The sequence below is a fragment of the Bos indicus genome, chromosome 11 (genome assembly GCF_029378745.1).
Source record: "Bos indicus isolate NIAB-ARS_2022 breed Sahiwal x Tharparkar chromosome 11, NIAB-ARS_B.indTharparkar_mat_pri_1.0, whole genome shotgun sequence".
In the NCBI taxonomy this organism is placed as follows: Eukaryota; Metazoa; Chordata; class Mammalia; order Artiodactyla; family Bovidae; genus Bos; species Bos indicus.
The window spans coordinates 6,184,830-6,329,008 of NC_091770.1; the positions used below are offsets into that span (position 1 = coordinate 6,184,830).

Consider the following 144,179-nt stretch of genomic DNA (forward strand, 5'->3'; position numbering starts at 1 on the left):
ACATTTTACAGTTGTAGCATGATCTTGGGAGAAATGTTGCCAGTTAAGTTTGCAACTGACTCTACATCTAGTGTGCCAGCCAGCTTCAGGGCAAGGACAGGGCAGTTTTCCTTTCTCAGTATAGTGTCTGGAGAGAGAATTGAGTCTTTATTCAAAAATTTCAAAATCACCAGCTACATTCCAGAAGGATACCATGAGTACAATTTTTATTTAAAAATAACTTCTAGGGACTTCCCTGGTGATCCAGGGCTTAAGGCCACCTTTTAATGCAGGAGGTGCAGGTTCAATAGCTGCTCTGGGAGCTGAGATCCCACATGCCTCATGGCCCATAAACTGAAACATAAAAACAAAAACAATTTTTGTAACAAATTCAACAAAAGATTTTTAAAATGATCCACTTCCCTGGTGGCTCAGACGGTAAAGGGTCTGTCTACAATGTGGGAGACCTGGGTTCGATCTCTGGGTCGGGAAGATTCCCTGGAGAAGGAAGTGGCAACCCGCTCCAGTACTCTTGCCTAGAAAATCCCATGGACAGAGGAGCTTGGTGCAGGCTACTGTCCATGGGGTCTCAAAGAGTCGAGCATGACTGAGCGACTTCACTTCACTTCACATTAAAAAAAAAATCGAAAAAAAGAAATTTGTTGTTGAGTGGCTAAACAGTGTTTGACTCTCTGCAACACCATGAATGCAGCATGCCAGGCTTCCCTGTCCTTTGCCATCTAAGAAATTACAAACATTTAAAAAATAAACAAACAAAAGACAAAAACCCTGCTGTGTTTAAAAACAAATAAACAAAAATCCCTGTTTTATTATTTCCAGACACTTTCGGGAACTTTTTTTAGGTCAACTACAAAATCCTTTTAAACTGCCTATAAACAGTGGCATTCATATAAGTTCAGAACAAAGGTTTATTAAAATATTATATGATAAATTAGGAAACGTCAGACACAGTCATGACAGAACAAAGGCTTTTTTCTTGCATGAGAAACTCAGAGATCAATGCCACAAACGTTTCTTTTATGTTGAAAGGCAAGTCAGGCAGCATTCAATCACTCCAGGTATTTCAAGTAAAGTGGGGTTTAATGCAGGCACTTGGTCAAGAGAAGCTAGAAGATCTGAGGAAGTGGGAGGTTGGGAAGGTGGGGTTGGGGGCCGGGAAGATGGCAAAAGCTCCTACTGCCTGGCTGGAGGCTGTGAGTCCACACTTTAGTTACTGTTCTTGGAAGTATTATTGAATCAAAATTAAAATGTGAATCACAATTTGATACTGAAAAAGACTCAAAGAAGCCTGAGGAAGCCTCTTGGGTGGTGGTTCAGAGCATGGACTTGAAGGTCTGGGCTCACATGGGTGCCACTGCTGACCTAAACAAAGGTCAGCTATTTTTCCAGCAAAAAAAAAAAAAAGGGGATTAAGTGGCAACTCACTCCAGTAGTCTTGCCTGGGAAATCCCATGGACACCGGAGTCTGTCTGGCTACAGTCCATGGAGTCCCAGAGTCGGACACGACTGAGCACACACAGGGATCAGCAGGAAACATACTTTGGGGTCTTCGACCCTGGGGGGCAAGTGCAAGTCCCTGCACAGCAAAGGAAGAACTCTTTTGGAGTGGAGAAAGGAAGACCAGAGGGCTAAACAAAGAGCCCGTGGATTTCCATTGGCTCAACTGTACTCAGAGAAGAATCTTCTAGCCTGTAGGGCAGCTTCCTCCCACAGCGTGAGAGCGCCCCCTTCTGGTCACCTGGCTCCATATAATTGAGGTTTGTGTTCCAGTTCAGTGGCTCAGTGGGGTCTGACTGTTGGCGACCCCCATGGACTGCAGTACACCAGGCTTCCCTGTCCATCAACAACTCCTGGAGCTAACTCAAACTTACGTCCATCAAGTCGGTGATGCCATCCAACCATCTCATCTTCTGTTGTCCCCTTCTCCTCCTGCCTTCAATCTTTCCCAGCATCAGGGTCTTTTCCAAAGAATCAGTTCTTCGAATCAGGTGGTCAAAATATTGGAGTTTCAGCTTAAGCGTCAGTCCTTCCAATGAATGTTCAGGGTTCATTTCCTTTAGGATTGACTGGTTTGATCTTGCAGTCCAAGGGACTCTCAAGAGTCTTCTCCAACACCACAGTTCAAAAGCAATTCTTTGCTGCTCAGCTTTCTTTATGGTCCAACTCTCACATCCATACATGACTACTGGAAAAACCATAGCTTTGACTAGATGGACCTTTGTTGCCAAAGTAATGTCTCTGCTTTTAAACATGCTGTCTAGGTTGCTCATAGCGTTTCTTCCAAGGAGCAAGCATCTTTTAATTTCATGGCTGCAGTCACCATCTGCAGTGATTTTGGAGCCCCCCAAATAAAGTCTGTCACTGTTTCTATTCTTTCCCCATCTATTTCCCATCAAGTGATGGGACCAGATGCCATGATCTTAGTTTTCTGAACTTTGAGTTTTAAGCCAACTTTTTCACTCTCCTCTTTCACTTTCATCAAGAGGGTCTTTACTTTTTCGCTTTTTGCCATAAGAGTTTCTGTTTAGGCATTTCTTATTATAATGTTTTTTTGGTTTCTCTGTTTTTGTATTATTTTTTTGGCTGTGCTGGGTCTTTGCTTTGCTCGGGCTGTTCCTAGCTTTGGAGAGCAGAGGGCTACTCTTTGCTGTGGTGTGAGACCTTCTCACTGTGCTGGCTTCTCCTGTTGTGGAGCACAGGCTCTTGGTGCTCGGGCTTCAGCAGCTGCACCTCCTAGGCTCGGGAGTTGTGGCATACAGGTTTAGTTGCTCCGTGACATGTAGAATCTTCCTGGCTGCTGCTGCTGCTAAGTCGCTTCAGTCGTGTCCGACTCTGTGTGACCCGATAGACGGCAGCCCACCAGGCTCCCCCGTCCCTGGGATACTCCAGGCAGGAACACTGGAGTGGGTTTCCATTTCCTTCTCCAATGCGTGAAAGTGAAAAGTAAAAGGGAAGTCGCTCAGTCGTGTCCCACTCTTAGCGACCCCATGGACTGCAGCCCACCGGGCTTCTCGGTCCATAGGATTTTCCAGGCAAGAGTACTGGAGTGGCTTGCCATTGCCTTCTCTGGAATCTTCCTGGATTGGGGATCAAATCCGGGTCCCCTGCACTGGCAGGTGGATTCTTAACCACTGGGCCACCAGGAAAGTCCTGTTAATGATTTTTTTTTTCATCACTGTTTACTAGTTGGGGACTCTGTTCAGGTTTTCTCACTTGGCAATTAGAATTCTCTACATCCTGTGGCTGGTAGGATAACTAAACCAGGTCCAGCTTGTGAAGAGCTAACAGAGCACTTAGTAACTTCTCCACCGTCTTTGCACCTGCCCCTCCCTGAGCCTGAGGGCACACCGGGGACAGCCACTCACCTGGGGCCTCGGAAAGAAGGCGGAGAAGAAAAACCAGAGATCCACCCGGCTTTCCTCCAGTCCCCTCCCCACCCACCGAGCATTGAGAAGAGGGAGGGGAGGCTGGTGTCAGTCCTCAGACGGTCCTGGGTTTAGTACCCACTGGGCCTCTGGGGCCGCGGAAAGAAGGCAGAGAAGAAAAACTAGAGATCCACCGGGCTCTCCTCCAGTCCCCTCCCCACCCACCAAGCACTGAGAAGAAGGAGAGGAGGCTGGTGTCAGTCCTCAGACAGTCCGGGGTTTAGTACCCACTGGGCCTCTTGGGCCTCCTACCTGGTCCTAGTTCCCAGGAACGCCGGTCTGAGAACTGCTTACTGAGCAGATTTCCCACATAGAAAACGGAAGTTCCTTCCTTCCTTGCAGGGCGGATGTAGAAACTAAAAGAGATTTCTTAAAAAGTATATAAAATACCTAGCTCACAGGATGAGTTAAATGACAGTAACTGCTGCAATTAGCTAATTATTTATACATAACTAAAATATAAATAAATAATTTAAAAGTGAAAGTGTTAGTCACTCAGTCAGGTCCGCCTCTTTGGGACCCCAAGGACTATAGACCACCAGGCTCCTCCGTCCATGGGATTCTCCAGGCCAGAATACTGGAGTGGGTTGCCATTTCCTTCTCCAGGGGATCTTCCCAAACCAGGGATCGAACCCAGGTCTATTGCCTTGCAGGTGGATTCTTTACCTTCTGAGCCACCAGGTTATTAATAATTATCAATGAAAATATCACTATCCAAATGTCAGAGTATTTGTGTTTGTCCTGCCATCACATGCAGGAAAACACTGTATTTTCCAAGTGAGTGCAGAGCACTCGGTGAGCACGGCTGGTGCCTCTGGGAACTGGCCTGGACTGTATACATTCTAGGTTCTTCCTCCGCCAGGAGTCTGGTCTAAACAAGGGGAAGTTTCCAGATCTAGCCACCAGGGGGAGCGACGGTTCTTTGCCGCGGCTGTTAGGACTAACTGCCTTGTCAGAGGCTCTGGTCAGGATGGACGGCCTCCGTGAGGACACGCAGGCTAGGCGGAGGGCCAGAGCTAGAGGAGGAGGAAAGAATACGTGTGACTGAAGGTAGGGGCTCTGGCCCACAGCCCACAGATCATTTGTCCACTTGCCAAGCACTTAACCATGAGCCACAAATGGCTGGCGTGTTAATCGGCCCCTCGAGTGGCTCACAGCCTTACTGAGGAGGCTGACCCGTGGGCAGACGACCAACATGCACAGGAGAATAATGAGACATATGACGCCTTCATCTCTAACCCTGAGTCCCCTGCACTAGCGGATTCGTTACCACGGAGCCGCCAGGGAAGCCCCTCAGTTGACACCTTTAAGCCCCTACTCTTAAAGACACGCTATATTCCCCCTTGTCTGACCCTCCTCCATGGCACTTGCTGTTGCTGCTACTGCTAAGTCGCTTCAGTCGTGTCTGACTCTGTGTGACCCCATAGACGGGGTCGTCCCTGGGATTCTCCAGGCAAGAACACTGGAGTGGGTTGCCATTTCCTTCTCCAATGCATGAAAGTGAAAAGTGAAAGTGAAGTCGCTCAGTCGTGCCTGACTCTTAGCGACCCCATGGACTGCAGCCTACCAAGCTCCTCCGTCCATGGGATTTTCCAGGCAAGAGTACTAGAGTGGGTTGCCGTTGCCTTCTCCGGGCCTTGCTCACACTTGCATCCAGAAAACTAACCCAGCCGCAGAGTGTTCAGAGAAGGGGAGCAACAGAGGAGGAGACAATTCTGTGATGGAGGTTGTGTTTATTTGACAGTTCTCCGGGAAGCACTTTTTTCTTTTTTGGCTGGAGAGTGAGGAGGTTGAGGGGATGGGCTCCCAGGGGCTGACGACTGTGGATGGCCCTGGAGACCACTGGGTATGAGAGCCGGAAAGAGCTTCAGGGAGAACCATGTCGGGGTCCCCGGGCAGCCGGAGGGCTGGTCAAGGATGAGGAGCCCTGATTTAAGGTGAGACCGCTCCTGGTAGCTGTGGCTTTTCTCTGTTACAAGTGAAGCTGCAGAGATGGTCACGGAATTTATCCAGGACAGGGTCTGCTGTACAGTGGGGATGCTGAGGATCCGGGCTAACGTGATGGAGCCGAGTCCGCAGACATTACCGTATCACCTGGTTTCAAAACCTGCTTGGTCACCTATTGTTTACAGAACACAAGCCTCCTGGGGGCTGCGCCTTCTTCTCCACTGTAATCCCACCACGTTGTCAGACGCCTGCTTGGGCACGTGAGTCAGACGGTGTCAGAGAAAAGGCTCGGGGCTCCAGAGCAGGAAGAGAGGGATGGGAGGAGGGTGGAGAGGTTGGAGGACATGCCTGGATGTCCGAATGCATTTTCCGAGGTGGGCCGGTTCTGGAGATGACCCGCTCAGGACCGGGAGTGTGAGATGGAGTCGAAGTACGGTGACCAATCCATCTTGGTTTGCCCTGAGCTTTCTGACTTTACCACTGAAAGTCCTGTGTCCCGGGCACCCCTCAGTCCTGGGTCACTTGGGCTGCTGGTCGCGCTCTGCTTTGTCTCCAAGACAAGAGCATCTCTGAGAAGCCCGAGTGTCAGAGGCTGGTCTGCAAAAGCTGCAGGGTCACTCATGCTTGCAGGCATGCGTCATCTTTTGACCTACGCTTAAGTGTGTGTGGTATATTTTCTCATCAGCAAAAGGGAGCTTTTTTTTTGGTAGCCCTGAATTCTAGGAATAACAACTATGCTAAAAATGGCAAAGATGTCTAAGAGTGGGAACACTGAAATGTGGTTATATCAGCATTTCCAGTCTGCAAATTAACTGCATTGTACTCAGAGCTTTAAAAAAATCATATCAAGGGACTTCCCTGGTGGCCCAGCGGTTAAGACTCAGTGCTCTTAATGCAGGGGGTCTGAATTTGATCCCTGGTCAGGGAAGGAGATCCCACACGCCAATCCCACACGTGACAAAGATGTGTGCTGCAGCCAAATTAAAAAAAAAAAAGCCATATCAACAGTAGTCACCCAGCTAGTTCTTTTCTTTCTGTTGGAAATGTAACTGCTGATTTATTATAATAGCATCTATTTTCTTATTAATCTAATAATGTCAATTGGTAATATTCCATGAAAGGGCTGTGTAGAAATATTATACATTTATTTAATTGAGCATGGAAGTCATATCCGGAATGAAATAGTGTTTAATTAGATAGACATATCCAGTTGCAAAAATATATTTTACACTCCACATGCATTACATAGCGCAAACCATAGCTTCATTATAATTCAAATTTTTTTTTTAGCAATTGACTTGGTATAAGCAATCAAGCATCAAGAAATTATTCTAGAGAAGTTTTATTTTCAGAACAGTATTTGATGGTTAAATTATTAAAAACGAAATACAGCCTTTCTGGAAAAATCGTAGAAATACATTTTAACCGCAGACAACTCTCTTAGAATGAGTTGACATATACAAGACTGTATATGTCATGTATGTATATGTATACAAATATATACGTATATGTTGACATATAAAAGGCATATTGAAACAAGTCACATCAGAATTACACTGTCTACATCAACATCATAGATTGTACAATCATGGAAAATAACAATGTGTGGGGCAGGATATAGCTTATTCATAGAAACAAAAAGAATTTTTAGTGGAAGATAACTGTAAATACAGCTCTTTGCTATGAACACCAGTGGAGAGTCACTGTGCCCAGACTTGGAGGCCCATATACGCCTATACCTTAATGTGTTTCTGCCAGAAACTGGAAGATTTCCTCCTCTTCTAAGTGGCCCACATAAAATCCATACAGCAGATTTGTTGAATTCTTATTAAGTTGTATTCAGTATTAAGTTGAATGCCTCTCGAAAACTTTGAAAGAAACATTCTCCCTCTTCCAAAAAGTGCATATATTAATGGCTAAAGAAAACAAACTGTCGTCTGTTTTGCTAGGCTTTGGCACAAGATCAGTCCTTAACTTGATTAGAAACCATTAAGAGGACATAAATGTCTTATTTAAGCTAAGCCTTAAATTTTGTTTGTTAAACTTTTTACTCTGAGAGAATTGTAGATTCTGAAGAATTGCCGATAACTGTAGATTCAAGGGAGTTGAAAGATTGAATAGGGAGACTCTGTGTGCCTTTTATCTATTTTGCCCCCAGTCTTGCAAAATGATACAGTATCACAGCCAGGATTTTGACATTGATACAAACAAGCTAGAGAACATTTCCATCACAGCAAGTACCCCTTTATGGTCACACTCACCTCTCTCCTTCTCCACCCTCCTCCCTGGTGACCCTGATCTAGTCTCAGTTTCTAGAAGTTTACATTTCAAAATGTTCTATAAATGGAGTTACATGGTATGTAACCTTTGGGGATGGGCTTTTTCACTCAGCATAATTCTCTGAAGACTCATCCAAGTGGTTGCTTGTATCGGAAATTGTTTTTTATTGCTGCATGGTATTCCACGGCTTGACTGTATCACAACTTGTTTCACCAGTCACCCATTAAAGGACGTCGGGTTGTTTAGAGATTTGGAATATTATGAATAAAAATGCTTTGAACATTCATGTACAAGTTTCTGTGTGAACATAAGTTTGCACCTCTCTGGGATAAATGCCCAGGAGTGCGTTGCTGAATGGTATGACAGTCACTGGTTTAGCTTTGTAAAAGACTGTGAGTTGGTTCTCCAGAGTGGCAGTTCTGTTTGATTTTCCCACCAGCTATAGACTGATCCCATTGCTCTGCATCTTTGCTAACATTTGATGTTGTCACTATAATTTAGCAATTTTGGTAGGTGCCCCATGGTATTTATTGGCGTTTTAATTTGCAATTCCCTAATGACTGATGATGTTGAATATCTTTTCATGTGCTCATCTGCCATATCATCTTCAGAGGAAGTTTGTTCATGTTCTCCATCATCTAATTGGATTTTTTAAAAACTGTTGAGTTTTATGCATTCTCCCTCTATTCCAGATGGTAGGCTTTTTTGAATATGCCATTGGCAGGTTTTTCCTCCCAGTAGGTAGCCCGTCTTTTCATTTTCTTAACATGATGATCTTTTGCAGAATGAAAGTTTAAAATTTTGATGAAGTCCAATTTCTCAAACTTCCCTTTTATGGACTTTAGGCCTTTGGTGTCAAGTCTAAGAAGGCTTAGCTTAGTTCAGCCCTGGGTCTCATAGATTTTCTATCTTTTAAAAACAGTTTTATGGCTTTATATTTCATGTTTAGGCTTATGATCTATTTTTTAAATGGATTTTTATTGAAATACAGTTGCTTTACAATGTGGTATTATTTTCTGCTGTGCAGCAGAGTGAATCAGTTATACTTTTACATGTATTCCCTCTTCTTTGGGTTTCTTTCCCAATCAGGTCACTACAGAGCATTGAGTAGAGTTCCTTGTGCTACACAGGAGGTCCTCATTGGTCATCTATTTTATACATAGTAACGCATATATGTCAATCCCAATCTCCCCGTTCATTCCATCCCCTCCCAGTATCCATACATCTGTTCTCTATGTCTATATCTCTATTTCTGCCCTGCAAATAAGTTCATCTGTATCATTTTTTTTCTAGATTCCACATATAAGTGACATTGTACGTTATTTGTTTTTCTCTGACTTACTTCATTCTGTATAAGTCTCTAGTCAAATTGCACAGTTTTGTTTATTTTTATGGCTGATTAATATTCTGTTGTATATATGTACCACACCTTCTTTATCCATTTATCTGTTGATGGACATTTAGGCTGCTTCCATGTCCTGACTATTGTAAACAGTGCTGCTATGAACATCAGGGTGTGTGTGTCTTTTTGAATTATGTTTTTTTCTCTCCTCTTGCCCAGCAGTGGGATTGCTGGGTCATATGGTAGCTCTATTTTTACCCTCAAATTTACTTTATTCTTCTATATTAAACATTGCTATTGTTAAAGAATGCTTTTGTGACTTGACTTTTGATAAATAAAGAATTCTGTGCATTTGACTATGCTTTTATGAATAGGCACTTAAAAATATTTTGACAACTCAAACTCTCTTTATGTCTTAATTTTTTAAACAAAAATGTAACAATTAATAACACTATTATTTATTAAGTGAATACTTCCTATATTTTGCAGGCTGTGTTTTTAATGTTTATACAACCTACCTAAGCCACCAAAGAGGGTTTAGAGTCATAAAAAGGCAGAAAACTGGGTCTTGCTAGATCCCTTATAAATGTCAAATATAAGTGGTCTCCAATGTGTACTCATAGGTCCTTGAAGGCCTTAGGTGTATACAAAGGTATGATGTAGGTGCTCCTGTGTATAATTTGTAGAAAATTTAAAATCTAAAGTAAGAATCAAATTTCAGAGACTTTTTTTCTTTTTTTCGTAGAAAATGGTAGCTGATCATCCACAGGTAGGTTAGTCATCGCTTTACCGATTTTGCTGATTCAGTGACTACCTGTGTATTTCAGTAACTCTTTGTCTTGTTCTCAGAACTGGAAGTTGTCTGGGCACCACTCTGTCCATGGCGTGCAGTGCATGCTGGGAGAACCGGAGGCCATCTGGGTGCCCGTCTGTCCACTGTGAGCAGCGCGTGCTGGAGTCAGACCCTGGGATGCTGACCTCAGCGCTCTGAGCCTCAGTGTTCTTGTCTGAAAGCGGCAACGATGATGCGTCTCCTTGGTTGTCAGACTCCAGTGAGACGATCCTGTCGAGGGCCTGGCCCAAGGATGGGCAGGAAGCATGCCTTCAGCTACTGACTTCCTTCCTCCCTTTTCCTGTATGTGGCCTCTTCTTCCTTTCCAGCCCCTCCCTCTCTCCTCTTCTCTCTACACCACAGACTGAGTACCACTCCCTGTGTCTAAGAGAAGGGGGTGCTTTGTCACAGCACCAGGAGAGGGGGTCTGGGGAGCCTGATGGTGAAGCTGCCCCTCCCCTAACGCACTATCATGACCTAGAACAGGGCTGCGCACCAAACTCAGGGTTCTCACGTGGTTTCTCACATTACAGTGGGGAAAGAAGCTTCATGAGTGACCAGTACATTTTAGCAGATGAGACTCAAGAATGCATCCACCATTCAGCAGAGGGATGGTAGGGGAAAAGTGAAAGTGTTAGTCGCTCAGTCACGTCCACCTCTTTATGATCCCATGGACTGTAGCCCGCCAGGCTCCTCTGTCCATGGAATTTTCCAGGCAACAATACTGGAGTGGGTTGCCATTTCTTTCTCCAGGGGATCTTCTCGACCCAGGGATTGAACCTGGGTCTCCTGCATTGCAGGTGGGATTCTTTACCACTGAGCCACCAGGGAAGCCCAGCAGGATAGTAACCCATAGACAAAGATTCCTGCACCCTCAGCCTGAACACAAGATGACAGCTATATGATGCGTATTTAGTTCTTCTGTGGTTGCAATGAGCTTAGAACCAAGATACGGCTTTGGGCACAACAAGCAACAAACATATTCTTATAATACAAAACAATCACGTTGTACATACAGGCATACTTTTTGTTTGAATGGAACAGCAGCTGTCTCAACATGTCACTATGACAACCAACAATGCTCCCACGCAGGTGAGTCTGGTTTGAAAGCATGTGAACAGACTCTCCAGGTGGAGTCCCTGTGTGATCTGGGTATTTGCAAAGGGCCACTTCACTCTCCTGCCAGCACAGGGGTCCCTGGTGACCTGCTCTCGTCCTGCTTTCTGTCAGGGAGACAGGCCTGCTGTGAACCCTTCCAAAAAGAGACAGCAGTCAACCACTGTCTGGCAGCGCTGTATAAAAGGTTTCCATTTCACGCAAGCATCACGGACTTTCTTCTCCCTCCATCAGGCCTTTCTTGGAACGGCTCTGAAGTACTCCTCCCTGGAGATGTCGGCTACTCCTCCATACCATTTCTGAAGCCAGATGTGTTCTACCTTCATCTTCATGAAGAACCATTCATATGGCCGAGGCCACTTTCTCATCACTGGGTGTCTGCAGAAATAAAGAAGTCTCCATAGAGCAGTTTTCATTAGAGGCTGTGCCTCTGGAGCACAGGGCCAGATGTAGCCTTGGCCAGGTCACAGGGCCAGAAGCCAGGTCTCTTGGGCTTGTGCTCAGTTGCTCAGTCGTGTCTGACTCTTTGCGACCCCATGGACTAGACCCTGCCAGGCTCCTCTGTCCCTGGGATTCTCCAGGCAAGAGTACTAGAGTGGGGTGCCACTCCCTTCTCCAGGGGATCTTCCTGACCCGGGGATGGAAACTGCATCTCCTGCATTGCATTCTTTACTCACTGGGCTACCTGGGAAGCCCCCAGGTCTCTGTGAAACCTGCTCAAACCAGCCAGAGGCCAAAGCCAGGGAGCCAGGGCTGGGGTCTGGGACCCCAAAAGGAGGGCAGGACACTGTCGTCCCCAGAGGGTGGTGGACAGCTCAAGTCTGGAGCCATGCAATGTGGTCTGAACCACAGTTTGGCTGCTGATAAACCGGGAAGCCTCACATGCTATTTGCCCTCTCCTTGCTGGTCATGGGGGGTGATAGGGACGCTGCTGGGATCACAGGGCTGTGTGGGGAACAGACAGTGAGGCTCATAAGGAACCTGCATGGAGGAAGTGTTCAGGGGACGTGGGTCATTGCTATCAAGTGCATCCCATCCGTGGGAAGCATCAAGAAAGGCTTAAAATATCTCTGTGCTATGCTATGCTATGCTAAGTCACTTCAGTCGTGTCCGACTCTGTGTGACCCCATAGACGGCAGCCCACCAGGCTCCCCCGTCCCTGGGATTCTCCAGGCAAGAACACTGGAGTGGGTTGCCATTTCCTTCTCCAATGCAGGAAAGTGAAAAGTGAAAGTAAAGTCGCTCAGTCGTGTCCGATTCTTATCGACCCCATGGACTGCAGCCCACCAGGCTCCTCCATCCATGGGATTTTCCAGGCAAAAGTACTGGAGTGGGTTGCCACTGCCTTCTCCGAATTAAGGATATAAAGAGTGGTTAAATCTCTGTATGAAATGTTAAAAGAATTTTGAGCCCTCTCTCTTTTTATTTTGTTGTTTAAAAGCTGAGTATTTATTTATTTTCTAAATATTTATTGGGCTGTCCAGTGGTTAAGAATCCACCTTCCAATACAGGGGACTCAGGTTTGATTCCTGGTCTGGGAACTAAGATCCCACATGCCTTGGAGCAACTAAGCCCATGAGCTACAACTAGCAAGAAGCCCCAGTGCAGCCAAAATAAATACAAATAAATGTTGTTCAGTTGCTAAGTCATGTTCAGTTCTTTGCGACCCCATGGACTGCAGTACGGCAGGCTCCACCGTCCTTCACTATCTCCCAGAGTTTGTTCAGACTCATGTCTGTTGAGTCCGTGATGCTATCTAACCATCTCATCCTCTATTGTCTCCTTCTCCTTTTGCCTTCAGTCTTTCCCAGCATCAGGGTCTTTTTCCGTGAGTCAGCTCTTTGTATCAGGTGGCCAAAGTATTGGGGCTTCAGCTTCAGCATTCGTCCTTCCAATGAACATTCAGGGTTGATCTCTCTTAGGACTGACTGATTTGATCTCCTTGCTGTCCAAGGGACTCTCAAGAGTCCTCTCTACCACTACAATTCGAAAGCATCAATTCTTCAGCATTCAGCCTTCTTTATGGTCCAACTCTCACATTCATACATGACTGCTGGAAAAACCATAGATTTGACTAGGTGGACCTTTTTCGGCAAAGTGCTGTCTCTGCTTTTTTATTTTTTGGCGTAGTTGGCAGGACGTCTCTGCTTTTTAGAATGCTGTTTGTTTATTTGGCTGCACCAGGTCTTAGTCCTGGTGTGCAGGCTCAGTAGTTGAGCTGCTTGGGTTCAGCTGCCGCACAGCATGTGCGATCTTACTTCCTGGACCAAAGATCGAACCCGCATCTCCAGCATTGCATGCAGATTCTTTAAGACTAAGCCACAGGGGGAAGCCCCTTAAACCGTATGTGTATATGTGTGTGTGTGTGTGTGTGTGTTAGTCGCTCAGTTGTGTCTGACTCTTTGAGACCCCATGGACTGTAGCCCACCAGGCTCCTTTGTCCATGGGATTCTCCAGGCAAGAATACTGGAGTGGGTTGCCATTTCCTTCTCCAAAAAGGCTGTTAGGGCGGGTCAATAACTCCACAAATACTTACACATGAAGGAAGACACTATTGATGTCAGTGTCACAGTAACTTTTAAGGGTTTGGTAAGAACAAACACTTGAACCATATACCAACCTTGAAAACATGGCTTGCTTGGCAAATTCGATTTCTTCTGGAGACACTGCGACCATCCGACCAGTGAGCGTTAACCGGGCACAGCGAGGATCTTCTGGGTCCACGATGTTTTTTCTGCATTTGAAGGACAGTTTCCAGATATTAAAATGATGATAGAACATCAGCTGGAAATATGAAGGATTTTACTAAAAAGAGAAAATAATGGTTACATTGATAGTTATATCATTCAGGCTTTTACATTTTTCTGGAATTACTTGAAAATACTTTGACACATCTGATCCAGAAATCCCACTGCTAAGCATATATCCAGAGAAAACCATAATCCAAAAAGATGCACACACCCCACTGTCTACTGCAGCACTACACACAATAGCCAAGACAAGCGAACAACCTCGGTGTCCATCGACAGATGGTCGGATGAAGATAGGGTCAGGTGAGTGGCGCCCCCAGAGCTGTACAGAGCAGCGAGCTGACTGAACAGGGGCTCCCACTGAGGGTCTTGCAGAGCCCTGGCCTGGCCTGGGTGCTCTTGCCTAGCACTTCCCAAGTTGTCTCCTGCCCCAAGGGTGCAGACTGACAGCTAGTGTACACACAAACACACCTGTCACACCGCCTGTGTGAAAATAGTTTAACTTTTTAATTTTATTGGAACACAGTTGATGTACTGTGTTCCAACAAAATTAAGGGAAGGTTGTGTTAATTCCTGCTGTGCCGCAAAGTGCTTCAGTTTTATACATATATATATATATAAAATACTAAAATATTTAATATATTTTATTATTTATTCTTTTACATGATGGTTTATCATAGGATAGTGAATACAGTTCCCTGTGATACAGTAGGGCCTTGTTGTTTATCCATTCTAAATGTGATAGTTCACATCTACCAACCCCAGGCTCCCAGCCCATCCCTCCCCTAATACCCTCCCCTTTGGCAATCACAAGTCTGTTCTCTATGTATGTGAGTCTATTTCTGTTTTGTAGGTAAGTTCATTGTGTCATAGTTTAGATTCCACATATCAGATCAGATCAGATCAGTCGCTCAGTCATGTCTGACTCTTTGAGACCCCATGAATCGCAGCACGCCAGGCCTCCCTGTCCCTTACCAGCTCCCGGAGTTCACTCAGACTCACGTCCATCGAGTCAGTGATGCCATCCAGCCATCTCATCCTCTGTCGTCCCCTTCTCCTCCTGCCCCCAATCCCTCCCAGCATCAGAGTCTTTTCCAATGAGTCAACTCTTCGCATGAGGTGGCCAGAGTACTGGAGTTTCAGCTTTAGCATCATTCCTTCCAAAGAAATCCCAGGGCTGATCTCCTTCAGAATGGACTGGTTGGATCTCCTTGCAGTCCAAGGGACTCTCAAGAGTCTTCTCCAACACCACAGTTCAAAAGCATCAATTCTTCGGCACTCAGCTTTCTTCACAGTCCATCTCTCACATCCATACATGAGCACAGGAAAAACCATAGCCTTGACTAGACGAACCTTTGTTGGCAAAGTAATGTCTCTGCTTTTGAATATGCTATCTAGGTTGGTCATAACTTTCCTTCCAAGGAGTAAGCGTCTTTTAATTTCATGGCTGCAGTTACCATCTGTAGTGATCTACATATAAGTGATATTATATGATATTTGTCTTTTTCTTTCTGACGGATGTGGTACATATATACAATGGAATATTACTCAGCCATAAAAAAAGAGTGAAATAATGCCATTTGTAGCAACATGGATAGACAGACCTAGAAATGATCACACTGAGTGAAGTCAGAAAGAGATTTCAGGGGCTTGAGGTGTTGGGGAAACGTTCTTTTTATTTTATATATTTCTATATTCTTTGAATATTACAATTATGTAATGCAGAAAAGTGGTTTCCAGGGGCTAGGGGGGCAGATAGGGAGTTTGGTAAAAGGGTATGAACTTGCAGCTACAAGATGAAGAAAATCTGAGAATCTAATTTATAACATGGCAACTCTTGTTAACAATGCTATGCTGTATAGTTGAAATTTTCTGAGAACTTGAATGTTCTCACAAAAAAGATAAACAGGAGGTGACAGATATGTTAGTTAGCTACATGGTGGGATTTTTAAAAACTTTTTATTTTGTATTGGCACACAGCCAATTAACAATGTTGTGATAGTTTCAGGTGGACAGCAAAGGGGCTCAGCTACACAGATACATGTATCCCTTCTCCCCAAACTCCCCTCCCGTCAGGCTTCCCTGGAACATTGAGCATGTAACCTTGTGTATCCTTGTGGTACACAGTACATCCTTGTTGGTGATCCATTTTAAATATAGTGTACATATCCATCCCAAATTCCCTATCTCTTCTCCCCTTCCTTCCTCCCACTCCCCACAACCATAAGTTCATTCTCTAAATCTGTGAGTCATTTTTTGTTTTGTAAGTAAGTTCATTTGTATCATTTTTTCTTAGATACTACATATAAGGGATATCATATGATATTATTCCTTCTCCGACTTACTTCACTCGATGACAAACTCTAGGTCCATCCATATTGCAGCAAATGGCATTATTTCATTCTTTTTAATGACTGAATAACGTTCCATTGTGTATATATATACACACACACACACACACCACATTTTCTTTCACATCTGTATCCATCCTTCGGTTGAGGGCCATTTAGCTTGCTTCTGTGTCCTGGCTATTGTAAATAGTGCTATAATGAACACTGAGGTGCATGTATCCTTTTGGATCATGTTTTTCTCCAGATATATGCCCTGATTGCAGGGTCATATGGTAGCTCTAGTTTTATTTTTTTAAGGACTCTCTCTACTCTTCTCCTTACTGGCTGTAAGGTGGTGGGAATTTTTGCACAATGTGTAAGTATATCAAATCATCAGGGTGTGTACTTTAAATATCTTATAATTTTGTCAATTATACCCCAATAAAGCTGGAAAAAGACCAAAAAAAAATAATAACAGTCACATACCGTTGTCTCCTGGTGGGCTGTGAAGGGGTAACTCGGCAGACCTGGGTTCTGAAAGGCTTGTCTTCAGGAGGACCAACTCCCTACTGGCTCCTCAAAGATGCCTCTGAGCCCTTGAGATCTCCCACTTCATAAGCATGTTTTCGTGCCTGCGGCCCTGGGCCATGCTGGGTCAGCTTGACCTCCTGGGCCCTGAGTCTGAGTAGCTAAGACCAATCATGCAGATGTTGAAACTGCCAAGTGACTGGATTCCAATAAAAACCCTGGACACCAAGGCTCAGGTGAGCGTCCTGGGTTGGCAATGTCTTGCATCTGTCATCACACATCATTTGTGGGAGGATTAAGTGCATCCCCGTGTTGAAATTTTAGTGGGAAGGAGCCCTCGGAAGCTCAGGCCTGGTTTTTCCCGGACTTCATTTCATGCACCTTTTGCCCTTGATGACCTTGATCTGTATCCTCTCACTGGAATAAACCACGAGCTGTTGAGTCCTGTGAGTTCTTCCAAGGAACTTGAGGGTGGTCTTGGGACCCCAGGTACAGATGACCAAGGAGACTCTGAGGATGCTCTTTTCAAAGATGGTATATATCACAAAACGGCGGCTTTGAGGCTTGACTCGTCAGAACTCATTCCTGTCCATTATAACATTAACTTGAGAAAGGTACATTTGTTAAGCAAAACACATGTTTTGCTTATACTTAGGGAACTTGTTTTCACCTGCCTTCAAGTTTTTCTTTATTACACACCCTGTTGAATCATAACAGAAGAAAGAGTGGCCACGCCCACATAAATTGCTTCATGTGAGAACATTGTGTACCATTTGAAAGTGTTACCATTCATGGTGGTTTTGACATTGCAAAACTGTTGTTGCTGAATTGTGAATTTTTCTAAGATGAAAGAAGGATGGAAGGCAATCTACATAATAGCTGTAAACACTGAATTGACATTGAAGTTTGTATAAAAACCTGAGATGGATAGGAGAAAGTAAAAATAGTAAATAGGAACTAAATTTACATATACCCGACAAGACTGTCATCAGTTGTACTGAATATGTTTGCTATTAAAGCCATTTTTTCCCCACAAAGTTGCTCCTTCGTGAAAGCAACGAAATGAGGATTCATAAGTAAGTCATAATAGAAGAACACACTGCATTTAAGAAGGGAGCATTTTGCATCTCCACTGGTGGTGATTACACCAGCTAGAAAAAACATGTGTGTGTGTGTTAGTTGATTAGTTGTGTCTGACTCTTTGCAACCCCATGGACTGTAGCCCACCAGGCCCCTCTGTCCTTGGGATTCTCCAGGCAAGAACACTGGAGTGGGTTGCCATATCCTTCTCCAAAAGGAACTATAGAAAGAAAGAAAGTGAAGCCGCTCAGTCGTGTCCGACTCTTTGCGACCCCCTGGACTGTAGCCTACCAGGCTCCTCCATCCATGGAATTCTCCAGGCAAGAGAACTGGAGTGGGTTGCTATTTCCTTCTCCAAGAAAGAAGACAATGTGTTTAAATAGGTAAATTGAAAGCTTTTCATTTACACAGTAGGTAACCCCTCTAAACATCATATAACTTCCTTCCCACCTACGATAGGCAGGATAATGGCCCCTGAAAAAGTCCACATACTAATCTTTGAAACGTGTGACTGTGTTACCTTTTTAACTTTTAGTTTTATATTGGCGTATAACCAATTAACAATGTTGTGATGGTTTCAGGGGCACAGCAGAGCAACTCAGCTATACAAATACATGTGTCCATTCTCCCCCAAACTCCCCTCCCCGCTCAGGCTGCCACATAACACTGAGCAGAGTTCTCTGTGCTATACAGTGGGTCCTTGTTGGTTATCCATTTTAAACATGGCAGTGTGTACTGCTGCTGCTGCTAAGTTGCTTCAGTCGTGTCTGACTCTGTGCGACCCCATAGATGGCAGCCCACCAGGCTCCCCCCTTCCCTGGGATTCTCCAGGCAAGAACACTGGAGTGGGTTGCCATTTCCTTCTCCAATGCAGGAAAGTGAAAAGTGAAAGTGAAGTTCCTTAGTCGTGTCCGACTCTTCGTGACCCCATGGACTGCAGCCTAGCAGGCTCCTCCGTCCATGGGATTTTCCAGGCAAGAGTACTGGAGTGGGGTACCATTGCCATGTCCACCCCAAACTCTCTAATGTGTCACCTTTCATGGCCAAGGGGAGTTAATCAGCTGACCTGGATTATCAACCTGGGATCAGTGTGATCACAAAGGTCCTTAAAAGTGGAAGAGGGAGGCAAAAGAGAAGGTTGGAGTGATGTGATGGGAAAAAGATTCTCCTGGCCATGGCTGGCTGTGAATATGGGAGCGGGGGCTGAACCCAGGAGAGGAGAGAGCCTCTAGAAGCTGGAAAAGGCAAGAGAATGAATTTTCCCTGAAGCTTGTTATCTGTTCTTTAGACAAAATATTACATCTTACAAGGGTTATAGAGCAAAATAATGGAAGAGATGTTGCTGGTACTGTTTGGAATCCTTGAATGGCCTTGTTCTGTCTGGACCAGTCCAGGGTTTTTAGGGGCCCACTCCCCTATCTGGGGGTGTTAGCAGGCACAAAGGAACCGCCTGCTCTGCCTCCCTGAACCTCCAGAGGCCTCCATACCCCTCCTGTTTCCTGCTTAGCATGTACACAGGCTCCCTAGTCTGAGACACCATCTGCTACTCCTTGACCTCTGACTCTAGCTGAACTTCATTCCTTGGCTCCTAATGGAGCAAGAAAACATCACTATTAAAGATTTTTAATAGCGACTGCTGCCGATTTTGCATTTGTGCATCTCTGTGTGACTGAAGTTGAGGTGGTGGTGATAATGGAGGGGAGCACATTCATTTCAGGAAGAGTCACTTTTTCTTTTCAAATAGTCTTTTTTTAAATATTTGGCCCAATATATATATTTATATTGATTTATTTTTACTTTTTGTCATGTGGCATGTGGGATCTTAGTTCCCTGACCAGGGAACCCACGCTTCCTGCCTTGGGAGCACAGAGCCTTAACCACTGGACCACCAGGGAGTCCAACACTATTTTTTTTAAAACAGTCTGTTCTGGAATAACTGAAAGTTATTTGGGTTCATCTGCAGGCCCTTCTGGAGAAGGCAATGGCACCCCACTCCAGTACTCTTGCCTGGAAAATCCCATGGATGGAGGAGCCTGGTGGGCTACAGTCCATGGGGTCGCTAAGAATTGGACATGACTGAGCGACTTCACTTTCACTTTTCACTTTCATGCATTGGCGAAGGAAATGGCAACCCATTCCTGTGTCCCTGCCTTGAGAAACCCAGGGACAGGGGAGCCTGGTGGGCTGCCATCTATGGGGTCGCACAGTTGGACAAGACTGAAGCAACTTAGCAGCAGCAGCAGCAGCAGCAGCAGCAGCAGCAGGCCCTTCCAGCCTCTATTTTTTGAGACTCTGAACAAGTTGGTCCATTTTCATGCTGTTGATGCCATTTCCACTCCGCAGTTTGATGTTCCTATCCATGGCTTCTCTGAGTTTCTTGGGTTGAAATTGTTGTCATTTGGAAGCCTTGGCCATGTGTCTTTGTAGGACAGGCTGCTACATTTCTGTGTGTGTCTTGGGCTAGGATTTTCTCTGATCTAGCATCAAGTCTTGTGATTCAATAGACTCCAGAGGGACACGTGCAGAGGTACAAGACATGCAAAAGGAGGAGCTAGGTCCACTTCCAGGCAGGAGAGCAGCAGGGACGCTAAAAACAGTTCACTCTAAAGGGCAAATTACGATTTCACAGGACCATTCAATTTACAACCCATTTGTCTGCAGTTTTTACCTTTCTCTAGCATTTTGCCATGCTAAGAATATATTAAAGTTTATATGAATTGATTGCATATCACGTGTGAGTCATTTTAATATCTATATTTAAAAACCATGTATATTATAAATAGGAACAATCGTGACTCCCTCAAAATACCAATGAGAGCCTTAGCATGAATCAGAATGAATTACCATGTTTCTCTCCACACTTGCAAATGCACTGAAACTGCACATCCATCCGTGGTGGGCTGAGTAAAGCCTCCCCGCAAAGATGTCCACGTCTGAGTCCCCAGAACGTATGACTGTTATTTATATGGCAGTAAGGACTTCATCGGAGAAGGCGATGGCACCCTACTCCAGTACTCTTGCCTGGAGAATCCCATGGATGGAGGAGCCTGGTAGGCTGCAGTCCATGGGGTCGCTGAGAGTCAGACATGACTGAGCAACTTCACTTTCACTTTTCACTTTCACGCATTGGAGAAGGAAATGGCAACCCACTCCAGTGTTCTTGCCTGGAGAATCCCAGGGACGGGGGAGCCTAGTGGGCTGCCGTCTATGGGGTCGCACAGAGTCAGACACGACTGAATCGACTTAGCAGCAGCAGCAGCAGCAAGGACTTCATAGATATGATTAGGTTAATGACTGTGAGATGGGCAGTTTATCCTGGATTATCTGGATGGGACAGTGTAAACACAAGGCCCCTTAGAGAGGGAGGCAGAAGATCAGATTAGAGGACATGTGCTCAGTCACTCAGTGTCTGACTCTTTGTGACCCTATCACCACAGCCTGCCAGGCTCCTCTGTCCATGGGATTCTCCAGGCAAGAATACTGGAGTGGGTTGCCATGCCCTCCTCCAGGGGATCTTCCTGGTCCAGGGATCAAACACACATCTCTGCAATTCCTGCATTGCAGACGGATTCTTTACCCACTGAGCCACCTAGGAAGCCCAAGAGAATACAGTGCAGGATAATAGCATTCAATTCAATATGGCCTGAGATGGGAGTCGAGAGAACTGTACCGGCAAAAACATACATGTATTAATAGATGAATGGGACAGAATAGAGCCCGGAAATAAACCTATACACCTATGGTCAACTCATCTTTGACAAAGGAGGCAAAAATATACAATGGAGAAAAGACAGTCTCACATAAATCAGTGAAGTTAGAACACTCTCTCACACTACACAGAAAAATTCAGAGTGTTTTAAAGACCTAAATAGAAGACATGACGCCATAAAATTCCTAGAAGAAAACATAGCCAAAGCATTCTCAGATATAAATTGCAGCAATTTTTCTTAGCTCAGTCTCCCTGGGCAAAAAAAAACAAAAACAAAAATAAACAAATGAGACCTGCTGCTGCTGCTGTTAAGTCGCTTCAGTCGTGTCTGACTCCGAGCGATCCCATAGGCGGCAGCCAACCAGGCTGTGTCGTCCCTGGGATTCTCCAGGCAAGAGCACTGGAGTGGGTTGCCATTGCCTTCTCCGAAATGAGACCTAATCAAACGTAAAAGTCTTTTACACAGCAAAGGAAACCATCAACAAAATAAAAAGACAACCTGTGGACTGGGAGAAAATATTTTAAATGATATGACTGACAAGGGGTTAATCTCCAAAAGATACAAACAACTCATAAAATTCAATGTCAAAAAGACAAACAACCCAGTCAAAAAATGGGCAGAAGACCTAAATAGACATTTCTCCAAAGGAGACATACAGATGGCTAACAGGCACATGAAAAGATGCTCAGTATCACTGATTATCAGAGAAACACAAGTCAAAATCTCGGTGAGCTATCACCTCACACTGGTCAGAATGGCCACCATCAAAAAATCTACAAATAATAAATGCTGGAGAGGGCTTGGAGAAAAGGGAACCCTCCTGCACGGGTGGTGGGAATGTAATTGGTGCAACCACTACAGAGAACAATATGCAGGTTCCTTAAAAAACTAAAAATAGAGTTATGACATGATCCAGCAACCCCACTGCTGGGCTTATATCTGGAAAAGACAAAAGCTCTAATTCAAAAAGATACATGTATCCTGAAGTTGTGTCTGTTGACAGATGAATGGATAAAGATATAGCACATATGTACAATGGACTATTATGCAGCCATCAAAAGAGTGAAATAATGCCATTTGCAGCGACATGCATGGACCTCGAGGGCATTACACTAAGTCAGATAAAGACAAATGCTGCATGATATCCTTATATGTGGAAGCTACAAAAGCCGAACACACTGAAACAGATTCAGTGGTGGTTATGAGAGTCTAGGGGCTTGGAAACTGGGGAGATGTTGCTCAAAGAGCACAAATTTGCAGTCAGAAGATGACTAAGTCCTGGAAATCTAAAGTCAGCACAGTGATCATACTCAACGTTGTTGCTCAGTCATTCCATCGTGTCTGACTCTTTGTGACCCCATGGACCACAGCACGCCAGGCTTCCCTGTCCTTCACCATCTCCCTGAGCTTGCTCTAACTCATGTCCAGTGAGTCATTGATGCCATCCAACAATCTCATCCTCTGTCGCCCCTTCTCCTCCTGCCCTCCATCTTTCCCAGCATCAGAGTCTTTTCCAGTGAGTCGGCTCTTTGCATCAGGTGACCAAAGTACTAGAGCTTTAGCATCAGTCCTTCCAATGAATATTCAACATTACTGTGTTATAAATGTCAAAGTTGCTAGGAGACTGTTCTCACCACAAAAAAGAAATGATAATTATGTGATGTGATCAAGTTGTTAGCTAGGACTACAGGGGTAACATATTGTAATACATAAATGTATCAAATCAACATGTCAATTATCACAAATTTTAAAAAAGGACTTCTGAGCTACTTGCCAAACACATACATCAGTTTAGATGATAAGTTTTCAGGTTAAAACTCTCACTTAATAGAGTTAGTCACTCAGTCTTGTCTGATTCTTTGTGACCCCATGGACAGTAGCCCACCAGGCTCCTCTATTCATGGAATTCTCCAGGCAAGAATACTGGAGTAGGTTGCCATTCCCTTCTCCAGGGGATCTTTTCAACCCAGAGATCGAATCTGTGTCTTCTGCATTGAAGGAGGGCCTAAATCACATATTAAGTCAATTATTAATTATTAGGGGTCATTAACTTAATTATTAGGGATCATATTAACTATTAGGGATCAGGCATTATTTTTATTCTGAGAGGTAGGTGGAGCTCCCAGGCAGGGTCTCCTAGGCAATATTCAGGGTTTTGTTATCTTTTCCTAATGAAAGAGTTTAGGCAGGTGAATCTTAGGATCTTGTGGATCTTGTCTGGGTTTTGAAAGATGCCCAGGTAGAGCACTGGGTCAGCTGAACTGCCTCCGGCTGGATGGATGGATCTCCACTGTCAGCTCCAGTGCAGGGAGCGGGGTGGGGGCAGGGAGCAGGGCGGGGGTGGTGGTGAAGGGTGGGGGTGGGGTGTAAGCAACAGGGCCTTATCCAGGCTGCATTTTATGGCGCATTGTTGCTCTGATTATTACCACCTCCCTCGCCCAAAGAAGTGCTTCCCTGGTGGCTCAGCAATAAAGAATCCTCCTGCAATGAAGGTGACTCGGGTTCCATCCCTGGGTCAGGAATATCCTCTGGAGAAGGACATGGCAACCCATTCCAGTATTCTTGCCTGGAGAATCCCATGGACAGAGGAGCCTGGTGGGCTACAGTCCATGAGGTCCCAAAGAGTCAGACATGAGTGAAGCGACTGAGCATGCCCCCGAAGAACTGACATCTGTTCACTTAGTATGTTTTTCATGCTTTGCATAAAGAAGTACAGCATTTTGGAGCTGGGAGGAATTTTACCTGAGTTCCCAAAGCATCACTACATTACAGGTGAAGACAAGTGAGGCTCTGGGGGCAAAGGGACTCTCCCGAGGTCTCCCGCCACCTCTGCTCCTCCTGCGGGGGTGTCCCTTCCATGCACCACCCTCCAGAAGCTAGCTGGGTGCAGACATCTCCCTAGCAGCACCACATTTTTAGTTCAGACAAAGGTGTTAAGTGTTCCATTTCTGCCTAACTGTCCTTTCTTTTAGAGAGTTGTCTTTTAAAAAAGAAGTGTTTATTTATTTTAAAACATTTATTTATTTATTCCGCTGTGCTAAGTCTTTTCGTTTTAGCATGTGGGGTCTAGTTCCCTGAGCAGGGATCAGACACGGGCCCCCTGCACTGGGAGTGTAGAGCCTTAGCCACTGGGCCACCAGGGAAGTCCCTAGAAAGTTTTTGAGAAAGTGATTTTAGGGACTCTGGGTCTTCATCGCGCATACCTCATGGGGGCAGGTAGAAAAACACGAAATAGACTTCAGGCAGGCTGTTCCTGGGGGACAAACCACTGGCTCTTCCTTCCCCACCCTCTCCTCCCCACCTCCACCTTTGCCATCACAACAAGAGCTATCATTTACTCAGCCGTGGTGTGCAAGACACTCAAATCTTTCCAACCCTCCCCATCACCCTAGGAGGTAGAAATTGCTATTTCCATTTCACAGATGAGGAAATGGAGGCTCCCAAAGTTCAATAACTTTGTGCCCCAAATCACACACCTCATGAATGGCAGAATTCTATCCATCTGATTCCACGGCTTATAATACGTTCTTACAACATATGTTGCCAATGTATCTGGAACACACTGGCACTGGACTTTTATAGGTTTTTTTGGCCGTGCACCTTGGCATGGTGGGATCTTAGTTCCCTAACTGGGGATCAAACTGTACCCCCTGTGTTAGAAGCACAGAGTCTTAACCGCTGAACCACGAGGGAAGTCCCTGGCATTAGACTTTAAAAATATATATTTTAAAATATTTTATTTATTTGTTTATTTATTTGCCTGCGCTGGGTCTTAGCTGTGGCATGCGGGATGTAGTTCCCCGACCAGGGATCAAACCCAGGCCCCCTGCATTGGGAATTCAGAGTCTTAGCCTGTGGACCACCAGGGAAATCCCCCCAGCACTAGACGTTTAATTGCTTGAAATGATCTGTATTTTAAACCAAGATCAGCTTCACATTTCAGTTTCATGTCTTCCAAAGGTGTGTCTTAGGGACATAAAACAGAAACATGAAAAACCATTTGGGAGCTGCCTAAGTGGTTACAATAATTGCCATCCTCGGAATAAAGCTGTTGCTTTGATAATTTTTTTCAAAACAAAAAAGAACCTTCAAAACTACCTAGTTCATCGCTTAATTCCGTAGATGATGAAAGCAGCATGGAGACCCCAGGGCCTCGGCCAGTCTTGGAACCTGGTGAGACCCAGAGCCGGGACCAGGAACAGCCCTGGCCGAGTGGTGAGGAATGGCTTTGCATCTCAGGGCCCCATGAACGCCACAACCTCCCTGCCTTGTGTAGAGGAGCTGGGTGACGGAGGCCAGGCCCTTGCCTACCTGCAGAACTCTCCTTCAGATTCTGGCAGCAGGAGCGAGGCCATGGGGTTCTTCATCAGATCGGCCACCAGGAGGTCCTTGGGTGTCACATAGAAGAAAGGAATCCCAGTACTGTTGTCGAAGGGGCCATCACTGATGGGCAGGCAGGTCCCAAATGGCAGGCCTGGGATCTAACAAACATCAAGGGGAAAAAAAGGGCCTTTTCAATACAGGGCTGTGGACTGACTTGAGCTGGGAGCTAAGTCTGTGTCTCTGACCAGAAAACAGAGCATTGGGGATGCAACAGCAGCATGACATCACCACGGTTTTGACAGGTCATAAACCCAGGCAGAGTGGTTCCCAATCTATCCCCTTTACCCGTTGATGGCTTCATGATTTCTACAGAGGAGCTTAGCAGTGGCGCCTGTGGATGGGGAGTGGTGAGGGAATTATTCTTGAAGCTTCAGAAAAACAGCAAACACACTGTATTGTGACTTCCCTCGTGGTCTAGTGGTTAGGACTCCATGCTTCCACATGGGGGCCCAGGTTCGATCCCTGGTCCGGGAACTAAGAGCTCACATGCCATGTGGTGTGGCCCAAAACAAACCAAAAAATTAAGGGACAAAATAAAAAACTAATTAAAAAACCACTCTATTAAATTGAAAGTTATTTGGGGGAAAGGCATTGAAATTCATGGAGGGTTGGAGGGTTACTAAAGACCTTTCTCACAAGCTGCCCTGGGAATCCCACTGCCTTCACCACCTGCCCCAAATTTTTGGCAACTCTGGGGATAGAATTTAAACCTCACATCTTACCTGGTCTGTGGAATTCAGGAACTTTCTGTTATAGTTTCCTTTAGGGTTCTACTACTTCCTCACTTATCACTCATATATTTTATTGTAGTAAGTAATATTTCAGTCATATAATTCAGTAACTTAAGGGAATTTGTTTCTTACCCTATTAGCTTCAAGGAAGACACAGAAGCATGCAAAAGCAATTTCTGTTCACGATCATTCAGTACAGCAGGTGAGATTCTCAGACATACACACAAATATTTCTCAGGTTTTTCCCAAGCCCTGCTGGGTCCAGCATCACGACCTTTACCCTTTATAGAGTGTGATTCTCATCGTTACTTAGCTCAGCACTCGGGGGCTGTCTTTGAAGTATCACTTAACAACAGTATGTAGAATTATGATAAGGGGTGGCTTTAACCTTTGAAGAAATCCTACAAAATGGTAACATGTCATTACCAGATCCTGTTTTCAGCTGGTCATTCACAAACCTTGTGATGGGGTTGCAAAGAGTCGGGTACGCCTGAGCGACTGAACTGAACTGATTCACACACTGGCTGGTCATGCTGGGCACACATGCCAGGCATGCAGTGAAAGTTCTCTGAATTTATTGGACTTGCTGTAAATGTCAATAGTGGAAAAGGGAACTACTAACAAGGCTAAGAAAAGGGATGTTGAAAGTCATAATATCTTTGAATACTTTGGCATTAGACTTTTAATTGTTGGGAGGGATCTATGTTTTAAACCAAGATCAGCTTCATATCCTCTGAAGGTGTGTCTTAGGAGCATAAGATATTGCTGTGGAAAACTATTTGAAGGCAGCGAGAGATGTTAAGATCATCTCCATCATCAGAATAAAGTTGTCATTTAGATTCTTTTTTTTTCCCAAAGCATAAAAGGACCTTCAGAACTACCTAGTCCAACACACTTTCATAGATGAGAAAATCGAAGAGAAGGACCCAGTGACTTAGTCACAGTTTCAGAGCTGGTGAGACCCGGATCTGGGCCCAGAACCTTCCCCCGCTGCCCTACCCCATGACCTACAAATGTCATAATAAAATAAATTTTTTTGCATTAAATAAATAGGGTTCAAATTACTGCCCTGTAATAAAACCCTTACAACTATCTCTTTTTAAAATTGTATTAATTTATTTTAATTGGAGGATAATTACAATATTGTGATCGTTTTTGCCATAGGTCTCTTTAAGTTTTTTTTTTTTTTTAAAGTGGACCGTTTTTACTTACTGAATTTGTTACAATATTACTTCGGTTTTTTGTCTTTTTGGGCGCAAGGCAGGTGGGATCTTAGCTGCCCATCAGGGATGGAACCACACCCCTTGCAGGGGAAGGCCAAGTCCCAACCACTGGACCACCACTGGACTCCTTACATCTATCTCAACAGCCCTAAAAGCTTTATGGAGGGTGCTCATGCAGGAATGCTACATCCTCATCAACTATCCATGTTATTTCAGCTTCAGGTGGAGTCATGTCTAACAGGTGAATAAAATAGCCTGTGAACTGAAGGAGGAGAGCTGCAGCTGGTGACAGCGCTGTCGCTCCGGCACTCACAGCTTCGGCACAGGAAGCCTCCTTTCCAGAACGGTTCTCGAATGCCATTGTTTTAAATGTAAATTTCCACCGAAACCACTGTTCTGGCGTCAGCAGGGGACAGGGCAATTCCGGTCGGTGGGCGGGAATGGGGCTGGATGCGGGGAGGGGCTGGCTGTGCGGCTTGGTGATGCCAAAGGCGGCTCCGGCGTCTTTTGTCCAGGTCTCTGGTCAGGCGTGGTGATTTGCACCCCCTCTTTGGCCATTTCAAGACCGCGCTTCGGTCCTCATCCACCTGGCAGGAAGCCTGCTTGTCGTCCTTCCTCTCGCACCCCCCCCCCCAGCCCCCGCCCCCGGTTTGCCCGGGTAACCGAAGCAAAATCTGCTTTCATTAATTACACGCTGTCCACCCCGATCCAGACCCCCGCTGGCGTCTGCTAGACCTGGATCGGAGCACGGGAGTGGCCCCAGGCTCTCCGGGTCCCCTGGGCGCGCCAGGCACTCCTCTGCACGCGGCTCCGGCGGGGGCGGCTTACCTTCTCATGGGCGGACACGGTGGCCAGACAGCCCCAGGCACTGGCGTGGGCCAGGAAGCGGGCGATGCCCGGGCGCAGCCTCGCGCCGCCCTCGCGCGGGTAGGAGAACATCCCGGGCGGCGCGGGGGGCGGCCTGGCGCGGGCGGCGCCCTCCGGGGGAGGCAGGTGCGCGTCCTCCTTGTGCGCTGAGGCCGGGAAGCTCCGCTGCCAGAGGCTGCCCGAGTCCCCCAGCAGCGCGGGCAGCGTCTCCTCCGTGGAGGCTCCGTCCAGCTCCTCGTCCACCTCGTTGGTGACGGCCCAGGACACGGAGCTCACGATCACGTAGCCCGCGGCCGGGGACAGCAGGGCGCCACACCACAGCAGCCAGGACAGGCGGGGCCCGGGCCGCCGGCCGCGGCGCCGCGACATCTTGCGGAGCGCGCGGGGCCCCGGGGACCCCGAGAGGGACGCGCCGCCCCCGCCGCAGGTGCCCGGGTGGGGCCCCGGGCGGTCCTCGCAGCCGCGCGCTGCGCTGGGAGGTGGGGCTCCCGCACGCACTGCAGCCGCGGTGCGCAGTCCTCCCTGCGCGCCTGGCCTGGGCTGCGCTTCTTTTCCGGGTGGATGGCCCAGCGTTCTCCAGCCAGACGCGGGGCCGTTGAGGTCCCGGCTCAGCGCACTCCTCCACTCACCAACTGTGCGGCCCTACCGAGTCACGTAACCTCTCTGTGCCCGGTTCCTTCATTAGGAAACACAGAAAACAGTATTTACCATCGCGGGGGTGAGGGATGGGAGGATGAAAGCGGTTAATGTTTGGAGAGGTTTAGGCCAGTGTGTGGCGTGAAGCAAGCGCTACGTGCTGTGAAATAGACAAGAGGCAGGGGTGGTTGTCGTTTGGTCCAGGAGGAAGCTGAGCGAAGGGGGATGGTAAGATTAGTCTTACCAAGTCTTCTGAGGCCAAGGCCCTGTCCTCTTGCTCTGTAAGCACCGTGGTCGTCTTACACTTGGCTGTGACAGGAGAGCATTGCCACCAGTTCATCTAAAACTCCAAGAAGTAAAGAACCCACCTGCAGGAGCCTGCAAGTTCCATCCCTGGATGAGGAAGATCCCCCGGAGGAGGGCACTGGCAACCCATTCCAGTATTCTTGCCTGGAGAATTTCATGGACAGAGGAGCCTGGCGGGCTACAGTCCATGGGGTCGAAAAGAATGAGACACGACTGAGCACAGGGCAGGGCATCTAAAATCATAATCAAATTGCTCACTACTTATATGTTGTGTCCAGCTCAGCAGATAGGGATCGCAAGTGGTCGACGGCACAGTTTGGGGAAAAGAAACTAGAGACAGAATTAAAGTTTTAAAGATGGGACCAGGGGACTCAAGACCTCTTGGGTCCAGAGCCCTGTTCCTCGGGCCCACATCATTTTTATTTAGTGTCTTGGCAAGCAGGAAGTATCTGTTGTGTTACGAAGTCAGCTTCCTGTGTCCCTGGTCACATCTCCCATTTTATTGATTACTTTAAACTATCTTTGTTATTTTCTTGTACAACGGCTCTCACCTAGCTGGAGGTCATAAACCTGCATATGCCTTGGGAAAACATCTTAGTGTGCGCACAAGCAATGTTCTGAACTTACGCTGACCCGGCGTTCCAAGGTCCACACTATTTTTTTCCTTAGCCTAGCAGGGTATGCCGACCCCAACTGATCAACCCGATGTACTTTTATTTGGGTTATGCTGTATTGCTATATTTTGCTTTTATTCTTTTCCCATGGTGATTTTCTCAAGGCTTAGCCAGAGCAATGGAGAAGGCAATGGCACCTCACTCCAGTACTCTTGCCTGGAAAATCCCATGGACGGAGGGGCCTGGTGGGCTGCAGTCCATGGGGTCGCTAGGAGTCGGACACGACTGAGCGACTTCACTGTATTTTTTCACTTTCATGCATTGGAGAAGGCAATGGCAACCCACTCCAGTGTTCTTGCCTGGAGAATCCCAGGGACGGGGGAGCCTGGTAGGCTGCCGTCTGTGGGGTCGCACAGAGTCGGACATGACTGAAGCGACTTAGCAGTAGCAGCAGCAGCCAGAGCAACAGGCGGCTGACTATTAACCCCTGCACTTATACACTAAAATGAAGGTGAGGGACTTTCCTGGAGGTCTGGTGGTTGGGACTTCCAGCTCCCACGCAGGGGGCCCTAGTTTGGTCCCTGGTTGAGGAACTGGATCACACATGTCTCAACTGTAAGTTCATATGCTTCACCGAGCATGCGAACTCTCGATTATCCCTCGTGGGTCAACTGAGACCCTGGCGCAGTCCGATAGAGAGAAGGAGAATAAATGCCTGCAGCCGGAGAGAATGTGGCCAGGATGGTGTGACAGAGGACTGTATGAGAGGACCACTATGCAACAACATTCTCTGACTGATGGGTGGCATCACTGACCCGATGGACATGTGTCTGAGCAAACTCCAGGGGATAGGAAAGCACAGGGAAGCCTGGTGGGCTGCGGTCTGTGGGGTCACAACGAGTCAGACACGACTGAGCGACTGCATAACAACTGGTGGATGGGAATTTGACTTGTTTCCACCAATAGAGTTCTATGAACAGTCATGTATGCCGGTGTGTCGGCTTCTTCCACGCCCTTTCTCACTTCCTTCAGCCCCTTTGTTTTCTCCGGTTGTTGCTGTGGTGACTGTTTAATGGGGTACAGACAGCATCAGGTCGCCTCAGCGGTCCATGTCCCTTGCTTTCTGTCTCAGGGCCTCTGTGCCAACTGCCACATGGAACATCAGTAGGGCTCGGCTGAGCAATGTGGAGACACATAGTTGCAGAACGTTAATCCCCACTGGGACAACCTTTGACCAGTGGGTTTAGGAACCAGAGGATGAACGCGCCCCACTTCCAAGTTGCAAGTGGATGATTCTGAAGGTCACGCTACAGAGTTTCCTGGAGGGTCTCCAACAGGGCCGAGCCCCGGTTCCGCACAGTGGTAAGCGGCTCAGTGATGCTCGCCTGGAGTGGCTCTCCTTCCGCCATATCCCCGTAATTCTGGCCAGTGCCCTCCACTGCGGTTCTGCAGGACCACATCCCAAAGCGAGCACCTACGTCAAGTCCGCTTCTTAGACTCAGTTCTTGGGAGGAAGCCAAGCTCAGGCCCAGGTGCGCATACACAAGCGTTCTCTAGAGAACGTATCTTGCGGTGGAGTTGCAGTCTAGGCGAGTGTGTTTCACTTTATTATATAACGTCACACTGATTTCCTGAACGGTTGTATCAGTTTATCACTACCATTAGTGTGTGGTGGTTTCTGCTGCTCCATATTCTCATCGGCATATATACTGTTAGGTTCTCAACCGCCCCCTGCAATTTATGGATGAGTAATGATAATTCTTTTTTTTTTTTTAATGTTTGATTTTTGGTTTTTGGCTGTGCCACACAGCATGTGGGATCTTCCTTCCTCAACCAGACATTGAACTTGTGCTCCTTGCATTGGAAGGGTGGAGTCTTAATCCTGGGACCACCAGAGAAGTCCCTGATAACTCATTTCTATTTTAATGGCTTATGTGGCTCATTGCCTTCTCATACATGTGTTGGTCAGTTGGATACTCTCATTTTTTGAAACGCCTGTCAATACCTCCTATCTGTTTTTATTGGGTTGTCTGTGTTTTCTTGTATTGATTCATAAGAATTCGTTTTATTTCCTATGTATGTTCCCGCTTTTGGGTGTTGTGTTACAAATTGTCTTTGGCCTGTGGTGATGGTTAATTTCATGAGTCAGCTCCGCTGGAGAAAGAGATGCCCAGATAGCTGGTAAAACGTTACTTCTGGCTGTGTCGGTATTACTGGGAGAGATTAGCATTTGAATCAGATTGGATAAAGAGCATCGCGCTCACTGATGCATGGGCATCATCCACTGAGGACCTGGACAGGACAGAAAGCAGGGGGAGGACCGATCTGCTCTCGGCCTGATCGGGATGTGCATTTGCCCTTGGACACGGACACTCGTGGTTCTGGAGCCTTTGGACTCGGGCTGGGACCCACTGTATTGCTTCCTCTGGTTCTCCAGCCTTTGAGTTGTCAGCTGTCAGTTTTGAGAGCCCACAAGCCTCACAGACCAGCTGGTACCTGGTCTGGTGCTTGCCAGGCTCTAGAACTATGAGAAAATAAACTTCCGTTGTTTAAGCCGTCAGTCTGGTATATTAGATGAATACCATAAATACACGGAAGCTGGCGTATCCACTCTCCAATGGATGGGTATTAGTATTGTTTTCAGGTGTTATCTATTATGACTAAAGTTGCTATAAGCCCTCTTTACAAGTCTTTTTGTGAATATGTGTTTTCTTTCCTTTGGGTAAGTACTTAGGAGTGAAATCATTGGGTCCTAGAATAGATATATGTTTAATTGTATACAGAATTTTCTGTTCTGGTCTGAATATTTGTGTCCACCTTCATATGTTGAAGTTCTAACCCGTAATGGGATGGTATCTGGAAGTGGGGCTTTTAGCAGCAGCAGCAGGGTTAGATTAGGTCGTGATGGGTTTAATGGCCTTCTAAGAAAAGGAAGAGACAGAGTGCCCGTACCCCTGCCTCACTCTATGTTCCGGGGAAGCCCATGAACAGACACAGCCAGAGGCAGATATTTGCAAACAGGAGGAGAGCCTTCATGAGAAACCTGACTCCTCAATCTCTGAACTTCCAGCCTCCACAGGAGGGACAGATATTTCTTTTCTAAGTCACTCAGTTTATGACATTTTGTTATGACAGCCCAAGCAGAAAGAAACACTTTCAAACCATTTTCCAAAGTGATTTTGTGTGTGTGTGTGCCATGTTATAGTCCTACTGGGAATATATGACTCCATGAGGTCGCTAAATGATGCAAAGGAGCTACATGGAATTGGAGCTCAGTTACGTGGTTTAGTAACATTTCCCACAGGTTTCAGATTTGTGTATTGTAAACAATCCTGAACCATCATGTATGTGTAGTTATAGAAAAGTATTCCCCTACTAGCAAATAATGTGAGGTTTGGTTGCCGGAAACTGGTCCTTGGTATATTTACAAGCAGATTTGACTAGTAATAGGAGAAATTAGATTGTAGGTCTGCTGCTTACCCATCACTTGCCATTAATGAATACTTTGTTAAGGACAATAAGAGGCACACAGTCAAAGGTAACAAAGCACAATTTAAAGTTTGGGGCTGGAGATTTACAAGAGGAGCCTGGGATGTTTTCTTGAGTCAAAAAAAAAAAAACAACAAAAAACCAGAAAGAAAGAAAGAAAAGAAACAGCAGCTAGAAAAGACCAATTGAACACGTCAAAGAGGCAACTTGAAAGATATTCCACTGGGAAAAGATGGAATAATATAAGTATCAAAACGAAAAACGATGGCAGTTTTAAAAAAAAAGTCTAAACTTACATTTATCAATTTACCATACTTCCCAGCAATTGCACTCCTGGGCATTTATCCCAGAGAAATAGAAAAATGTTCCCCACAAAACCCTATATACACCACTGTTCACAGCAGCTTTATTCACGATAACCCCAAACTGGAAACAATCCAAATATCCCTCAATAAGTGAATGAACAGCAGTGTATCCATACCATGGGATACCCCTCAGCATTAAAAAGAAACTATTAATACATGCAACCACTTGGGTGGATCTTAAAAGCATCCTGCCGAGAACAGAAGCTAGTCTCAAAGGTTACGTATTGTGTGATTTCATTTCCGTAACATTCTCAAAAGGACAAAATGGTGGGATTGGGAAACAGCGGGCTGCTCAGGGTTGGTGACGGTGTGCGGCTGTAAACAGCTGTAGCATGAGGGAGCTCTGCGGAATCACAGTTCTGTGTCTTGACTGTGGGGTTTGTTGCCCACAGGCGAGAGGAAGTCCCAGAGCTATACACACAGACTGCACCATTGCAAATTCTGGCTTTTGATGTTATAATCTAATTATGTAAATTAGTATGGGGGAAACTGGGTGGAGAGTGCACACGTCTCTGAGTTAATAATGATTAGAAACAACTGAAAACAAACCCTCATTAGTCATCTGTGGAAACTGTTAGGACATCCAACTTAATCTGAAAAAACTTTTTCTTTTTCCAGATAATTCTAAACAATTAAAAAGTTTATTTTATATTGGAGTTCAATTGATTAACAACATTGTGTTAGTTTCAGGTGTACGGCAAAGTGATTTGGTTATACACACACATCTATCTATGCTTTTTCAAGTTCTTTTCCCATTTAGGTTATTACAGAATATTGAAAACAGTTTTCTGTGCTACGCAGTAGGTCCTTGTTGGTTCCCTATTTTATGTACACTAGTGTGAATATGTCAATCCCAAATTCCCAATTTATCCCTCCCCCACTTTTATTTTTTTTTTTAAGCAAAAATAACTCAAGCATTGATCCTGCCTTCCCTCTATGAATTATATTTCAAGGTAACCAAATTGTTCTGGAGAAGACTCCTGAGAGTCCCTTGTACAGCAAGATCAAACCAGTCAATCCTAAAGGAAATCAACCCTGAATATTCATTGGAAGGACTGATGCTGAAGCTGAAGTTCCAGTATTTTGGTCGCTGATTCAAATAGCAGACTCATTGGGAAAGTCTCTGATGCTGGGAAAGATTGAATGCAGGAAGAGAAGAGGGCATCAGAGGATGAGATGGCTGGATGGCATCACTGATGCAGTGGACATGAACCTGGGCAAACTTCCTGAGATGGTGAGGGGCAGGGAGGCCTGGCGTGTGCAATGCACGGGGTCACAAAGAGTCAGGTATGACTAGGGGACTGAACAACAACAACAACCAAATTGTTGATGAGGAAAAAATTTGCTTTCTATGTGAACTCCAGCTAATACGTTAGAAACAATTATAAAATTGAAAAAGTCATCATTTTGCACCATCCATTGGATCATAGAAAAAGCAAGAGAATTCCAGAAAAACATCTGCTTCATTGACTACGGCAAAGCCTTTAACTTTGTGGATCACAACAAACTGTGGAAAATTCTTAAAGAGATGGGAATACCAGACCACTTTACCTGCCTCCTGAGAAATCTGTATGCAGGTCAAGAAGCAACAATTAGAACTGGTCATGGAACAGACTGGTTCCAAATAGGAAAAGGAGTACATCAAGGCTGAATATTGTCACCCTGCTTATTTAACTTAAGCATCATGAGAAATGCTGGGCTGGAAGAAGCACAAGCTGGAATCAAGATTGCTAGGAGCAATATCAATCACCTCAGATATGCAGATGACACCACCCTTATGGCAGAAAGCAAAGAGGAACTAAAGAGCCTCTTGATGAAAGTGAAAGAGGAGAGTGAAAAACCTGGCTTAAAACTCAATATTCAGGAAACTAAGATCATGGCATCTGGTCCCATCACTTCATGGCAAATAGATGGGGAAACAGTAGAAACAAGTGACAGACTTTCTTTTCTGGGCTCCAAAATCACTGCAGATGGTGACGCAGCCATGGAATTAAAACACACTGCTTCCTTCGAAGAAAAGCTATGACCAATCTAGACAGCATATTAAAAAACCAACAAAGGTCCGTCTACTCAAAGCTATGGTTTTTCCAGTAGTCATGTACAGATGTGAGAGTTGGACCATAAAGAAAGCTGAAAGTCGAAGAGTTGATGCTTTTGAACTGTGGTGTTGGAGAAGACTCATGAGAATCCCTTAGACTGCAAGGAGATCCAAGCAGTCCATCCTGAAGGAAATCAGTCCTGAATATTCATTGTGGCTCAGAACATGAACTCCTTATTGCCAAATTCAGGCTTAAATTGAAGAAAGTAGGGAAAACCACTAGACCATTCAGGTATGACCTAAATCAAATCCCTTATGACTATACAGTGGAAGTGAGAAATAGATTTAAGGGCCTAGATCTGATAGATTGAGTGCCTGATGAACTACGGAATGAGGTTCGTGACATTGTACAGGAGACAGGGATCAAGACCATCCCCATGGAAAAGAAATGCAAAAAAGCAAAATGGCTGTCTGGGGAGGCCTTACAAATAGCTGTGAAAAGAAGAGAAGTGAAAAGCAAAGGAGAAAAGGAAAGATATAAGCATCTGAATGCAGAGTTCCAAAGAATAGCAAGAAGAGATAAGAAAGCCTTCCTCAGTGATCAATGCAAAGAAATAGAGGAAAACAACAGAATGGGAAAGACTAGAGATCTCTTCAAGAAAATTAGAGATACCAAGGGACCATTTCATGCAAAGATGGGCTCAATAAAGGACAGAAATGGTATGGACCTAACAGAAGCAGAAGATATTAAGAAAAGGTGGCAAGAATACACAGAAGAACTGTACAAAAAAGATCTTCACGACCCAGATAATCACGATGATGTGATCACTGACCTAGAGCCAGACATCCTGGAATGTGAAGTCAAGTGGGCCTTAGAAAGCATCACTACGAACAAAGCTAGTGGAGGGGATGGAATTCCACTTGAGCTATTTCAAATCCTGAAAGACGATGCTGTGAAAGTGCTACACTCAATATGCCAGCAAATTTGGAAAACTCAGCAGTGGCCACAGGACTGGAAAAGGTCAGTTTTCATTCCAATCCCAAAGAAAGGTAATGCCAAAGAATGCTCAAACTACCACACAATTGCACTCATCTCACATGCTAGTAAAATAATGCTCAAAATTCTCCAAGCCAGGCTTCAGCAATACATGAACCGTGAACTTCCTGATGTTCAAGCTGGTTTTAGAAAAGGCAGAGGAACCAGAGATAAAATTGCCAACATCCACTGGAACATGGAAAAAGCAAGAGAGTACCAGAAAAAACATCTATTTCTGCATTATTGACTATGCCAAAGCCTTTGACTGTGTGGATCACAAGAAACTGTAGAAAATTCTGAAAGAGATGGGAATACCAGACCACCTGACCTGCCTCTTGAGAAATCTGTATGCAGGTCAGGAAGCAAAAGTTAGAACTGGACATGGAACACGGACTGGTTCCAAATAGGAAAAGGAATACATCAAGGCTGTATATTGTCACCTTGCTTATTTAACTTATATGCAGAGTACATCATGAGAAACGCTGGACTGGAAGAAGCACAGGCTGGAATCAAGATTGCCAGAAGAAATACCAATAACCTCAGATATGCAGATGACACCACCCTTATGGCAGAAAGTGAAGAGGAACTCAAAAGCCTCTTGATGAAAGTGAAAGTGGAGAGTGAAAAAGTTGGCTTAAAGCTCAACATTCAGAAAACTAAGATCATGGCATCCGGTCCCATCACTTCATGGCAAATAGATGGGGAAACAGTGGAAACAGTGTCAGACTTTATTTTTTGGGGCTCCAAAATCACTGCAGATGGTGACTGCAGCTATGAAATTAAAAGACGCTTACTCCTTGGAAGGGAAGTTATGACCAACCTAGATAGCAGATTCAAAAGCAGAGACATTACTTTGCCAACAAAGGTCCGTCTAGTCAAGGCTATGGTTTTTCCTGTGGTCATGTATGGATGTGAGAGTTGGACTGTGAAGAAGGCTGAGCACCGAAGAATTGATGCTTTTGAACTGTGGTGTTGGAGAAGACTCTTGAGAGTCCCTTGGACTGCAAGGAGATCCAACCAGTCCATTCTGAAGGAGATCAGCCCTGGGATTTCTTTGGAAGGAATGATGCTAAAGCTGAAACTCCAGTACTCTGGCCACCTCATGCGAAGAGTTGACTCATTGGAAAAGACTCTGATGCTGGGAGGGATTGGGGGCAGGAGGAGAAGGGGACGACAGAGGATGAGATGGCTGGATGGCATCACTGACTCGATGAACTCCGGGAGTTGGTGATGAACAGGGAGGCCTGGTGTGCTGCGATTCATGGGGTCACAAAGAGTCGGACATGACTGAGCGACTGAACTGAACTGATTCATGGAAGGACTGATGCCGAAGCTAAAACTCCAATACTTTGGCCACATGATGCGAAGAACTGACTCATTGGAAAAGACCCTGATGCTGGGAAAGATTGAAGGTGAAAAGAGAAGGGGACGACAGAGGCTGAGATGGTTGGATGGCATCCCCAACTGGATGGACATGAGTCCGAGCAAGCTCCAGGGGTTGGTGATGGACAGGGAAGCCTGGCGTGCTGCAGTCCGTGGGGGTCACAAAGAGTTGGACGTGACTGAGCGGCTGAACAGAACTGAATGGATCAGTCAGTATAGGCAGCAATAATCTATGTAAAAATTATTAAATGAAATATTGATGTGGAATCCTGTAATGGAAGGATCAGCCTGGTCCACATCACCCTGAGTCCACTGACCAATCTCAGTTCTTAATGTCACTCAAAGTGGGACAAAGGGCTATCTTAGTCTGTTTGGGCTGCTATAACAAAATACCATAGGCTAGGTGGTTCAAAAAAGGACATTTATTTTTCATGGTTCTGAAAGCTGGGAAGTTCAGGATAAAGGGGCCAGCAGATATCTGGTGAGGACTCTCTTCTTGGCTTTAAATTCTTTTAGGTCGTCAAAGTTGTTGTTATTCAGTTGCAAAGTGTCTGACTCTTTGCAACCCCTTGGACTGCAGCACACCAGGTTTCTCTGCCCTTCACTATCTCCCAGAGTTTGCTCAAACTCATGTCCATTGAGTCGGTGATGCCATCCAACCATCTCATCCTCTGCCACCCACTTCTCCTTTTGCCTTCAATCTTTCCCAGTGTCAGGGTCTTTTCCAGTGAATTGGCTGTTTGCATCAGGTGGCCCAAGTATAAGAGTCAAGTATAGATAGTCATGGGAGGGAATATATTTCTTTGAAGCCTGCAGGATCCCCATGCCAAAGTGGAACATTCTGGGGAGGCTTGTTCTGAACTTCTTCATCCTCTAAGAGCAGGGAGATGCCTCTTTTGTTCTTTGATGATCCCCCATATTTAAAAAGGACCTGGTAAATGAGTGCATGACAGTTTTGGGACACATCACTGTACATTTTAGATCAAATTTCTGGTTTCGGAAAAATCCACTGACAGTGTTAGTGGGCCTCCAACTCACCATCATCATGAGTGAAAATTCATGTTCCAAGATCTACGTGGGTGTAGTTATGATTATTATGTGAAGAAAATTCAATGTGCTGCTCTCGCTGTAGGCACCACACTGACAATCAGTGATGTGCCCTGGGGAGATTTCCATCTGCACAAGTTCTCATTGTTATTCCTACTTAAAGTGACTGTTTCGGAAACTACTGTGGGCTCTTCGCAGCACTAGGGAGCTAATGTCTGTTTCTTATCAGGTTATGTTGCCTGAAGGCAGTGCTGTCAAAATGTCACAGTGGTCGATGCCATGGGGTGACTGTGGACCCTGTTCTGATGATCAGGTTCTCACTGTTGTCCAAATGACGTTGAGCAGGTCATTCTCCTGCAAAACTGTCTCCCTATTCGAACATCTGGGATAATGATTTGGGTAGCGGGTAGCAGTTAGCATTGACCTTGATATGGGAGATTGGAAAAATCCACCCATTCGACATCCCGTCTGTGTGCACACCCTTTCCTAGAACCGTCTCCACTTTGCTTTGGAACATGGGGCAGGCACTGATGCAAACAGAAGCATGAAAACCTGTTTCTATTTCTGCTTCCTTGGCCCCCAGCTCTGCTGTGAGAACATGCCCGGGCTGGGCTGCTGGAGGCATGTGGGAGAGGAGCCTAGGGATCCCAGGGGAGACCACCCTAGACCTGCCGGCCCCCGCGAGCCTGTCAGGGACAGCAGCTGGCTGAGTGGGCCCAGCCCAGGTTCACCAAGTCCAGATTAGCAGAACCATCCGAGCACCTGCCGATGATGGAGAATGAGAAATAGAGGGCCCTCGTTGCTTTCCAAACCCTCCTGTGTGCTTCTAAGCCTCATTCTCTCCTACAATGTGCGCACTGATTTTTTTTTTTAATGTAAACTTTTTATTGAAGTACAGTTGATCTGTGATGTCATGCCAATCTCTGCTGTACAGCAAAGTGACTCAGCCATACATATATAGACTTTCTTTTTTAAAATACTCTTTTCCATGATGGTTTATCACAGGATATTGAATATAGTTCCCTATCCTATTTAGTAGGACTTTGTTGTTTATTGATCCTATATATAACAGTAGTATAACATATCTATGTGTATTTTGTAGTAGTTTATGGGCTTCCCTGGTGGCTCAGCAGTAAAAAATCCACCTGCAATGCAGGAGCCTTAAGAGACCCAGGTTCGATCCCTGGGTTGGGAAGATTCCTTGGAGAAGGAAATGGCAACCCACTCCAGTATTCTTGCCTAGAGAATCCCATGGACAGAGGAGCTTGACAGGCTACAGTCCATAGGGTCACAAATAGTCAGACACGACTGAAGTGACTGAGCACTCAGCCCTCACTGTAGTAGTTTATAAGAGTTCACTAACCCCAAAACTCCCTGTCCTTCTCTCCCCCACCCCCTCCCTACATGCACAGACTTCTGTTTTAAAAAGTACGTTGTCATATAGAACATAAACAGAAAAGCAATCAAAGCAAATGTGAAGCTTTGAAACACATTTTTACAAGGCGAACATGCCGTAGGGCCACCCCCAGACCAAGAGCTGGAGCAGATGAGGGCCCCAGAAGCCCCTTCCTCTCCTCTCTGTTACTCACCCCCCCCCCACCCCCTATCCTAACTTCAAACCCTGCAGATAAACAGATAAGTGGAATTTTCTTTGATTGCCTGGATGGTCTTTTCAAGGATGAATGCCCTCTGCCAGCTCTCAGCTAATCAGTTTACCCCAAAGTATGCAAACACAATTAGCTGTTCCCGGACCCATACAGCTTATCGTTGCCTTTGTTCCCTGACTCAGCCCATTACCTGTCCGCTTAGATGTGAGCAAAGGATACGCGAAGTCACTGAACAGTAAGCCAAAGGATGCAGGCCTCTGAGTGTGTGTGTGTTTTTTTTTTCTTTTGACAAATAACTGCTCCCAGATGGCTTAAGAAATTAGATCACATATTCAATGTAGTAGTAAAGGCTCTAAAACATGATTACTTTTTAAACCATAATGATGAATAATTCTTAATGAATCTAGTGATCTAGAGTTCTGATGTTTCTTTAAAATTCCCAAGCATTTCAAGAAATTTAATTCATTTCTTATGTAATAGGAGATCAATAAAACATTCCCTTATTTCCACTGCTACCAGACATTGTTAAGCATGAATTGTTAAATTCCTTTCAAGTATCATAATCGGTTACATAAAAATGGTCTGGTTTAACAGGGATCTACCTCAGTGTCAGGGTTTTTTGGGATCGTGCTAGAGAGGAACAGAGCATCAGCAGGACATCCACATTTGTGGCAGTCACCGTTGGGTTCATAGTTCTGTATCACTTGAAGAAAAGAGCCATGTGAACGAAGCCAAGGTGGGATCCTTAGCAGGGGTCCCCAAACTTTTTGGCACCAGGGACCAGTTTCTTGGAAGACCATTTTTTCACGCACTGGGGGCCTGGGGATGACTGAAGTGCATTACATCCCTCGTGCACTTCATTTCCATTGTTATTGCATCAGCTCCACCTCAGAGCATCAGGCATTAGATCCCGGGGGATGGGGACCCCTGCTATATTGGAGCAGTGAGTAACTCTAACAGCACTATCAAATAATTGAGTTTTTCCCTCTTCCTCAAGGCCTGAAGGGATCTTTCTACAAACTCTATGTTGATTAGGGTACTCCTGAGGGGACGAAAAATATTATGAGGGGCCTTTGACTGCTTGTACTACTTGCTCTTCTACAAACTTCATCTTTCACTGGAGAATGATCCATGTTTTTATTACCAACAGGATTTCTCAAATTTCTCTCAAGTCCCCACAGAAATACTGCAAAAGCCCTGAATAAAGGCAACAGAGGCAAAAATTATTCTCCAAATCAATTTATATGATTCATCAAAACCAATACCTTGAAATACATATAAACAGAAACATTGCTACCTCTATCATTTACACAGAATCTTCTTTCTCACCAATACGAAAGTGTTACCATTTACTCTATCCTTAATGAAAAAAATGTATGCTTTCTCAGGTCCTAGTCCAATAAATAATCTCCCGTGTCAGCATTACTTTCCGTAAGATAAACATCCTCAGAGCTTTGGGATACATCCGATATGTGGATCACAAATTTCTGTCCATCTGTCAGGGTTATGAGGGTCTCTTGTCCCAGAGGAAGGGTGAGTTTGATGGTGCTTTCTGTGGCTTTATCCTCCAACAATACCTGGATGAGCTGTTGTGGGGTGGGTGGGGCAGGGAGGCGGTGTTTAGAAGAAAAGATGAAAAGAGAAAGTTACGCTTTTCCATTTCAGGACCCACCATTTGAATTCTGCTAGCACACGCTCATCTCACCCTGGACCTAGTGCAGGGGACCCCGACTTCCCAGGGGAGCACTCAGGGGCTGCTGAAGACTTTGTGGAAGGAATCTCAAACCCAGGATGGCACAAGAGAGGGTGTTGGGGGTTGGCGCAAGAGTGGGAGTGGGTGGCTCCCTTGAGGAAAAGGACGGGGGCACTGCAGGTGTTTGTGAGGCCAGAGAGGGACGACACTGCCATTAAAGGCACAGGGGAGGGCTTCCCTGGCAGTCCAGGGGTGAAGATCCTGTGTGTCCAATGCAGGAGGTGTGCGTGCGATCCCTGCTTGGGGAACTAGGATCCTTCATGCCATGAAGCTCGGCCAAAAAATTAAAACTTAAAACAGACGCAGAGAGCCTGGATCAGTTGTGAAAGTCAGGAGGGAGCCTGTGAAGTGCCCATGGGTCACCTCGCAGCTGTAACGCTCGTCACCTTGGCTGCTTTCCAGATGGATACTGACCCTATGAGCCGACACAGTTGGCTCAAGTTCCCACGCAGACCCTCCCTCCACCACTGGTCAAATAGACCAGTATATAAAGGAGGAAGTCTGTGAAGACTCTCATGGGTTACATTAATACTCTGCTGCTAAGCTGCTTCAGTCGTGTCCGACTCTGTGTGACCCCATGGACTGCAGCCTACGAGGCTCCTCCATCCATGGGATATTCCAGGCAAGAGTACTGGAGTGGGGTGCCATTGCCTTCTCCGTACATTAACACTCTATAGGGTAGTAATTGACATGAGACATTCACAGACTCTGATGTTGGCTCTCAGATAGTCATCAAGTTGCCTGAGCAAACCTTCCTATCAGAGAAACAAGGATAATACGCCACCCTCAGCTCCAAGGGTATTCGAAAGATGGGCAAATCCTCGGATATGATTACTTTCAAACTGACAGAGATGTATTTTCTTGGTCTGATTTCTTCAACAGTGCCCCCTCCATCCCCATAAGCAAGCATATTTTGACAAAGATGTGCAAAAGGTGACTTTGAACGCAAGGTTAATGAAAGTACATATCTCACCCATTCTCCATAAATTCAATGATAACCATCACCAACCAAGGAAAAGATGTTTTTCTTCTCTCAAAACAAAAAAACAAACAAACAAAAAAACAAATACCATCTGTCTTCATCTTTACCTTTTGGCTGAAGTCACTTATTTTTAAATATTTTTGCCTTGCTTTCCTGCTTGAGTATATGACCTAAACTGAAAACTGTGTGTGTGTGTGTGTGCACGTGTGCATGCTCAGCTGTGTCTGACTTTGCAACTCCACGGACTGGAGCCCACCAGACTCCTCTGTCCATGGGTTTCCCAGGCAAGAATACTGGAACTGGTTGCCAGGTTAAGGAGAATGGCCTTTATTTAATATCAGTATAATTTTCCCTTTATTCTTAAGACATGCCTTGGCATCTTACTATTTTGAGCATCGGGAGAATGGACAAGAGCGACAGATGGAAGTGGCGGTGGGGATTGCTGACTTGAGTTGCTGCTGTAGATGCAGGGACTGAGCTGAACTGTCCAGAGGAGTCAGCCCCAGGGGTGCAGCTGAACAGGTGTTAGCTCGTGGCAGATGAAAGCAGATCGGACCCCGAGCGTGTGCTTTTTTGTTGAGGACAAGTGCACAGGCTGACTAGTGAGGGCAATGGAAATTAGGCGAGCCTAACTTTTCAGTGTTGGAGTGTCTAAGTCATTATAGCTAAATTGGCAGGCTCACGCACGCACAAGCAGGCTTAATTAATCTCTAATGCATATTACCTTGGGTTATCTGACATTTATCTGCTTGTATTGCTTTATTATGTTGTTCAATTATTTAATGTCCTCTCTACTGTTGCCACCAATTAAATATAGGTGGAATACACCCACTGCAATAAACTTCAGAGTGACTAGTGGATTGGGTAGAGAATGTTCTGTAAAGGTGTTCAGATTAGGAGGTTTTGTTGGAGAAATAATAACAATGACTAGGATTATGGGTACTTTTTATGCTTCTAGGAATTTTACAAATAATTAACATATTTATACCTCATTTAGCCTATGGAATTAGACGTCTTTATTTCCATTTTGTAGAAGAGGAAGCTGAGCAGACAAATAAAGCAACTTGCCCAACGTTCTCAGCTCCTCTGTCCATGGGATTTCCCAGACAAGGGTACTGGAGTGGGTTGCCATCTCCTTCTCCAGGGCATCTTCCCGACCCAGGGATCAAACCCATGTCTCCTGCACTGGCAGGGGGACACTGGCAGGGCTCAGTTTACCACTGAGCCACCTAGGAAACCCGCTTAAGTGGAAGACGTGGGATTTGAACCCAAGAAGTTATGTACCAGAACTGCTCACAGTAGGCTACAGATATTTTCCCAAATCATCAGACTTGAACATCCAGCTCAGACACGCATCCTGTTGGGGCTCCCAAGTGACTAGGGTAAGCCCCCCGGACGGGTCCTGTCACCCAGGACAGGATGTGTTCTCCAGAGGGTCAGGAGCCAGGAGAGGGTTCTCTAGGGCACAGTCTGGCCAACCTGTCCCTTCTCCAGACTGAGCTGGGCCTTCTCTCTGCCCACGGCCCTGAATCACCAGCTCAGTGAGTGCAGCCTGAACCGCCTCCATCTGCTCCTTCTCTCAGTGGCCCAGCACCCCTCCCCCCTCACCAGTCCTGATTGGGGGCCAGTCTTTTCCTGTTTCCCGGTCTCCTCTGTCTTGTTGGCTTCATATACACACTCCCAGGGGAGATGAGTTTCTTCTTTACAGACTCACATTAGAGTCTCTAGCACCGAGAGCACGGAAGTACCGGGTGTTGAATTTACCGTCTCGAGGTCAGCAAATGAACGCCTGATGGAGACAGAGGGCTGGTGACTGTGAGAACTGGCTCTTTGGCTCCTGTTTCATTTGTCCAGGCCAGTGGGTGTCTCGTCCAGTCCAGCTCAGTAACAGTCTGCCGAGGTTCTGTGTGCTTGGAATGGGGAAGGGCTGCGGGGCATGGACGGGCATCCCAGATGGCGGGAGCGGTAAAGAACGCACCTGCCAATGCAGGAGACACGAGTTTGATCCCTGGGTCAGGAAGATCCCCTGGAGAAGGAAATGGCAATGGACTCCAGTGTTCTTGCTGGAGAATCCCACGACAGAGGAGCCTGGCAGGCTACAGTCTATGGGGTCACAAAGAGCTGGACACGACCGAAGTGACTTAGCATGCACGCAGGGCACAGACAGTTCCAGCTGTGACTCAGCCACGTGGCTTTGACCACGTTTCATCCAGGTTGAGGTCACACTCCTGCCTTCAGTGGTCTCCTAAGTAGACTCCTCATCTACTCAGAAGGGGAACTTGTGGATGTGAAAAGAACGCCAGGTAAAAAGGCCAAGCTTCCAAACGTGTGCAGGAGTTTTAGAAATTACTACTGACAGGTGTTGTCAGGGTTTTTTCCCCCAACCAGCCCACTCCCCTGCATCGCATCTAGCTGAACTTCCTGCTCAATCTGCCTCCCCTCCCTGGCACTCAAGACCCCATCTCAGATCTCTGTATCCTATGTCCTAGTCTTCTGGGGGCCTGGACCATCCTCCTCCCATCTAGCACTGTAGGAGAAGAATGATGAGATCAAGCAGGCCAGGGTGTCAGCCTCTGTTCTGCAGTTTACTTGCTGTGTGACTCTGGGCCTCCACTTAGCTTTTCTGAGCCTCTGTCTCCTCATCCACGGCATGAAAATGATAAGAACAGATACTGTGCAGGGTTGTATGGCTTTGAGACAATATATATCAAGTGTGCACAGTATATTCGATAAGTAGCCATTCTTACTTTCATTATTTTTTTAATACGTATTTATTTTTTATTTACTTGGCTGCCCCAGGTCTTAGCTGCAGCATGCGGGATCTAGTTCCCTGACTAGGGATCGAACCCCAGCGTCCTGCACTGGGAGTATGGAGTCTTAGCCACTGGACCACCAGAGAAATTGCCTTACTTTTCATTATTTTAATTTTTTGGCCATGCTGCAAGGCTTTCAGAATCCTAATTTCCCAACCAGGGATTAAACCTCAGGCCCTGGGACTGAAAGCGCAGAGTCCTACCCACTGGACTACCAGAGAATTCCTGCAATCCTTATTTTTGTATCTTTCAAGATGGACCACAATTCTACCCTTTCAAAAATCCTTTGTACTCAGACTGTGAGTACAGTCTGCCAGAGGCTTTTTCAGTGTATGTCACTCCTCTTAGCTGTAGTGATCTGCTGCTCAGTGAGTCTGTTCATGCCAGGCAGGCTCTGGAAGGGCCAGGGGAGAGCAGTCCCCATATTGCACAGCTCTCATCAGACCAGGCATGTTTTGGAGCTAAGCAGTGGTCAACAGACACACTGGCAAAATTGCTTATAGCAGAGATGAATCTAGAATCCTGTGTCCTTGTTTGGACAATGTATAACCCCCTCTATGGGTTTCTTAGGGCTTCCCTGGTGGCTCAGATGGTAAAGAATCTGCGTGCAATGTGGGAGACCTGGGTTCAATCCCTGGGTTGGGAAGATCCCCTGGAGTAGGGAATGACAACCCACTCCAGGATTCTTGCCTGAAGAATCCCATGGACAGGGGAGCCTGATGGGCTACAGTCCATGGGATTGCAAAGAGTCAGACACAACTGAGCGACTACGCCCAGCACGTGGGTCTCCTAGCCCCCTGGGTTCTCACTTCCTGAGAACACCGGTGGATGGAAGGCTGGGCCACGGTGTACATACCTTGTTGCCCGTGACGGTGTCTACGAGGAAGCCAGGCACCCTGACCACCACACTGCTCCCCGCCGTGGCACCGGGGCTCTGGCCCTTGCATCTGAGCATCACCCGGGGGGGATCCGCACTCAGGCTTTCATGCTCCTGAGCTGGGGGGCAGTCTGGAGGGTGGTGGGGCTCATAGTCTGGCTGGACAGGAGACTGGTCATCTGGCAGTATCTCCTTGAGACTTCCCACGTTGTCCTCCTCCTCTTCCTCCTCAATGCACGACTGAAGTATGTGAATCACATATTCCGAAAGCAGCAAGTGAAACAGGTGCCAGGAGCCTACATGAAATAACAACCCCCAGTGAATAAGCACACAGACAGATGGACAGGTAAACGGATCCCCGTGGAACCAACAGCTTTTCCAGGGCTCTCAGCTCCTGTGCACTAGAGCCTCACTCCTCCTGGCAAAGCCTGAGTCCCTGCAGCATCCATCACCCTCGCAGCATCCCACACCCAGAGGACCCCAGAAGGTGGCTTTAGCACAAGGTGCTCAGTGAGCTGAGTCATGACAGGGAACATCAACACAGCTGCTGTGACATGGGAGGAGGGCCACCTTGCAGAGAAACGGGTGCCCTTCCCGGAGGTGGAGAGAGTGCCCCTCGACCACCCACTACCTGGCTGCAACTCCTGGGGGGAAACGGGTGAGGGGCGCAGGGGCTGTCCTTAGGGAGCTGGTGGGCAAGGGCCAGCTGAGTGGTCTGAATCCCAAGGCCTCTGGCTCCAGAAAACAAAAGGATAATTAACGTTCAGTTGAGAAACGGGGTGGGAGGAGATCTAGCCTAGAACAGTTCTTAAAAGACAATTTTTTAAATTAATCTTTAAAAATCTTTTATTTTAAATTTACTTATTTTTTAATTGAGGGATAATTGCTTTACAGAATTGTGTTGGTTTCTGCCACATATCAAAAGGTAATTTTTTAATGAAGATAAACCGTGATTCTCACACAGATGTAGAATGGACGCATTTCAAAGATTTTTATGGGACTCAATTCATGAGAGAAATAGCAAGCTGCTGCAACTGATTATAGCACTGGGAGCTCAGCTCGGTGCTCTGTGATGACTTACAGGGGAGGGATGGGGCAGTGGGAGGGAGGCCCAAGAGGAGGGGATATATGTATACGTACAGCCGATTCATGTTGTTGTACGGCAGAAACCACCAGTAGAATTGTAATTATATGCCAATAAAAAATAAATTAAAAAAAGAGAGAATTCAAAGGACTAAGCATACACAGACAGTAAAGCATGCCACTGACATTAATTTACAAAGAGATGCCACACAGCTGTCCTCAGCTGTACCCACCTGACACATGATAGTTTGCATTTCTGGGCAGGAGAATCATATTACCTGTTTGATACAATTTACAAGACTTGTAAAATAACTCAGACCATGAACGATGGCACCAACCCCAGACGGGCGTGTGGACCCTTGCTGTGCAATTCAAAGCTCTGCACAAGGTCCACTCTTTTCTGCTAGGTCTTGGGTGAGAGAGCCTGGTTCTGTGACATGACATGGTCTGGAATAAGTCTGACCCCAAAACAACTCTTCACTTGTTTGACTTTGTGAAACCGCGGTTCGTGTGCAGAGAAAGAATGGGTGGTGTGAGTACTCTGATTTCATATGAAGGTCCAAGAAGGTGGAGGGCACCCGCTCTATGAGTTATCAAAGATGCTGCAGCTTCCAAGCCATCACATTACAGCCCCGACAGTGAGCCCTGGGGGGACTCGGGATGGAGGCAGGGTGTCCACCCCACGTCTAGTAATCAGCTGCTGCAGCCGTCCCAGCAGCACCCCCCGAGGAGATTCAGGGTGAGAAAACACAGGATACTGGCCCTGGAGAGCCGAGAAGCATATCAAAGGAATGATTTCAGTGAGCCCAGACTCTTGCATCCTCCCATAGACAGAAGAGCACTAAATTCCTTAGGGCTTCCCTGGTGGCTCAGATGGTAAAGAATCTGCCTGCAATGCAGGAGACCCAGCTTCCATTCCTAGGTCTGGAAGATTCCCTGGAAGAGGGCATGGCAACCCACTCCTGTATTCTTGCCTGGAAAATCCCATGGACAGAGGAGCCTGGCGGGCTACAGTCCACGGGGTCTCAAAGAGTCGGGCATGACTGAGGGACTAATACACACACACACACTCCTTAACTTAAGATGTCAGGTTTTCTTTAATTAAAAGCAATCTTTTGATGTTCCCACTACTTGGTCTTTGTTGCAAAAAACTCATGTACATCCTGGCTCCGCCCCTCACCTCTTCAGTCCCTCAGAGCTACCTGAGATGCTGTGTCCTAGGCTTACGTCCTCAGTTTTGTCCATTAAATAAAACATTACTCTTAACTTTCAGCTTGTGCATTTTTTTCAGTCGGCAGTACAAACTGCTGAAAGGGCTGGTTTTCCTTTTGTGGTTGTACCTGAACTCTGCCCTGGAAGACACCAACATTAAGCCCATCGTCCTGACTTTCATGGGCAGAGCCTCATGATGAATGGGTGTCACCTGTGTGGCTGCTTACAGCCGAAACCCTCCAAAGAGACCCAGAGTTTGCAGAACGGTCTAGACTGGGGCTTGTCTGCTCTTTGTCCGCTCTTCCTGATCCCCGTACCCGATGCAAGGGCCTCTGGCAGCCCTGGGGCAGGGGTTCCTCACCCTGACTGGTGTGTGAGCTCTTGTGGTGGAGGCTCTATCTGTCTGTCCATGGCTGTGTGTCCAGTGTCCAGGAAGGAGCCTGGGATTTTGCAGGATGCACAGATATCTGCTGAAATGAGTGATCCCCTCCATGGGGCCACGGGCCTCAGGGATGACTGTCCATCCCCACGACTCTCCTGTCCTGTGCGTCAGCACCACAGCTGTGACAGGTGAGACCTCCCCAGCACAGGAAGACCATCCATTTGACAAGAAAGTTTGCAAGACAGACTCTGATTTATTCTTCCATCTGCACACAGTGGTGTCAGTCATTCAGTCGTGTCCAACTCTTTGTAACACCAGGCTCCTCTGTCTATGGGATTCTCCAGGCAAGAATACTGGAGTGGGTAGCCATTCCCTTCTCCAGGGGATCTTCCCGATCCAGGGATTGAATCCAGGTCTGCTGCACGGGCAGGTGAATTCCTTACGGTCTGAGTCACCAGGGAAGCCCACAGGGGGAACTTTATCAATTTTTATTCCTGGAAGTTAAATCCAGGTGCCCCAAAGAACCCATTTTTTCCCTCCATCTCAGTTGGGAATATAAGAGGGTGCCTGGTTCTTTTCTCAGAATGTCCCAAAGCAGATAATTCAAAAGTCAGAGGAGATTTCCTGCATATCTAAAAATGACAGCAGGGGAATGATAAAAGAAACTTCCACATATTGAACTCTAAAGGAGGCATCTGGCTTTATACATGAGGGAACTTGACTCTGATGCTAACGAAAATAGTATCAAGTTTGTGGCCTATCAACCCTACACAGGTCTTCTGCTTTGACTGTTAGAGAAAAGGACATATTGACAAGAAGTAAAGAACGTCCATGTTGAAAACAAAGATTAAATGCCTCCCTTCTGGGGACACCAACGCTGGGCCTCCTTCAATGATAAGACTCCGCTTCCAGGTGCCAAGGCCATGCTGACTTGCTGTGTGCATGCTGGTCTCTCTCTTTTTTTAAACACTGAGGAAATGACTTGCTTAATATTCTTTGTTCTGACAAGATATGAAACTGTGCTGCTCTCCAGAGCATCCAGAGCAGCTTCTCAGGGTCATCTGGAGAGCGGGCTTGTGGGCCAGACCTAGTGCGTGTGTGTTAAGTTGCTTCACTCATGTCTGACTCTCTGCGACCCCATGGACTGTAGCCCGCCAGGCTCCTCTGTCCATGGGATTCTCCAGGCAAGAGTACTGGAGTGGGTTGCCACGCCCTCCCCCCAGGGATCTTCCTGACCTAGGGATTGAACCCACAACTCCTGCATTGACAGGAGCATTGTTTACCACCAGGGCTACCTGCAAGGGCTGGTCCTTAGTCTGGCTCAAGTAAAACTTTGTTCTTACTTTTGATTGTTTACTGATTATTTTCATGGACAGGAGAGTGAGGCAGGGTCCAGCCATTTGATGAATCATCGTGGTGTTGTTATAAAAAGATTAGCATGGTTTTGTGTGATTCTCTGTGTCCGCGTTGTATTTTACATAGAAAGGCGAGAAGATGGTGAGTGGGTTTCACACAGCCATATGGGAAGCACTTAGCTGTAACCACACCTGTGGCAGGTAGACTGCACAGCACTGTGTTCTCGGACTTACCGAAGCTGTCTTTATGACAGAGGGTCATGGCTTTGCTCACTGCCGTGAGGAGGAAATTCCACCTCAGCTGGAAGCTGGCGGCCAATTGGAGAAACTCCTCTTTGCTTCTGCTTGGCTGTTACATTTTAGAAAGAAAAAAAAAATGCTGGGGTTTATGATAAAAATTGAGGCGAGCTTGTTGTCAAAGTCGCCCACGGTGGGTGCAGATACTGACATGGCCGAAGTGGGAGAGGAGGCAGGAAGGGCAGGGTGGGAGGCCCAGGCCTGGCCTCTCGCCATCCCTTGTTGGGGGTGATTCCTGGCAAGACCTGAAGTACGGGGAGAGAAGGCAGGAGGTGGGAGAGGGGCCTACTTCTTTTTTTAATCCCCACAATTTTTTAAAAAGAGGTGACTTGTGAGGACCCCTTCAGGGTGACCCCTGCAGGGCAGTCCCACTGAGGCCCCCTTGGCAGTTGCCATCGGGGACATTGGGGGCTAATTTATACTTGGCAAGTCCGATGCTGTGATAAAGGGGCCCAGAATCCCACAGTGATGGGAGGAAGGGGGCCGATTTTGGAAAGCACCAAGCTGGCTGCTGCACTGGGTGAATTATCGAGGCCCGGAAGGTCCACCTGTGTGGTCATCCGATGGCCTGAGTGGCACTAAACTGGGTGCTGGGGGATGCTGTATGTGCAGACCAAGGAACTCCCCCGCCAGACTGACAGCAGCCTTGGGTTGCACTTCTGGTGAATTACAAACTGACAGAGCCGCAGGAGCTCCCCCGCACAGGCTGGGGTGAACCCCCTGAACCTCCCCTGCGTGGGGACCACCCACAGCCTCAACCACAGTCTCAACCACAGTCTCCAAGGAAGAGAGTGGTGACTGGCCAGGAATAAAGAGCTGCCTTTCCATCTCTGCTTAGCTTCAGCCCCCACCGAGAACCCCCAAAGGACCACTCGGGGCTCTGGGTGGGTGTGGACCTGTAACCAAGCAAGACCCTATGGGGGGGGCCTCCCTGGGACAGGCACCCCCCACCCCCATATCCTCTGCTGGGGCTCCTCGCTGAAGTACCCAGATGATGGCTTCTTCTGTATTTTTCCTGAGTTTTTCCAATGCTAAACATCACCAACAAGTGGAAGAAACTACATAATGATCAGGAGCACACAGCCCGCAGGCCTTCCAGTGTCTAAGGATCAGTAACGTTAACTGCCCTGTTATCTCAACATCAACCAATCAGAGAACTGTGCAAAGCTAATCACACACCCCGAGACCCTCCCCCACCTGGCCCTTGAAAATGCTTTGCTGAAAGCCTCTGGGGAGTTTTGAGCATAAGCCCCTTGTTCTCCTTGAATGGCCCTGCAATAAACCTTTCTCTACTCCAACCTCTGACCTTCTAGTCTGTTCGGCTTCTCAGTGCATCCTGAACACGAACCTGGGTTTGGTAACAGACTTGCCTTAGCAGGGGCATGCTCTCCCCATGCTTCTGGACCTCCTGGATAGGGGGGCTCTTGGGAGGACCCCTGCTGGGGTTCAGCACACACAAAGATGTGCCTAAACCACCCAGAGAAGGCGCAGTGGGCGATCTCAGCCCAATCCCAGAGCTTTCCCCCTCTTGCCAGTAGCATGACTCCTTGGGTTCCCACGTTTAGAAATTCCTCTTGGGCCCAAACTGCACGAGAACTGGGGGAACCAAATGAAACACAACACAGCTGAGCGTCTCCCTGTGTTCCAGATGCTAACAACTTGAGATGATTAGTCATCTTGGACATGCCGGAGGCTTCACATTTTAACAGCCTGAGTATTTTATTGACAGTAGTCTTTTTTTTTTTTAATCAGACAAGCTGTTTTAGAAAAACAACCCCATCAAATGCAGGCAGACACAAAACCACCGCTTTCCTGAGATGTCTCATTCATGAGGGCTGTGGGGGTGAGGGTGGACACACCATGTCACGTGGGCTCGGACGCAGGCTGGGCCTGTGCTGCTGCGGGGTTAGGACTGGTACCCGTGGTCTCAGTGGGCTCGGCTGTGGTACAGCTAGGCTGCGTGAGTGCCCGAACCGAGGACCAGAGGACAGAGAGCTTCACCCTATTGAACAAATCGGAGCCTCCACAGCTATGCAACTGCGCACGTGACCTCTGGCACAAGCGAACTTTGCCAAGGACCAAGGAGGAGAAATCAAAGCCACGCAGCAGGGCTTCCCTGATGGCTCAGTGGTAAAGAACCACCTGCCAACCTAGACGCTGGTTCGATCCCTGATCCGGGAAGACCCACGTGCTGTGGAGCAGCTAAGCCCATGTGCCACAACTACTGAGCCAGAGTTCTAGAATCTGGGAGCCATAACTACTGAGCCCACGTGCTGCAAGTGTCGAAGCCTGTGCACCCCAGAGCCAGTGCTCTGCTACAGGAGAAGCCACCGCAACTCAAGAGTCAGCCCCGCTCACTGCAGCTAGAGAGAAGCCCACGGAGCAAGAAGACCCAGCCAAAAATAAACAGAAAATAAAATGATAAAAAAAAAACCCACACAGAATCTGAAAAGATTATTTCTAAGAAGCAAAGAATGAGAATAGACACCTGCCAAGGCTTAGAACCCAGCTGTCAAGCTCCTCCCTGGGCTTTCTGGGGGAGGGAGGAATTGGGAAGACCTGTTGTTGGAGACTGCTGGAGAAAACTTGAGTCACATTCTGGTTCCAGGCCCTCCAGGGCTCTTTGGTGCAGAGATGTCTCCCCTCTTCCCTAGACTGGTCCCCCGCTTTCTCTATGCCCACTCCACTCCTCCGACCTCTCTCAGGAATGCTGCCTCCCTTTCTCAGCTTAATTTACTCTTACCTGCCCTTCACCTCCCAGTCAAGCCCATTCCCAGATGCCTTAGCTTTCAAAGGGTGGTGTCTTCATGGGCAGAAGGCGTTTGGGGTCCACTGGGGCCTGGTGCTGGGGTTCCCCCAATAGCATCATCAGCTCCGACAGGGTGACTGGAAGCAGCCTTTGGCAGGAGGTGCTCTTTGGAGGAGGCCCCTTCCATTCTGTCATTAACCTCGAACCAGGCACCACCCCCCACCACCTCCCCAGCTCTGCCCTGTGCATTTCCTGCCCAAGTACACCTTTCAGGCCTTTTGATCATGCAATGCTTTGCCTGACCTATTGCTTCTTTCCGCAGATTAAAGAAGTAGAAATGAAGAGTAAGAATCAACAGATGACCAAATCTCTTTCCCAGCTTCCCCTTTAGTAATCTCCTGAACAAACTGTGTGAACAAGAGAGCATCTAAAGAGAAGGAAATGGTAACCAACTCCAGTATTCTTGCCTGGAGAATCACACGGACAGAGGAGGCTGGCAGCCTACAGTCTGCTACTGTTGCTGCTAAGTCACGTCAGTCGTGTCCGACTCTGTGTGACCCTATAGACAGCAGCCCATCAGGCTCCCCCGTCCCTGGGATTCTTCAGGCAAGAACACTGGAGTGGGGTGCCATTTCCTTCTCTAACGCCTGAAAGTGAAAAGTGAAAGTGAAGTCGCTCAGTCGTGTCCGACTCAGCGACCCCATGGACTGAAGCCTATCAGGCTCCTCCGTCCATGGGATTTTCCAGGCAAGAGTACTGGAGTGGATTGCCATTGCCTTCTCCAGCCTACAGTCTATGGGGTTGCAAAAAGTTGGACACAACTGAAGCACACATGCAGACATGACAAAAAAAATAAAAAGAGAGAGAGAGAGACTGCCAGGAGTGGACGAGCCTGGACACAAGCCTGCATGCAGTGGAGGATGGCAAGGACCCTTCCCTCCTCTTCTCAGTGATTAACTGAGATCACTTCTCCGTTTCCCTTTAAAGATGTTCAGGGCCAAGCAGAATCTCTAGAGGTGGTTTTGGGGACACCAAGTTTCATCATCTCAATCCAGATTGCAAGCGTTCTGATCAAAACCAATTTTCTTGTCTACCAACATGTGCTTCACTCCAGTATTGATTTTTGAGCAGTGAGCGGCTGAACCTGATTCAGTAATGAGACTTTCTGATACTGGTGATGATGACAATCAAGCCAAAGGGTGTACTGAACCCAAGTGATGTGTCTGTCAGGAGGACCAAACCCACCCACATCCAAAACCAATTCATCCTGGCTTTCATGAACCCAAGCCTGACACTTTCCTGGGACCGTATGTAAAACCCCCATACGAGCACCGTTCTCCCTGAGAAATGGGGTATCTCCTGGCACATCAGTAAACAAGGACGTCACAGTCATCAGTGATCCCAGCCCTCCAAATGCGAATTCCTGAGCCCTCGGGGCACCAAGGGAGGAAAAGAATAGCTGCAGTCTGGCACCCACAGGCTGCAGCCATTCCCTACGGTGAGCCCTGAGGATCTCTGGGTGTGAAAAACACAGGATTCTGGCCCCAGATGGCTGAGATGCATATGAAAGGAAGGACTTCAGAGAGCCCAGACTCCTGCATCTTCCACACACAGAAAAGCACTAGATTGCTTAACTTGGGATATCTGGTTTTAATTCACAAAATGCTTTTGATGTTCAGACTACCTGCCCTTTCTTTGTTGCAAATTTCTATATAACCTGACTCTTCCCTCTGCCTCCTTGCAGCAGTTCTCTCAGGGTCATTTGAGACGCTGTCTCCCAGGCTTCAAGTCCTAAAAACTTCCGCTGAATTAAACATAACTCTCAACTTTTAGGTTGTAACTTTATTTTTAAGTCAATATCCCTCAATGGACAAACCTATCTCCCTCCTAAACACTCCTGCTTGGTGTTCACACACTCACAAGGGCAAACGTGCTCACACTTACCTGCCTACACCCACCCACACACATGCTCACCCATGCACACATGTGGCACTTGCAAGCAAACACACACACTTGTATGATGTACAAGCCTCCGAGATACCACTTCCCCATCCTGAAGTACCATCCCCACCATGACACACTTTTGTCCAGAGCCCCAGAGAAAACCCTTTCCCTCTGCACCAGGTCCTGAGCACTCAGTGCTATAATGTAGCTAGAATGACCAACACTTGCCTCTTTTCTTTAAAAAAAAATATATGTTTTTGTACCTGGAAGACAAATTCTTGGAGATTCGAAGACAGACAATTCATGAATACACTGAGATCTGTTGATGTCCCCAGCAAAGAAATTAAACTGCTCAAACCTATCAACAGACAAAACAAACCAAAAGATGGTGAGCCATGCGGCAGAATTCCCCAGTAGGTATTTGTATACCAGGTAACCTAGGGGACCACATCCTCACAGCAGTTCAAAGGCATCCCCTGGGGCCTCACACTCATTGTGAACACAAAGGCTGCCTTCTTGGGTGGGATGTGTCACCCCAGGTCGTCTGGTTCAGAGCTCTGTGCTTTTGCTTTCCAGTGACCCCCTCTGCTCCTCGTTGAAATGGGAAGAAAGATTTTGAAATCATAACTACACCTTGTAATTACGCAGAACCCGGCTCCAAGTGAGCTCACTGCATGATACAGACATGACCTCACCCATCCCCGCTGTTTTTATAAAGGGGATGAAGGACATCAAAGCCGCTGAGGGATGTTAGGTGCCTTGCCGGGGGCTGTGGACTCTGTCAGCACAGACCTGAGGGGTGGAGGCTGGGAAGTGATGGGGGGACCGGGGCCCCCACCTGTGCAGGCAGCAGTAGGGGAGAGAGGGCATAAGGACAGCCTTTGGTCCCCCCAGCTGAGTGCCACTACACTCCAGGAAGATTTGGAAAACCCAGTGGACTGCCTCGGCCCTGGCAGAGGCACCGCCAGGCTCCATCCGGAAGTATTTCCAGGCACGTCTTGAGCATTCACCTGTTAGGCTGTCTCCCTGCCAGACCTGTGCCCCCTTGGAGAGACACACAAGGAGGCCCTGGAAGGCTGGCAGGCACTTGGGGGAGGCTGGCAGGCCCTCACACCTCCTAGGTCTCTCTGAGCTTGGGCTGAGGTTGAGAGCAAGGTTTGGGGAGTCACCTGGGATTTCTAGCAGAGTTAGTGGCCTGGGAGGCGGGGTTTCCATAGCCCTGAGGTCTACTGGGTTTGGTGTATGCTTTTCAGATGCTGGTTTGGTTGGAGGGGAGTCTCCTGGGGGAGGATCTGGGACTTGGGACAGCCAGGTAGTGGGGAGCAGGGAGATCTTCAAGGGACAGACAAGTGGTAGGGGAGGGGCTACTTATCAAGGACTGTTGTTGTTCAGTTGCTAGGTCACGTCCGACTCTTCGCAACCCCATGAACTGTAAGCCCGCCAGGCTCCTCTGTCCATGGGATTTCCCAGCCAAGAATACTGGAGTGGGTTGCCATTTCCTTCTCCAGGAGATATTCCTGACCCAGGAATTGAACCCGTGTCTCCTGCATTGGCAGATGGATTCTTTACCACTGAGCCACCAGGGAAGGATCAGATTCATTTACTGGGGATGGCCATGCCAGCCCCGATCATATACCAAACACTGCCCAAAGCAGAGGCTGAAGGAGGATTACATTTCATCTCTGTGTTCTCTCCCAGGACATCGGCGCCGCTCAGGTCCCTGGGCAGGACTTTCTGGGAACTATCCAAAACGCCCTGATGGAAGATGGTGCATAGATCCGACTTCAGGACGCTGACCCTCCTGCTGTTTCTCAGCACCATCCTCATGGTCTGAAGACAAAGGACACACACAACACTTACTGAAATCTCATCATCTTACTGTGGCCTGATGCCCCCTCTCCAAATTACCATGATTGTGTAGTTATCAAAGAGAAAGAAAACTGGATTGGGGGTATTGCCCACTAAAATGGAATCCCAGCTGACAATGAAAATGTCTAAATTTCCCACATTCTATAACTGCCTTTCTGAAATGCCGCATTTAGAACACTTCTGCTTGGGGGCAGGTGGGTGTGGGGTCTCAGGGCCTGTGGCGCCTCCTCTCCCAGCTCCTTATCCTCTGTGCCCCCAGCAAGGAGCCTGAATGCTCCAGACAGAGAACCAGTGGGTGACTCGGGGTCTACAAGGCAAGTGTGTTTCTGGAAAAGCAAAAGGTGGGTGGACTCTACAGGGTGGCCGAGGGGACTCAGAAGCCATGTCTTTTCTTCCCCTGGGAGCCCTGGGCAGTGAATTTGGCCTCCAGTGTCCAAGGGGATGCTTCCCTGGTGGCTCAGCAGTAAAGAATCAGCCTGCAGATGCAGGAGACGCAGGAGATATGGGTTCAATCCCTGCGTCAGGAAGATCCCCTGGAGAGGTGAATGGAAACCCACTGCAGTACTCTTGCCTGGAGGATCGCATGGACAGAGGAGCCTGGCGGGCTACAGTCCATGCAGTCACAGAGTCGGACACGAATGAGCACACACATGTACACCCAAGGGGACAATCCAATCCCTTCCACACTCAGGGTCTGTAGGATGGGAGGTGGGTCACCCATATCCCAGCCCCAGGAGCAGGCGCTACAGTCACTTCAGTTTTATGGAGAGGAAACCAGCCCTTGGGTGCTAAGTAAACCCCCCAGGGCAATACTGAAGGGCTGGCTCCGAGCAGGGCTGGCTCTGGAGCCTGAGGTGGCTGCTGCAGGCAGGTCAGGATGGAGGCTGTGCTGCAAAGTCATGGCCATCAGCCCTCGAGCACAGAAGGGGGAACCAGCTGGAGGAGCTGGGTCTGGGGGAGAAGTTCTGAGCTGGGAGGATGGAGACTGTCAGAGGCGGGCCTGGCTGGACGCCTCCCTGGCCGGGGCTGCTTTCGGGCAGAGGACGGTCCCAGGCTCTGTCCCCATCTGCTGCCATGGGATTTCAGCACAGAGTCCAGAACCTTTTCCCTGGCCCCTCTCCTCCCCTCCTCTAACAGTGAAGCTGTGTGGTCACTCAAGACAGAGAGGGTCAGAGCCCAGAACCTGGTGGCCCCAACACACACCTGGGTGAGTGGGGGGCCAGGACAGGGCCCGGGGGACACTCAGGAAACCTACCGTCGCCATGTTGGAAAGGTATGTCTTTCTTCTTAGCCTTTTGACAAACACAGTAACCTCTGTCAAGAGCAATACAAACAGCCATTACTGATCCTATAACTTCAAGTTCACATGACTGACTGGGGGCGGGGGGAGGGAGCAGGCAGGGAGAGGAGGCGCACACAGGTGGTGCCCACAGCTGGCACATCTGTCTGCCCAGAATGGCACAGCCGCCGGCCTGCCCCACACAGCCAGGCCCCCAGTACCCCTGCCTCCCTTGCCTTTTCCCACATGGCTCTAGATCCTCCGGGCAAGGTGACTAACCCCCTCCCCCGCCCAACGCTAGAAAAATGGTGTCAGCAGCACCTGCCTCGTGGGCTCTGTACAGGTGACCATTTTGCCCAGGAACTCTGAGTTCCTCCAGCTTCCACATCTTTGCATGCTCTCCTTGGGAAATGACCAGAAATGCGAAAATGAGAGAGGGGGACGCCCTCCTGGATGGGCTCATTCACTCATTTCATTCATGTGTTCACTCATGGGGATACTCCCTCCAGCGCCTGCACGGCTGGAGGAAGGAGAGGGACCTCCACTGTCCAGGGGCTCCGGCTAGCGACGGGTCACCAAGGCACAGTCTCCCACCAGCAGGGCAAGCGCTCCCGGCAACATAAGCCATAGGGAGAAAGGAGCGAAGGCTTCTTGGGGCAGAAAGTGTCAGGAGCGGCTCCACCTGAAAGTGGATCTTCAGTCTGGGTCTTAACACGTAAGTAGGAGTTGGCCAGGCAAGGGGTTGGGGAAGGCCGATGGGGTGCAAACAGAAGCAGGAACAAGGGCTTCTTGGGCACAACCAGTCAGGAGTCTCTGGGGAGCGCCAGTGGGTGCTGGAGGTCCCTGGGGCCAGGTGGGTGGGGATGGGTCAGAGGTCAAGCAGTGAAGAAGCGTGGCCCACCCACACAACAGGGACACGGTGATCACACAACCTGGGCCTGTGAGTTTCCAAGTGGGTCAAAGAGGGATCAACACAGCCAGAGGTGCTGGGGAGATGGGAGGGGAGGGCTGTGTGACCAAGGAGAGTGAGGCTGAAGGCAGAACCATCAGTGTGGAAGCTACTGAAGAGCCTGGGGAGGGGAAGGGATGAGAGCCGGAGGGCAGGATGAGAGCAGGTGGGGAAGAGGCCACGGAAAACTGGACCCCTGTCCTAGGTCCCCTTTCCAAGCACGCACCAGACCTCACGGTTCTCTCTGGGGGACCCTTTCTGGCACATTCCTGACTGGTGATCACACACCCTGGGCCTGGGAGTTTCCAAATGGGTCAAACAGGGATCAATGCAGCCAGGGGCGCTGGGGGTGCCAGGGGTTGAAGATAAGGCATGGCCCATTCTGTGGGCCCTCGGGGGAGATGGCACACACAGGGTGCCAGGGAGGCGGACTTGCAGGGCGGAGGGGAATAGGTGGGGAGGGCTGGGTGCCGGGAGAGGCCTGAGCTGCCCAGGAAGGGTGGGGCTGGGCGGGGAGAGCTAGAGGCAATGATGGAGAACCTCACAAAGGCAGGAGCGGGAAACAAGGGTATTTTCAGGACTGTAAAAGACACTGTCCGTCCAGTGGGCGTGTGCTGGAGTTTATGAGGACCACGGCGTCAGAGGGACACCAACAGTCAGCTTCAGGAAGGCCTGGAGCAGCCGCTGCAGGCTTGAGCAGACCAACAGCCTCCTGTGTTCACACTCCACGTGGGTGTGAATGTCCGGAGGCCTGGAGTGTGGGCAAGTTGGGCCTTGGGAGGAATTTCTAAGGAGGGAGCGATACTCTTGGAGCCTCGTGGGGCCTGAGCAGAGCACAGAGGGTCCAGGACCCTTGTTGGCCCTGCTTGGGTGGGCAGTGAGCCAAGGATGGCAGAGCTGGTTGGCCTCTCCCTTGCCTTTTCTACCTCCCCACCCCCTTGGCCCTGCTTGGGGAATTGGCAAAGGGTGTGGATGGATCAACACATGCCTCCCTTATGGGCATTAAAGGAAAAGCTGAGAAAGCTGAAGTGGCCAGGACTTGTGGACTGCAGTTCAGTGCACGAAGGCAAAAAGACACCAGACGGGAGAGGGGTCTTCCCTGGCAGTCCAGTGGGTAAGACTTCATGCTTCCACTGCAGGGGGTGTGGGTTTGATTCCTGGCTGGGGAACTAAGATCCTATATGCCTCAGGCTGCAGTAAAGGGGAGACGACCTACCCCACGTGGAAAGTTAGATGCTGCACTTGCATTCACATAATCCACGTTCTCCATGGAAACCCACCTTTGAGTTTGGAGATCTGTAAGAGGGCTGGAAAGCCCTCCAGAGCAGAGAGGAGCCACAGCTTGAATTTCTTACTAAACAACCGGACAGATTTCAAATACTGAATAGAAACATCTTCCAAAAAGTCATGGAGGAGAACGTCCTCAATTCCCTACAACAGAAGTGAGAAGACGACACATGGCCGCCAGCCAGTGCGGGCAGCCTCCGGTCACACGAGGCGGGGTCACGTGAGCCACAGCCCGAGAGAGGGGCCCCCACCCAGCTAAGGACGCAGCCACCACGGAGTCTTGGCTGCTGCCCCCTGGGCAGGACAGCAGGCTGCAGAGGCTGGAATCAGAACTCTTCCAAAGATTTCAAAATATTGAGGACAGATTCACAAGTGTACACAACATGAATGTTGGCTGAGACTGGTTTTGGTTTTGAGGTCAAACCAAAATACTTAAGGGCTGAACCCAGCCTCAAGTTTTCAACCTTTATGTTAAAAATTTTAGAAGCCCGATATTTTTTTTTCCCTAAAAAAAAAAATATAAAATAAAAGGTAAAAGTTCATGACAAGCTTAAGGAAAGCACATTTCACTCCAGAAATTACATATAATTGACTCCCAAACCACAATTAATCATTCTAGACACAGAGTTCAAAAAACAAACCTACAAACCCCAGAAGCTGTGTACAATCCAAAGCAACGGCTCCAATTACCTATTTTTAAAAGCCCTCTTTTGTTGAAACATCAGAGTAAGGACTCTGACTCAATTTGGCCGGTCACCCTGTGTCTGTCCCTCTTTCTAATTTGTCCCTCTTTCTCTCTAGTGTCATCGGATCTCTCAGTCCAACCTTCCTCCCCTGTCACCTTGACTGTGGCGAAGCCTTCTCCCCACCCTCTGCTCCAATAATATGGCATCAATGTCACTGCCAACCCACCGTCTCCTCAGGAAGTCCCAAGTCTCCTACAGGGCAAGTGAGGCAGTAAGTCCGGTCACTGCGGCCTTCCCGCCCTGTGACACCTGTGACCACTCTCTGCCTCTGCCTGCCCCACGTGTTCCTGCCTGCACGTGTGTTCTCCTCCGTTTTGAGTCCGTAGAATTTCCCCTTTCCTGCGAGACTTGCCAGCAACATGGCCTCCTCTGGGAAGCCCTCTCCAGGCATCTCTGTTCTTCCTTTGAGCGCCCAGAACAGTGCAATCACACTGTGTTCCAGAACTTTCCAGACTGTATCACACTCACTGGCTTTGTCTCTACACGAGGTCACTTGGATTCTCAGTGAATTCAGAAAGGAAAACTGAGTCTGAGGAAAAGATCTAAGGCTCCTGGTCCACTGGGTCCACCACTGATTTCTCAGAAGATCTGAGATCCATGGACACCCCAGAGTGTGAGGGCTGTGGCTCTAACCCCAGTGTGTGCATGCTAAGTCGCTTCAGTCATGTCTAACTTTTCTGCAACTCCATGGACTGTAGCCCGCCAGGCTTCTCTGTCCATGGAATTTTTCAGGCAAGAGTACTGGAGTGGGCTGCTATTTCCTTCTCCAGGAGATCTTCCTGAACCCAGGGATCAACCCCACCTCTCCTGCGTCTCCCGCACTGGCAGGCGGGTTTGTACCAGCAGCGCCACCTGGGAAGCCCCCAGCACTGGGTACCAACTTCTGGACAGGACACAAGCCAGCACCTGGAAGGAACAGCCTACCTTGTACAGCTGCACGTCGTAGCACTTAAGGAGCCGGCACACGTCGGGCAGCGACAGGAGCATCACTGTGTCTTGCTGCAGAGACTTCCAGAAGGACATCAGCAAGTCCTCCACCTGACGTGAGGGACAGAACATAGCTCTGAGCCCTGCTTTTGTGCCTGGTGAGACCAGTCCCCCACAGGCAGTTCATCAACCCTGAACGGTAACTGGATGAATTTCATTCCAACCCATGGAAAGCTTTGCCTGTTGGCTTTTCCAAGCTGTATTTAATGTATCGTATTTTACTTTTAAAAATGTTTATCTAAGTAAGTAAATCTCATTATTTATTAATAAATAAATGCTTTATAAATGATATTTATTAATAAATAATGAATTTATCTATAATATAACTAAGACCTGCTCCAGGTCTCAGTTGTGGCCCACAGGATCTTTCAGCTGCAGCATACGAACTCTTAGGGCTTCCTGGTGGCTCAGATGTTAGAGAATCCCCTACAATGCAGCAGACCCAAGTTCAATTCCTGGGTCTGGAAGGTCCGCTGGAGAAGGGAATGGCAACCCACTCCAGTATTCTTGCCTGGAGAATCCCACAGACAGAGGAGCCTGGCGGGCTACAGCCCATGGGGTCTCGAAGAGTCAGACATGACCGAGCGACTAACACTTTCACTTTCATGCGAACTCTTAGTGTGCCTTGTGGGATCTAGCTCCCTGACCAGGGATGGAACCCAGGCCCCCCACCTGGGGAGCACAGAGTCTGCCACTGGAGCACTAAGGAAGGTCTCCCAAGCTGTATTTTAGAAGTGATTTTACATCCATCAGAGGGCACCTGCTGGGTGAGTGGAAGACTGGTCCTGAGGCAGTTTTCTAGAAGGAAGGCTGATTATGATAACAAGGGGGCTCTACTGATTACAGTAGGACGAAGATCGGGCCCTGGGGCACAAGCCAGAGTTCAGAATGCATTTTCAGAGACTGGCTGACCCCTTCAATTATTTTCAGCTCAAGAAGACATGTAACCATATATAACCGAAGATACATTGCCTCCTCCTTGACATCATGTTGGAATTCACCTACGACAGTTCAGTTCAGTTCAGTCACTCAGTCGTGTCCAACTCTTTGCAGACTGCAGCACACCAGGCTTCCCTGTCCATCACCAACTCCTGGAGCTTACTCAAACTCATCTCCATAGAGTCGGTGATGCCATTCAACCATCTCATCCTCTGTCGTCCCCTTCTCCTCCTGCCTTCAATCTTTCCCAGGATCAGGGTCTTTTCAAATGACTTAGCTCTTTGCATCAGGTGGCCAAAGTATTGGAGTTTCAGCTTTAGCATCAGTCCTTCCGATGAATATTCAGGACTTATTTCCATCAGGATGAACTGGTTGGATCTCCTTGTTGTCCAAGGGACTCTCAAGAGTCTTTTCTAACACCACAGTTTAAAAGCATCAATTTTTTGGCACTCAGCTTTCTTTATAGTCCAGCTCTCACATCCATACCAGACTACTGGAAAAACCATAGCTTTGACTAAGGACAGTGCCAGCTAAAGGGAGCCAGTGTGATTCTACAAAGGGTACTTCTTTTTATTATTAGCAAAATATTTATTCATTTTAAAGTGAAATAGCATTTTATCATGAACTGGGTTAATGCTATAAACCTTGGTAAAAGAGCCTATAATTCCATAATGTATTTGCCACTTTATTCTGAGTGTACCTCCTGAAAGCCAGCTGCATCTTTTTAACTTTTTATTTTGTATTGGCGTCTAGCCAATTAATAGTGCTGTGATGGTTTCAGGTGGACAGCAAAGGGACTCAGCCACGTATACATGTGTCCATTCTTCCCCGAGCCTCAGGAGCCTTCTTTAAAGACTTCTGTTGAGAAACAAAATGGCAGGGCCCTTTCTTTATCTCCTCCCATGTGGACCTGGTGGCCCATCTGAGTTGCCAGCTCATGAAGACTCTCGCCTTCTGAGATTTCTGCAGCTCAGATATCCTGAGGCAACACAGTACTGACTCCAGGTACTCCAAGAACCCCAGACTCTTAAGCTGTTTCTTCTGTGTAGGCTGTGAGTGCTGACCCCGGATTTGAAAATCTCTTCAGATTTCTCTTCAAAAGAAGACATCTCCAAAGAGACTCTGGTATTTAATGATAAAGACAAGAGCCTGAGCAGGGAGGAGGAATCCTTTGACTCCGAGGCTGGAGGCTTCTGGGGCTCATGGGTCTGGATGAGAGAGCACTGTCTCGGCCCACCCCTCGTCCCGCCTCCCACGTTCCGAGTCATCCATCCCGATTCGCCTGCTACAGAAATATTTCTCTGATTTGTCCCTCTTTCTCTCTGACGTCATTGTCACTGTTCCAGACCCAGCCCTCCTTCCTTGTCACCTTGACTGTGGCAAAGCCTCCTCCCCACCCTCTGCTCCCATAATATGGCATCTGATGTCACTGCCAACCCATCGCCTTCTCAATAAGTCAGGGTTTCCCACGGGGCCGGTGAGATCATAAATCCGGTCATAGCCACCTTCCTGTCCTGTGACCACCCTCTGCCTCTGCCTGCACCATGCATTCCTCCCAGAATCCCTCTTCTCCCCCATGTAGCGTCTGTTGGACTTCTGCTTTTCTATGAGACTCGCCCGAAACATGGCCTCTTCCAGGGAAACTTCTCCAGGCGTCTCTGTTTTTCTTCTCTTGGGAGCCGAGAACAGTTCGATCACACTGTGTTCTAGAACTTTCCATACCATATCACACTCATTGGCTTACACTGTTCCTTTTAGTACCAGACTATCAGCTTCTCAAGACTCCAAGGGAATACCCTCTTTGTTCCGGAAATGGTGCTGGTCACAGGGTAAGTATTCAGTTAGTACTTGATGAAGCATCGTAGACAAGAAGAAGTGGATTGGATATTCAACTTGGGGGTGTTTATAACATGGTGTTAATAGGCCAGGGGTCACTCTGAAGATAGCCTTGTCCCTCCCTCAGGCCAATGTTTTCTACAAAGCATGAAATGCCTTCATGCTGAGTAAATATTATCTCCCAAAGCGGAAGTGCTTAGAACACTGAAGCCTCAGAAGACTTTTCATTTAAATGTGCACTTGCTTCTCTGGAGTTTCATTTTATACGGTAAAAGATAGAATTCAGAATGGTTAAAAGATTTCTTCATGCCTTTCATGGCCAACTCTAGAATACAATCCACTCTTGATGATTCCCATGTCAGAGCACTCTGCTTCAAACTGCTTCTTGTGCATTGCTGCTGCTGCTGCTAAGTCACTTCAGTCGTGTCCGACTCAGAGCGACCCCATAGACGGCAGCCCACCAGGCTCCCCCGTCCCTGGGATTCTCCAGGCAAGAACACGGGAGTGGGTTGCCATTTCCTTTTCCAGTGCATGAAAGTGAAAAGTGAAAGTGAAGCCACTCAGTCGTGTCTGACTCTTAGCGACCCCATGGACTGCAGCCACCAGGCTCCCCTGTCCATGGGATTTTCCAGGCAAGAGCCCTGGAGTGGGGTGCCATTGCCTTCTCCGTCTTGTGCATTAGCTTGTATCAATAACAGCTCTGAAAACCATCTCTGAGAATCCCAGGGTAAATAAAGTTGTTGTTCTTTAGTCGCTAAATTGTGTCCAACTCTTTGGGAATCCATGGGCTGTAGCCCACCAGGCTCCTCTGTCCATGGGTTTTCCCAGGCAAAAATACTGGAGTGGGTTGCCATTTCCTTTTCCAGGGGATCTTCCCGACCCAGGAATAGAACCCATGTTTCTTGCGTCTCCTGCATTGGCAGGCAGATTCTTTACCACTGGGCCATCAGTACTTTATTCCAGATCAGCTGGAATTAGGATCTAAAAATAGCTGAGTTTATATTTAAAGCGTAAAATTATCCATATGAGCACCTTGGAAAATTTCCAGATGATTAAACTGAATAAAAATATCACCTTCAAGAGCTCACTGACTATAAAACAGCTGCATTCTAAGCACTTTAGTGCGATGAATTCCTACTCCACATCCCTTGAGGGGTCTTTTCAAGCCGAAAGGTTAAGAACAAGTCATAAATGCTTGCGTTTTGTAGATAAAACCCTACCTTCTCGAGTTCTTGGTTCCTCACACGTTGCAGAATGTCTTGACAACAGTTGCAGTATTCATCAGCAAGGAAGGCCACCTAGGAGGATAGAGAGAGTCGTTTCGGCTGGCAGCCCACTTCTAGAATTACCTGCTTCTCATAGACCTTGCCGAGGCCCTAGTGTGTGTCAGCCGCTCAGCTGGCTCTGACTCTTTGTAACCCCGTGGCCTCCAGGCCACCAGGCTCCTCTGTCCATGGAATTCTCCAGGCAAGAATCCTGGAGTGAGTTGCCATGTTCTTCTCCAGGGGATCTTTCTGACCCAAGGATTGAACCCAGGTCTCCTGCATTGCAGGCCCTATAATAATACCATCTGGCTGTGGCATCAACCAAACTCTTTCCTGGGGCCGTGTGTTTTTACTGATAGTTATGCGAAGTGGTACCCCACTCCAGTATTCTTGCCTGGAGAATCCCATGGACAGAGGAGCCTGGTAGGGTACAGTCCACAAGGTCACAAAAGTCGGACCTGACTGAGCGACATTTTCATTTCATGTGGAGTAATGCATAACTTCAACTAAAATTGAAGTCACTTCGTTTTTGATGCCATAACTCATTTATTTCTGGGTCTGTACCACCCACTCTAAAGACCACCGATCTTTGCCACCTTTCCCTCTAAAGCCCAATTTCCCCTTTCACATGCCCCCAGACCCAGTTGCTAGAAAATACACAGACCTCTTTCTTGCTCTGTGATGGAGACCCTCATTCTAGAATGTGACATGATCCCAGGTGGAGTCTTTTTATAGGGCGTGAGGAGAAGCCCTGAATTTCCTGACCATCACCCAGCCCAGGAGGGAATGACAGTCCTCACGGGCCTGGCAGAAGGCAAATCTTAGTTCATTTTGTACAACTGTGATCACTGGCAGACTAAGAAGCCATTTACTGCCCTAGGCAGCAAGGCACGGAGCATTAGTCTCCCCGATGTGTGCAATCTTACTGTTAAAAAAAAATTTTTTTCCCCACCCTGTGTAGTATGTGCAACTTCCCAACCAGGGATCAAATTCATGTCCCCTGCAATGGAAGCACAAACTCTCAACCACCAGACCACCAGGGAAGTCCCAAGCCTACCATGTGGTAGGAGTATTTCTTTGCCAGTTCCTGCTCCCAGAATGGACATCTCCTGAATTCAGACAAAGGGGATCCAATGGGTTCTGTCTTGATCGGTGAATGATTGTCACCCTAAAACCATTTTCACACAGATTATTTCTTTAAGTCAGATAATAATTATTCACTGCTACTATAGGTTAATCTTTCATCCACACCCCTGGGCACTTTCTTGATCCCAGCAACTATTTCCTCTTGTTTCATTGAAAATGATACTAACCTTCCTCTATAAGACTATACTCTCTAGTCACCAGAGAGCAATTAGGATTTAATATTTTACATATTTAATATTTCAAAATGACCTTGCATTACAAATGCTGTATGTGTGTGTGCGTGCTAAATCGCTTCAGTCGTGTCCAACTCCTTGGGACCCTATGGACTGTAGCCCACCAGGCTCCTCTGTCCATGGGATTCTCCAGGCAAGAATACTGGAGTGGGTTGCCATGCCCTCCTCCAGGGGACCTTCCCGACCCAGGGATCAAACCCACGTCTATCTCTTGCACTGGCAAGTACGTTCTTCACTAGTGCCACTTGGGAAGCCCACAGCTGCTGAATAGTAACAACAAAAAGCCTGCCTATGAAAAACCCGATGCCATAAACACATTCTACAATGCTTGTCTACACGGTTGTCCGCCCCTGAACTAAAACCATCTCCTGTCTGGGTCACTATCCCTGGATTACAGAAATGGTCAGTCATATATAAAATCTCAGGGCCGAATGAACAAGGAAAGTGAGGGGCACTGACTTTCCTTTCGAAGAACAGATTACAGAATATAAAACATTTTCATTAAGAATGGAAAAAGGCCATGCGGCAGAAAGTGAACTCAACAATCCTGCTGCTCACCTCCCTGCCCTACTCCCACCCCAGAGCAAGGGGAGGCATGGCTGCTCCTGATTTGCATGAAGGACTGTACTCAGATGATTTCTTCAGGATTTCCCTGACATCTTTTGAATAATTTCCATTCTAATAGAGTAGGTGAGAGCATTCCTGGGAAGCTGGAAGTTGAGCCCCAGAGCCTGCCCTGCTGGACTGCACCGGGGTCGGGGGAGTCCCCCTCATCCTCTCCAACCTAATGGCCTGCTCTGTGGCAGCACAGCTCCAGGGTCAGTATATCCTCCTTGGCTTTCTCGTTCTGCACTCTGAGCCTTCCTAAGCTTCTCACTGAGCTATTCACTTCTGAGCTACTCAATTTGCTTAGCAGATCGTTCATGTGGGTTTGCAGTAGGCCCTTGTCTACACGCCACGGGAGGACAGAGAGGTCTTCTGAACTGCTCGCCCTACCCGGAGGGCTAGGAGTGCCACCCCAACTGTGTCCCACGGGCACTGCGTTCACTGAGAGCAGCCACCAGCTTCCTCCTCACCTGATGCTCCCTCATTATCAGCCAGCATTGCCTTGAGGATCAGGGGGTGAGTGGCTAAGGGCTGCCCATAATAACGTTATACACAGGAAAATAATTGCATCTAATTCAACAATTACTGAGTATTTCAGGGTCTATCATAGCAAATCTATTTTATTCAACACTCACTGCTCCTTCTTCTTGGAGAATGCGGTTATAATTAGTAGACTTTTCAAAGGCAACAATGTCTCCACTGTGACATAACAGATAAGAGAGAAATAATTTTAGTTAGACCCCTATTTCTGAGCTCAGGCATAAAGGTTCTTTTGCAGTGAGGTTATTTGTGTGGGGGGAATACCGTCCATAGGGTTGCATTGGAACCGACTCAGCACACACACACACACAAACACACACACAACTTTGATTTCAAAACCCTCCTCCAAGTTTCTCTCCACAACTGCTGATTATCACCTGCTTAAAGTTTTTTTTTTTTAATTCATTGTATAACTGTGACAATCACATATTTATTTTTAAAAGTTTATTCCCTTCAGAAGCAAGAATATGATGTCCTCATGGTTAGAACTTGCTCTGGTGAGAAAAGAAAAATCATCATGCAGATGAAGTCTTCTATTTTCTGATTTAGAGCTTTGAAAATGATCAACTCAGAAATGATAATAATATCCTGTGAGTCAATGGATGGGGCAGGGCACTTTCACAGAACAAGGAAACTGCGAAGGAATAATATGTAAGGTCCATGTCAGCACACCATGTGGGTTCACATGTCATCATGGAGAGTAGATTCAGTTCTGTGCACGTGGTGTGAGGTAGCAGACCAACACTCTGCTTCTGCTTCTGGATGCAAGTTCAAGGTCTTCAAGGCAGGGATGGCCTGGGATGGTGGTAGTCAGAAGGAAGTGGAGGAAAATGGCTTTCATCTCATGCAGGAAGGTCCTTCATCCCCTTCAAGCCTCTCTAAAGTCCCAGGAGCTCTCCCTTGACCTTAGGTTTGGGTCAGTCCATTCTCGAACAGTCATGTACGGATGTGAAAGCTGGACCATAAAGAAGGCTGAGCACTGAAGAACTGATGCTTTCGAACCGTGGTGCTAGAGAAGACTCTTGAGAGTCCCTTGGACAGCAAGGAGATCAAACCAGTCAATCCTAAAGGAAATCAACCATGAATATTCACTGGAAGGACTGATACTAAAGCTGAAGCTTCAATACTTTGGCCACCTGATGCAAAGAGCTGACTCACCAGCAGCAGAAGGGGGCGACAGAGGATGAGACAGTTAGATAGAATCACTGACTCAATAGACATGAATTTGAGCCAAGTCTGGAAGATTCTGAAGGACAGGGAAGCCTGGTGAGCTACAGTCCATGTGGTTGCAGAGTCAGATACGACTTAGTGACTAAACAGAAACAAAAAAGCTGTCAAATGACCACAACAGAAACAAAGCCAGGGCGCAGGAGTTACCTGGAGGTGAGTCGGCTCGGAGAGGTCACTTGGCTTCCATGGGGGCTGTCCCCTTGGCTCCTGCCCCACAGGCAGGGCCCAGGCGGTTAAGATTTAACTGCTGGGGGACAGGGAAGGGCAGCTTGGGAAGGAGGTGGCAGCTAACTCCACAACAGAACAGGCATCCTTGGCTGCTCTTATTTGTGTCGCTTGAGCTCTGAGAGCTTCAATTTTCCACCCGACGAAGGGGAAGGATGGGGTAGCTTCCATCCCTTAGTTGGGAAGAGCCCCTGGAGAAGGAAATGGCAACCCACTCCACTATTCTTGCCTGGAGAATTCCACGGATAGAGGAGCATGGCTGGCTATGGTCCATGGAGTCGCAAAGAGTTGGATACCAACGAGCGTCTAAACAATAACAATCTCCCACCACTAAAAGAACTTTTCCAACCCCCAGAACCTGTAACCTTCGCTCAGAGTCTCCAGGGTGTGCATGAAGGTTAGCAGATTCTCCCAGTCTCACAAAGGGGGTCAGAGGAAGGTCAGGGTCCCTTCTGGGTCCTGCAGACTGTCTGCTTCACTCAGCACAGTGTAGACACATAAAAAACACATTTGACTTTCATTAGCTTTTACGATCAATTTGGCTAAAAAGGGTCCAGCGTAAAGAGGACTGGGACATGATTATATGCCACACGACTCAGCCTTTTTTTTTTTCCTTTTCCCGAAAGTGTTGTGTTAGCTGAATACGCTTTCTGGCATATAACTTTCTTCTAGCTTAACTACAATTTGCATCCACATTCTCAGGTTCTGACATCATTTGTCATTAATCCAGACTTTCATTTGCATCATTTTGGCATCATCATTTGCCCTTGCAAATCATCCTAACAGCAGTGAAACAACAATGTGAAGCAATTACAAAGGTAAGAAGATAAAAATGTAATAAAACCGAATTCACGTCCCGGACGTGTTCAGCCTCAGACTGTGGAGGCAAGGTGTTTCATCTTCTCACCGTTGATGGACTTCATTTCCATTTTTACTCAAAGAACATGAATCAACGACTCTGTTTTTGGTTAGGAGTGTGTGTTAGTTGCTCAGTCGTGTCTGACTCTTTGCAACCACCAGGCTCCTCAGCGCATGGGATTTTCCAGGCAAGAATCCTGGAGTGGGTTGCCATTTTCCTCCTCCAGGGGATCTTCCTGACCCAGGGAATGAATCTGGTTAAGACACCCTTAACTTGTTTTTTAAATTTTAGGCCGTGCCATGCAGCATGTGGGGTCTTAGTTCCCCAACCAGGAACTGAACGTGTGCTCCCTGCGTTGGGAGCTCAGAGTCTTAACCACTGGACTACCAGGGAAGCCTCTCAACTTGATATATTTTTTTCCCATTTTATTTTTTTATCAACTTGATACTTTTACATCTCAAGTTAAATAGTCAATGTATGTATTCATATCAGGGTAGGTCTTATGATTGCAAAAAGCTTTATTTAATATCCTTTTGATTGCACTAAGCACACACACGACACTAACGATTAAAATACACTGAGCATTTGCCCATTGCTAAGTGCCTTATTCACTCCCCCTTACTCCTCACAACAACCCATTATGTAGTGGAGAGTAATTCATTATTTTCCCCAGTTATGTACAGGAAACAAGAAACAATTCACAGAGCCAGAAATCCAGCTCTGACTTCACATCTTCATCACTATTACCTCTTCCACTCTTTCGTCTTTTAAGACAGGGGTCCCCCAACCTCCAGGAGCTAATGCTGGATGACCTGAGATATAACTGATGCAATAATAACAGAAATAAAGTGCACAGGAAATGTAGCGCACTTGAACCATCCCGAAATCATCTCCCACCCCAGGGCATGGAAAAACTGTCTTCCACGAAACTGCTCTCTGGTGCCAAAAAGGCTGGGGACCACTGCTGTAAGACACACGTATGTGTGATAATAAAGAATGCACACGAGGAGGGCAAAGGAAGATGCGAGGGTTTTGAAACAAAGTGGAAAAGAACAACTTAAAAAATTTTTATTTTATATTGGAGTCCAGCTGATTAACAATGTGGTGTTAGTTTCAGGTATACAGCAAAGTGGTTATACACACATATGCATGTATCTATCTACTGTTTTGCAAATTCTTTTCCCATTTAGCTTATTACAGAATATTGAGCAGAGCTCCCTGTGCTATACAGTGGGTCCTCGCTGGTTATCTATTTTATTTTATATTGGCACAGAGTTGATTAACAAAGTTGTGTTAGTTTTAGGTGTGCAGTCAAGTGATTCAGTTATACACATACATATATCTATTCTTTTTCATTCTTTTCCCATTAGGAAGAACAGCCTTCTTTTTAAACTGGATTGGCTGAGTGTGGCTGAGGGGCGTGGGTTCCTTATTTTCTGTGCTGGGGGCTGTTGATTTTACATTGCTTAACTCTATCCCCATTAGATTTTTATGAGCAACTTAATTGCAAAATGATGATCTAACGGGACACCTTTGAAACTGCTGAAAGTCTGTCGTTCCCGAGGGAAAACGGCAACCAGAAGCCAGGCCTCCTCGGCAGACAGACAGCACGTCTGGGCGTCTGGGCTGGAGAGGAGGATGTGAGGGGTGCTTTGAACAGGTGAGATGGTTTGGGAGCTTCACCTGCTTTTCAAACCTCCCCCCAGCAAGGGTGCAGTCCAGGGCGGGATCCTCCACACCTATGTTTTGTGAGCTGCTAGACAACAACCAGGTAATGCCTATTTAAAAAAAAAACAAAACACACCTTAACAAGTTCCAACCAGCCTTGCGAAGCACAGGGTGGACACGGCCCAAGTGCGGGTTGCAACTTGGACCCCTGATTATACCTGAGAAGGAGGCCGCCCGGGACGCAGCAGAGCCCTGCTGTCGGGGGAGGGCTGGCCCCCAGGAGGGTTTACCTCCTGCAGGCAGTGGGGCCACGTGGACTCCGTGGGAAAGACACCGAGATGTTCTGGGTCTGCGGTGCCCACGATTGCTTGGCTGACAGCTCCCTTGAACTCGCCCTCCCAGGGTGATGAATGTGAAAGATAAACTGGAGCCTTTCTGCTCCCCTGGGCACAACCAGCCAGCCATGGACCCAAGGTCCTGGGTTCTGCGGGCTGCCAGGCAGCCCCCTGAGCTCATGAGCTGGCAGAGGAACAAACGCACAGAGAACAAAGGCAGGCGTGACTTGGGAAGGCCCGATTTTAGAAGCTTTTTACAGGCTTTTAATATGCTAAGTTGGAAAAGCTGAGTGAGTGTGTGTGTGTGTGTGTGTGTGCGCGTGCGTGTGGACTGGGGGACGGATGAGGGCAAGGGCTAGTTTTCATATGTCCTGAGAGAAACCTGGGCCTCCGTCCCACTAATCTCAGAAGTCACATTAGATAGACCAGGGATTCTTCTATTTGGAAAATGACAACGTTTTCCTTGTGACATGTCAGCCAGGAATGTTGCTTACGAGGTGGAGAATAAACATGTTAAGCAGAGCTGTTTCTCTAGATGTGACAACCACACACACACTCACACACACACTCTCTCTCCATTTCCCTCCCCTTCCCCTGACAATAACAGAGCATTTTATACTTTGGCCTCCATTCGCCAAGAATTTCTAGGTCAGCGCTTAGACCCTGGTCCAGGGCTCAGTCCGGCTGCCAGCTAAACAAGACTGGGATCTGGGGAGGTCTGTTCCCTGTATAAAGATGTTACCCTGGAGAGGGGAGCAAGGCAAGAAGTGCCCTGGAGTTGGGAAAGGGCTTCTTTGCATCTGGCACACGCTGCATATTTATAGTCATTTTCCTTAAAAAAAAAAAAAAAGCCTCAAGCTGCTCGTTGGTTTTGCAAATCAAATCTTGGTCTCTCCTTGGAAATGCTGCCTCAGCAGTTTTCAGTGGGATCCACCACAACACGGTCGTCCACCCCACCCCCTCCCTCACCTCCAGGGAAAACAAACGCTCTGACACCAGGGCTCCGGGTCTGCTTGCTCCTGGGCCACCTGTGAGGAGTCCAGTGAAAGAGGTCCCGGGCTAGGGATCCTGTCCTCCTGCTAAGCCGCTGGCGTCAGGAGAGGGCGGGGTGGATGGTGGCAGAGAGCTGACAGTAGAATTTCTCCTCTGAAGGGGCTCCGAGGGACAATATGGGGAGACAGGGAGGAGACAGGGGCTTATCTCAAGACTAAACTGATTTTAATTAGATTATCTGCTTTTTCTGCAGTGCCTGGTGGTGGCAGTGATGAGAAAGCAAAAAACCCCCAGAGTCCTTTAAAGCCACTAGCCTGGCTCCCAGCCAAATCTCTATCCTGATGCTCTCATCCGCGGTTTCCATTTCTTTCCTTAACATGAGGTCCAGAAAACACACACACACACACACACACACACACACACACACACACACACACAAGATGCCCTTGAAAAATCCAGATGCCTTCTCCTTCCCGAGGCAAATATTAGCAGGAAAGTGCTAATCAGACCTCAGTTGGCTGCACCCTCAGAGAAGCGCCTGGCTCAGTGGAGCTGTCACTCTGGGGAACAAGGAAGATGCTGGTCTGTGGTTGGCTGGGGGATCCCCTCCGGGTTCTGAATGCTAGTGAGCCTGTAACAGCGGGACCTGAGGGTGTGCCCTGGGCGGACACAGCCACCTGCCTTCCTCGGTGTGTGAGGACAGGGGGAGGTGCTTGGTTAGGACACTGTGTGAACACGTGTGCTACCTGTCCAGCCCCCCGGCCCCCAACACACACACACACACGCACATGCACACAGGCCAGCGTGAGCAGGGCTCTGAGACTCAGGGACAATCCAGACTCTAACTGCCAAAGGGGGGATGGATGCCAGCAGAAGACGTCGGCAGGGGAAGACTGGCCACTTCCTAGGACCTGTCATCACATGTTTTCCTGGACTGAAGGGTGAGGCTTGATTCATTTGTAATGTAGGTAGCAGAAGTAAGAAATCATTCAGGGTCTCGAGCTGAGCTCCCTGCTAACAGCAGGCCCCCACCAGCTGTCTGTTTTACACACATACAGTATCTATATGTCAATCCTCCTGTCTCAATTCACCCCACCTTCCCCTGCTGTGTCCACAAGTCTGTTCTGTATGTCTGTCTCTACTCCTGCCCTGCAAATAGGTTCATCACCACCATTTTTCTAGATTACACATATGCGTTAATATACGATATTTGTTTTTCTTTTTCAGAATCCACTCTCTGATGACCTAGAGGGGTGGAGATGGAGCAAGGGGAAAGGAGGGAGGTCCAAGAGGGAGGGGATATAGGTATTCATATACCTATGGCTGACTCATTTTATTGTACAGCAGAAACCAACACAACATTATAAAGCAATTATACTCCACTAAAAAATAAAATAATCATTCAGAGAGCTCCATTTTACCTCTGCCTGATCTCCCCCAATGGTGACATCCTGCCAAACTCTAGTACAATATCACAATCTGGTTTTGACACTGATACAAATCCACTGATCTCACTCGGATTTCCCAAGCCTTCCTTAAACTCATTTTTGCATGTGGGCATGTAGCTCGCCTGTGGAAATGCCTGCATCCAGCACCACGGCTGGGACACAGTGCGTGTCTCATCACAAGGTGACCACGGCTGCACCATCTCTTGCTCCCTCAGCCCAACGCCCCTAACTCCCGGCAACGAGGAAGCTGTCCTCCATTCCAGAAATTTTGCCATTTCACAAATACCACATGATATCATTTATTTGTGGAACCTGAAATATGACACAAACAAACCAATCTACAAGACACAAACAGGGTCACAGACATAGAGAGCAGACTTGACGTAGTCAAAGGCAAGGAGGGTGGGGGAGGGATGGATTTGGGGGGGTGGGGTTAGCGGACGCAATCTGTTATACATAGGGTGGATAAACAAGGTCCTGCTGTGGAGCACAGGGAGCTGCATTCAATATTCTGTGATAAACCATATGGAAAAGAATATGAAAGAGAATATGTGTGTATGTGTGTGTGTGTGTGTGTGAATCATTTTGCTCTACACTTGAAAACTAACACAACATTGTGAATCAACTACCCTTCAACTAGAAAGGAAAAAAACTTTGTCATTTCAAAATGTTTTATAAATGAAATCACACAGTATGGAACCCTTTGAGATGGTTTTTTTCCACTCTGTAATTCCCTGGGGATTCATCCAAGCAATTGGATTGATAGCTGGATTGAGAGAGAAGGAATGATGTCTTGCAAGGACGGGATGATGGGGAGCCAAGACAGACACGCATTTGATGTCCTCTGAGCAAAGCGAGCATGGCTGAAACCAAGGCTGTGCATTCGGGAGAAACTGGCAACGTGGATGGGAAGTGCCTATAGAAAGAGCTGGGGACGGTCACCAGTCTGGGAAGAGGGGGCTGTAGGCTCTACACAGGAGGTAAGAGCAAGTTCCTGAGGTTTCCGAGCAAGAAAGAGAAAAACTGAAGAACTGGGGGCAGGTTAGTCTCATGGCTGTGTTCAGATAGTGGTGAGGTGAAGGGAGGGAGCTTACATAGGACCCATGAAAATAATCTCGATGTGAGACGATGAGGACATACAGGAAACACCTGTAACCAGGAAGAGCCATCAGGAGACCCAGGAGGGGAGAATTAACAGGACTTGTGACCCGGGAGTCAGGGAGGGCTGCAGGGTGATCCTCTGCATAGGTTCTATCTCTTGGGATCACAGATGGAAAAGAGGGCGTCAAGAGGCAGAGGTGATGGGAGGGAGCGAATGAAGTTAAAGTTCTACCTCTTCAGTGGGAGGGACCAGTGGGTCCTCTGCATGGGAACATCCAGGAGATGGCCCAACAGAACATCCCTGGGGGTGGGTGAGACGAGGAGCAGGAGAAGTGATTCAGGAGGAGGACTCATCCGTGGAGGGAGCGGCAGGTGAGAGACAGAAAAGAATGCGGTGTCCTGGGGTCAAAGTGTAGGAAAAACGTCATTAATGATGAAGCGGCGGGTCTCTGGGAGATGCCTGCCCTGGTGGGGAAGGGAAGGGCTCATTCTAGGGAAGGGACTGGATGACGCAGAGTCCTGAGGGCTAAAGGAAAGTTCAAGCAGGACATGGCCAATTCTGTCAAATTTGACAGAGGAGAAGAGCAAAGACAGTGCAAAATGGCCCTGGCCGTTGAGATGATGATGAAAATGAACGGTAACTGAGGAAATGAACGTGGTACACGTTTCTCTGGCAGACGATGTTGCCAGAGACTGACGTGCATGTCAGAGTGTTGATGTGATGTGCGTGTTTCCATCCTTAAGAAGGATGAATGGCACAACAGCCAAAGAGCCAGTTCGAGTCAACGCAAGTACAAACGGTCCTAATATGAACCAGGCTGTGACCAAGACCAAAGTACCTAAGTGACAGGTACTAACCTGGTGCACCTTTTTCCACCCAGAAGGTAGCAGTACTGGGCATAGAAGAAAGAACTTCTCTTGATACAGATTCCGTCGTAATGATACCTGAAAAATAAACACGGTCTTAAAGATGGTGTCAAACCACTAACTGGGCTCGGGAGAAGAGACAGGACAGCCTAGCCAAGGAAGACTTAGAGCTGTTCTCTAGGGTTCATCATTGACCCCATTTAGCAGGAAAAGCTAATCAGTCATTCAGCCTGACCAGGCTCTGGTAGGTGGACCATTTCATACTATCTCACACACATCGGCTTTGAAACAAGCTGGCGTATGTCCTCCTCTGCTTTCCTGACTTATGACACTTGAATATGAGAGATGCCACAGGGAAAGCCTCCTGTCGTCTCTGCCATCAACTTTCTCAAAGAAATGCAGACCAACTCCAGTGTTCCCTCTGCTGAATGGACTCAGGTTCTCAAACCCCCATAAGGAAGTTTGGTTCCTCCTCTGCTAAGCCCAGGAAAGGAAGCAGCTTGTATGGGCTCATAGCAGCCCAACAATTTTTTTTTTTTTTTTTTTTCAAATTAACTATTGCCCAATGCTTAACTTGGCAAACACTTCCCATGCCTTCAACTCCTTCATGGGTGGCAAGTCCTTCCCTAACTTGGCTTCTGTCCCTTCTTAGTGATTTCTTGCTCTCGCTGATTTCTCCTGACTTTTCTTGATTTAAGACAAACAATAAGTAACAATGATAACTGAGTGATAATTATAACAGGATACACCCGATAATACTGGAATTTCCTTTTGTGTTAAAAATATCACCTGGGTACCTTGGTCTCTTGAATATAATTCAAATATGCGAATTAGATGGAACACTTAGCAATTTTAGTTCAGAGAGTAATTAAAATAGTTTTATTGTTCTAGGGCTATCATTACTTAACTATTAGACATTTACATGTCTAAACATTGAAAGTGTTGAAACAGAAAAATACAGTGTGACTTTTGTACTTTAACACAATCTCTTGAGAAGACAGAGACTCAAATTCGGTTCTGGCATCACCTGAATTGTATCAGGCACTGGGAATTTCATTTAATTATGGGAATTCTTTGGGAGGAGTTGATATTTATAGTTTGTTTAGTTTTGCACTTTTTGGTCATCCATTTTGAGATTTTTCAAAATGTATGTTTTTAACATTTAGAATAAAACCAAAATGATCAACCTACCTGGCACTGCCTCTCGTTCCCAGCCTCCGGGTGCCAAGATCAGGGAAAACCAAGTGCACGAGCTAAAAGAGTAAGTTAGATTTAAAGTTGCAATTTTAAAATTTAGAAATAGAACTTTCAGCTTCATCTTTTGCCATGTTTAACCTGCATTCCCTCTTTTCTAATCATAAAGAAAATACAAATAAATGAAATTTGGAATAATCAGACAAGTATAAAGAAGGAAACACAGCACTCCAAGGGAACCACCATGTAAACTCCAATGCAGTTCATTCCTGACTTTTTTCCAAAGCCTTCCTGTGCGAGTGGATTCTGCAAGTCTACACTGGAAATACTGGCATCGTCACAATTCTCGTGTCAGCAGCTCTGCTTCCCACTTTCTTCCCCCTACCTTGTACTGTAAACATTTCCCCGTGTCATTAAAAATCCTCTAAAAACAGGGCATTACTAACACTGCAAAGCAGTCCATCATGCTACTTCCCTTTTTCCAATGTGATTGGCATTTTCATGTTAAAATGTATTCATTTACTTTTCATTTGAAAGATTTTGCTAGCAAATGTTACAAAATATTAAATGAGAGCTACTTCTGACTCAATGTTTCATCTCCCCATCATTTATTTATTTATTTTTGGCCATGCCAAGTGGCTGTGGAATCTTAGTTTTCCAACCAGGGAATCAAACCTGCATTGGGAGGGCAGAGTCCTAACCACTGGACCACCAGGGAAGTCCCCATCCCCACTATCTTTTTTTTTTTTTTTAATTGAAGGATGATTGCTTTACAGTATCTGTGTTGGTTTCTGTCAAACATCAACATGGATCAGCCATAGGTATACACATCTCCTCCCTCTTGAGCCTCCTTCCCACCTCCCTCCCTACCCACTATCTTTCTGATGTACATTCTGTTAGCACTGATATGATATCTATGACCAATTATATTTTTTAAAAACCAGAAGTCTGTTCTGTCTGAAGGTCCGTGACAAACATAGTATCCAAGTGCATGACTGTTGAAAAGGGAAATCCTGTATCCTGGTAAAACTACAAAACTACAGAGCAGGAGGGCAGGATGTTCCAGGCGGCTCTGTAATGATTTCTTCCATGTTCTCTACGTCTCTGGGTCTGCCTTCCTCTCTCTTTTATTCTCAGCTTCCAAGTGGGAGGGTTGGATGTCATGAAACATTTCTCCTGCCTGCCTCAGACCCTACCTCTTCCTACAGGAAGGCTCCCCCACTTTCCCCCGCCCCGCCGGACCCTGTGTGGAGGCACAGAAAGGGAGAGGAGGGCAGGTCTGGAATGTTATTTTTTTTTTTCCATATTTACTTTACATATATTTTAATTGGAGTATAATTGCTTTAGGTCTGGCACAATTAACATCAAAGTCATGAGGCCAAATCAAGGAAGGAGAACCGAAAGGGATGCGAAACATAAGCCACAGGAGAGAGCTCCCTCAGAGGCTCCCTCCCTCAGAGCCTCAGGGCTTCCCTCCCTCACAGCTGCCTCAGACCCACCCTCACTCAGAGCTCCCTCAGAGCCTCTCTTCTTCAGAACTAACTCACACCAACCTCCAGAGCTCCCTCACCCTCACACCCTTTTCCACTCAGAGATCCCGAGGACCCTTCCTCACTCAGAGCTCCCTCAGCGCCTCTTCATCGCGGCTCCCTCAGAGCTTCCCTCAATCAGAGCTGCCTCAAAAAAGTCCCTCCTTAAGAGATCCCACAGAGTCTCTCTCTATCACAGCTCCCTCAGACCATCAGACCCTCTCTCGCTCAGCACTCCCTCAGAGCCTCTCTGGATCAGAGCTCCCTCAGACCAGCAGACCATCCCTCACTCCAGCTCCCCTAGAGCCGTGCTCCCCCAGACTCTCCCTCCTTCAGTGCTCCCCCAGACTTGCTCCCTCAGAGCCTCTCTCCCACACTGGCCCCTCAGACGCTGTCTTGCTCAGGGCTCTCTCAGAGCCTCTCTGGATCAGAGCTCCCTCAAAGCCTCCCGTTCTCAGCACTCCCTCAGAGTCTCTGGACCAGAGCCCCCTCAGACCCTCAGACCCTCTTACTCAGAGCTCCCTGAAAGCCTGGCTCCCTCAGCCAGCCCTCCCTCCCTCAGAGCTCCTGCAGACCTTATCTTGCTCACAGCTCCCTCAGAGCCTCTCTCCCTCAGAGCTCCCTCAGATCATCCCTTGACCTGTGAACAGTGGGTAGGATGGGGTGGTCCAATCACCTCAGACCCTGGGGAAGAAGATTCAAGAATTAGCGTCAAGGACTGATGTTGAGGCCCCTGCGTTCAATGTCTGGCTTGGGCACCAGACTCCAAGTCGACGAGAGACAGCTGGCCAGTGGCCTTGGGGGCAGGCCGAGGACTGTGGTCACTGCCCTGGCTCCAACATACCCACAGCCTGTTCAAGACAAGAATGGCTGAGAAGTTTCCACACCCAGACGCTGGCCACAAGTGGTAAAGAGCTGACAGGTAGAGGACTTCCCCGGCAGTCCTGTGGTAAAGACTTTACCTTCCAATGCAGTGGATGTGGGTTTGATTCCTGGTCAGGAAGCTAAGATCCCACATGCTTCATTGCCAAAAAACCAAAACATGAAACAGAAGCATTATTGTAACAAGTTCAATAAAAAACTTCTAAGAAAATTTTTTAAAATGGTCCATATTAAAAAAAAATCATAAAAAAACAAAAGCTGACAGGTGAGAGGGCCCAGATTTTGCCTAGCAAGGCCCCAGGATGGGCAGTCAGGTTTTGGAATGAGTTATTCACTAAAGCCAGGGATGCATTCTAGAACATTCTCAAGGGTTGCCCTGCAGAAGCCACGGGTGGGGGGGGGAGACCAGGAGACAAGGGTCTGCCTAGCCCCCAAATGTGAAGATGTGTGGTAGAAATTTTCCGTCCACTTTTACTTCTCCCAAAACCCAGAGAGGTGGTGGGAGAGGGGAGGGAGGAAAAGCAGGTCCCCATTCCTAGTAGCCTGCTCATGAGAAACCTTGCTGGAGGATTGGGGAAATCATTCCACTTTAACCTCAGCTCAGAATGTGGATGTCACGTGGGGCTGGATCTTGTTAGGCAGGTGCCCTTTGGTAAACTAGAATGGCAATGGAGCTTTGTATCACCCAAGGATTTCTAGGGAGGTCAGGCTGCATTTCTGGACAATGAGGCCATGGCCAACATTTGCCTTCTTCTTTTGTACACGTTTCTTGAATCTCCACATTTTCTATTAAGGGAATGTATTATTTCATAATCAGAAAAGCATCAGGAAATGCTACTTTAAAAAAAAGGAAGTCAGCGTTTGGGAAGTTTCCTCATCCTCGTAAGCCTGTTACTTGCACTGGGAGTGAAATGACCCGTCATGTACCCGGGACTGTGGAGCAGAGCAAGAAACACCCCAACATCTGCACAGGAACTTGTGTGGAACCTGGAATCAACTCTATTCCCAGGGGAAGAGGCAGGAAGTGAGAAGTGGGTATTTTGTTGTTTCTCTTGTAAACAAGCTTTGGGATCATATCCTTTTCCCCTTCCTCTCCCTTCTTTGAGTCACAGATTCAGCAACTCAGAGTCCCTTTCCAAGACCAGCAACACTGAACTGGCTCATTCTTTGGGCAAATTCCCAACAGGAACTGAAAGCCAGGACCCCAGTGTCTTGGGGGATGGATTTGAAAGGAAGTTGGAAGATCAAAAACGCTGGACAAATGCCCGCGATCATACCGGAGGCTCTTTTTAACACTTTCTGTGGAACACTGCAGTGGGACCACCCTGGATGAGAAACGACTGAGAAGGAAATCGAAGACAGGTTTTGAACAGGAGCCTTAGGTTTCTTAAAAAAGGAGGCAGGGATGATCCAGAGCCCAAATGTGTCAAGCTCAAGTCACCCCATTCCCATCTGATAAGGCTGCCAGATAAGGAAAGTGCTGTAGTGCCAGGATGCCCAGACTCAAAAGCCTTAGAGGAAGTGTCCCAATCAATATGTTGAGTGATGAAAGGGCAAAATGTGGGCTGAGTGATAAGACAGCTGGGGAGTTCCTGGTGGGTTGGAAGACCTCACCCAGAGACATTCAGGGAGCTCCAGAGCCTAACACCTCATTCACACCCACATCACTTTTGATTTATTGAGGGAGGGCTAAGTGTGAGCTTCAACAGCTGACACGGCTCGATGACTCTGAGTGTAGAAGATTCAGCAGGTCGGAACTAAGAAGCTGCAACTTAGAATAAGGAAACAGCCACTCTTGGGTTCCAACACCCATCTGCATTGACAACAATCTGATAACAAGGATAAAATATTCTATTTATCTGGAGTGTTTTACAGTTTACAAAGCAGTTTTGGGAGGCCTGTGCCCAGTCTCTCAGTGTTGTCTGATTCTTTTGCGACCCTCCAGGACTGTAGCCCACCAGGCTCCTCTGTCCATGGGATTTCCCAGGCAAGAATACTGGAGTGGATTGCCATTTCCTACTCCAGGGGATCTTCCCAACCCAGGAACTGAAGCCGCATCTCCTGTGTCTCCTGCATTGGCAGGTGGATTCTTCATCACTGAACCACCTTACTTCTAATTCATGTTAAAAAAAAAAAAAATGAAGGGTTACTTTTGCTGACCACAAGCTTTAAATGAAACCAACATAATGGCAGGGAAGGATAAAAAGGTTAGTAGTCAAAAAAGTAACAAAAAATACAAATAAAAGCTCCATCCTGAGCCCTCCTGAGACACTGAGTTGTACCCCTGGGGAACCTGTCTTTGAAGAGAAACACCAATAAATTGAAGTCATAATGAAACAAATGGGCAGGGAAGTTAAAAGTTGGGAGCCAAGAATATTCAGTGGAGAAGTGAGTATCAGTGGAAACATCACTGGAATTCACAGAATTGCCCTTGGGAGCCCAATGGGAGCCATCATTTCAGAAAATGATGTCAAACAACCTATCAGCTTGCAAATTAACCCCCAGACACATGCCCAAGAGAACAGCTCCACGTGCACAGTAGGAGACACATGTGAATGTTCACAGCAGCAAAATTGGGAAACAACTCAAATGCTCATCAATTGGAGAGCGAACGAATCAACTGAAATATTATAGAGCAGTCAAATGAATGTAGAGGAGTCTTGATATAAGAGTAAGTGGAACAAGTCCCCAAAGATGACACATAACATGATCTTCCTTCTAAAAAAATTCAAGCCACAAAAATTAAAACTGGGCTTTTTGAAAGAAATGCAATCTATAAAATAAGTCAGACAGAGGAAGCCAAAGATGGTATGATCTTGCTTATATGCGGAATCTAAGAAACAGTGACAAAACAAAAGCAAAACTAAAAACAAACAAACAAACAAACTCACTGATCACAGAGAAGAGACTGGTTGTTGCCAGAGGTCACAGGACGGGTAGGGCATGGGCAAAATTGGGTTAAGGGGATCAAAAGTTTAAGAAAAAAAGAAATGATATAAATGTAGTAAGATTCTTTTTAAAAAGGCAAGAAAGGGACTTCCCTGGTGGTCCAGTGGTTAAGACTCCACGCTGCCAATGCAGGGGCAATGCAGGCAGCATCCCTGGTTGGGGAACTAATGCTCCCACATAATGCACAATGCAGCCCAAAAAAATTTAAAAAAATTTTTAAGGCAAGATAATGATGAAGGGGTTGATGGTTCCCAGGAGCTGGGGAAGGCGGGGAGAGGGGTTTCTGACCACATGGTTCCTATAGGGTGGTGGATTCACAGATGCTTATCATATTGTTTAAAAGAACAAAAGACCCTGAGAGAATCAGGCCGTGAGTGGATGGAAGGTTGAGGGCATGTCAGGAACCAGTTCCACTCTGTCCACTGAGGAACACTGAGAAAGGCAGCAGACAGGAAGGGAAGAAAGACTGGAAACCGGAGGGAGGCTGGACTGACACCTCTGTGGCCCGTGAGCAGGCTCCTTATCCCCAGGTCATTTCAGCACCAGCTAGGGGCCTCCTGTGGGGGTCTGATCCTGCAGGCTGTGAGCTGCCCCAAGGCCTGCAAGGAGCCAGGCGGCTTTCCGTCCGCCTGTGTTCTGCTTGCCAAGCACGGATCCTGGGGGAGGACTATTTGCCCAGGGGAAGAGTCACTTCCTTGTAACGGAGACATAAAAACACACTGCCCCCTCACAGCTCTGAGTCCCAGGCGTGTCTGTCCCCAGAGGGCATTCTGTTCTCATACAAAGCTCCTAGCTGGAGGTGACTTTGAAGGGCTTGTCATTGGATATGGAGTTGGACCAGTGACTGCCAAGGTCTTTTGGGAGTACAGGATACTTTTGAGGGAATAACAGGTGGAAAGAGGTCTGAATGAAGTCAGTTGAATGAAGTCCATAATGAAGTCAACTGCCCCAGCGTTGCAGCAGGCTGTGGGAACCTTGACCTTAGTCACTCATGGTTCGTTCCTTGACTTTTAATGCTATCTGCCTCGGCGGATGGCTGTCACAAGACCAAGCATTAAAGATGCCAACTGTTTCCTCCCACCCACCCATCCTTCCTGCAGGCCTCTTTTGCCTGCAGATTGTTACAGGGTCAGGCCCTGGAGCAGAAGGTCAAGTGAAGCATCTTGGGAAGCAAGCACCATACAAGCAGCCATCATGGGAAATCATGACACTGGAGGAAGAAGCTGGCTTCTGGGATGGGCCTGGAGCAGGACTGGCAAGAGAAGCAGCATCACAGTGGTTTACAGACACACCAGAGGGAGAGAGGAGATGCCTGGTGACTCAGAATCTTGTCTAGGTTGTCTGAGAGGGGACCCAGCAGCCACAAGTGGCCACTGAGCACTTGAAATGGGCTGGTCTGATTGATGGGCTGTACATGTAAAGGGTCCATACAGTCAAGGCTATGGTCTTCCCAGTAGTCATGTACGGTTGTGAGAGCTGGACTGTAACGAAGACAGAACACCAAAGAATTAATGCCTTTGAACTGTGGTGCTAGAGAAGGCTCCTCGAAGTACCCTGGAGAGCAAGGAGATCAAACCAGTGAATCTTCGGGGAGATCGACTCTGAATACTCACTGGAAGGACTGATACTGAAGCTGAAGCTCCAGTATTTTGGTCATCTGATGCGAAAAGACGACTCACTGGAAAAGTCCCTGATGCTGGGAGAGATTGAGGGCAGAAGGAGAAGAGGGTGTCAGAGGACGAGATGGCTGGATGGCATCACTAATGCAATGGACATGAACTTGGGCAAATTACGGGAGATAGTGAGGCACAGGGAGGCCTGGTGTGCTGCAGTCCATGGGGTTGCAAAGAGTCAGACACGACTAGGTGAGTGAAAACCAACGTGTAAAATAATGCATTTGATCTTTGAGATCTAGCATGAAGAATGAACAAAACAACTCAGTGAGTTTTAAATACTGATTCCATCTTGAAACAACAGTATTTTGAATACTTGGGATAAAATTTAAAATTTATAAAATCAGTTTCACCTTAAAAACTTTGAAAAGGAGGATCTAGAATATTTAAAAATTATATATCTGGCTCCTATTACATTTCTATTGGGCAGCACTAGATTAGATTCTATGAGGTCCAGTCAAACTTCTTGCCATTGGATTAAATGAGATATCCCTCTAAAAAAATTCTCCTTTCGAGACCTTTGGTGGTCCAGTGGTTAAGAATCCACCTTCCAGTGCAGGGGATAAAGGTTCGATCCCTGCTCAGGAGCTAAGATCCCACACGCCATAGGGCAATGAATCCCGAGTGCTGCAATTAGAGAAGCCCACATGTCACCATTAGGACCCAGTGCAGCCAAAATAAAATTTAAAAAATGATAATAATCAAAATTCTCCTTTTAACTTGTTTTGAGTGGATTCTGTCTATTCTTGAAAACCAGACTGAAAGTAAATATGATGCAATATGAAAGCTATTATTGTTACTTTAATAACAATTAAGCTCTGTGATTCTATTAATTCTTTCCGTCAACAAATCCTATTGGCTGTCTTCCAAATACACCCAGGATTTGACCCCCTACACACCTGGGCTTCTCCCACCTCCCAGAGTTGAGCCTCTGATCCTCTCTTCCTGGTCTCTGCCCTCCAACCACTGCAGCCTCCTTTCTGTGTTAGCCCCCTCCTGCCTCGCGTCTTTGACATTGGCTCTGCCTGCTCTGCTCTTTGCTCATATAACCCCATACTCACTGTTTCATCTTCTGGAAGTCTAGACTCAAAAGTTACTTCTTGCCTCCCCTCAAATTACAGCCCTTCCCCTAACACACACATCCATATACATATGCACACAGGCACACACACACACACACACACGGATCCTTTACTCTTTCTACTCTACTTAGCATTTACACAATCTGCTGCTGCTGCTGTTGCTAAGTCACTTCAGTTGCGTTTGACTTTGTACGACCCCATACACAACTCACCAGGTTCCTCCGTCCCCGGGATTCTCCAGGCAAGAACACTGGAGTGGGTTGCCATTTCCTTCTCCAATGCATGAAAGTGAAAAGGGAAAGTGAAGTCACTCAGTTATGTCCGACTCTTCTCGACCCCATGGACTGCAGCTCACCAGGCTTCTCCGTCCATGGGATTTTCCAGGCAGGAGTACTGGAGTGGGGTGCCATTGCCTTCTCCATTTACACAATCTAATAGACTATATATTTTATATTCTTTATCTGTCTCCATCAACTATAATATATTAATAATAAATACAGGACTTCCCCAGTGGTCTAGTAGTTAAGAATCTGCCTGCCAAGGTAGGGGACATGGGTTGACCCTTGGTCCGTCCGGGAAGATTCCACATGCCACAGACCAACTAAACCCATGTGCCACAACTAGTCAGCCTGCACTCTAGAGACTGTGCTCTGCAACCGGAGAAGCTACTGCATTGAGAAACCCAAGCATCACAAGCAGAGAGAAACCTTGGCTTGCTGCAACTACAGAAAGCCCACGTGCAGACAAAATAAAAACATAAATAGAGTAAATTTAAATTAAAAAGTAATAAGTGCAGTGAAGGCAGGGATTTCTCTCTGTTCTCTGTTAATTGCTGTACTCTCAGCATCTAAAACAGTGCTGAAGTAGCAGTTGCTCAATGAATATTTGTTGGATGTAGAGGGTCTCAGATAGGCCATCCTTGTGCTAACGTTTGCTGCGTATTACGTGGTATAAACAAAGCCCCTGACAGAGCTCTTAACCTCCAGAAGAAAGCTTTGAGAGCCCAAGAGTTCTCTAGATATGAGCAAATTGTGGGAAGGATCAGCTGTTTGACCTCACAAGGTAGCTTTTAGCGCTTGTGGGGTCCTGAGCTGTGACATGTCTATGCAGGGAACAATGACCCGGCAAGCCAGGCTGAACGATGCGGGTCTCTGGGGCTGCTAGAGCTGCATTCTCTCTGGTGAATGTAACCCCACCCTTCCCTTTCCTGGCCCCTCACTATGAAGTGTGGACAAAGGATGGGATGGCTTTGGGAAGGTGTGAGGAAGTAGGCTAATCATCTGGCTGGTTTCCAGGGTGAAGCCGGTTATATCCACTTCAGTTCAGTTCAGTTCAGTTCAGTCGCTCAGTCGTGTCCAACTCTTTGTGACCCCATGAATCGCAGCATGCCAGGCCTCCCTGTCCATCACCAACTCCCAGTGTTCACTCAGACTCACGTCCATCAAGTCAGTGATGCCATCTAGCCATCTCATCCTCTGTCGTCCCCTTCTCCTTCTGCCCCCAATTCCTCCCAGCATCAGAGTCTTTTCCAATGAGTCAACTCTTGGCATAAGGTGGCCAAAGTACTGGAGTTTCAGCTTTAGCATCATTCCTTCCAAAGAAATCCCAGGGCTGATCTCCTTCAGAGTACCCACTTAGACCCAAATAAACCCCAGCATTTCCTCATTGATTATTAATAACTTGCATACTTTTTTACTCAGTGGACATTGTATTTTTATCTTCACAACAGACCTTCCCAAACATGGCTGGGTTGACTTGGTTCTGAGCATTCTGCCCACAGGTCTCCATGTAAATCTCATACATGAGGCAGCGAGGCACACTGTATCCTTCGCAGATGCAGAAATTGTCAACCAACCTGGGGGTGGGGTGGGGTGGGGAGGAAGAACAGGAAGAGGAGGTTGGCATCAGTGATTCTAGGGCAGGATGCTTCCATAAGGGTCAGAGACAAGGGTGGATCTAACTAAATGAAATATGCTTAGTTTATTGAATGAATGCCATGGCTCATCTGTCAGTATCTGCAATGTACCCTTTTGTGCTTAGCCCAGAGTTAAGTATCAGTATGTTGATTGTGACTTTAGACTTCCAACGTGGTGCAGTATTGTTGCTTTTATATCTTTTTGGTGTGCAGGCATATTAATAAGAAGCCCAAATTGTTGGGTTCAGCAGACACTGCTTCATGTAACTTAACAAAGGTGGCAACCAAGATCTCTGTAACTAGGACACAGGATTATTAACTCACTAGGACACAAAACAAGGCCACTCCCCCTGCCCCCATAGAGTCAACACCCCTGAGGGTGACAGCTGGAGCCCATGTGGCTTCCCAGTGCCCATGTGCCTGTGACCTGGGACATGTGTGCGCAGCCCTCCCCTCCCCTCTTTCTCTGAAACAGTTGTTTACATAACTTTTAAACCCAAGTGACTTAGGCCAGCCACTATATATTTGATTAATTTTTAAAAATTAATTTGTATTGGAGTGTAGTTGATTTACAGTTACATGTTTCTGCTGTACAGCAAAGTGAACTAGCCATGAAGTGTTAGTTGCAACTCACGGACAGTGGCCCACCAGGCTCTTCTGTCCCTGAGGTTTTCCAGGCGAGAATACTGGAGTGGGTAGCCATTTCCTTCTCCAGGGGATCTTCCTGACCTAGGGATCAAAACTAGATGGCTCAGACGGTAAAGAACTAGCTATACATATACATCTATCCCCTCTTTCTTGCATTTCTTTCCCATTTAGGTCACCACAGAGCACTGAAGAGAGTTCCCTGTAGGTTCTCAGTAGGTATCGATTTTATATGTAGTATCAGTAGTGCATATGGGTCAATTCCAATCTCCCAATTCATCCCACCGACTTTCCCTCCTTGGCGAAGCCAGCACAGTTTTTAAACACAGAAGCATTTTTTAGCAGGGAATTTACCAACAATCTGGGATTCCTTCGTAGCTTAGACGGTAAAGAATCTGCCTGCACCGCAGGAGACCCGAGTTTGATCCCTGGGTTGGGAAGATCCCCTGGAGAAGGAAATGGCAACCCATTCCAGTATCCTTGCCTGGAAAATCCCATGGACAGAGGAGCCTGGTGGGTGGCAGTCCGTGGGGTCACAAAGAGTCAGGCACGACTGAGTGACTAACACTTTACCAACAATGCATCTCCTTTCTTACTGATGACCTACGGCTTATTTTCTGGGATGAGGCACGCTGAGGCCTATTTCCTTGCAAGCTAGAGGCCACAGTTGTTAATCCCATCTGCTTTATGGAAGGAGGAAAAGTCAACATATGGGGATGGAGGGAAGCTTTGACCCTGTCTTGATTTCCTCAGGTAACAAACTACCATAGGCCAGGTGGCTTTAAGCAACAGAAATGTGTGCTGTCACAGTTGGGGAAGCCGATGGTCCAGAAACCAGGTGTCAGCCGAGTCGGCTCTTCCTGAGGCTTGGGGAAGCATGTGCTCCACGTGCTCCTTCCCTCCTCGCTGCTGCAGAGGCCAGGAACCCTTGGCCTTCCTTGGCTTGTGGATGCTCCACGCCAGTGCCCCCAAGTCCAGTGAGAGCTCTTAACTGGTTACATCTGCAAAGGCCATCTTCTAACATCCTCCAGGACACCAGGCTGGCTCTGTTACAAACTGAGGGGTTCTGTTTGTTTTTTTCACTGTTCATTTTTTAAAATTCTGATAAAATATATATAACATAAAGCATATTTTAAAATGCAGAGTTCAGTGCTGTTAAGTATCTCCTCATTACTGTGAAATTGCTCGTGCCCTGCTGTGTATCACCATCCATCCAGAGAACTCCGGCTGTCTCACAAAACTAAAACTCTGTACCGGCCAGAAACACTCTCGATTCCCTGCCCTTGCCCATGTGTGTGTGTACTAAGTCACTTCAGTCATGTCTGACTCTTTGTGACCCCTATGGACTGTAGCCCACCAGGCTCCTCTGTCTATGGGATTCTCCAGGCAAGCCGGAGTGGGTTGCCATGCCCTCCTTCAGGGGAACTTCTTGATCCAGGGATTGAACTCTCATCTCTTCAAGATTCTTGCATTGGCAGGCAGGTTCTTTACTGCTAGCACTTCCTGGGAAGCTCTCCAGCCCCTGCTAACCACCATTCTTCTTTCTGTCTCAACAAATCTGACTCCTCTCAGTGCCTCATACACGTGAAATCATACAGTGTTTATCCTTTTGGGACTAGCTTATTTCATTTAGCATAATGTCTTCAAGGTTCATCCATGTTGCTGTCTGCATCAGAATTTCCTTGCTTTCTATATCTGGAAAATAGTGCATTATGTATAGACCACATTTTGTTTATCCATCCATCCACTGATGGACACTTGGGTTACTTCCATGTCTGACTATTGTGCATAACGCTGCTATGAACATGGGGGTACAGATATCTGTTCCAATCCTTGCTTTCAAGGGGAATTACTGGATAACACGGTGGTTCTCTTTTCAGTGTTTTGAGGAATCACTATAATTTTCCATAGTGGCTGTACCAATTTACATTCCACCGACAGTGCAAAAGGGTTCTAATTTCTTCATGCCATCCAACCATCTCATCCTCTGTCATCCCCTTCTCCTCCTGCCCTCAATCCTTCGAAGCATCAGGGTCTTTTGCAATGAGTCGGCTCTTTGCATCAGGTGGCCAAAGTATGGGAGCTTCAGCATCAGTCCTTCCAATGAATATTCAGGGTTGATTGTCTTTAAGATTGACTGGTTTGATCTCCTTCCAGCCCAAGGGACTCTCAGGAGTCTTCTCTAGCACCTCATAGACTGGATGCCTAAAGATCAGTCATCCTGGGGAAACTCTGCCCCTCCTCACCTCCTGCCCTCCCAAGCTTGAAGGGCACAACCCCACCCCGGGATCCCAGGCCTGCAGGGGCAGAACTGGTGACACAGGCCTTGAACACCATCCTGCTTTTAGGGCACCAGCTTTGTGGGCAGCCTGCATCCCACCAGTTTATAAATGACCTGAGGAGAAGGTCCAGGTATTTTTTTGAATCTCTAATCATTCTTTCGAATCTCTAGACTTTTCCAGTCCTAGAAAGTCTAATTGACTAAAGGGTGACCTGAAAATTGACAACGGCCTCCTCAGAGCCCTTTTTTGTAAGAAGGTTGCTGATATGATGAGGGGTCTGAGTAAGTGTGAAAGAAGCAGAGGGCTGCTTGTAACACTTTGAAAATACCGTGTGTACTGTGGTTACTGTTTTCAATATTTTAAAATTATTTTAAAACATTAAAAAATATTTATTCTCTTGATTTTCTTTCTTATGCCAGAGAAAAGACATCGAGAATCTCCTTTTGGAGAAAAGGGGTGGCCAATTAGGACTTTTGGGGTTCCAATCACAAACACACTGTTCATTTTTCTATCTCACCCATTGAAACTTTCCAGAAAGTCTTTCTTGAGAAATACGCCTTAAAACTTAAAAAGAGAAGTAATCAGCTGTCTACTGGTTGGTCACCTTCTAAAGCGAAGGTTTTAGGCCTGGTTTCAATTATTTTGCTACTTAGGAAGAGCTACAAACCCCTGAGTTCATCAGTCCCAAGGGCTGGCGGTGTTTTTCTTCCAGTTTATTCTTCCTCTATGTAAATAGCCAGAAGTGAACTTCACAAGCAAATGTGGAGTGCATTGTTAGAGCTAAAAAAACGGCTTTGCCTTAACTTAGAGAACTTCCCAGGCGGAATGGCACACTCAGAGAAAATACTCTCCTGGCCTAGCTGGGTGCTCTCCATGTACACGGAAGCCCAGACCCACCACCAAGCCCCTTGAGGGCGGGCTGGATTACTTCCTGCAGGGAAGTGTAACCAACGGGGAGCCCCCAGGTGGGAAACCCCCATGGCCCGTGGTGTGTGTGTGTGTCTGACAGAGACCAGCAAGGTAGCCCCCAGGCGGAAAACCCAAATGGCCGATAGTGTGTGTCTAGTCCCATTCCACCAGCGGTAAGTGGGAAAACCACATGGCCCATCGTGTGTGTGTGTGTGTGTGTGTGTGTGTGTGTGTGTGTGTCTAGACCTATCCCACCAACATTAGAAAGCGCTGGTCCTTCCTAAGAGTGAACGGTTGTCCTTTCGAGCCTTTTATCTGCCCCGGGCGCAGGCGGTGGCCCCTGGCGCTTGGCCGGAGGTCCCAGGGGCAGCAGCGGAGGGAGCTGTGCCCCTCTTCCTCGCCCCGCTTCTCCCCTCCCCTCCGCCGGGCGCCCCCCGCCCCCAGGCCGCTCACCACTGGATGATGCCGCTGTGCAGGCCCCGGCTGCCCGCGCCGCCCAACGGGGAGGCCGGCACGCCCTCGGCCATGGCTAGAGCCGCCCGCTGCTCCGAGGAGGCGAGTCCGCAGCGGCACCGTCGGGCCGCCGCCGCTCCTGCTGTTTACTTTAGAGCCGGGCGCGCGGGGGTCGGGAGGAGGCGCGCGGGGGCGCGGGGGCAGCGAGGGGCTGGGGACCTCGGGGGTCCGCAGGGGGCGCGTGGAGGTCTGGGCAGCGGCGGGGGACCTCGGGGGCGGGGCGCGCATGGGGGGCGCGTGGCTGGAGAAGGGCTGGAGAGCGCGGGGTAGGGGTTGCTGCGGGCAGTGGGGGAACGCGTAGGGAGCTGGGCTGCGGGCCTGGGGGGGTGGTCCGGGGGGCCCCTGGGCCTGTGGTGGGTTTGGGCCACGCCCCGCGCCTGCTGGGAAGGTTTGGGGGGCGGTGTCCTCGCCTCTCCCAGATCCAAAGACCGTAGAACAGAAATACGCGTAGCGCTCTCCCCCCTTCCAACCAGTCAGACAAGGTTGCAACACACAAAACCCAGTGCACGCACCAAGTCAGGGCATCTGATGAACGGTGGTCCTCAACCTTGACTGCGCTTTGGAGTTACTTGGGCACGTTTCAAAGATGTAGCCTCCCAAGAGACACCCCCAGAGGGTCTGGGGTTTGAGGGGAAGGCTTGCTCAAACCCGCTTTTATAAGCTCCTCAGAGGTTAGTGATGCTAACCTGCGACCTGGGGTGAGAACCTCTGGTGCTGGGAATTGGAGGGAGGGGAGGTGGGGGCGACTCCAACTGGAGCCTAGTGAGGCCACCTGCAGCCTTGCCTTAGCGGTCTTCCCTCAAGAAGTATTTAATGACTGCCTTTCGGAGAGACCAGCTGCTTGCTCTCGCCTAACCCCACTTCTCAGGGGCCTGGCATGTGTGTTATTAAGCAGCCCATAAATGTAGGGCGTGTGGCAGGGACACAGGCTCAGTCAGGCCACTATTACTTGGGCCCCTGACAGCTCCAAAGTCCCTAGAAAGGACTTCTTCATCTAGATTAAAAACACATTGAAAAAAAAAAAAGAAAAAAAAAACACATTGGACAGCTGAATGATAAGAACAGTCATGTCTGACTCTTTGCAACCCCATGGACTGTAGCCCACCAGGTTCCTCTGTCCATGGGATTCTCCAGGCAAGAATACTGCAGTGAGTTGCAGGGAATATTTCCGACCCAGGGATCAAACCCAAGTCTCTCGCATTGCAGGCAGATTCTTTACCTTCTGAGATACCAGGTATTGCCCAGTTAAAAAATGAGCAAAGGATTTTGTTCTCCCAAAGAAGATATCCAGATGGCCAATTAGCACAAGATGCTCAACATCATTAGTCATTCAGTTCAGTTCAGTCGCTCAGTCGTGTCCGACTCCTTGCGACCCCATGAACCTCAGCATGCCAGGCCTCCCTATCCATCACCAACTCCCGGAGTTTACCCAAACTCATGTCCATCGAGTCAGTGATGCCATCCAGCCATCTCATCCTCTGTCGTCCCCTTCTCTTCCTGCCCCGAATCCCTCCCAGCATCAGGGTTTTTTCCAGTGAGTCAACTCTTCACATGAGGTGGCCAAAGTACTGGAATTTCAGCTTCAACATCAGTCCTTCCAATGAACACCCAGGACTGATCTCCTTTAGGATGGACTGGTTGGATCTTCTTGCAGTCCAAGGGACTCTCAAAAGTCTTCTCCAACACCATAGTTCAAAAGCATCAATTCTTCAGCACTCAGTTTTCTTCACAGCCCAACTCTCACATCTATACATGACCACAGGAAAAACCATAGCCTTGACTAGATGGACCTTTGTTGGCAAAGTAATGTCTCTGCTTTTGAATATGCTATCTAGGTTGGTCATAACTTTCCTTCCAAGGAGTAAGCGTCTTTTAATTTCATGGCTGCAGTCACCACCTGCAGTGATTTTGGAGCCCCCCAAAATAAAGTCTGACACTGTTTCCACTCTTTCCCCATCTATTTCCCATGAAGTGATGGGACCAGATGCCATGATCTTCGTTTTCTGAATGTTGAGCTTTAAGCCAACTTTTTCACTTTCCTCTTTCACTTTCATCAGGAAGGAAATGCAAATCAAAACCTGTGCTGATTTACCATGCCATATTCATTGAGATTGCTATTATTTTTTTTTAAAAGAGTAAAGATAAAGAGTATATATTAAATATAAACAATTGTATCAGTTCAGTCACTCAGTTGTGCCATCCCATGGACTGCAGCATGCCAGGCTTCCCTGTCCATCACCAAAGAATTATATATAAAGTATATATATATATATATATATATATATATATATAGGGGCTGGGGGAAGAGAGATGGAGAGTTGTGCAGTGGATACAAAATTTCAGTTTGGAATAATGAAAAAGTTCTGGAGATTAATAGTGGGAATAGTTGCATCACAATGTAAAAGTACTTAATGCCACAGAATTGTACACTTTAAAATGGTTAAAATGGTAAATTTTATGTTCTATGTGTATTTCCCAGTAGTCATGTATGGATGTGAGACCTGGATATAAAGAAAGCTGAGCGCCGAAGAATTGATGCTTTTGAACTGTGGTGTTGGAGAAGACTCTTGAGAGTCCCTTGGACTGCAAGGAGATCCAACCAGTCCATCCTAAAGGAGATCAGTCCTGGGTGTTCATTGGAAGGACTGATGTTGAAGCTGAAACTCCAGTACTTTGGCCACCTGATGTGAAGCGCTGACTCATTGGAAAAGACCCTGATGCTGGGAAAGATTGAAGGCAGGAGGAGAAGGGGACGACAGAGGATGAGATGGTTGGATGGCATCACCGACTCAATGGAGACGAGTTTGAGTAAACTCTGGGAGTTGGTGATGGACAGGGAAGCCTGGCGTGCTGCGGTTCATGGGGTCGCAAAGAGTCAGACACGACTGAGCAACTGAACTGTACTGATGTGTATTCTACCAAAATTTCTAAAAATGTCAAAAAACAGATCAAAACAAGAAACGAGGCACCATGAATAACACTACATGTACATTTGACAACCATTTCTGGAAGCAGGGCAGAGATTCAGTCCACAGACAGTGTCAACTGCCTTCCACGTGACAGCACTGCGATGCAGTTGTCAGGGGGTCCCCATCATCAGGGTGTCAGGGGAAGGCTCCAAGGCAGTCCCAGTGGAGACATCGTTGCAGAATCTGAGCCTTGAGGTTTGACCAGGTCAATGGAGCTGACCCTGGATGGTACCTGACTCTCCTTTGCTGAGCTGTGCCAGGTATCACCCTGGTCCTGAAACCTGGGAAGGTTTTTAGGGGGGAAGGTAATAGTAGGATGGGTGGATATGTTGGAAGAACTTGTATTAAGTGATGGGGCCGCCGTCTGCCCTATTTCTCTTTTCAGCTGAATGTCCTTTTTATGGACTGACTTCTTTAAAAAGTCATCCAGCAGGGAACAGCTGACCCCACATCATGTGTGCATGCTGAGTCCCTTCAGTCATGTCCAACTCTTTGCGACACCATGGACTGTAGCCCGCCAGGCTCCTCTGTCCATGGGATTCTCCAGGCAAGAATACTGGAGTGGGTTGCCGTTCCCTTCTCCAGGAGATCATCCTGACCAGGGATGGAACCCAGGTCTCCTGCATTGACAGGAAGGTTCTTCACCACTGTGCCACCTGGAAAGCCTCTCAAGACAGGAACTGAGGGGAACAGTGTCTGTAGAGACTCCTTCATGGAGCAAGCATGGGAGGCCAGCGGTGTGGGCAAGGAGCAGGTTGGCGCAGGTTTCTGGCGGTGCCAGGAAGCACCACTGATGGAGAAAGCAGAAAGGCAGAGGTGAAGGAGGACCCGCAGGAGGGGAGAGGAAGCCACAGGGAAAATGACATGGCAGCTCCTCCAAGGTAACTTGAGGGCAGCCCTTCTTCTCTAGTTGTCTTGAGAAGAGGTAGCACCCACTTGGGTGGGGGCCCTGTGAGGCCCCTTCATGGGCTTTACTTTGGCCTGAGTGCTCAGATCCTGTGTCCCCAGGGGTGGGCATCCTTTTTGGTGGCTGGTGGGAGCTGAGAGCATGTCTGCTTCCATCCTGCAGTAGCTCCCTGCCACCCAAGAAGCTCCCCAAGATGCCCACCCATTTCCACAGACATTGGAAATAACCAAGAGACAAGCTCACTGTTATTCAAGGCCAACTCGTGGTCCTAGTGTGTCATTGCTGATTATGTAACACTGGCATATTTACTGAGCCCCAGCAAGCACCAAGCACTGAGACACCCTGGAAATGCAGTAGGATACCAGGATTCTTCGGTTGACTGTTGGTCTCTCTGCTGTTTACCGCATCAAATATGAGATGCTGCAAAGTGCGCACATTACCTCGTTTTGCTCCAGAGCTATTGAGGTCTGATGGTGAGAGGACATTGCTAATGAGGCCTTTGGGTCAATTTCACACCCTCCACCCAAAGGACGGGTTAATTTCACCCACCACTGCTGATGTCTCTAGTTCAATCAGTCCCTTAAGATGAGGCATTTGAATACATACATGTTAGCACTGTAACAGTCAGGGTTTTTTTTTTTTTTTTTCAAAGTTTCTGCCTTCCTTATGTGCTGGATGTAGAAAGGACACTTACCTCTGTACATGATCCTTCCACTAGCAGCATAATTACAGCTTTCATTTGAGTTGAGCTTATAGCCACATAGACTGCTAAATAGAATTAGGTATAAAATCCATTTTCTTTTCAAAGAATGTGGACTTGCAACAGACATAACAAAAATTTTCATGAAGCAGTCAGACCTAGTTATAGGCTCTCTTGTACCTGAAAAGTCCAACCCCTCTCTTAATTAAGGCTCAGCATCTGCCCTCAAAATGTCCCCTTGTCATCACAAGGGAAAGGAAATCTTAAAGTTTATATCCACAGAATTCCAACTCCTGATGTCACATTTTGTGCACACAAAGCTCTGTCTCCCCTCTGCCAGAGACTATATCTCTTTTAGCCAAACACCTATATCTTTGGCCTACTTCAGTCTAATTGATTTCCAGATGATCCAGTTAGTCACATTTTATCTTTTAAAAGGGCAACAGCTGTGCCTTTTCCTTGCACAAAACCATCTCTGATCCAGGGTGCTTAATTTCATTCAATCCTCACAATTATTCACTTTCTGTTGATGTACCAGGTGTCTCTGGGCAATAGGTATAGTGTTAAATACAGCTAATGAGTCGGTCAAGAATGTAGAATGTATTTGGCATCTGCACGGACAGAGCATTTTAGAAAACAGACAACTGTATGTTCCATTTTTGCCTGGAAGGGACCTTTCTTAATAATTTAATTTATTTCTTTGTTTTTGGCTGTGCTGGGTCTTCGTTGCTGTGAGGGCTTTCTCTGGTTGCAGCGAGCAAGGCTGCTGTCGTTGCCGTGTTCTGCTTCTGGTTGTGGTTTCTTCTCTTGCTGCAGAGCACGGGCTCTGGGGCGCGAGGGTGGTTGTGGGGCTCAATAGTTGCGGCTCCCAGGCTCCATCCAGAGCACAGGCTCAGTAGTTGTGGTGCACGGGCTCAGTTGCTCCAGTTCAGTTTAGTTGCTCAGTTGTGTCTGACTCTCTGCGACCCCATGAACCGCAGCACGCCAGGCCTCCCTGTTCATCACCAACTTTCGGAGTCCACCCAAACCCATGTCCATTGAGTCAGTGATGCCATCCAACCATCTCATCCTCTGTCATTCCCTTCTCCTCCTGCCCTCAATCTTTCCCAGCATCAGGGTCTTTTCCAATGAGTCAGTGCTTCACATCAGGTGGCCAAAGTATTGGAGTTTAAGCTTCAACATCAGTCCTTCCAAGGAACACCCAGGACTGATTTCCTTTAGGATGGACTGGTTGGATCTCCTTGCAGTCCAAGGGACTCTCAAGAGTCTTCTCCAACACCACAGTTCAAAAGCATCAATTCTTCTGTGCTCAGCTTTCCTTATAGTCCAACTCTCACATCCACACACGACCACTGGAAAAACCATAGCCTTGACTAGATGGACCTTTGTTGACAAAGTAGTGTCTCTGCTTTTTAATATGTTGTCTAGGTTGGTCATAACTTTCCTTCCAAGGAGAAAGCGTCTTTTAATTTCATGGCTGCAATCACCATCTGCAGTGATTTTGGAGCCCAGAAAGACAAAGTCAGCCACCGTTTCCACTGTTTCCCCATCTATTTGCCATGAAGTGATGGGACCGGATGCCATGATCTTAGTTTTCTGAATGTTGAGCTTTAAGCCAACTTTTTCACTCTCCTCTTTCACTTTCATCAAGAGGCTCTTTAGTTCTTCTTCATTTTCTGCCATAAGGGTGGTGTCATCTGCATATATGAGGTTATTAATATTTTTCCCGGCAATCTTGATTCCAGCTTGTGCTTCTTCCAGCCCAGCGTTTCTCATGATGTATTCTGCATATAAGTTAAATAAGTAGGGTGACAATATACAACCTTGACGTACTCCTTTTCCTATTTGGAACCAGTCTGTTGTTCCATGTCCAGTTCTAACTGTTGCTTCCTGACCTGCATCTAGGTTTCTCAAGAGGCAGGTCAGGAGGTCTGGTATTCCCATCTCTTTCAGAATTTTCCACAGTTTATTGTGATCCACACAGTCAAAGGCTTTGGCATAGTCAATAAAGCAGAAATAGATGTTTTTCTGGAACTTTCCAAGCCATGTGGAATATTCCCAGATCAGGGATGGAACCTGTGTCTCCTGCATTGGCAGGCGGATTCTTTACCACCGAGCCACCAGGGAAGCCCCTGAAAGGGACCTTTTAAAATCACTGGGCTCTAAACCCATAAGCCATGGTGACTTTCAAACTGTGCTGGATCAAGACAATCTCATTGGAGAGATTCCAGATCACTACCATATGTTGAAATTTTCCTTGGTCTGGATTCACTTTCTGAGAGTCTGGATCAAGCTCTAGTTGAAACTGATGGGGGCATGACACTCCCAGGCATGTGGGTGATGGGCAGCTCCAAGATGGCAGCAAGCACGTCTCTGCCATTTCCTGCTCTGCAGCCCATGGTCTGGAGCCGCACAGGGGCAGCCATTTCCGCACAGCTCGCTTTCCACTGACCACGGCCTCCCTTACTCTTGGTTCACGTGAAAGGTGGGCCACCTGCAGCGTGATCAACGGTACTATCTGCCGGGAACTCTCAGAATGTGTGGAAAGAGAAGGAATGGACTTCGTTCCTCACTGACTGCTTGCAAACTGTAATTTGTAGAGTAACACATTTGAACTCTTCTGTTACATTCCAAGTGGGATTTTTGTGGAAGCCTGATAGAACACAAAGCAAAAACAAAAGTGGCTTCCTTGTGCTCAAAGGAACATAGGAATGAAAGAAGTCGTCTTTTTAGATGCCACTTAACCTCAGAAGGCACTTGTTCAAATCATGATTGTGTGCAAAATCATAAATTATACCTTGACGCATTTAATAATTTCCCAAGAGAATGGGCAAAAGCATATTAAGCAATTGCTGTGCTTGTGTGCACCGTCTGTGACCCTGTGGACTGCAGCCTGCCAGGCTTCTCTGTCCAGGGGATTTCCCAGGCAAGAATATTGGAGTGTGTTGCCATTTCCTCCTCCAGGGGATCCTCCCAACTCAGGGACCAGACCCGAGTCTCCTGCATTTCAGGTGGACTCTTTACTGCTTGAGCCATTGGGGAACCCCCAGCAATTACTTCAGACTTCATAAATACTTTTCTTGTTTAAGTTTTCATGAGTGTGGAGGAAGTATTTTCTAAGCAGTTTTAAAATGGTAGCATGAGCTGACTCTCTGGTACGACAGACCTTCGTCTTGTTTCATAGTTCATGTTATTCTTTGGTAAAAACATACTCTGACAGCTGTTTGTTCCCTGCTGTCTGCATGGAATTATCTCATGATGCTCGCCATGAAATAACTTTCACTAAAGCATCCCCAGAGTCACTGCCACATCTCTCTGAAAGCAACCAAAGGACAGCAGACACCTTTCAAGTGGATGTGTGACCCCCTCCTGCTAACTAACTAACAGAGTTCCCCAGCTGGGAGAGGCAAGAAGCCTGCTTTATCAGAGGGCGCTCAGTTCAGTGCTCTATGATGAGCTAGAGAGGTGGGATGAGGGGGCTGTAGGAGGGAGGGAGGTTCAAGAGGGAGGGGATATATGTGTACATATAGCTGTATATAGGGGCTTCCCTGGTGACTCAGGGGAGAAGGCCATGGCACCCCACTCCAGTACTCTTGCCTGGAAAATCCCATGGATGGAGGAGCCTGGTGGGCTGCAGTCCATGGGGTCGCTAAGACTCAGACACGACTGAGCTACTTCACTTTCACTTTTCACTTTCATGCATTGGAGAAGGTAATGGCAACCCACTCCAGTGTTCTTGCCTGGAGAATCCCAGGGACGGGGGAGCCTGGTGGGCTGCCGTCTATGGGGTTGCACAGAGTCAGACACGACTGAAGCGACTTAGCAGCAGCAGCAGCTGGTGACTCAGATGGAAAAGAATCCACCTACCAATGCAGGAAACCTGGGTTCTATCCCTGGGTCAGGAAGATCCCCTGGAGAAGGGAATGGCAACCCACTCTATTGTTCTTGCCTGGAGAATCACACGACAGAGGAGCATGGTGGGCTACAGTCCATGGGGTCGCAAAGAATCATACATGACTGAGCAACTAACACTCTCACCTTCATAGCTGTATCTTGGAATACATATAGCTGATACTAACACAACATTGTAGAGTGATTATACTCCAAATAAATAATTAATTTATAATTACAAAATAAATCTAAAAACAGAGGCATGTCTTATAAAGAGCATCTGCCTGGATACTTTGTTTCCAGACAAAAGTACTCATCCCAATAGGTGCCTGAAGATTGTTAAAGTCTGTTTGATGAAAAGAAGCATGTCTCCACTTGGGTTAAAAATTGCTCACATTAAGACCCCAAAGAGGGTACATTCCTGGCAGTCCAGTGGTTAGGACTCTGCACTTATCCTTTCAGGGAGCTAAGATCACAAAAGTGGCACAGTGCAGCCAAAAAAAAAAAAAAGACCACAAAGAGCCAATCCAAGCTGTAAACAGTTTGTCAAGATTGTCATTCTCAAATATAATTTTCACATGTCATCACTGTGGCAGAAGCCTAGAAGCTTACATAACCCCTTCTATCCATGTTTACATGCACCTGAGCAGTCGAGGGAGATCCATGTAAGGATCTCAGGCACATCCAGACCTCCTTGGTCCTCCTTGAACCCTCTGGAGGGAGAGGGAGCAAGTCTCCAGGGAGGGTGACCGAGGTTCAGCCATGTCCAGCCTCAGCTAACCTGGATCGCTTAGCTTGGCCACACTTCCTAGGACCTTGTCCAGGAGGTAGATGAGCTGAGGGAAGCTGTCTGCAGTGAGGGGGCCAAGGATACAGGTGGCGAGAGCTGGAGAGGGCTGATGCCTGAGGACTTTCCATTCCCTAGGTGGCTCATCTGTCCCTCCTGAAGCTGAGTTCTGCAGGATTCCTCTGTGTTTTCCAGCAAACCGCCTTTGCACTTGAGCTAGTTAAAGATCTCCTTATGATGAATGGAGGCGGTTTTAATACTTGTATCTTCTCAGGGAGGGTTCTGGGAGAAGCAGGTTGCTCCCACACCAACCTAGAGGGGACCATTTTGAGGTACTCTTGGTGATCATGGCTCAGCATAGGGATGGCTAGGTTTGAGCCATCGCTCAATGAATAATCATGAAGCACATGCATAAGACATGCATGTTCGAGGCTGCAGAGGTCTCAGTAAGAACACATTGCGATGGTACCTGAGCTGGTGGTACCCACAGCCATCACTGTCACTAACTAAGGCCTAGGAATGAAAACAGGGCTACCCCAAAATATTCTGTATAATAGAACACATCAGACAGTGGTTGATGGGGATCTCATCAGAAAGGTCATGTAACTCAGGGTCACAGGGTGGGTCTCTTGGCATGGAGCCACCTTGGGGTAGGCACATCCAGACCTCCTTGGTCCTCCTTGAACCCTCCAGAGGGAGAGGGAGCAAGTCTCCAGGGAGGATGACTGAGGTTCAGCCATGCTCAGCCTCAGACACTGGCCTTCCTGTCACCAGAGGACAAGGCTGTGGCCTCTGGGTCCCAGCAACCAGAGAAGAGGGCAAGATGTGCCAGGGGACCCACGGGGGTGGGTTTGCCAGGGACAGAGCAATTTATGCCTGAGGCCCTTGTGCCACTGTTTCTAGCAGTCTTAGTCATGCTCCGGAGTGGCCTGGCCTGAACCATGAGTAATGTGGTCTTCCCACACAGACCCCATGTGGCCTCAGGCCATCCTGGGGAAAGTCAGAGGAGGGAAAAGAAACTGAAAGAGAGATCCTGTTTACTAAGGAGACCGGGAGTGAGCTCAGAGGGCTGAATGAATCATTACATGGAGCTAATTCTAGAAGATTGGACTAAAATTTAGATTGCCCCCAACCCGGTACCCCACACGTGCAAAAGAACATGGCATCCCTTAGGGTCCTATTCACGAGGCTGTAAGTCCACTTGAATTGATAATACTATTCGCCTCATTTTACAGGGAGGAAAACAAGGCTTGTAGAACCATGTCCAAAATCACACGGCTGCAGAGGGCCACGGGCTTGACCACTCTTGGGGCAGGTCTAAGAGGCACTTTCCTTGTTTCTGAAATAGGGTGCTCACTACTAGTGAGTGTAGCTGTGAGGTGAAGAGCAGGTGGATGAAGCTTTCAGCACGATGCCTGGCACACAGTAAGTGCTCAGTAAACCTGTGACTGTTACCTATATCCAGCCGCCTTTGGAAAGAAATTGTTAACATGATTTCAGTTATTTCCTATATGTACCGTTGTTGTTGTTCAGTTGCTAAGTTGCATCTGACTTTTTGCAACCCCATGGACTGCAGCACACCCGGCTTCCTGTCCTTCACTTTCTCCTGGAGTTTGCTCAAACTCATGTCCATTGAGTCGGTGATGTCATCCAACCATCTCACCCTCTGTTTCACCCTCTCTTCTCCTGCCTTCAGTCTTTCCCAACATCAGGGACTTTTCCAGTGAGTTGGCTCTTTGATCAGGTGGCCAAAGTTTTGGAACTTCAGCTTCAGCATCAGTCCTTCCAATGAATATTCAGGGTTGTTTTCCTTTAGGATTGACTGGTTTGATCTCCTTGCAGTCCAAGGGACTCTCAAGAGTCTTCTCCAGCACCACAGTATAAAAGCATCAATTCTTCGGTGCTCAGCCTTCATGGTCCAACTCTCACATCTGTACATGACTACACACACACACACACACACACACACACATGCTGTATTCTAGGGGATGATCCATAAAAGACATTCATATATACACAAAGTAGTTTCAGGTCTGCCTTAAAAACTTTCTTCAACAGGTCAGATACTCAAATGCGCTGTTATTAACAGTATAATTAGCACTAGCGTTTTATCAACATGGCATTATGAGGACTCTGGTTTAGCATTCTGCCAAAAGAAAAAGATTCTCCTTTTGAAACTCCCAAATCCTATCTTGATGATTCATGGGTGTGAGTGCTAAGTTGTATGCGACTCTTGGCGGCCCTGTGGACTATCTGTCCATACGGGATTCTCCAGGCAAGAGTACTGGAGTGGGCTGCCATGCCCTCCTCCTAGGGACCTTCCTGACCCAGGGATGGAAGCTGCATCTCTTACGTCTCCTGCATTGGCAGGTGGGTTCTTTACCACTAGTGCCCCCTGGTACTACTGTGTTGTTGAGAGGTCCTGTGGGAAATAAGTTTGTTTCACTCCGTTTTATTTCTTGTTTCTGAGTTTCATTGTCTGCAGAATCCCACCCCTCCCCCATTTTTGGCTGATTTGTTTCTGCATAACACTGATTACCACAAATGAGCCTCTTGACGGGTCCTGGGGTTCCACGGCACTAAGTCTAGCAAATGAGCTGCAATGAGCTGCGGTGTGGAACAAGTCAGATATCTCGGGCTGTCCCAAAAGCCAGCCTGCTTTAAACAAATGGTCCTACTCTCTGGCTTCCTTTGAGCACCTCTCTGCTTCTATAACCTCTTCCCCACGGCCCACCCCACACCCAGAGATGGGGGGAGACACCTCCTGAGCTCATTGCACCTACCTCACTCGCAGGAGCAGTGTGAACAGGAGACGCTAGGGACATGTGCTCTCCCTGGGTATGGGGGTGAAGGCCTGACACACCCCAGCCCCCCACGATTGCACACTGTGCCATTTCTTCTGTCACAGGATCTGTGCCAGCCTTCGGCTGTGTCCAAGGAGAGGTAACATATGGAACTAAAAACACATATGGAGTCGTGTTTTATACATTCTGCATTCTGCTAGGATATGAATAGACTTTCTGGGATTTTCCTCTAGTCGGCACTTGAGCTCGCGTGTTGGCTATGCACTGGAAGGCTTCGTGCAACCTGAACAGACCCATCACTTTAGGATTTCCTTGCTTTTATTCGTTTAAAAACAAAAAACAGAGTGTGATCATAGCTGCTCAAGAAATATGCTGAGAGCCGCAAACTGTTGACTCACAGGCTCACTTTTTTATTATTTCTCTGCCCGCCACACAACGAGCCACTTCCCCTTCCTGCCCCTCATATAGCCCAGCCAAACGCCACCTGTGGCCTTCCTCCTGGCCCTGCGTGCAGGCTTCCCTCTGCCATTGCCCCCAGGGACTCTGGGGTTTGGAGTCCCTGGGCCTCTCCTCCCTTTCCCCTCTACTTTATCCTCTCTATTCTCCTTTCTTTTCATCGCTCATCATGCTGGGAAGTGATTGACTTCATCAAGATGGTGAAAACTATGGTAGTAACATAATTACAAAAATTGTGATCATAATAACGCTGATGGGAAGCCCAGTGAGACCTAGTGCGTTCGTGGCTCCCATCACATCACGTTTGCTCACCGAACCCTTTCATGTGCAGCCATTTGTGGGATAGACATGTTTTTTGCTGTGTAGGTAAATCAACTGAGGCTTAGAGAAGTGGAGCATTTAGCTCAGGATCATACAGTTGCAATTTTTATTGCAACTAAATGTGCCCTGATTGTGCACATTTCTGTCACACTCTGGGTCCTGTTTACCAGAAAGCAGGACAAGTCCATGACCACACACCTGAGGACTTCTTTTCTTCCCTACAGATGGAAGCCTATAGTTTCAAATATTTGTATAGAAATTATTCAGATTTGAACAACTGTTACCCTAGCCCTATCTCACTCACGTTCCTAAAGCACAGAACTAGCAGTTTTGTGAGGAGCTACATATTTGCACAGGTCAGGGCCTTTGCACAAGCTGTTCTGACTGCCTGGAATTTGGGGTCTTCTCATCTTCTGGCTAACTGGTGTCCAGGCTACTTCAGCTCAATTTCCCCTTGTCCTGGAAGACTTCCCAGGCCCCCCTCTTCTTCAACAAGTTTAAGTGGGGGTCCCCAGTGTCCTCCATACCCACCTGGGCTCAACCCCACTCCAGCATTGCTCACACTGGGCTTTCCCTCCTCTTATACGTTTTTAAAAATTAAATTAATTAAGTTTTAGCTATGCTTGGTCTTCGTTGCTGTGCATGGGCTTTCTCTAGTTGCAGCAAGTGGGGGCTACTCTTCAGTTGCTGTGTGTAGGCTTCTCATGGCACTGGCTTCTTTTGTTGCAGAGCATGGGCACTAGAGTGCACAGGCTTCAGTAGCTGTGGTGCCCAGGCTTAGTTGCCCCATGGCATGTGGAATCTTCCTGGACCAGGGATCAAACCTATGTCCCCTGCATTGGAGGCAGATTCTTAACTACTGGACCACTAGGAAAGTCCTATCCCTCCTCTATAAAGTAAGCTCCTTAATGCGGGGAGTTCCTAGCATAGTACTGGATGGATACCGGTAATGTTTGTTGAATGACTAATAAGAAAGGGCCTCTAAGAAGAGGTGATAAAAAAAAAAAAAAAAAACTTGATATTGTGTTTCTTAAGAAGACCATTTCTTGCATCTTTTGCTCCAGCATAGTGTTTTCTACTTTATTAGATGGAGGTGGTATTTTTGTGTTTGGGCCCATCCAAGGAGACAACATTTGAACTTCCTGAGTTTGTTGCCTTTGCTGCATCAGATATAGCCCACCATAAAGACGTCTCCTGTACTTGATTTCCTCTGCAAGGAAGAAAAACAAAACAAAACAAAAGTCTCAATTTATCACGAAATGCAGCACAGGAAAGCTTAAACAATGGCGCCCAAACTCAGCTCTCATGTAGCTGAAAAACTATTTGTCTTACACAAAGAAGAGAGTTCCTCAAACCCAAGAAAAGTGACTCTTCTTCCTGGATAAAGCAGCTTTGCTGAGAATAAGAGGAACACTCACAACACAGTTGACAGTCAAGTCACTTTGCAAATCCACAGGCAGGTCAAGGGAGGAGGGGCTATCAGATCCCCACTGGAGCGTGGAGTCACTTAGCTTTAAGAATGGGATGGACTATAAATACGAATTAATGAATTGTAGCATCTTTGGCTGATGCTGGGAGGGATTGGGGGCAGGAGGAGAAGGGGACAAGAGGATGAGATGGCTGGATGGCATCACAGACTCAATGGACATGAGTTTGGGTAAACTCCGGGAGTTGGTGATGGACAGCGAGGCCTGGCGTGCTGCGGTTCATGGGGTCGCAAAGAGTTGGACACGACTGAGCAACTGAACCGAACTGAACTGAGCATCTTTGGACAATACACATGTTTAAAAACACACCATGAATCTTCAAATGTGTTAGAGAAAATAGGGGCCATGGAGCCCCACATGGTTGTGTAAATGGTGAAATAGAGACTCTGTCTGTGTTCTTGTTTACGTATGTAAGCAAAGGAGTAAGGCTGTGTTCCAGTAAAACTTTATTTACAAGAACAGGTGGCAGACAGGATTTAGCCCACAGGTCATAGTTTTTTGACTCTACAGTCACTTATACTAATATGTAATCATTCCTGTAACCATCAACCAAGTTAAGAAATGAAATATTGCCTGTCTCAGCCCTTCTTAATCATAATTGCTCTCACAAACAGAATCACTATATTGACTTTTATGATAATCTCATCTTTGCTTTTCTAAACAGCCTGAACACCCAGCTATGCATCCTTAAACAGTACAGATAATTTTACCTGTTTCGGGTACTACATATGAAATCACTTAATTTTTTTGCAGCAAGACATTTTTAACTTATGGTTTTAAAATTCATCCATGTTGCCTCCTCTAGTTGCAGTTAGCTCATGTTCTTTGCACTAGAGCAGTCCGCATGGTTGTCTAACTATACTGCGATTTATCTATCCTCTCTGCTCTTCATGGATATTTGGGTTGCTTTCAGTTTGGGATGTTTTGAATAATGCAGTGCACACTTCATCCTATGCAAAGTCTTTATGACACCATGTACCCATCCCCAGGATAGCATACAGAACAGTTGCATTGTCCTAAAACCCCCCAGTGCTTTTTGTTCCTCCACGCTTTCCCCCTGAATCCCTAGCAAGCACTTGATTTTGTTTATATCTTCCGATTCCATGCCCCACATTTCAAGCTTTTACTTCTTTGAGCATAGGGATTGTGGTTCTTTATAATCTGGCAATTCCCCTGACTGGAGTTCCCATTGCTACTGTTTATCTGTCTTTTGGATGCCTGGTAATTTTTAGTTTGTTTCAAATATTTTTCTCAATGTTTTTTGTTATGGTAAATATCAGGTGGTTCAGATGGTAAAGAATCCGCTTGCGATGCAAGAGACCTGGGTTCGATCCCTGGGTTGGGAAGATCCCCTGGAGGAGGGCATGGCAACCTACTCCAATATTCTTGCCTGGAGAATTCCCATGGACAGAGGAGCCTGGGGTCGCAGAGTCAGACATGACTGAGCAACTGAGCACAGCAGAGCACACCTTACATAAAATGTACCATCTTAAGCATTTTTTTTTCCATCTTAACCATTTTTAAGTGTACAGTTCAGAGCTAGTAAGTACATTCATATTGTTGTGCAACCTTCACCACCACCCATTTCCAGAACTGTTTTCATCTTGCAAAGCTGAGTCTGTATACTCATTAAATGATAACTCTTTCATGTCTCCTCCCTTCTAGCTCTTGAGGGCTTCCCAAGTAGCGCTGGTTGTAAAGAACCCGCCTGCCAGTGCAGGAGGCATAAGAGACGTGGGTTCGATCCCTGAGTCAGGGAGATCCCCTGGAGGAAGGCATGCAACCCACTCCAGTATCCTTGCCTGGAGAATCCCAAGGACAGAGGCGCCTGGAGGGATATAGTTCGTGGGATCGCAAAGAGCTGGACATGACTGAAGCAACTTAGCATGCACACACGCTAGCTCTTTGAAACCACCTTTCTTCTATGTCTCAGTGAATTTGACTACTCTAGGTACCTCATGGAACTGGAGCCATTCAGTACTTGTGGTTTTGCTACCGGCTTATTTCACTTAGCATAATGGATTCAAGTTTCATCCACGTCATAGCAAGTGTTATAATTTCCTTCCTTTTTTAAACACTTATTTATTTTTTAAATTTTATTTATTTATTGGCTGCCCTGGGTCTTCGTTGCTGCACACAGGCCCTCTCTAGTTGCAGGGAGCAGGGACTACTCTTTAGTTGCAGTCCACAGGCTTCTCATTGTGCTGGGCTGTCCTGTTGCCGAGCATGGGCTGTAGCCAGGAGGGCTTCAGTAGCTGAGGCTCCCAGGCTCTGGAGCTCAGACTCAGAGGTTGTGGTGTATGGGGTTAGTTGCCCACCCTCCACCCCTGCTACATGTGGAATCTTCCTGGACCAGAGGTTGAACCTGTGTCCCCTGCATTGGTAGGTAGATCCTTAACCACTGGACCATCAGGGAAGTCCTCCTTTCTTTTGAAGGCTGAATAATATTCCACTGGGGGTAGAGACCACAGTTTGCTTATCCACTGATGAACACTTGGGTTATTTCTACACTTTAGCTGTTGTGAATACTGCTGCTATGAAAATGCGTATAGAAATGTCCCTTTGAGGTGCTGCTTTCAACTTTGAGGTGTATACCCAGGAGTGGAACCTAGATCACATGGTAATTCTATGTTTAATTTTTTGAGGAACCAGGATAGTCTTTTGCACGGTGGCCGCACCATTTTACATTCACACCAGCAGTCCAGCAGGGTTCCAGTATCCCCCATCCTCATCAGTCCTTGTTATTTTCTGTTCTTTCTTTCTTTTGTTTTTAATAGTCATCCAAATGGGTGTGATGTCGTACCTGATTGTTCCTCATTATGTGCTTGATATTGTTTGAGAAATAATATGTAGAAATAATTTGAACTTTAGAGTTATGTTGTCTTTCTTTACAAAAGGTTTTCATTTCTGTCAGATGTGTGGATGCTCTAGTAATAGAGTATGACTTCAAAAATATCTTTAGCATTAGAGATTTTCTGAGTCACCAAAAGGACTCAAAATGTGGTTTGTATTCCCCTGGGCTTTCCAGGTGGCTCAGTGGTAAAGAATCTGCCTGTCAATGCAGGAGATGCAAGTTCGATCCTTGGTTTTGAAGATCCCCTGGAGAAGGGAATGGCTACCCACTCCAGTATTCTTGACTGGGAAATACCATTTACAGAGGAGCCTGGCGGGCTACAGTCCATGGGGTCATACTTTGCTGTATAGTAGAAAGTAACAAAACATTGTAAAGCAGCTTTACTCCAATAAGAATTTTCAAAATAAATATATCAATTCATTTAATTAAATTTAAAAAATGCCCATTAATTCCAGGTCATGCCTAATTCATTTGATGACTCACTTTGGAATTTTCGGTGCCTAAGGGATGACTTTGGAGAAGGCAATGGCATCCCACTCCAGTACTCTTGCCTGGAAAATCCAGGAAGGAGAAGCCTGGTGGGCTGCAGTCCATGGGGTTGCTAAGAGTTGGGCACGACTGAGCGACTTCACTTTCACTTTTCACTTTCATGCATTGGAGAAGGAAATGGCAACCCACTCCAGTGTTCTTGCCTGGAGAATCCCAGGGACAGAGGAGCCTAATGGGCTGCCATCTATGGGGTCGCACAGAGTCGGACACGACTGAAGCGACTTAGCAGTAGCAGCAGCAGCAGCAAGGGATGACTCTGGGGAATCGATGAGACCAGAGTTCAGAATTTAGCGCCCAGCTTGGCCACTACGTGACTGTGAGTGAGGTTCCTAATGTCATGGACTTTATTCCCTCACCTGTAAAGAGTGGGGAGTAGCTCCTCCTCAGGGCTAGCTGTGAAGGCTAAGTGACCTGAGACAATGACCATCACGTGTCTGATGTGGGCAGCGCCTACTCTTGTTATCTTGGCTCAGGGATGGCCCCGCAGACCCCCTACCCGACTCCTCGGCAGTGGACAGGACAGCACAGCACCTTACAGAAGACAGACACGTAACATGTTTCCTGCTGTTTCCTCTTGGTGATAAAAGAAAATAACTGTGGTGGTGTCTCTGTTTCCTGTTACAGGGCCTCCTCACTTAGGCCTGGGTGCCGAGCCTCCAGACTGATGTCTCTGTCCCTGTGTGCCTGCCCAATCCAGCAGTCCTCTAAATTAGTGCCAGCTAATTCTGTTAAATTTGTAATTATAATTGAAATATAATTTTACTTATTTATTTTTATGTGAATCATTTATTTAACTTGAAAGGAATTATTCAATTACATAGCTATTAATAACTAATTATTCCAGACACTGCGATACATTTTCTCTCCTGGGCTAAGGGCTTCCTTGTGGCCTCCAAGTGCCTTGAGTCACCTAATACATGTTTTTCTAATTGAAAATGATTTAGTGTTGGTTTTTTTTTTTTGGTGGGGGTGCTTCCCTGGCAGCTCTCAGATGGAAAAGAATCTGCTTGTAATGTAGGATACCTGGGTCAATCCCTGGGTCAGGAAGACCCCCTGGAGAAGGAAATGGATACCCACTGTGGTGGCCATTCTTGCCTGGGAAATCCCATGGACGGAGGAGCCTAGTGGGCTACGGTCCATGGCATCACAAAGAGTTGGACACTGTTGAGCAACTAACACTAGTGTTTTTCTTTAGTTAGAAACAACGACCTCCCATTGCATTGTAAGGAATCAGGCCTGTTCCCTGTCTTCAGCAAATGGCCCCAACCGAATCCACCCTAGAGATGTGGAATAGCTATTTTCGTAATATAAGCAGAGAGTGCCTTGCTGTGAATAAAGTGTCAGATTCTGATGGGCGAGATTAAAGATAAGGTCCCAGATGAATTGCAACAGGGCTCTATTAGACTCTATGTCTGCTAACATCACTGAAATGGGGCTGACACAGAATCCCTAGTGTCATGCTCCCTGCAGAACAGCCCCCATGATGGGCCAGATGACTGCTCCCTAATAGCTTTTTTTTTTTTTAAGTGTCTATCTATTTATTTATTTACTTTTGGCTGCACAAGGGCTTTCTTTAGTTGCCGTGAGCAGGGACTCCTCTTCCTTACCAGGCCCCGGCTTCTCTTGTTGGGGAGCATGCGCCGTGGAGCACGTGGGCTTCAGTAGCTGTGGCTTCCCGGCTCTGGAGCACCGGCTCAGTAGTTGTGGCACATAGGCCTGGTTGCTCGACAGCGTGTGAGATCTCAGTTCCTGGGCCAGGGGTGGAACCCGCGTTCTCTATACTGACAGGCGGATTCTAACCACTGGACCACTAGAGAAGTCCCCCTAACGGTTTCCTTAAGCCTGAAAAGCCTCAGTTTCCCTCACCTGCCTGCCCTCTGGAATTTAAGGCTTGGACCTTTCAGTGGCCAAAAATCTGTCAGCAACCTTTGACCTAAGATAACACAAAGAAGGCAGGAAAAATATCTGGGTGACCTGGAAAAGGGCTGGCACAGGGCATTCTAACTGAAGTCTCTGGAGGATGCTAAAAAAAAAAATACAAAAAAAAAAACAAACAAAAAAGCTGATAAAAATATTGGCTGATGACTGACTGGTGGATGTGTTATCAGATATCAAAAGAATTAACAATAGGAGGTTTGGAAACGAAGACTTGGATGGAGTAAATGTTCAATAGGAGAACAGAGAGAAGATTTTATCACTTTTTGTCAAAATACAATGTCCGAAATGTTAAAAGTTTGACTTTCATTCAAATACAGAGTGTTTATTTAACACATTAGTTGGAGATTCAGCAAGATGTTAAAGCTCCTTCTTGGAAGAATTTGTTTATTTGGTCAGGAAAGTTGTGCTGAAATAACTTTGCTAAGTGAATTGGTTTACTAAGGCTACCATGCAAAGTAGCCCAGGCTGCAGGCCTCCATGGCTCGTGATCTTAGGGGCCAGAGGTCAGAGGCCGAGGGGTGGGGGGGAAGCTTTTTCCATGCCCTCTCGGGTGGGCTGAAGATGGCCGGCTTCTCTGCGTCCTCATGCGGTCTGTCCTCTGTGTATACTGAGTCCTGATCTCCTCTTCCCCTTAGGACACCAGTTCTACTGGATTAGGGCCCACCCCAACGACCCCATTTTAACTGAAGTACCTCTTTAAAACTCTATCTCCAAGTACATTCTGAGGCACTGGGGGTCAGGACTTCAGCATATGAATTTGGTGAGGGTACAACATTCAGCCCATAAGACTGTTAGAAACAAAGCTAATTATGTCCTGACAGGGCAAGAAAACTGTACTCTTTGGTGGAACTTTCTTCACCAGACAAATCTTTGCAAGTCTACTGGACAAAAACCTACAATTAAGAATCTGGGCCATAGTTAGTTGAACTTAATAACAAACAAAGCTACGTTCCCTAGAGAATCAAATAATCTTTGAGTAGGACTGTTCAACAATGTCCCAAAATAATACTGAAAGGAAATGCAGTCAGTCTTTTATCGTAATCCCAATTTGGCATAGTTTTGGGTTTTTTTTTTTTTTCACCTGTGTAACAAATACACCAAAAATGTAAAAACAAACAAGAGACAATACAAGAGGTTAGGAAAATAAGTGATCTACAATGTGTATTGGAGAATTGTCAGTCTGGAATTATACTCAATGGAATTTCTCCAAGATTAAGTTATTTGCAAAATTCATTTAATAAGAGTAAAACTCTTGTATTGCCTCTTTCAATTTATATATAGATTAAAAAGTCACAACAAAACTCATAATAAATGTATAAGCATTCATCCATTAATTTAGTCACTGGCTTACTTTTCTTTTTTTTTTTCTTTTTTGACCATGTCATGAAGCTTGAAGAATTCCCAACCAGGGATCAAATCCACACCCTCAGCGATGAAAGTGCCAAGTGCTAATCACTGGACCACCAGGGAATTCCGTATTTTAGCCCTTGGTTTAAATCAAGTCATTTTGCTGTGGGAAAAATGGATCTAAGAAACTAATATTAATTTTTTCCCCATAGATGTTTAAATTTACATTATAAGAGCTATTTTCATATGAATAATTAATATCAGTTCAGTTTAGTTCAGTTCAGTCACTCGGTCATGTCTGACTCTTCGTGACCCCATGGACTGCAGTATGCCAGGCCTCCCTGTATATTACCAACTCCTGGAGTTTACCCAAACTCATGTCCATTGAGTCGGTGATGCCATCCAACCATCTCATCCTCTGTCATCCCCTTCTCCCACCTTCAATCTTTCCCAGCATCAGGGTCTTTTAAAATAAGTCAGGGCTTCACATCAGGTGGCCAAAGTATTGGAGTTTCAACTTCAACATCAGTCCTTCCAATGAACACCCAAGACTGATCTCCTTTAGGATGGACTGGTTGGATCTGCTTGCAGTCCAAGGGACTCTCAAAAGTCTTCTCCAACATCACAGTTCAAAAGCATCAGTTCTTTAGCGCTCAGCTTTCTTCACAGTCCAACTCTCACATCCATACATGACCACTGGAAAAACCATAGTCTTGACTAGACAGACCTTTGTTGGCAAAGTAATGTCTCTGCTTTTTAATATGCTATCTAGGTTGGTCATAACTTTCCTTCCAAGGATAAAGTGTCTTTTTTTTTTAACTTTACAATATTGTATTGGTTTTGCCATACATCAACATGCATCCACCATGGGTGTACACATGTTCCCCATCCTGAATCCCCCTCCCACCTCCCTCCCCAAAGCATCCCTCTGGGTCATCCCAGTGCACCAGCCCCAAGCTTCCTGTATCCTGCATCGAACCTGGACTGGTGATTCATTTCTTATATGATAATTTACATGTTTTAATGCTATTCTCCCAAATCATCCCCCACCTCCCTCTCCCACAGAGTCCAAAAGACTGTTCTATACATCTGTGTCTCTTTTGCTATCTCACATACAGGGTTGTCATTACCATCTTTCTAAATTCCATATATATGTGTTAGTATACTGTATTGGTGTTTTTCTTTCTGGCTTACTTCACCCTGTATAATAGGCTCCAGTTTCATCCACCTCATTAGAACTGATTCAAATGTATTCTTTTTAATGGCTGAGTAATACTCCATTGTGTATATGTACCACAGCTTTCTTATCCATTTATCTGCTGATGGACATCTAGGTTGCTTCCATGTCCTGGCTATTATAAACAGTGCTGTGATGAACATTGGGGTACACGTGTCTCTTTCAATTCTGGTTTCCTCGGTGTGTATGAATCTCCACACTGTTCTCCATAGTGGCTGTACGAGTTTGCATTCCCACCAACAGTGTAAGAGGGTTCCCTTTTCTCCACACCCTCTCCAGCATTCATTGCTTGTAGACTTTTTGATGGCAGCCATTCTGACTGGCGTGAAATGGTACCTCATTGTGGTTTTGATTTGCATTTCTCTGATAATGAGTGATGTTGAGCATCTTTTCATGTGTTTGTTAGCCATCTGTATGTCTTCTTTGGAGAAATGTCTGTTTAGTTCTTTGGCCCATTTTTTGATTGGGTCATTTATTTTTCTGGAATTGAGCTGCAGGAGTTGCTTGTATATTTTTGAGATTAGTTGTTTGTCAGTTGCTTCATTTGCTATTATTTTCTCCCATTCTGAAGGCTGTCTTTTCACCTTGCTTAGAGTTTCATTTGTTGTGCAGAAGCTTTTAAGTTTAATTAGGTCCCATTTGTTTATTTTTGCTTTTATTTCCAATATTCTGGGAGGTGGGTCATAGAGGATCCTGCTGTGATGTATGTCGGAAAGTGTTTTGCCTATGTTCTCCTCTAAGAGTTTTATAGTTTCTGGTCTTATGTTTAGATCTGCAGTCACCATCTGCAGTGATTTTTGAGCCCCCCAAAATAAAATCAACCACTGTTTACACTGTTTCCCCATCTATTTGCCATGAAGTGATGGGACCGGATGCCATGATCTTAGCTTTCTGAATATTGAGCTTTAAGCCAACTTTTTCACTCTCCTCTTTCACTTTCATCAAGAGGCTCTTTAGTTCTTCTTCACTTTCTGCCATAAGGGTGGTGTCATCTGCATATCTGAGGTTATTGATGTTTCTCCTGGCAATCTTGATTCCAGCTTGTGCTTCTTCCAGCCCAGCGTTTCTCATGATGTATTCTGCATATAAGTTAAATAAGCAAGGTGACAATATACAGCCTTGACGTACTCCTTTTCCTATTTGGAACCAGTCTGTTGTTCCATGTCCAGTTCTAACTGTTGCTTCCTGACCTGCATATAGGTTTCTCAAGAGGCAGATCAGGTGGTCTGGTATTCCCATCTCTTTCAGAATTTTCCACAGTTTATTGTGATCCACAAATATGTCAAAGGCTTTGGCATAGTCAATAAAGCAGAAATAGATGTTCTTCTGGAACTCTCTTGCTTTTTTGATGATCCAGCAGATGTCATAAGTGACAACAGATCCAGTTGAACTGTCTTAGCTATTAACATTACACTGGTTTAAGTTGACCTTTGCCTTGTTTTAATGTTTGACAGACACTCTCAGCACTCAGTCACCTCTAAAGTTTCCCAAATTATATCAAGTGAATGAGGAATTATTGCTTCTCTGTAAATGTGCTACACAATCCAGTATTCTTGCTGGAATCCCATGAACAGAGGGGCCTGGCGGGCTACAGTCCTTGGAGTCGCAGAATTTGACATGACTGAGCGAGTAACACTACAGTATAAATAAGAAAGAATTCTACTCATTTTTGGAAAAGTTTCAATCATGTACTATATTTCCTCTTCAATAATACTAGCTTTGTTGTTGATATTTAATAGGCAGTATTTTTTGTCATTTAAACAAATAGGAAACCTCATCCTCTCCCTTCATTTTAAATGAATACAATTCTACAGAGTTCTCTGTACAAGTGGATGATTCTTTTCTCAATGTAGTCTCTTAGACATGAAATTGTTGGGTTAAGAAGCATGTTTGTTGTTTTTTAGTCACTCACTCATGTCCTACTGTTTATGACCTCATGGACTGTAGCCCGCCAGGCTCCTCTGTCCATGGGATTCTCCAGGCAGGAATACTGGAGTGGGTTGCCATTTCCTCCTTCGGGGCATCTTCCCCATCCAGGGATCAAACTCAAAGCATGTTTAAATTTTTAATAGAGACCATCAAATTGCTCCTTGGTAAAGTTGTTCTTACTTTTCATGAAACACACAATCCTTGCACATGCTTGCCTATGTTTTCATATCCTGATTTACCTTGTAAGCCAGTTCTACCCGCCCCCCGCCCCCAAAAAAGTTGTTGATCTAATCAGTACCTTTTGTCTCATTTCGATTTTAAGTTTTCTTTCTTTGATTATTACTAAAGTTGTTTTCCTTTCTCAGTTCATGCCTTTTGAATCTCTTCTGTGAAAATAATAATCATGTTCTTTACCTGCTTTTCTACTAGGGTGTTTGTTCTTTTTTTATTGATTTGTAACAGCTCTTCATAAGGATCTGTATGTGTTTTGTTTTGTATTGGGTTATAGCCGATTAAGAATGCTGCGATAGTTTCAGGTGGACGGCAAAGGGACTCAGTCATGCACACGCATGAACCCATTCTCCCTCAAGCTCCCCTCCCACCCAGGCCACCCCATGACCTTGAGCAGAGTTCCCTGTGCTGTACAGCAGGTCCTTGCTGATTACCCATTTTAAATATAGCAGTGTGTGCATGTCCACCCCAAACTCCCTAACTGTTCTTCCCCCCAGTCTTCTCCCCGGCAACCGTAAGTTCCTTCTCAAAGTCTGTGTGTTTCTTTCTGTTTTGTAAGTAAGTTCATTTGTATCATTTCTTGTTAGACTCCACGTAAGGAATGCCATATGGTATGTCTCCTTCTCTGTCTGAATTATTTCATTCAGTACGACAATCTCTAGGTCCATCCATGTCGCTGCAAATGGCATTATTTCATTCTCTTTAATGGCTGAGTAATACTCCATTGTATATATGTACCACATCTTCTTTATCTATTTCTCTGTCGATAGACGCTTAGGTTGCTTCTGTGTCCTGGCTTTTGTAAACAGTGCTGCAGTGAACATTGGGGTGATATATCCTTTTGGATCATGTTTTTCTCTGGATATATGCCCAGGAGTGGAATTGTATGATCATGTGGTAACTGTATTTTTCATTTTTTAAGGAATCTCCATACTGTTCTCCATAGTGACTGCACCAATTTACATTCCCACCAACAGTGTAGGAGGGGTCCTTTCTCTAGTAAGATGTAATTTGGATCCATTTGAAATATTCATTTCACATGGATATCCTGCAAACATTTTCCTGTGCCTTTCCTTTCCTTTGTTAAGTATATAATTAATTTATTGTTTGGGTAAATTTTTGCTGTGAACAAATCTTATATTTTATGTAGTTAATCTTTAAAAATGTAATTTGTGATCCTAGTATCAAGATAAAATAATATATATATATACTTTTTCAGCTTAGAATTTCTTAGAAAGTAGAGATTGATGTAACATCTTTATCTATTGATATATTCTGGATACTCTGGAAGTTGGGTAATTATTAAGAGTCAACAAATTTAGGTCTGGAAGGAAAAATTAATTACATAGTCATAAACAGTGGCATGCTGAGAAAGAGATGACGTTATTAGAAGAACAAAAGATTGAATAATTTTTCAAGAATGTATTTAAAGGAGAAGTTAAAAGTTCACATATGAGGCAGTAGATAATGGAAGCCACAGTTAGTAATATTCTGGAATTATTTTTTTGCAAGTGTAATTGATCTTTAAAAAGTCGAAGACCCTGAAAAAAGAAATGAAAGGCTCTGGGAAAGTAGGATCATTTTGTTTAAAAATGCATGAAGCTCTTTGATGATACAGCATGGCTGGGGAAATGCCAGGAATCGAGATGGAGCCATAAGAACAAAGCTCAAGTGTTTTATGTCATGAAATGAAATAAAAAGTTTAAAGGATAATTTCAGCAACTTAACGGTGATTTTCCAGGAGATCACTTACAACCCCAGATCTGCAGCTGTGACCAGAAATTATCTGGGTTCCCCCAGCATGAGATAAGAAAACAAAGAAGGGCTCTGAGTTCACACATATTCAAGTCTATAGCCAAGAATAATTTAAGAATCTCAGCTCCAGAAGATTGGCAGCCCGCCTTCTTTGTATGAAATGGAGTGTGTTTGTAGTCTTACAAAAAATAGAAAATATATTGTCGTTCTAATTCCCCAAGAACCACGTGAAAATCCTGCAGGCATGTTCAATGTCAGGTGGGCAGACACCCTTCCAAGCCTGAGCCTGAGGCTGCGTTAGTTAGGCTCAACTGTCTTGACATCTGGGCTATCAAGCCCTAAGATATTTTGGTTTCCTCCTTTCTTCTTTCTCTACCTTATGTCCAAATGATGGACAGAGGGCATTTCTTCTCAGAAATCTTCCCAAACCTTGGTGAGAATTAGTCATTTCCTCCACCGTGCTTCTGGAAGGGAGGCACTGGCTCAGTGACAGAGCTAATTGTAGCTGCTTCATGTATATGGCCCATGTACACTTTGGGATGTGCTTCCCTGGTGGCTCAGTGATAAAGACTCCACCTGCCAAAGCTGGAGGCCTGGGTTCAATCCCTGGGTCAGGAAGACTCCCTGGGGAATGAAATGGCAACCCACTTCAGTATCCTTGCTTGGAAATCCCATGGACAGAGGAGCCTGGTGGGCTAAAGTCCATGTGGTTGCAAAGGGTTGGACATGACTGAGCAACTGAACAAGAACAACTCATCTTGGCACATCCTAGTTTCTCTCCGTTTTTTCCTGAGTTGAGGTTGAATCTAGGGACGCCAGTCATCTGTATGATATGTTTTGTACAGTGAAATTCATCTGGGTGCTGTTTAATTGTTGCTGCTCCTTAATCCTTGCAGATCCTATTGCTATAATTTTTATGATGATTCTTCTCCGCCCCAGGATTCACGGTGCTTTTCTGCAGCTGTTAGTAACTGCCTACCAAATTCTAGACTGCATCCCGGGGCTTGAATTAGTCTCTGTAAGTGAATAAGCTACTGTGATTGCTTTTTATTACCAAATCAAAGAGCCATGGAGTGCGATGCAAGTTATTTTGTAACCTTTCAGAAAAGTATTTCTGCACATCATTCTCAGGCATCTTGTGAATGGCAAAATGAGAAGACATATCGCTCTTTTTTAAAGAAAGAATTCTTTTTAGTCTATTTGCAGAAATAGCTTTCAGATTATTTCATTAAAAATTAAAAAAACAGATCCTATACTGTAGGACCTTGTTTATCTGTTTTATGTAGAGTAGTGTGTATCTGCTTTCGCATTGTTTTATACAGTACACTTTAAACATTTTTTTGCAATATGTATCAAAATAATGTTACTCAAGGTAAGTTTGGAAGCTGGTATCAGAGCAGGAAGGCTAAGCTGTCCTCTACCTCTGAAGAAAGCCTAATTCAATCATCACAACAGAACAACCAGGCTCCTGGCCAGGTGGACAGGATGGGAAAGCTGGGTAGACAGGTGGTCAGGAGGGATGTACTGCCCGGCTCCTGAGGTTCCTATAGGCAGGGACTTGATCCTAGTCACCATTTGTTCCAGCGTCTTCCCAGTGGCGCTAGTGGTAAAGAATCTGCCTGTCAGCAGGAGACAAAAGAGACCCGCGTCGGATCCCCTGGAGGAGGAAATGGCAACCCACTCCAGTATTCTTGCCTGGAAAATTTCATGGACAGAGGGGTCTGGTGGACTAAAGTCCATGGGGTCGCAAAGAGTCAGACATGACTGAGCACGTGTGCGCACGCACACACACACACACACACACACACGAGCGTGCATGCGCTATTTATTCCAGAATATCATCCCCCAAAGGCCCCCTGGAACAGCTAGATGTTTCTGAGATATGCACAGACTTCAAACAGAGGGTGTTCTGTACTTACTTTCTTGGGATGCTCATGATGGGTCAGTAGAATTGTTTTTTTTTTTTTGAATCTTAAGTAATTAGCACCTGCTCTTGGCAAAAATGTATGGTAGTTGAGCTTTCTTTTCTTCACTCCTCTCACCTTTGGGGGTCCTCCAGACTTCTCTGTCCATGGAATTACCCAGGCAAGAATACTGGAGTGGGTTGCCATTCCCTTCTCCAGGGAATCTTCCTGACCCAGGTATCGAACCCTTGGCTCTTAGATCTTCTGCTTTAGCAGGTGAACTCTTTACCACTGGCGCCACCTGGGATAAGGGGAAGGGGCTCATGGTTGTGTTTCTGTTCTACGGGGAAGTAACTGTCTGATCCAGAAAGTTCTTCCTTCCGTTGGGTCCCAGGTTCTCAGCAGCTCACCAAGAGCAGAACAAAGGGAGCAGCCACCGCAGCTGCAGGCAGTAAGGAGATGCACCATCTGCAAATAATTTTAAAATAATAAGACCAACTAAAAGTCCATCAGCTTTTTATTATTGCCATGCTCAAGCAATTCAAACAAAATCAGTGATAGAATACTCCTCCCTTCAAGAATCTTTTTTGGCTTATGTCCTGAACAATTGGTGCAATTATTGCTGATTTTTAATAATGTTTATGTAAACTTTAGCATACTTGTGTTACTTATCCCTTATTAGTGTTTCTATTTCTGCCTAACACAGGGCCACAAACACAGTGACTTAGAACAGCTCTCACTTCTGAATAAGCATCCAAAAACATGGAATCAGTATCTAGAAGACACATCTGCACTCACCTTTTCATTGCCACACTGTTCACGATAGTTAAGACGTTTGTTGTTCAGTTACTAAGTCGTGTCCGACTCTTTTCGACCCCACAGACTGCAGCACGCTAGGATTCCCTGTCCTCCACTATTTCCCGGAATTTGCAGAAACTCATGTCCATTGAGTCGATGATGCCATCCAACTATCTCATCCTCTGTTGCCCCCTTCTCCCGCCCTCAGTCTTTCCCAGCATCAGGGGCTTTTCCAATGAGTCGGCTCTTTGCATCAGGGGGCTGAAGTATTGGAGCCCAGCATCAGTCCTTCCAATGAATATTCAGGGTAGATTTCCTTTAGGATTGACTGGCTTGATTTCCTTGCTGTCAAAGAGGCTCTCAAAAGTCTTCTCCAGCACCACAGTTTGAAAGCATCAATTCTTTGGTGCTCAGCCTTCTTTGTTAAGACATGGAAACCACCTAAGTCCTTGATGGATGGAGAATATACTACTATATATATATATATATAATATATATTATATATATATATATAAACATTATTCATAAAAAAGAAAGCAACCCTGCCATTTGTGACAATGTGGATGCACCAGAAGGGCCTTATGCCAAGTGGGAGAAGCCAGACACAGGAAGACAAATACTGCATGAGCTCACTTATATGTAGACTAAGAAAAAGTCCATCTCAGAAGCACAGAGTGCCATTTTTCTAGATTCCATATATTTGCATTAATATACAATATTTGTTTTTCTCTTCCTGACTTACTTGACTCTGTATGAAGGACTCTAGGCCCATCCACATCTCTACACATGACCATATTTTGTTCTTTCTTCAGATCAGATCAGATCAGTCGCTCAGTCATATCCGACTCTTTGTGACCCTATGAATTGCAGCACACCAGGCCTCCCTGTCCATCACCAACTCCCGGAGTCCACCCAAACCATGTCCATTGAGTCAGTGATGCCACCCAGCCATCTCATCCTCTGTTGTCCCCTTCTCCTCCTGCCCCCAATCCCTCCCAGCATCAGAGTCTTTTCCAATGAGTCAACTCTTAGCATGAGGTGGCCAAAGTACTGGAGTTTCAGCTTTAGCATCATTCCTTCCAAAGAAATCCCAGGGCTGATCTCCTTCAGAATGGACTGGTTGGATCTCCTTGCAGTCCAAGGGACTCTCAAGAGTCTTCTCCAACACCACAGTTCTAAAGCATCAATTCTTCGGCGCTCATCCTTCTTCACAGCCCAACTCTCACATCCATACATGACCACAGGAAAAACCATAGCCTTGACTAGATGAACCTTTGTTGGCAAAGTAATGTCTCTGCTTTTGAATATGCTATCTAGGTTGGTCATAACTTTCCTTCCAAGGAGTAAGCGTCTTTTAATTTCATGGCTGCAGTCATCATCTGCAGTAATTTTGGAGCCCAGAAAAATAAAGTCTGACACTGTTTCCACTGTTTCCCCATCTATTTCCCGTGAAGTGATGGGACTGGATGCCATGATCTTCGTTTTCTGAATGTTGAGCTTTAAGCCAACTTTTTCCCTCTCCACTTTCACTTCCATCAAGAGGCTTTTTAGTTCCTCTTCACTTTCTGCCATAAGGGTGGTGTCATCTGCATATCTGAGGTTATTGAGATTTCTCCCAGCAATCTTGACTCCAGCTTTTGTTTCTTCCAGTCCAGCATTTCTCATGATGTACTCTGCATAGAAGTTAAATAAACAGGGTGACAATATACAGCCTTGACGAACTCCTTTTCCTGTTTGGAACCAGTCTGTTGTTCCATGTCCAGTTCTAACTGTTGTTTCCTGACCTGCATACAAATTTCTCAAGAGGCAGGTCAGGTGGTCTGGTATTCCCATCTCTTTCAGAATTTTCCACAGTTTATTGTGATCCACACAGTCAAAGGCTTTGGCATAGTCAATAAAGCAGAAATAGATGCTTTTCTGGAACTCTCTTGCTTTTTCCATGATCCAGCAGATGTTGGCAATTTGATCTCTGGTTCCTCTGCCTTTTCTAAAACCAGCTTGAACATCAGGAAGTTCACGGTTCACGTATTGCTGAAGCCTGGCTTGGAGAATTTTGAGCATTACTTTACTAGCGTGTGAGATGAGTGCAATTGTGCGGTAGTTTGAGCATTCTTTGGCATTGCCTTTCTTTGGGATTGGAATGAAAACTGACCTTTTCCAGTCCTGTGGCCGCTGCTGAGTTTTCCAGATTTGCTGGCATATGAGTGCAGCACTTTCACAGCATCATCTTTCAGGATTTGGAATAGCTCCACTGGAATTCCATCACCTCCACTCGCTTTGTTCACAGTGATGCTAGTGGCTGAAGAATAGTCCAGTGTATATATGTACCACATCTTTATCCATTCACCTGGCCTTGGACGTTTAGGTTGCTTCCATATTCTGGCCATTATGAATAATGCTGCAATGAACATTGGGGGTGAACCTATTTCCAGGGCAAGATTAGATTTGCAGACACAGAGAACAGTGCATGGACACAGCCGGGGAAGGGGAGGGGATGCACTGGGAGAGTAGCACTGACTTATATACACAACCGTGTGTAAAAGAGCTAGCTAGTGAGAAGCTGCTGTAGAACACAGGGAGCTCAACTCGGTGCTCTGTGATGCCCTAGAGGAGTGGGATGGGAAGAGCGAGGGAGGTTCGCGAGGGAGGGGATATGTGCATGCTAAGCCACTTCAGTCATGTCTGACTCTTGCAATGCCATGGACTAAAACTTGTCAGGCTCCTCTGTCTATGCGATCCTCCAGAAAGAATACTGGAGTATGTTGCTATGCCCTCCTCCAGGGGATCTTCCTGACCCAGGGATGGAACCTGTGCCTCTTATGCCTTCTACATTGGCAGGTGGGTTCTTTACCCACTGAGCCACCTGGGAAGCCCAATAATATATATACACATAGCCAATTCACTTTGTTGTACAGCAGAAACTAACAAACATTATAAAGCAATTATATTCCAATTTTTAAAAAGACAGCACAGAGTAGAAGAACAGTGGTTGTCAGGGGATGGGGGCAGAAGAGGGGAAGATGTCGGTCAAAGGGTACAAAGTTTTCAATACGCAGAATGAATGTGTTCTGGGATCTCATGTACAGCTTGGTGACTGAAATGAGCAATACTGTATCATGTATGTGAAATTTGCCAAGAGGGTAAATCCCAAGTGTTCTCAGCACATGCAGAAAGTAACCTGTGAGGTGATGGACAGGTTAATTAGCTTGATTGTGATGGTCATATCAAAATGTATACATATGTCAAAGCATCAAGCTGTGCATCTTAAATAGAGACAATTTTGCTTGTCAATTTTGTTTCCATAAAATGAAAACTGATTAAACAAACCAACCCCAGCACCTTCTCATTAGCTCAGCCATGATCATCAGGATGCAGCACAGTGATCCCTAGCCATCTCTCTGCTCAGGGTGTTGGCCAGACTGAGTCCTCACCTGGAGCTCCAGGGGATAAACGACCCACTCCAAGCCCATTCTGGTGGTTCCTTGTGGTGGCAGGACTGAGGTTCCCACATCCTGGCTCATGGTCAGGTCCTTAAGGTCACTCATGTCGTCTGCCACGTGGGCCCCCTCCATCTTCAAACCAGCCCCAGAGCATCCGATGTGTCTCCTGCTTCAAATCTCTGATTTCCCGGGCCTCTGACTCTACATGCATGTGTGTGTGCTAAGCTGCTTCAGTCGTGTCCGACTCTGTGTGACCCCATGGACTGTAGCCCATCAGGCTCCTCTGTCCGTGGGATTCTCCAGGCAAGAGCACTGGCGTGGGTTGCCATGCCCTCCTCCAGGGGATCTTCTTGACCCGGAGATTGAACCTGCCTCTCTTATGTCTACCTGCGTTCTGGGGTTCTTTATCACTACGCCACCTGGGAAGCCCCTCTGACTCTACTCCCAGGTTGAAAGGGCTCCTGCGGTCACGCCAATCCCACCTGCATAATCTTCCTAAAAGCCCAGCTGGTGGGAGACCTTCATTCCACCTGCAAAGTCCCTTGAGAGGTGCCTAGATGAGCGTTGATTGAATAGTGGGAGATGGTGCCCAGACACAGAGGCTGGGAATCTTGAGGCCATCTTAGAATTCTGTCTACCCCAATGCTGAATAAACCTCATCCGCTACAGGAAAGTGAGTCAGAGGATTCCAGTTATGCCGTTGGCTGTGGATTAGGCTGGGTTCGGCTACACCCATCCCTTTGAGAGCAAACTGGTCTTGCGTTCCTTTTGAGCGAGTTCACTCCAAGTTCATGTCTAAGCTTCTGTGGAATGGCATACTCCTGCCGTTTAAACAGTAGATTCGAGATAAACGAGAGCAGAAAGGTTGTAGAGATGAAGAAATGGAATATGATTTCCTTCTACTCTGGCATTCTAGATGATCACCTGGAGTTTCTATTTTTAAAATTTGAAACCATGAAGCCAGGCAACCTGCCAGGTATAATATTTTTGTTATGTGCAAATTCTCCATACATGAAAAACGTGGTTAAATGTGAGTAATGTTTGAAAAGGTATTTAAAAATCAAGTGTATTTTTTTCTATTTGCCTTCCTTTTTTAAGAAGTATTTATTTATTTATTCTTGGCCGCCCTGGGTCTTCACTGCTGCACATGGACTTCCTCCTCCAGCACACTGAGCGGGGACCACTCTCTAGCTGCGGCGTGCAGCCTTCTCCTTGCGGCGGCTTTTCTTGTCGCAGAGCACGGGCTCGAGGGCCAGCAGACTTCGGTAGTTGCAGCGTGTGGGTCAGTGTTGCAGCTCCTGGGCTCGAGGGCACAGGCCCAGTAGTTGTGGCCCATGGACCCAGCTGCTCTGTGGCATGTGGGATTCTCCCACACCAGGGTTTGAATCCCTGTCTCTTGCATCAGCAGGTGAGTTCTTCACCACTGAGCCACCAGGGAAGTCCCTTGCCTTCCTTTTTATTCCATTGCTATGAAACTCTAGTATTATTCGTTACCGTGGGAGACTAATGTTTAGGTATAACTTTTTCTCCTTTATAAAAAAATTCCACCTGCCAGGCTCCTCTGTCCGTGGGATCCTTTCAGGCAAGAACACTGGAGTGGGTTGCCATTTCCTTCTCCAGGGGATCTTCCTCACCCAGAGATCAAACCCTGGTCTCCTATCTCCTGCATTGCAGGTGGGTTCTTTACCCAGTGAGCCATTAGGGAGGCCCATGTAACTAGAAAGTGCTATTCTGTTGCTCCTTTCCTTTGTCGTACCGGAAATTTATTTCCTTTGTTGAACAGGGTGTTTCCTTCATATTTAATGTTTCGCTGTCATTATTACCTATAAAGTTCAGTTAAAGGGACACTTTACTGTGTTTTTCCGGCTATTATTATTATTTATTCCATTTCTTAATTACTATTGAAAGATGTTTTATTGTAAGAGGGAGGGGGATAAATCCCTCTCTCTGGATGTCACATGGGTTGGGTGCCCACTGCAGGTGCTTGGACCTGCTTCCAGGGATATTAGCAGAGGCCACCATTTCCTGGTACTGCGGTCAGTACTTTGTATATGGCAAGGCGCTGCACCCCCCAGGTCGTGGACTGGTACTGGTCCATGGGCTATTAGGAACCAGGCTGCAGAGCAGGAGGTGAGTGAGTGAAACTTCATCTGTATTTACAGCCGCTTCCCATGGCTTGCATTACTGCCTGAGCTCCACCCCCTGTCAGATCAGATTCTCTTAGAATCTTAGAGGCATTAGATTCTCTTAGGAGCTTGAATCCTACTGGGAAGTGCACAGTAGGGATCTGTGGGGGTCTAGGTCGTGTGCTCCTTATGAGTATCTAATGCCTGATGATCTGATTCTTTTATTCAGTTGCTATGAAACTGTGATCTTGTTCATTATCACAAGGGACTAATTCTCAGGTAAACCTTTTACTCCTTTATAAAAAAAATTATAGTGAGTTGTATAATTATTTCATTATATATCACAATGTAATAATAATACAAATAAAGTACACAATAAATGTAACAAGCATGAGTCATCCTGAAACCATCCCTTGCTCCCCCTCCCCAGTCTGTGGAAAAATTGTCTTCCACGGTCCCCGGTGCCAAAAAGGTTGCAGACTGCTAATATAGAGTATCTCATTTAATCCTCACAAAAACTTCACTTTACAGATGACAAAGCAACCCAGAGTGTGGCGGGCCTGTGAGTGGAGTAGCTGAAAGTCAAGTCCCTGCTGAGGCCACTAGACACATCATTAAAATACAAAGCCTTGGATTGCTGGAAGCAACCATTTTATGTTCTGTTTGTCCTGCCTGAGTGTGGGCGATAACATGGTTTCCTGACATGACTCCTTTGCCATAGATTACTGCGTGGCTGAGCCCTCTGCACCCCACTGGAGGCTTCTTTTCTGGGCACAGCTGACCCCACTGATGCTGGATTTCTGTCTCATTCCCTTCAGATGCCTTCCTTGGCCCATCCCTACCTGCTGTGGTTCTGGTATAGTAAATGAGGTAAGACTTGCTTGGGATATTTTTGAATCTGCTTGTTGGCACACTAGTCCTTTCACAGCAGGGATGGCGTGTGGTCGGTAGGTGTAACCCCAGCATCTCCCAGAGTACTTGGCACAGAAAATGGGCTTAAGGAACGTTGGTGGAACTTCCTTGGCTGGCTACTTGAAAATTTCTGGCTGAGAAGGTGTTTGGAAGTGCTCTGGGAATCTTGTTTAATAACACCACTCTGATCTCCCATGAACGATGATCAGTTCCTTCCTCTGGCAGGAAGTAGTGGTCGGGATTCCTCAGCCAGAGAGATTTATTCCCCTGCAACTGTGGGTGGATTGGAGCAAGGAGCAAGCAATGCTGAGAGCCGGGTGGAACGGCCAAGGTCAGCCTGGCTGACAAACAAGTTCAACCACACTGTCGGGAGAAGGCGAATCTGGGAGCCGGGCTCCAAATCCCTGCAGATAATCCACCCAGTTCTGCTGTATTCCTGGAACATGGCAGGACCATCCTTCACTCCCAATGGGATGAGGATCAGCTGTGTGCCTGGTTTGGCCAATGAACTATGGCAGGAAGCTTTGGGAGCTTCCATCAACCCGGGTCCCTTAATAATTCTAGTGAGCTGGGTTCCTCCACCAGGCCAGAGTGGGCGTGTAACATGAGCAGGAAATGAGCCCTCACTCTCGTGGGTCACCAGCATTTTTTAAAAAAAATACTTGTTTATTTGGCTGTGTCCCGTCTTTGTTGTGGCACGTGGAATCTTCTTTGCATCATGCAGACTCTCTAGAGGTGTTGCTCCGGCTCCGTAGTTGTAGCATGTGGGCTTAGTTGCTCCGTGGCATGTGAGATCTCAGTTCCTCGACCAAGGATCAAACCCCCATCCCCTGCATTGCAAGGCAGATTCTTAACCACTGGACCACCAGGGAAGGACCCCAGTTGTTTTGGGGGGGATATAATTGCTTTACAATGTTGTGTTAGTTTCTGGTGTACAACAGTGTGAATCAGCTATACGTATACATATATTCCCTCCCTCTTGAGCCTCCCTCCTCCGCTCCCCCACCCCACCCCTCTAGGTCATCACAGAGTCCCAGGCTGAGCCCCCTGTGTTATATAGCAGGTTCCCACTAGCTGTCTATCTTACACATGGTGTGTATATATGTCAACGCTACTCTCCCGATTTGTCACACCCTCGCCTTCCTCCATGCCCCTCTAATACCCCTTTCCCCCATTGTTGGGTCTCCAGCAGTTTTAGAAGGATTGTTCTGATAGCAGCAGCTAGTAACACAGAGAACCTGAGGACACTGAGTAGGAATCCAGGGCCTAAAGAGTTAAGGAAAAGAGACAGGAAATGTGGGCCAAGAGGTCTTTGGCACAGGGTCTGGGCAGACTCAGATGCTAGGCGGTCCACTGTGCTTGGCTGTCCGCGCTCTTGACTGCGGGCTGGGTCCCTCTGAAGGTTGGGAGGGAGTGGAGAAGGGAAGCACAGACCGTGGGGTGACACCCCTCAGGAAGTATGCTAACAAGGATTTTGTGGGACACCCTGACTGTGGTCACCGCTGACTGGAGAAGTGGTGGCCCGGAGAGGCTCAGGGAGGGTGTGTCCTGCACAGGGCCATTGAAGCCTGGAAAGTTCTAAGTCTCCTCCAGGGTGAGTGAGCTGGGACACCCACCAGGGAGGCTAAGTCCAACTTCCTGCCTGGGGAGAGTGCCCAGCTGTGGGTGAGCTGGCACTTTATCACACATGGCTGGTAGCTGATGCATTGGCCGCTTCCTGGATAGAGAATTTCTTTGGTCATTATTCATATATTCCTTCTGCAAATGTCGGAGGTCTGAGGCACTGAGCCCATCACAGGGAGCAGACTGGCTGCCTGGATATTATGGGCTGCATTTGTTGTTGTTCAGTTGCTCAGTCATGTCCGACTGTTTTCAGGCTTCCCTTTCTTTCACCATCTCCCGGAATTTACTCAAACTCGAGTCCATTGAGTCAGTGATGCCATCCAACCATCTCATCCTCTGTTGCCCCCTTCTCCTCCCACCCTCAGTCTTTTCCAGCATCAGAGTCTTATTTCCAATGAATGGGTTCTTTGCATGAGGTGGCAGAAGTATTGGAGCTTCAGCTTCAGCATCAGTCCTTCCAATAAATATTCAGGGTTGATTTCCTTTGGAATTGACCGGTTTGGCTTCCTGGCTGTCCAAGAGACGTAGCCCAATAATTCGCAGCAATTTGCTGTGGATTGCTAAATCTTCTGGCAGAGGTGGGTGCAGTTGTCCAGAGGAAGGGCACCAAGACCAGCACAGGAGGTCTGCAGAGAGTGAGGCTGCTCCCACTCCAACTCAGCTGACTTGGGAGCTAAATCCTAACTTAACTGCTGCAGAGCCGGCACCCCCACACTTAAAAATAAACACAACCCTTCCTTCCAAGGCCAGCAAGAGCAGAATACTGAGTTGCCTGAGGATTTGAATGCAATATAAAAAGTTCTGAAAGTTCTTGGAATAAAACATTCATGAGATGAAGGCTGATGATTCATACTCTTGGGTTCACTTTGTGGTCACACCAAAGGAGAAAAAAAATATCTGGGGAATTTGAAAAAAGCCAGGTATCTGGAATGAATTAACTAGTTCTTTTTCTTCTCTCTCTCCTTTTTTTTTTTTTTTTTTAAATTATAAGTACTATCAGAAACTCACGGGGCCTGAGACTATCAGAAAATTCATATATCGCAATGAGAACGCAGCTGAGTGCTCACCTGGAATTAACCCTTTCCCTTCCAAAGTGTCCCACTCTCCTGTCCCTCTCCCATTTCCTCCCACTGACCGATCCTTTTCATCCTTTAAGGCCCAGTTTAAAACTTCCAGGAATTATAGGAGTGAACCCTAAATAGAGGTTTCCTGCTGAGACTGGAAGTACATGGGAAATGAGGGGAAAGTTCCCATCTGCCTTTTTCAAGTTTCGTAAGTGTGTATTATTTCGTTTAACTATAACCAAAAATAAACCCAAGGAGGAAAATAATCCCACCTCCCCATGGAAGCTTCTTCCCCGATTCTCTGTTGCATGGTGACATTTCACTGCCTTTTCCCTTTAGCTAATTTTACATGGGTGAAGCCTTTTCCTTCCTTTAGACATCAGGTCAAAGCTATCAATGCACAGGGTAATGCCCACATACTGGGAACTCAAGTAATATTTGGTGAATGAGTAAAACCCTGCAACACTGGCATCTCTGTTTATGGGAATCATGGATTGCTTTTGTGTATGTGTTAGAGGTCCATACCTTTAACCGAGGCCCCAGCTTTGTGCGGTATAGTAGAAAAAGTGAACGTATTAGTTGCTCCATTGTGTTTGACTCTTTGTGACTCCATAGACCGTAGCCCGCCAGGCTCCTCTGTCCATGGGATTCTCCAGGCAACGACACTGGAGTGGGTTGCCATTCCTTTCTCCAGGGATCTTCCAGACCCAGGGATCAAACCCGGGTCTCCTGCATTGCAGTCAGATTCTTTACCATCTGAGCCACCAGAGAAGCCCACAGTTTAGTAGATATAATGACTATTTTTCATCCCTTTCTGGTCTTCACATATGCACGTCAGGCCCATCACCTTCCCCAAGAAATGTGAAATGACAGGACACAGGAGCTGATGGGAGTCGAGGCGACCGACCGCTCTTCCTCCTGAGAAGCAATCGGACTCGGAGTCCTGAAGGGCCCGCTCGCCTCCCTGGGCAGCCGGGTCCCTGGTCTCCCCTGAGCGCTGAGCATTTTTCCCACGTGGATCCACTAGATGGCCTTCGACGAGCACTGTGACTGGAGGAGGCCTGTTCTGTCAAAGGAAATGCTCTGCTTATCTGTTCACTTGTCTGCTTTCCCTTTCACTGTGTGTCCCCTTATGTCCCCTGAAGCATCACTACTATTAAAAATAACCCCCTGTGGATGTGAGAATGGGACGGTGCTGTGTCAGCACCAGACCTTCAGGTCTTCAGGCACAGGTTTCTGATTGTTGGCGGAACAGTAACTGATTTTCTGAGCGCTGGCCTTTTGTCCATCTCAACATGACTCTTCCCAGAAAGAAAATAAACAGAGAAAAGCTAAGGGCCCATTAGGTACCTAATAAACTGGCTAAAATAAAGAGAGATAGCGGGACCTAGGATGTCTGCCTGGGGGCTTCTGTGCATGGCTGATACCCTGCGTAAAGCTGTGGCTTTGTGAAGCCATGTGGCTTCATAGAAGAGCCATGAAATAACTCAAATGCTTGAACCAGGAGAACAATCTGAAAGTTAGAATAAAGTGACCAGTATAAAAATGTTCAGAAGATTTGGACCAATATTAGGGAATGACTCAGTCCCCTGTGCGGAGAAGGCAATGGCACTCCACTCCAGTACTCTTGCCTGGAAAATCCCATGGACGGAGGAGCCTGGTAGGCTGCAGTCCATGGGGTGCTAAGAGTCGGACACGACTGAGCAACTTCACTTTCACTTTTCACTTTCATGCACTGGAGAAGGAAATGGCAACCCACTCCAGTGTTCTTGCCTGGAGAATCCCAGGGACGGGGGAGCCTTGTGGGCTGCTGTCTATGGGGTCGCACAGAGTCGGACACAACTGAAGCGACTCAGCAGCAGCAGCAGCAGTCACCTGTGAGAAATCAGTAGGACATGCAGGCATTAAAAACGGTGCAAAGGGTGACCTCTGTCTGTCTCTGTGCTTACAAAGGTTGTTAGGTAACATTTTCCCTAAAGACTAATTTTCTAGTTTATCGAGTGAGATTAAGGGCAGGTACTTTCTTCAAACTGAGTCTTTACACAGACGGTGTCCCCAGGTAGGAGTCAAACAAAAGTAAACTCAGGGACTTCCCTGGTGGTCCAGTGGCTAAGACTCTACCTTCCCATGCAGGGGACATGGGTTTGATCCCTGGCTGGAGAACTAAGATCCCAGACGCTGCAAGGCAACTAAGCCCGTGCGTTGCAAGGGCTGAGCCGTGCTCTGGAGCCCACGTACCACAACTAGAGAAGCCTGCGAGCTGCAACGAGGACCCAGCGCTGCCGGAATTTTAAAGAATAAAAAATAAATGAAAAAACAAAATGTAAACTCAGTAACTGCCTTACATGGAGACTCTGGGAGGAAGTAAGGCATCTCCAGACCAGAGAGAATACAGTGCAGGCGCGGGGGGTGGGGTGGCTGGACGGGGCCTTAATATGTTTGGGCTGCTATGACAAAGTACTTCAGACTGGGCAGCTAAAACAACGGAAGTTGATTTCTCATGGTTCTGGAGACTGGGAAGTCCAAAACCAGGAGCTGAGTTCGGCTGCTTGTCAGGGCCCTCTTCCTGCCTTGCAGACAGTGTCTTCATCCTATACCCTCCTTGTGCCTAGAGACAGGGGGCTCTGGTCTCTTCTTATTCTTCTTTTTAATACTTTTATTTATTTATTCGGCTGTACTGGGCCTAGTTATCTATAGCATGCGGGGCCTTCACCTGGGTATGAGAAGTCTTAGATGTGTCTTGTGAGATTTAGTTCTCCGACCAGGGATTGAACCCAGGCCCCCTGCACTGGAGTGTGGAGTCATAGCCAATGGACCACCAGGAATGTCCCTGGTCTCTTCTTATAAGGTCACTAATGCCTCCATGGCGAGGGCATCCCATCCTCATGACCTCAGCTAAACCTAACTACCACCTCCAAAGGCCCCACCTCCAAAGACCATTGCGTGGGGGATAAGGGCTTTAGCCTTGTGACTATGAATTTTGAGGGAGTCAAACATTTAGTTTATGACAATAGACGATCCCACTCATGTTAATAGATACTAGGCTGTACACAGAACAGCTCAGGCCAGGGGGAGGCTGGAGAGCTGCTTTTTCTGTGGGGTTAGCTGAGTGCAGTCACGGCTCTGCGGAGAGAGGCTGGGCGCTCCAGGACTAGCCCGCACTTGCCCGGAGGACCTGTCCTCTCCTCAGATCGCAGCGCTGATGGTCACTCACAGGCTGGTCTCTCGGATCTAGCATTTGACCCACATTCAGACGTCACGCAGTTACACTCTGCACCATTTTGCACACAACTCCAGGCCCACGGGTTTGAAGCGCTTGAAGGGACGTTCTGGTAACCACAAGCAAAAAGCCAAGTGATAAGACAGCATTCCCTGGGAGGCCTCGGTTCTACTGGGAGATTTTCCTGGCATCCCTTCTATGCAGTAAAGCTGGCAGAAGATAAGGCAGCACTGAGACTTCCCTGGTGGTCTGGTGGTTAAGACTTGGCCTTCCAGTGCAGGGGGTGCCGGTTTGATCCCTGGTGGGGAAGCTAAGATCCCACATGACCCATGACCCCTAAACCAAAACATAAAACAAGCAATATTGTACCAAATTCAATAAAGACTTTAAAAATAGTCCACATTAAAAAGAAACTTTACAACAGCACCAACAACTACAACATAAATATATGTATTTTAGCTGATAAAGTTCATAAAATTGATATATATATTTGAACTGAGTTCTGTATTACAAAGTAAGAAGGATGATACAAACGCTAAGGCTGGTTTCCTTTCTCCTATAAGGTTGTAGAATTAGAAACAAAATTTTAAAAACTGCTCCAGAAGATTTCTTCAAATTCAGGGACAGCTTTCATGATGACATCTTAAAAATATTTATAGAGCATCTACTATGCTCTGGATCCTGTGTGCCAGATGCTGGGTTTACATCACTGAATGACCCAGATGCTGTCTTCACCTTGAGCAAGCACGAGCTAGTGGAGAAGCCCTGATAATTACACAATCAGTTAAGGCTATTGTGAAAAGTACTGCCAAGGAGAATACCACTGCTGCAACACTAAGAATCAGGGGTCCTGTCCAAATGGGAGTGTGGCACAGGAGTGGGGAATCAGAAGTGCTTTAAGTAGAGAGCTGAAGCATAGAGGTTAATTGAGTATATTTGTCAGCTAGAGCTGCCATAACAGAATGTGTGTGTGTGTGCGCGCGCGCGTGCATGTGAGTATATGTGTGTGTGTGTGTGTGTGTGCGCGCGCGCGCGTGCGTGTGAGTGTATGTGTGTGTGTGTGTGTGTGTGTGTGTGTGTGCTCAGTCACTCAGTCATATCCGACTCTTGCGACACCATGGACTGTAGCCTGCCAGGTTCCTTTGTCCATGGGATTTCCCAGCCAAGAATACTGGGGTGGGGAGCCATTTCCTTCTCCAGGGCATCTTCCTGACCCAGGGATCAAACCCACATCTCCTGCATGCCAGGCAGATTCATTACTGCTAAGCCATCTGGGAAGCCCTACCGTAACAGAATAGACAACAGACATTTGTTTCTCAGCTTTCTTGAGATGAGAGCTCTAGCCAATCTGGCTTTTGATAAGGCTCCTTTCCTAGTCTGTACATGGTATAGATGGCTGGCTGTCTTCCTGCTGTGTCCTCACCTGGTGGGGTGGGGGAACCCTGGTGGCCTGTGGTGTTTTCTTTTTATATGGACATGAATTCTATTGGATCAGCGTCCCATCCTTATGATCTCACCTCATGTAACTTTAATAACCTTCATAATAGCCTTGTCTCCAAATACAGTCACCCTAGGGACTGGGGCTTCAACATGTGGATTTTGGGAAGGTTACAAACATTCAGCCTGTAATACCAAGGATGGATGGAAGGAAGGATGCTGTGAGCAGAGGCCCAGGGGCAGAAGGGGGAAGGAGTAACCAGGTGGCTGGAAGACGAACCAGAGGCTGGAGGAAGGGATGGGTCAGCCTGGGCCTGGGAGGCCAGGTGAAAGATTTTGTTTTATCCAAGAGGCAGTGGGAAACAACCAGAGGGTGTGACACAGGGGCCTGACCCTGGAGAATGGGAATGAAGTAGGATGGGCAGTCAGGAGGCAGGAGGTGATGGCAGCCGAAACTAGGGCAGTAGTTGTGGGCATGGAGAGAAAGAGATGGATTTGCCATACGTTTTGGAGTTCTGCGGGTCCCCCGTATTCCAACGGCCTCTCCAGTTCCGTAAGGAAACCGGAGGTCTAGTCTATGGACAAAGCAGATGGGACCATCAGCAAACTTAAGAGGGATCCTGCACTGAGCGGTGGGGAAATGACATGTGTTGTGCCCACTGGGGGCCGCAGTAGGGCAGCACCCCCTCTCCCGTGGCTCCTGGAACCCTAACCTGCAGACCTAATCCCTTATCCAACACCCTGTAACCCTCCCCGCCCCGGAGAAGTGCCTGACCAGTCTTTTCCTGGGCATTTTGAGGGTGTTGTAATGTCAATGGTGGAGAATCTTTGGTCTTTGTACTGCCGGGTTTGGCTTTGACATGCTTTCCAGCATCCAAAACCTTGTGATCTTTTCCCCGTGTTCAGAAGGGTTTCAGGAAAGTCGAGAATCAGAGGTAGGTGTTCAGGTCACCATCTTTCCCCAGAGGTCAGCACCAGAGCTGTAGATGGGGAAGGAGTACTTTTGCTTTTGTGAGAAAGGAATTCCTTCTTTTGTAAGAAAGGAATTCAGTCATGAATTCCTTGAACCAGCCGGGGTGGTTTCTGTTTGCAAAATTCTGTTTAATGTTTCTCCAACTCTGGATGGCATGACGTCTAATATGGATATTAAAGTTTAATAAGTAAATGTTAACTGCTCAGTCATGCCCAACTCTTTGTGACCCCATGGACTGTAGCCCACCAGGCTCCTCTGTCCACGCGGATTCTCCAGGCAAGAACACTGGAGTGGGTGGCCATTCCCTGATGAGGATGCTGCTGGTCCATGAACGCCACTCTGAGTAGCGAGGGTGGGACAGTGTGGCATCTGTAGAGAAGGAAAAAGTATTTCTGAACTCTCTTAGGGTCCCTGGCTGGGTCTGAAAATCAAACTGACAAAGACAAATTAACAGGAGAAAAGCATACACATCTGTTGATTTAAAAAATATTCACACACTGCAACTAGAGAATAACCCCTACTCACCACAACTAGAGAAAGCCCAGGTGCCGCAGTGAAGACTCACCACAGTCAAAAAATAAAATAAATAGTAAAATACATCTTTTAAAAGAATAGTCACAACTTTAAAATTGAGAGTTATGTTTTATTTGGTGGAAATTTTCAGGAGACAATTCAGATGCTGTCCAGCAGACAGCATGTCAAGTAGACCCTGAGAAAACTCTCCAAAGAGGTGAGGGGAGCCAGGTTATATAGAAATTTTGCAAAAAAGGGCTGGTAGTCTGAACCTCAAAAGAGTATTCTTAACTAAAGAAAACCAGATATCCCAAGTTAAAGAATTCAGCACTTTTCTATGTATGGGAAGATGCAGGAGTCTGGGCTCACTGAAATCATTCTTTTGATATACACCTCAGCAATCTGGGGCCACTGTCTTGTTTTCAGCTCCTGAGTTTCCTCGGGGCTCACCAGTTCACACTGGAGGTCTGTAATCGCTCATGACTGCGACATCCTTGTTTACTGATATGGCAGGAAATGTTCCACTCTCACATTTATGCATGACATGGGAGCCCTCACAAGGGGAAGAAGACATGGAGAAACAGTCAGACCTGAGTGCTTCTCTGCTGGGTTTGGTGAGGAGCGGGCAGACGTGTAGAAATAAAAGTGAAAGTGTTAGTCACTCAGTTGTGTTTCTCTCTTTGTGACCCCATGGACTGTAGCCCGCCAGGCTCCTCTGTCCATAGAATTCTCCAGGAAAGAATACTGGAGTGGGTTGCCATTCGCTTCTCCAGGGGATCTTCCTGACCCAGGAATCAAAACCGGGTCTCCCACAATGCAGGCAGATTCTTTATCATCTAATAGGGGAGGTCAAGCAGGGCAAATAAGTGTTGTAAACTGGTTGAAACTCAGCCAGGCCTGTTCTCTTGGGTTCTTTTTGGTGTCCCTTTGTCTTTGGAAATAAGGCTGCCCCCTTCCTTGGGGTTTGCAGAGGGCACCCCTCTTGAGGTATTTATGGCCCGTCTCAAGGGAGAAGAGTCAGGGAAAAGAGTAGTGACCTTCCTGCACCTGCCGTTCGCTCAAACGCCTGCAGCTGGAAGCATTCATGATGCCAAGGTGCCATGACTGGGAGCAGTGTGTCCTGAATCCCCTCCCATAATACTTAAAAAAAATATTTATTTGTATGCCCAAGGTCTTAGTTGCAGCATGTGGGATCTAGTTCCCTGACCAGGGATCAAACCCAGACCCCTGCATTGGGAACATGGAGTCTTAGCCACTGGACCACCAGGGAAGTCCCTCACTGTTGGTTTTGAATCTTATCTCTTTCACTTATTAACACTTTGTCGTTGTTCAGTTGCTCAGTTGTGTCCGACTCTTTGCGACCTCACTGACTGCAGCATGCCAGGCTTTCCTGTTCTTCACCATCTACTGGAGTTTGCTCAAACTCATGTCCATTGAGTCAGTGATGCCATCAACCAGCTTGCCCTCTGTTGTCCCCTTCTCCTCTTGCCCTCAGTCTTTCCCAGCATCAGGATCTTTTCCACTGACTCAGCTCTTTGCATAAGGTGGCCAAAGTATTGGAGCTTCAGCTTCAGCATCAGTCCTTCCAATGAACATTGAGGATTCATTTCCTTTAGAACTGACTTTGGTTTGATTTCCTTGCTGTCTAAGGGACTCTCAAGAGTCTTCTCTAGCACCATAGTTTGAAAGCGTGATTTCTTTGGTGCTCAGCCATCTTCATGATCCAACTCTCACATGACTACTGGAAAAATCATAGCTTTGACTATATGGATTTTTGTTGGCAAAGTGATGCCTCTGCTTTTTAATATTCTATCTAGGTGTGTCATAGCTTTTCTCGCAAGGAGCAAGCCTCTTTGAATTTCATGGCTGAAGTTAACATCTGCAGTGATTTTGCAGCCTAAGAAAATAAAACGTTCCGTTGTTTCCCTTGTTTTCCCATCTATTTGCCATGAAGTGATGGGGCCAGATGCCATGATCTTAGATTTTTAATTGACACCGTAGTTGGGGTCAATTCATGACGGTGATTTAACCTCTCTGAGGCTCAGTATCCTCATTTCTAAAATAAGGACAATCACATCAACCTCACTGGTAAATTTCCATCCAAGGAGATGAAAACATGGAAAAGTATCTCACTCATTCCTGTGAGAATCAGAGGAGCCGCCTCCACCAACACAGCGCATTAAGGCTACTATCCAGACGGAGCTGTTAATGTTTGAATCAGGGCCCAGATCTCAGATTAGGGAGGCAGCTCTCAGCATCACCCAGGACAAGTGGTCTTAAGTGCAGAGTGCACTCCTTTCAGAATGGCTGGCAAGAGAGAAATTGCACGTTAAGTAGGCAGGATCCAGACCTGGGTCCACACGCATGTGCCTTATGTGGAACTTCAGAAGTGGTTCCTCCCAAGCTCAGGGTCCAGACTCTCCCTCCAACATAACTGAAAGAGGCAAAACTAAATTCGCTTCTTTTTTTTTTTTTGGTCATACTATGTGGCTTATGGGATCTTAGTTCCCTGACCAGGGATTGAACCTGTGCCCTTGGCAGTGAAAGTGCCAAGTCTTAACCACTGGGCCACCAAGGAATTCCCAAACTAGCTCCAGTTTATCCAGAGAGAGCAAGAAGAAGATGGGATGTCATTTCCGCAAGCCCACAGTGTGGACATCAGGTCAGAACCTGGGTCTGTGTAGCCACGAGATGGCCAGGCTGGAAAGAGGTGGCCCTACTGTGCGCAGGTTGGGACTCCACCTGCTGCCTCTCCATGTGTTTCCTTTCCTGGAGTAGTGGTTGGTTCTCAATGCTCAGTGATGCCAGCATTCCCATTCAAGCCCGTAGTGTCAAGGCTTTATTTTCAAGTCAGGCAAAAATCGGGCTGAAAATTTGGAAGCTGGGCAACTAGCATATTTGAAAAGAAGCCACCTGGTCTTCTGTGGAGGGGGAGGGGCTCTTCTGAGTGACAAAAAGGGTTTGTGTTGGGCACTTGTGCTGTTTATACTGAAGCTCACAAGAAAATTGTCTCTGGGCTGCCTGATGTGTGGTCTGCTTTGAGGCTTCAAGACCCAGGCTGACCTTCAGGACCTTCTGCTGACCAGGAGGGATCAGAGCACCTGAACATGAACGTGGGAAGGCAAGGAACTTGATATTTCATGTAGAACTGTTGGAAGTGGCCAAGTCCAGCGCTCTCTTCCATAATGGCATCAGGGAACATACTGACAGGTCAGCTGACAAATATATACCGAGTGCCTTCTCCCTGCTGACACTGGAAGCCCAAAGTTTGGAGCTCAGACTGTGTGGTGATATGTGATTAAAGAAAGGGGGAAGTCTGTATCTAGAGAGATACCAAGGCAAGTGGGGCTTCCCTGGTGGCTCAGATGATAAAGAATCCGCCTGCAATGCGGGAGATGTGGGTTTGATCCCTGGGTTGGGAAGATCCCCTGGAGAAGGGAATGGCAACCCAATCCTGCATTCTTGCCCGGAGAATCCCATGGACAGAGGAGCCTGGCAGGCTATAGTCCACGGGGTTGCAAAGAGTCGGACATGACTGAGCAACTAAACCACAACAAGACAGGTGACCAGTGCATCCGGCCAATGGAAGACCCAGATGCAGAGAGTTTGGGAAGTTTGGTGGGGAAGAGATTGGGAGTCCTGGAGAAAGATTCCAGGGTGTGTGTGTGTTTATGTTTATGAAGGTCAAGTGGAAGGAATAAAGGATTTAGAATCTCTCACTAGCTGTGCGACCCTGGCAAATTTCTGAGCCTTGGGGAAGTACCAGAAACAATAAGAAACCTAGGAATGTATGCTAAATTTATGTAAAAGGTATCTTACTGTACTTTCTTTTTAACCAATTTATACCTCTACCAGCACGTATAATTGTTCTGCTTATTTCACATTCTTTTCTACATCTGCCAATCAACTAGGGACAAAATGATATCTTGCTATGGCTTGATTTTCCATTTCCCTGGTTACTAACGGCGTTGATCGTCTCTTCTTACGATCGTTGGTCATTTGCGGTTCCCTTTTCTGGGGAGAGACTGTTGCACTCTTTGTCCATTTTTCTGTCGCATTTGTCTTTTTCTTGTTGATTTGTCAGTACTTGTAACATATTCTGCATTCTAATCCTTTACTGGTTATATAGGTTACAAATATTTACTTCTGTTTTGTGGCCTGCCGTTTCATTTTTTATAGTGTTTGATATGATCTACAAAGCATCAAATATTTACTATCTGGACATTTATAGAAAAAAATTACTGAACTTACTTTCAGTTGTTTTCTACCTGAGTTTTTGGTATGCTTCATTTCATTGTTATAGTATAATATATTGCTTTTCTGTTACATTGTGATACAATATCACGTGGTTATGTTTTGGTTTCTGGTTTCCCTGGTCTATTCTATTGAAATGCCAATTTACTAGTGTTCCAAAATGACCTTGATATCTGATAGTGCAAATCTGTCCCCCAAGTCATTTTCTTCATTTTTAAAAAAATTGTATTTATTTATTTATTTTTTGGCTGTGAGGCTTGTAGGATCTTAGTTCCCCAGCTGGGGATCAAAACTGTGCCCCTTGCAGTGGAAGCACAGAGCCCTAACCACTGGCCCTCCTGGGAAGTCGCCTCATTTTGTTATTTCGGTAGTCCCTAACATCCTCCCTATGTGGTCATGATGATCAGTGTTGATTCATTGCATGAGCTGATTTTTATACTCACACATTTCAACTGCCAGTACATAAGGATTAACGGGTTTTTCCTTTTTCTGGGCAACTATTTTATTGCTGTTCTTGACAGGAAGTGAGTATTTTCCAGCCCACGGCACCTGTTGGTATTAGTGGTAATTAGGAAACTTGCTAGAAGAATCAAAGCCATTTGGGGGACATGTGTTTGGCTTTCTTTGCCTTTCTGCTAGCTTCTAGCTCAGAGTTGAGCTCTTAATTAATTATTACTTAGATCGAACAGTAATACCCCCTGAGAAGGGCCGCAGCTTGCACCGAACAAAGCATAGCAAATAGTAAATTGCTATTGAGACAACAGAGTTTACTGAATATTTATATCTTTAAATATCATTGTGTACCTAAAACTGGGCTTCTTGGAGATCTATAAATTAGATTTGCATACTCATTCCAAATTCTAAATTCACTTCAGCAGCAGAAATGTTTCATAAAAAAATAGAGTCAATTGGATTACAGTTGGATTTTTAAATCGCTCTGTTTCATGTTTTCAAATTTTTAAACTATCTTGTTGAGGCATGACCTGTATACCTTTACATTCACTCATCATAAGTGTACAGTTCAATGATCTTTAACAAATTTATGGAGTTGTCTGACAATCACCACAGTCCAATTTTAGAACATTTCCATCAGCCCAAGAAGTTCCCTCATACCCGTTTGCACTTGATTAGGTTAATTCAGTTCAGTTCAGTTCAGTGGCTCAGTCGTGTCCAACTCTTTGCGACCACATGAATTGCAGCATACCAGGCCTCCCTGTCCATCACCATTTCCCGGAGTTCACTCAAACTCAAGCTCATCGA

General features: G+C 46.7%; 2 protein-coding genes and 1 non-coding gene across 3 annotated transcripts; all 3 read right to left on the reverse strand.

The window, feature by feature from the left end:
• Positions 1-6,542: 6,542 nt before the first annotated feature.
• On the reverse strand, positions 6,543-28,985 carry CREG2 (cellular repressor of E1A stimulated genes 2). The gene is made up of 4 exons (XM_019969812.2): positions 28,506-28,985; positions 25,652-25,821; positions 13,563-13,676; positions 6,543-11,320 (listed from the first exon to the last, which is right to left on the reverse strand). Exons 1-4 carry the CDS (start codon positions 28,911-28,913, stop codon positions 11,173-11,175), a joined length of 840 nt encoding a protein of 279 aa, XP_019825371.2. The 5' UTR covers positions 28,914-28,985; the 3' UTR covers positions 6,543-11,172.
• Positions 28,986-42,299: 13,314 nt separating this feature from the next.
• Positions 42,300-94,534, reverse strand: RFX8 (regulatory factor X8). Its single transcript, XM_070798320.1, has 15 exons — positions 94,434-94,534; positions 89,961-90,084; positions 80,112-80,173; positions 78,912-78,998; positions 70,290-70,353; positions 68,727-68,837; positions 67,625-67,702; positions 63,567-63,680; positions 61,890-62,040; positions 59,637-59,695; positions 58,186-58,342; positions 56,776-56,870; positions 51,757-51,871; positions 47,470-47,786; positions 42,300-42,651 (listed from the first exon to the last, which is right to left on the reverse strand). The coding sequence occupies exons 1-15, from the start codon at positions 94,505-94,507 to the stop codon at positions 42,457-42,459; spliced, it is 1,803 nt and encodes a 600-aa protein (XP_070654421.1). The 5' UTR covers positions 94,508-94,534; the 3' UTR covers positions 42,300-42,456.
• A 46,636-nt stretch (positions 94,535-141,170) lies between these two features.
• TRNAE-UUC (transfer RNA glutamic acid (anticodon UUC)) lies at positions 141,171-141,243 on the reverse strand. Its single transcript has one exon. It is a non-coding gene; the product is annotated as a tRNA-Glu (tRNA).
• Between the last annotated feature and the right edge of the window lie 2,936 nt (positions 141,244-144,179).

Bases quoted from the DNA above. Each gene is read 5' to 3' on its own strand.
- CREG2 (XM_019969812.2), bottom strand. From the start codon at position 28,913: ATGTCGCGGCGCCGCGGCCGGCGGCCCGGGCCCCGCCTGTCCTGGCTG. The intron at 13,677-25,651 runs GTAGGCAAGGGC...CTTCAAATGCAG, and splicing joins TCTGAAGGAGAGTTCTGCAG to AAAAAACATCGTGGACCCAG. The intron at 11,321-13,562 runs GTTGGTATATGG...TTATTTCTGCAG, and splicing joins AAGCAAGCCATGTTTTCAAG to ACACCCAGTGATGAGAAAGT.
- RFX8 (XM_070798320.1), bottom strand. From the start codon at position 94,507: ATGGCCGAGGGCGTGCCGGCCTCCCCGTTGGGCGGCGCGGGCAGCCGG. The intron at 90,085-94,433 runs GTGAGCGGCCTG...CCCCACCCCCAG, and splicing joins CACAGCGGCATCATCCAGTG to GTTGGTTGACAATTTCTGCA. The intron at 63,681-67,624 runs GTAGGGTTTTAT...CCCTCACGTCAG, and splicing joins GGAACCAAGAACTCGAGAAG to GTGGAGGACTTGCTGATGTC.